Source organism: Coffea arabica, chromosome 6e (assembly GCF_036785885.1).
Source record: "Coffea arabica cultivar ET-39 chromosome 6e, Coffea Arabica ET-39 HiFi, whole genome shotgun sequence".
Classification (NCBI taxonomy): Eukaryota; Viridiplantae; Streptophyta; class Magnoliopsida; order Gentianales; family Rubiaceae; genus Coffea; species Coffea arabica.
In genome coordinates this window covers 10,798,672-10,931,794 of record NC_092321.1, presented here as the reverse complement: position 1 = coordinate 10,931,794, position 133,123 = coordinate 10,798,672, and the positions used below count along the sequence as shown (strand labels likewise).

General features: G+C 36.1%; 16 protein-coding genes across 27 annotated transcripts in view; 10 read left to right on the top strand and 6 right to left on the bottom strand.

The window, feature by feature from the left end:
* The first annotated feature begins 15,451 nt into the window (after positions 1-15,451).
* On the top strand, positions 15,452-21,622 carry LOC113696117 (uncharacterized). The gene is made up of 17 exons (XM_027215459.2): positions 15,452-15,765; positions 15,858-15,892; positions 16,114-16,222; positions 16,348-16,445; positions 17,437-17,533; positions 17,630-17,719; positions 17,816-17,878; positions 18,007-18,081; positions 18,160-18,225; positions 18,299-18,376; positions 18,806-18,916; positions 18,993-19,070; positions 19,176-19,295; positions 20,251-20,294; positions 20,391-20,448; positions 21,128-21,179; positions 21,250-21,622. The coding sequence occupies exons 1-16, from the start codon at positions 15,730-15,732 to the stop codon at positions 21,128-21,130; spliced, it is 1,161 nt and encodes a 386-aa protein (XP_027071260.2). The 5' UTR covers positions 15,452-15,729; the 3' UTR covers positions 21,131-21,179; positions 21,250-21,622.
* Positions 21,623-22,363: 741 nt separating this feature from the next.
* LOC113696116 (uncharacterized) lies at positions 22,364-24,969 on the top strand. Of its 2 annotated transcripts, XM_072055226.1 has the most exons (3): positions 22,364-22,551; positions 22,731-23,466; positions 24,235-24,969. In XM_072055226.1, exons 2-3 carry the CDS (start codon positions 22,888-22,890, stop codon positions 24,817-24,819), a joined length of 1,164 nt encoding a protein of 387 aa, XP_071911327.1. In that variant the 5' UTR covers positions 22,364-22,551; positions 22,731-22,887; the 3' UTR covers positions 24,820-24,969. The 2 variants fall into 2 exon arrangements, with proteins under 2 accessions (XP_071911327.1, XP_027071259.1); XM_027215458.2 differs by having other exon boundaries at positions 22,364-23,466.
* Positions 24,970-25,554: 585 nt separating this feature from the next.
* Positions 25,555-28,517, top strand: LOC113696118 (replication protein A 32 kDa subunit A-like). The gene is made up of 10 exons (XM_027215461.2): positions 25,555-25,694; positions 25,797-25,907; positions 26,013-26,110; positions 26,737-26,778; positions 26,853-26,930; positions 27,317-27,392; positions 27,512-27,601; positions 27,683-27,762; positions 28,065-28,133; positions 28,236-28,517. The coding sequence occupies exons 1-10, from the start codon at positions 25,611-25,613 to the stop codon at positions 28,318-28,320; spliced, it is 813 nt and encodes a 270-aa protein (XP_027071262.1). The 5' UTR covers positions 25,555-25,610; the 3' UTR covers positions 28,321-28,517.
* A 10,787-nt stretch (positions 28,518-39,304) lies between these two features.
* LOC113697309 (AP2-like ethylene-responsive transcription factor AIL5) lies at positions 39,305-43,048 on the top strand. Its single transcript, XM_072055225.1, has 9 exons — positions 39,305-39,530; positions 39,651-40,026; positions 40,157-40,239; positions 40,599-40,607; positions 40,812-40,900; positions 40,981-41,054; positions 41,191-41,241; positions 41,351-41,427; positions 41,785-43,048. The coding sequence occupies exons 1-9, from the start codon at positions 39,446-39,448 to the stop codon at positions 42,561-42,563; spliced, it is 1,623 nt and encodes a 540-aa protein (XP_071911326.1). The 5' UTR covers positions 39,305-39,445; the 3' UTR covers positions 42,564-43,048.
* Positions 43,049-48,635: 5,587 nt separating this feature from the next.
* Positions 48,636-52,218, bottom strand: LOC113694501 (uncharacterized). Its single transcript, XM_027213323.2, has 5 exons — positions 52,081-52,218; positions 51,195-51,343; positions 50,072-50,267; positions 49,344-49,363; positions 48,636-48,939 (listed from the first exon to the last, which is right to left on the bottom strand). Exons 2-5 carry the CDS (start codon positions 51,308-51,310, stop codon positions 48,909-48,911), a joined length of 363 nt encoding a protein of 120 aa, XP_027069124.1. The 5' UTR covers positions 51,311-51,343; positions 52,081-52,218; the 3' UTR covers positions 48,636-48,908.
* Positions 52,219-59,502: 7,284 nt separating this feature from the next.
* LOC113695980 (VIN3-like protein 2) lies at positions 59,503-64,328 on the top strand. Of its 4 annotated transcripts, none has more exons than XM_027215248.2 (5): positions 59,503-59,706; positions 59,826-59,956; positions 61,439-62,117; positions 62,534-62,835; positions 62,982-64,328. In XM_027215248.2, exons 2-5 carry the CDS (start codon positions 59,935-59,937, stop codon positions 64,169-64,171), a joined length of 2,193 nt encoding a protein of 730 aa, XP_027071049.2. In that variant the 5' UTR covers positions 59,503-59,706; positions 59,826-59,934; the 3' UTR covers positions 64,172-64,328. The 4 variants fall into 4 exon arrangements, with proteins under 4 accessions (XP_027071049.2, XP_071911323.1, XP_071911325.1 ...); XM_072055222.1 differs by having other exon boundaries at positions 59,823-59,956; XM_072055224.1 differs by lacking the exon at positions 59,826-59,956.
* Positions 64,329-69,759: 5,431 nt separating this feature from the next.
* Positions 69,760-74,523, bottom strand: LOC113696337 (probable 3-hydroxyisobutyryl-CoA hydrolase 3). Of its 3 annotated transcripts, none has more exons than XM_027215764.2 (14): positions 74,414-74,523; positions 74,047-74,130; positions 73,836-73,904; positions 73,665-73,728; positions 73,121-73,200; positions 72,933-73,016; positions 72,519-72,603; positions 72,328-72,413; positions 71,375-71,505; positions 70,992-71,052; positions 70,783-70,881; positions 70,506-70,607; positions 70,369-70,410; positions 69,760-70,174 (listed from the first exon to the last, which is right to left on the bottom strand). In XM_027215764.2, the coding sequence occupies exons 1-14, from the start codon at positions 74,447-74,449 to the stop codon at positions 70,034-70,036; spliced, it is 1,164 nt and encodes a 387-aa protein (XP_027071565.1). In that variant the 5' UTR covers positions 74,450-74,523; the 3' UTR covers positions 69,760-70,033. The 3 variants fall into 3 exon arrangements, with proteins under 3 accessions (XP_027071565.1, XP_071912480.1, XP_071912481.1); XM_072056379.1 differs by having other exon boundaries at positions 73,704-73,728; XM_072056380.1 differs by having other exon boundaries at positions 74,104-74,130; positions 74,414-74,484.
* Positions 74,524-78,425: 3,902 nt separating this feature from the next.
* Positions 78,426-79,891, top strand: LOC113694742 (ribulose bisphosphate carboxylase small subunit, chloroplastic-like). The gene is made up of 3 exons (XM_027213605.2): positions 78,426-78,648; positions 78,746-78,877; positions 79,346-79,891. The coding sequence occupies exons 1-3, from the start codon at positions 78,499-78,501 to the stop codon at positions 79,571-79,573; spliced, it is 510 nt and encodes a 169-aa protein (XP_027069406.1). The 5' UTR covers positions 78,426-78,498; the 3' UTR covers positions 79,574-79,891.
* Positions 79,892-80,933: 1,042 nt separating this feature from the next.
* LOC113696217 (uncharacterized) lies at positions 80,934-84,223 on the bottom strand. 4 transcript variants are annotated; one of them, XR_011816917.1, is made up of 3 exons: positions 83,436-84,223; positions 81,572-81,662; positions 80,934-81,254 (listed from the first exon to the last, which is right to left on the bottom strand). XR_011816917.1 is itself a non-coding variant. In XM_072055221.1 (2 exons), exon 1 carries the CDS (start codon positions 84,116-84,118, stop codon positions 83,450-83,452), a length of 669 nt encoding a protein of 222 aa, XP_071911322.1. In that variant the 5' UTR covers positions 84,119-84,223; the 3' UTR covers positions 81,373-81,662; positions 83,436-83,449. The 4 variants fall into 4 exon arrangements, 1 of the variants encoding a protein (XP_071911322.1); XR_011816915.1 differs by lacking the exon at positions 80,934-81,254 and adding an exon at positions 81,373-81,464; XR_011816916.1 differs by lacking the exon at positions 80,934-81,254 and adding an exon at positions 81,373-81,454.
* A 5,788-nt stretch (positions 84,224-90,011) lies between these two features.
* Positions 90,012-93,261, top strand: LOC113694600 (probable receptor-like serine/threonine-protein kinase At5g57670). The gene is made up of 7 exons (XM_027213444.2): positions 90,012-90,420; positions 90,517-90,771; positions 90,850-91,007; positions 91,135-91,214; positions 91,311-91,446; positions 91,533-91,682; positions 92,911-93,261. Exons 1-7 carry the CDS (start codon positions 90,198-90,200, stop codon positions 93,076-93,078), a joined length of 1,170 nt encoding a protein of 389 aa, XP_027069245.1. The 5' UTR covers positions 90,012-90,197; the 3' UTR covers positions 93,079-93,261.
* Positions 93,262-102,286: 9,025 nt separating this feature from the next.
* On the bottom strand, positions 102,287-104,618 carry LOC113696205 (uncharacterized). Its single transcript, XM_027215593.2, has one exon. The coding sequence runs from the start codon at positions 104,267-104,269 to the stop codon at positions 102,500-102,502; it is 1,770 nt and encodes a 589-aa protein (XP_027071394.1). The 5' UTR covers positions 104,270-104,618; the 3' UTR covers positions 102,287-102,499.
* A 1,646-nt stretch (positions 104,619-106,264) lies between these two features.
* On the top strand, positions 106,265-110,968 carry LOC113695304 (protein WHAT'S THIS FACTOR 1 homolog, chloroplastic). The gene is made up of 3 exons (XM_072055220.1): positions 106,265-108,006; positions 109,203-109,284; positions 110,302-110,968. Exon 1 carries the CDS (start codon positions 106,618-106,620, stop codon positions 107,986-107,988), a length of 1,371 nt encoding a protein of 456 aa, XP_071911321.1. The 5' UTR covers positions 106,265-106,617; the 3' UTR covers positions 107,989-108,006; positions 109,203-109,284; positions 110,302-110,968.
* A 2,492-nt stretch (positions 110,969-113,460) lies between these two features.
* Positions 113,461-116,495, top strand: LOC113695365 (uncharacterized). 2 transcript variants are annotated; one of them, XM_027214424.2, is made up of 3 exons: positions 113,461-114,012; positions 115,050-115,288; positions 115,731-116,495. In XM_027214424.2, the coding sequence occupies exons 2-3, from the start codon at positions 115,052-115,054 to the stop codon at positions 116,370-116,372; spliced, it is 879 nt and encodes a 292-aa protein (XP_027070225.1). In that variant the 5' UTR covers positions 113,461-114,012; positions 115,050-115,051; the 3' UTR covers positions 116,373-116,495. The 2 variants fall into 2 exon arrangements, with proteins under 2 accessions (XP_027070225.1, XP_027070224.1); XM_027214423.2 differs by lacking the exon at positions 113,461-114,012 and having other exon boundaries at positions 114,082-115,288.
* Positions 116,496-118,407: 1,912 nt separating this feature from the next.
* LOC113695638 (peroxidase 16-like) lies at positions 118,408-120,378 on the bottom strand. The gene is made up of 4 exons (XM_027214762.2): positions 119,933-120,378; positions 119,552-119,749; positions 119,257-119,422; positions 118,408-118,966 (listed from the first exon to the last, which is right to left on the bottom strand). The coding sequence occupies exons 1-4, from the start codon at positions 120,140-120,142 to the stop codon at positions 118,560-118,562; spliced, it is 981 nt and encodes a 326-aa protein (XP_027070563.1). The 5' UTR covers positions 120,143-120,378; the 3' UTR covers positions 118,408-118,559.
* A 2,756-nt stretch (positions 120,379-123,134) lies between these two features.
* LOC113696416 (putative glucose-6-phosphate 1-epimerase) lies at positions 123,135-129,506 on the bottom strand. 2 transcript variants are annotated; one of them, XM_027215837.2, is made up of 9 exons: positions 129,132-129,506; positions 127,395-127,469; positions 125,263-125,319; positions 125,020-125,180; positions 124,757-124,897; positions 124,414-124,516; positions 124,232-124,331; positions 123,492-123,739; positions 123,135-123,340 (listed from the first exon to the last, which is right to left on the bottom strand). In XM_027215837.2, exons 1-8 carry the CDS (start codon positions 129,360-129,362, stop codon positions 123,525-123,527), a joined length of 1,083 nt encoding a protein of 360 aa, XP_027071638.1. In that variant the 5' UTR covers positions 129,363-129,506; the 3' UTR covers positions 123,135-123,340; positions 123,492-123,524. The 2 variants fall into 2 exon arrangements, with proteins under 2 accessions (XP_027071638.1, XP_071911320.1); XM_072055219.1 differs by lacking the exon at positions 123,135-123,340 and adding an exon at positions 123,843-123,868 and having other exon boundaries at positions 123,640-123,739.
* Positions 129,507-132,076: 2,570 nt separating this feature from the next.
* The window catches only part of LOC113697571 (uncharacterized), a 3,543-nt gene continuing 2,496 nt past the window's right edge, over positions 132,077-133,123 (top strand). The window contains exons 1-2 of the mRNA XM_027217249.2: positions 132,077-132,566; positions 132,684-132,857. Coding sequence (XP_027073050.1) covers positions 132,412-132,566; positions 132,684-132,857 — 329 coding nt within the window. The 5' untranslated portion in view covers positions 132,077-132,411. The remainder of the gene's footprint in view (positions 132,567-132,683; positions 132,858-133,123) is intronic.

Genomic DNA, 133,123 nt, shown 5'->3' with positions numbered 1-133,123 from the left:
TGCCCTCGTGCGTCTCGTGCGGTCATACGTGATCGCGTGGTGGTGGCGGTGGTTTGCCTGCCACTCGTTCTGGGACACGTGGTTTTACGACTAAACGATACCAAGAAAATTGGTGTATAAGAGACTTTTTTTTTTTTATTACGAATTCGCTATATGAGTTCCCGAGGCTAATTTTAATTTGATGCGAATTGTATCTTGAAATTAGTACAATCCTACGTGGGACTCAAGGAACAAACATTTTCAGCAGTTTTGTGCTTGCATGTAATCAGCAAGACTAAGGAATGAAAATAAGAACTGATGAGATTGAAATTTTGTGCTTTTAACCATTCAAAGTCAACTTTGTACAATAAAGAAAAATGTACTGCACAGTAATTGATATTTTAGGTTTACAAGAACCTTGAAGGTTACATGGGTCTAATTTTGTTGTCACTTGAATAGATGGAAAGTTTTTGCGAGAAAGTGAAGCATCCGAAAGCAAGGTAAAGAAAACAAAATTTATTTTTCATTATGCATTTAGTCATCCATAAAAATTTCAAGGGAAATTAGAAAGTTAGTAATAGTTAGGAGCAATTCTTCAAATTCTTTTATTGAACTAACTATTTTTCTTTAAAATTATGCAAATTTTGCAAGATACAAAATACATGAAAATGTAAGACCCTGCAACAAAATTTTTCAACTTTCCTCCTAATTAAACGTATATAAAGGAAAAAATAATTAACTTTTCTTCACTTTTCCATGTTTTTTCCTTGCAAACAAAGAATAAAAATCTGTTAATATGGTTTGTTTCAAAAAAATAAACTTTATTTAATATACTATCTAGAAATACCAAAAAAAAAAAAATATTACATTAAATAAGGTATCCATAGTGGAGATCGGTAGCAGGGGAAAGGGGAAAAGGATTGCTTTGAAAAATATAAATAAATTTGTACAAACAACAATATTTTAATAAAAATAATTAATAAAATTCTTGTCTTTCCTTCAATTGAATTTAGCTCAAAAGATAATAATGTAACCATTACGAAGCACTTCAACTAATCCCCGAAGAAATTTACAATTATCACGCGTTACGAGTGAATTCGTGTATTCAAAGATGGCTGAAATAGTTTAGGAACCCCTTAAATAGTTTACTCATGAGAATTATCCCTCCCATCTTTTTTGTCCCTTTAGTATGTTTTTTGATAGAAATTATTTAGAAAAAACACTGTAGATTTATATTTTATTTTGTATAATATGATGCATGTCATATAAAAAAAAAATAAAGGCGACGATAAACATAAAAGAAAATTAAAAAATATATTTATATCATGAACCGAATAACATTTATATATAAGGATAAATAAAAATCACCATTTTCCTCTCTTCGTTTCTTAAATCTCACCCTTGTCCCGTTTAGAGGGGTGAAAGAGAATTTGTACATAATGACCCAATCCAAACACAATTGTATTCACATCCATTCGATGGTTAATTGTATTCACATCCATTCATGTTGCAAATGATATGAAAAATGTGGAATCCCATCAGCCACAAGACCCCACAACTCACAAGACCACCAATTTGAACGGCTACTCTTCTTCTAGAAAATTTTAAAACTGGGAAGAATACTCTATTCAACTTCTTTGTGAGGACATGGATGGTGAAGCACTGGTTGGAGCATTGCCAGATATAATTTGTCCCATGTTTGGCCGATTTTAAATTATGTCGGCCAGATATTAACTGCTGATAAAGGAATATCTACTGCTATTTTAGAAATTTGATTAAACTCCATTTTTCGGTCCTCGTATGAAAACGAGACTACTAGTTTTGAGAAGCGCAGAGGAACAAACTGAAACAAAACCCAAAAAAATCAATTAATGAGCTTTGTATTTTAGAAGAATATATGCTTGGATACCATGGTTCTTAAATCCTATTATTCTATTAACGAAGATTGCTACCAGGAATTGCGCAGTTTTAGTGCATTCCTGTATCACGACAATAAAAATGGATGTGCTAGAAGAGAATTTGTCTTCTTTAAACTTTTGGTGCATTCTATTAAGAAGTATCGAATTACCATTTCTGATTAAGTTTATGTAGTTCCGTAAGTCTCTTTTTTTTTTTTTTTTACCAAAAAAATGGAAGATTGAACTGCCTTTTGCTGCTGCAAATTTTCTTATATTTTCATATGCTTGATGCTTTCAATATTTGGCTTGGAACGCAGCAAAATTAACTCCTAGTCGTACTTCTTGAATAGGACACCTTAACGTGATACACATCTAATGTCCAACAGCAACCAGTACCCCCATCTTTTGTTTCTTCTTGGGGTTTGCTTTTGGCTGATTGAATAAGTAACATCTTGTGTCTTCGGCTCATAAAGATCCTTCCAAGTCTATAAAGCTCATAAAATATGACTACCAAAATCATGAACGGCAAGAGTGTCTAGTTAATGTAGGACTACGTGGTAAAGGGTTTCATCTTGACATGCAACCAATTCTTTGAAAAATGGTGAACAAGTTATTACCTTTTTGAATACAGTGACCTATCTTTAAAAATTCCTTTTTTCTTGTAAAAAAATGGTGGAATTATCCGGCGCGTACTCTAGAGTAACGACTGCAGATTCCTTTATCAACCAAAGAAAAAAAAAAGAAGGTAAAATTTAAAAAATGAAAAGAAAGAAAAAAAAATTGAATCCGAAACTTCTTCTGAACCCTTACCGCTAACCAAGCTCTCTTGGGCTTGAAAACAGAAACCTTGGGCCCTTAACTACTAGGAATTATTTTAAAGTTTTATTATGCTTCTTCAAATCAAATATGGGTTTTCGAAATTGATAGTGATGCTTGCCGGAACATTTGTCTTGCATTATACAAGCTGCCTGTCCCGCGGGATTCCTTAGTATTATCAGCCATACGTTAAACGAGTGCCCCCCGTAGAAGGGCATCTTTAATAGAAGTTCACGCAAGTCTAAATTCTTGAAAACAACTTTTTCTTGTTTATTTCCTTAAAAGAAAAAAGAAAAGGAACTATTTCTTGTTTATTCGTTGGAGACGGCAAATGTTTTTGTTGTCGTCACCAGTAAGACTGCAAACGAATCGAGCCGCTCGCGTCAAGCTCAACTCGAGCTCGAGTCGAGTTCGAGCTAGCTCGAGTTCGAACTCAAATTCAAAATATTAAACTCGTTAGCTCACGAGCTCGAATATATATATATATATATATATATTTTTTTTTTAAAATATATATTTTTTTATTTTTTATTTTAAGTATATATATATTTAATATTTTTAAATTTTAATAGTAAAATTACATATATATATCCTTAATATTTTATTATTTATTATTTATATTTTTAATTTTAATAGTAAAATTACATATATATCCTTAATATTTTATTATTTATTAAGAAAAAATATTATTTTATTTATTTTTTAAAAAATAAAATAATTATTTTTTATTTTTTTCAAGCTCGAGCTCCAGTTTGAAATTGTCAGTTCGTCGAGTTCGAGTTCAATGAAATTATGTCGAGACTCGGTTCGATTGGACCAAAACTCGACTCAGCGCGGCTCGTTTGCAGCCCTAGACTCACAAGGGCGTGAAATATACTGCTCAATAATTTGTCATCTTGCTATCAACCAATTGGTTGGGCACTCTTCATTTATATTCTTACTGCCCAACATCCATCTACGTTTCTATTCCGAACTCCCAACTAACGTAGACATTTAATTGCAACTGCAAGTTCCGAGTATCCAGTTATATTATATATTTCGTCAAGTAGTTGTACGTCAGAGGATATACTCTACATTGGCTTTAGTTAGGGAGAAGAGTCGAGGAACTAGAGCCTAGAGGGCTTTTCTTTCTTCGGATGCCTAATATTGGAACAGAAATTAACTTTGGTTGAAATGTTTTTCTCATCTATTTAAATTTGATTTGATGGATGGTCAAGTGGTTCCATATTTCTATTCAATAAGGTATTTTTCATGCTAATAGTCGCATTCCATATTCGATATGACTTGATATATCACAATTTCTTCTGGGAGAAATAAAAAAAAAGTAGCATCTAATGATAAAGTCAAATGAAAAGGAAACGATAACTGGTTCTGTTGATAGGGGTGTGCATTCGGTGCAAAATCGGTAATTCGGTGCACTGAATTCTGTGAATTCGGTTATTCTACATATAGAAATCTAAACCGTTTTCAATTCCGAATTAGCCATAACCGAATTCATACCGCAACCGATTTCAAATTCGAAAACGGTAATGAATTCGGTTTAACCGAATTCATCTATTAAAAAAAATTAATAATTTATCTATTAATTTAAACTAGAATAAACCTTAGACTATACAATGATTGGTGATAATTTATGAATTTATAATTTACAATGATTAATAATAAGTAATATTAGTTAGTAGTTACAATGAATTTATAATTTACAGTAATTAATAATAAATAATATTAGTTACAAACTTACAAATTATAATAATTAGTGATAAGTTATATTAGTTACAAACTTATAATTTATTTCAAATCAAAATAAAAACTTATTTACTTACACATGTTATTGTGAAAGTCAATACACTAATACATTGATTTGCAATTCACATGCATTCACTTATACTGTTTAGTTGTCTTGTCTATACTTAAAACCTTAAGATTAGTAAATAGATAATATGAGTTTTAACTTATTTGACAACTTATACCTAGAAACCTTAGTCTATGACTTAAGGAACACAATGATTAGTGATAATTTATGAATTCATAATTTACAATGATTAATAATAAGTAATATTAGTTACAAACTTACAAATTACAATGATTAGTGATAAGTTATATTAGTTACAAACTTATAATTTATTTCAAATCAAAATAAAACTTATTTACTTACATATGCTATTGTGAAAGTCAATAAACTAATACATTGATTTGCAATTCATATGCATTCACTTACATTGCTAACTGCTTAGTTGTCTTATCTATACTTAAAGGCTAAAGCCTTAAGAATTAAGATTAGTGAATAGATAATATGAATTTTTATATTAAATATGTAGAATACACACTAATACTTGCAAGTTACAGATTACGCATTCAAATATTCAATAATTCAAACATGAATGATATATCAAATTACCAATATCTAAATTCTAATTATGAATTATGTTTATTGTTTAATATTTAGTATTATACATATATGTATTAATTATTATCTAATTCTAGTCATGTTACTCATGTATAAAATAATAATAATTATAGTTATCTTATATCGTTATGTATTACTATATATTTGTATTATTATAGTCATATAACAATTAACAAATACTAAAAGAATATATTGTACATTATTATATATTATTATTATTATAAGTACATGATATGATGATAATACCATATACTAATTATTATTAATAGTATTTACCTATATAATATAATAAAGTATTAGTAGTATATACTAATACTAAATAGCATTTATCTATATATTATATAATTTTATATATCAATTTGGTAATTCGAATGCGAAAATGCGATACCCGATTTCAGTTACCGAATTTGAATGCGAAATCGGTTATTACCAAATTCATAATCTCATTACCTATTTCATACCATATTAGAATTCGGTGAATTTGGCATGTATCGAATTTGTACCAAATTACCAAATACCCGATTTCAAATTACCGAATTGAATTTGAAATCGGTTATGAATTCGGTAAGAACCGAATTTGCTCACCCCTATCTGTTGATACTGCTGACTACACATTGATACGATCCAAGAACTTTTTGAATCCTTGAATTCACGCGTTCAAAGATTTCTCGCAGGTCAAAATTATAGAACTCACCCCCAATTGCATGGACACGTGGGGCACCAAATAGGGTAGCTATGTTTTAGATTTGAATCGAGATTAGATTGAAACTAACTTAGCAGTTTGTTGAATTGGTATCGAAACCATATTTTGGAAATTGGAATGGGAACCATAATCGTGACTAAAGATTTATGTTTAGGTTTCTGAACCAGAATCGTAACCGACGGTTTACGATACGTTCAAATCGTCTAAAAAAATATTTACTATTTAAATATATTTGATCAATTTAGAATTCGATATCATATCAATAGTCAGTATCTAATACCAATATCTCCAATCTAACCCTAACGACCCATTGTTCCATTCCATTAGCCATTAGTAAGTTTATATCACATGATTAATTTAAATCCAGAATGAACTAAATCTAATCGACAATGAGATTTTTTTTAAATAAAATTTGCATCAATTTTTCTTTTCCTTGCACACGATAATACAATAAAGTTCTTTTTTTCCCTTTTTATTAACATTTATTGTTATTTTTTCTTAGAATCAATTTTATAACAAACAAGTGTTTAAACATGATTAAAAGAATCAGAACCATAATCGGAAAAAAATGAAACTGTAATCAAAATCGAAGGTTCAAGAATTATAATCGTAACCTTCAAAAAATCAGAATTGTTGATTTTTAAATCGGAATCGATGATTCTGAAACCGTGACCAGTCTAGGGCCAAGTGGTAGGAGCCTCCGCTACTCCCATTATTATTAAAAACCATTCACTATATGTTTCCTCGAGAAAATTCAGAATTTTGGACATGCAACCGCCACTCTGCCACTAGATGGGGCTTAAAGTTCTCGAAGACGAACAAGCTTGACTTCCCAGCTGTCTAGTCCCTCTGTTTCCCACTTCCGTCTGTCTTAAGTGTTGCTATGCATGCTTAAAAAAAAAAAAGATGCTAGAATTGAGCTTGTTTGGATAGCCATTTTATTGAGAAGATATTTTGAGTTTTTCGAAAATATTTTTTTTAAAATTCACATACATCATGTATTAAAAAGTATTATAATAAACCTTTGTTTTCAAAAAATATAATTCAAACAACCTTTTAATTCTTGTCACAAAGCTCATGCTCGCTGCAATGTTAACTTTTTCAAGATTATAAAGTATTCTTTCGACAATACATAATAATGGGAGATCTAAGCGTGTTTGTTTGTATAGAAAACTATGAAGAAATGAGACATTTCCCGGACCATGCATCTATTGTACTGATGCAATTTATGTCAAATTTGTAAAGCATATACAACACAGCATCATCCAATGGCAAATTAGTCAAGTCGTGTACTGTTAATGTTTGGTTATAGTTATAGTTATTTTAAAGAAAAAAAAATGTAAAGCAAATTACAAGAGGAAAATATAATTAGAAATATTTAATGATGAACAACTCAATTAATTAGTGGGGCGAGTGGTTGGGAATTCTGAGAGCGACCATGTGCAGGACAAATTAACTACTCCACCATACCCTTGCAACCATATTCTTAGCTCTAATCCAGGCTGTCAAATTAACAGAATGGATCTCGCGGAACCGCACCAATATTTCAAAATGGTTTTCTTAAGGAAACGAATCGGATCCGGATGATTTTTAATATTATTATTTTCCCTATTGCAATTGATGATTTTTTTTTGCCAGAAACTCACATTATTTATTTTCCCCCATTTGTATCTCGACCTTCTGTTCTTTTGATGGGCTATGCCCGAAAACTACATGTGCTCCTAATAAACGGGAAGTAATTACTAAGAAAACAAATTCTACTAATGATTAAATATCTGCAGTTTAATTTTTCCTGATAAATAAAAAAGGGTATTATGTTGCAATCAAAGCTTTAAATTTTTGCAGTACTTTAACTGCTAATAATTCTTACGTTATAATAACGGCCAGTAAACAAATGCAGCCCAAATACTTTTCGCCAAGAGAAAGAGAACCATGCAGCATCGGATGCCATGTGTACTTCTGTTGTATTTTGACTTAAAAATCAGCTGCCTTTTAGTCGAAAGAATGTAGCTGCTATTTTATGAGTCATTATCTGAGATTATAATGAGGTAATGGTTTTGAAAATAACAGTTTATGAAAGGCAAAAGCGCAGATCCAGTGAGCAGGGTCAAAAAAGGAGGAGAGGAGAACCCGGGACAGGACTCAGGAGACGAAGAAAAATCTCAAGGCTCTAAAACATATCTTCTTAGTTCAATTGCCGCGTCTGACTTCCGTTTTCGTTTGACCAGTTTAATGATCATAATTGGCTGCCTCTTTTTCGTTCTTCAACCATGGTACGTGCCTGAGTTAAGCAACGTAGGTTTGTTTGGATTGTGAATTATTAGAAATATTTTTATTGTAGCACTTTTTATGATGTGATGTATGTGAGATAAAAAGGTAATTGAGAAGATAAAAAGATGTGTTGGAAATTGTAATGATAATGTAAGCAAATATATTTTGACAAATAAACCACAATCCAAACAAACCCGTAAATCGGCTGCAATGATACGTTTCTTGCTCCCTTATTATTGTAATCACTCTTCAGAAAACGATGGTGGCTCTATATTAATCAATCAAAATATGCTCTTCTCGTTGCCAGTTCTTAGGGAAATTTCCAGTTTGGCAGAGTCAAAATGTCTGGTTTGGTCCATAGATAGGAGCAATTTTTTAATGTAAAGTCTAACGTAGTCTTACCACCGGTCCATTTTTCAAGAAATGCATTGAACATGCATTATATTGACCAGCTCGGCATCAACCTTATATGTTGCTAGCCTAAATTGATCAAGAACGATGCAATCTTTAGAGTGATATTTTGAGCTTTACGAGACTGACAATACAGATGATACAGGCATAAGGAATTTTCCACGTGAAATTATTCTCTGGTTAGACTTGCGGAGCTTCAAAGAAAAATTTTGTCAAAAGTGGATTTAACAATAGGCCTATCAATCGGGTAATATGAGCCGGACTTTTATAAGTTTATGATTAGTTGATTTAATTTGTAATACTTTTGGGTTTCAAAACATGAGTTTAGCTTTAATAAATGTGAAGATCATACTCAACTCACAAAATATTTAGATTTTAAGCCTTATTTGGATTTAGTCCAAACTCACTTATTATTACTCATCAATTTTCTTAATATAATTACTATAACTATTAAATTATAAAATTAAAATAATGTTCATAGGACTACAACATTAAACTAAAATATGAACAAGTAATAGTTCTTAAAAAGTACATAAATAAAAAAATTTTCAACACTATTTAATTCGTTCAAAATATATGAAAAATAGTAATAAAACATACGGTCATAAACCAATACATCTTTAAAGATTGAAATTTCTTCATAGCTTTGTAACCTAAATCCAAACATACTTGATGATTGGTGTTTCTAGATCAAAAAGAAATCAACCAATATTATACGAATATAAAAATTTACTCAATCAATAAGAAAAGTTAGAATTTCACTTATGCATTGTCAATATTGAATCTCAAGAAAGATAGTAAAAGAGTCTTTAGATGTATTTTTATGTTTTGTAATTTATATATATATATAGTATTTAGTAATAATATTTCTGAATATATAATTATATATATATATCAAAATATAAATATTATATGAATTAATCTTTCATACACTGACAGTGTATATGAATTAATCTTTCCTACACTGACAGTGTATACACTGTCAACGTTAGATGAATGACAACTATGTAAAATTTGAATTTAATATTTAATTTTTGTACACATGTCATGAATTAAACGATGATAGTGTATACATTGTTAGTATATATAAGATTTACTCATATTATATATATTATATACATATATGTAATTAAAGGGCCGGACCTCTATCGAATTTGAGTCTAATGAGACCCAAACTCGATTCATATTTAATTCGGACTTATTTTTTAGGCCCAAACTCAAACTGGTTCATTGAAAGGTCAGGCTTATCGGATATTTTTCTCAAGTCGAACGAGCCAAGCTTGAGTTGAACCGATCTCATTGACAGTTCTATCTAATAGTCCATCCTGGAAATACTGAGAGAATTTGATTTTTTTTCTTCCCTTAATTGGAATCAAAAGTACTAGAATCGTGCCATGATTAGCTTATATAACTTTATAGTTAGCAATACCTATAAATTTCAAAAAGAGTTACTCTAATTTTAAAAGAAAATGCTTACAAAGACAATATAACAACTTTGCACATATCTTACAAAGACATGATGCTTTCTACAGGATTCTTTCTTCTATCAAATACACGCATTTTTACACCCCAAAACATGAAAATCCATGTCTTACATACACAGACTTTTTGCATTAATATATAGTTAAAATACTGAAAAGCAATATTTGAACCCTAATTCAATATAAAAATAAATTATAACATTGATATTAAATTGTGTAATATACTTGAAATTGAATTTCCAAATAATACTCAAATTCCATTGATCATCAAACAAATATAACTTTTTGGATTCAACAAGACTTTAGCAAAGTTTCAATTTTCAGAATTGAGGAAATGGCATAAATGGTTCCAAAATTTTTAAACTTTTATTTTTTTAGTCAATAAAGTTTTTCTTTAACATAAATGCTGGTCATTCAACTAATTATAACCTACATTATTGAATGAAAAAATGCACGTTTTCGTCAGTTAAGTGACAAAAAAAATCTATATTTTGATGAGTTGAGTGAGAGAATACGTGCCACCATTTGAATTAAAATAAACAAAAAGATTAGAGACAAAAATAAAGAAACTTAAAATATTCAATAACAATTTGTGCCATATACTTTTCAAATTCCAGACTTCATTTTTTAATTTAACCAAATGTGTCGTGCCTGCAGGGTTCCCTTAATCCTTTGGACGTGGATCCTCCACCTATAACTTGCATGTCGTGTTGTTCATTTAGGTACAACAGCTTCTCCTTCGGGTATTCACTATTCAGTAGACATGGAGTCGCAAGTACTTCCTATTTTGTCTCTATTTTTTTTACTTATACTATAATTTAGGTTGTTCTCTTCATATACACACGGGTCGTATCTGGCTGTGTTCCTGTCTTCTCTTCATATATATACGGCAGTCATATCAAATTTTTTCAAATAATATTTCGTTTGCATCATAAACAAATTTTTCAATCCACCTTTTCATATTTTCAATCACTTTTTTATTTCATATACATCACATCACAAAAAATATTATAATAATTATTCTAAATAATATTTCAAATAATACTCTACATAATTTGATTCCTAGCAACAACTTGTAGCATCAGAATCAAGCATAATCATAACTTCGAATCAAACGATGATTGAAACTTCCAAATAGTCACTACCAAGCCCTAAAAACTTCTCTCACAGTAACCAGAAACATTTTTTTTTATTGTCGATACGATAATTTTTATTACACGTCTACTCATACCCTGCACTAAGGGAAAATAGTGGAGTCAAAGTGGTCAATGGGGAATCCGGTGATAATTGAACTCTCATTGGACTAGACGAGTGCATAGCCATTCACTAGTGAAATTTTTTTTTTTTAAAAAAACTGAACAAGAATGCAAGCAAAGAGATTTGATCCATCGACTTACACCGAAAAAAGATTTAAGTCTCTCCATAGTGGCCAACTCAATTACGCTGAAGGAATGGTTTAAATCTCTCACTACTGGCCAACTCAACTAGGTTGAGTGTTGAGTTGGTTTAGTAACCACAGACATGTACACAACCAATTTTCATCTAATATTCTCCAGGAAGTCTGGGGGGTAGGATTGGGAAGAACATATGGGTAGATAAAAATTCATTCGACATTTGAACCTTAAAAGAAAGGAAAAGAAAAGAAAAAAACAACAAGAACAACAGAAGAAAGAAAGTTCAGTTTCGCACGAGGCCCGCGTTAACTACAACCTACGGATATAAACTTCCACCTTCCAAAGCCATCAACAAATATTAAACACAGCCATCTTTTTCTTCGGATACATTCATTGATTTAATAAGACGACGATGTTATTGCCGCCCGGCCTGGCCTCAGAGTTTAGACCCCAGACATGGGACCTGTATTTACTGATAGCTTTCCTCTTGACTTCACTTGCTCCTGCACTGAAATTTGAAAATGACGTTTCCACCGAATAAAGCCTTTGCAACCACAGAGCCTAAAAAGGAATTGACTTGCTCAACGAGCTGTAGGTCAATGATTCGAATCTCATTTGTAGTAAAAAAAATTGAAAAGAAGCGTTAGAGCACCTCTTTAATCTAGTTAGATTTTTATATCTACTAATCTCTTATACACAGTCTCTTTAGACTATTCTTCTTGTAAATTATATTATAAAAGTGTTACCGTAAAAAAAAATAAAAAACTAATAACGCCTTTGTGTGGCCCACTGATGGTCCAGTAGTCACGAGCCCACGTTGTGCGATTCCTGGCCTTTTCTTTTGTGTATGCTAATAGATTGATTGCTGGTTACTTGGTTTCCTCAGTGCCCAGCTTAATTATTAAGGACATTAGTCGTGTAATATTGAGCTTCCTCATTCGATTTCATGAGGGGCGAATGAGGGTTATTCCAATTCTTTTGCCTTTGGGTGACACGTTATTATGTGTTATATCTACAAATGTGTATGTACTCTTTTTTTTTTTTTTTTCTTTAGTATTAGTCCAGAATTTAACACATCATCAAGGTACTGCATTACTTGAGTTTGTCAACAACAAATGAAAATATTCTTTTTTCTTTTAGCCACAGTCCCACACTTAAATTTTCATATAATATTTTTCAGTGGGGATTTGGTAGGTGGAAGATGAACAGATTTTTCTTTTCCTGGAGACTGGAGAGGGTAACAGCTTTAAGCAAAATGGGGCTTTTGGCCCAAATCTTCAAAGAAGGAAAATGGATGGTTTGCTTCGACAGGGGGACAACTCCTCGAACCAGAAGCCCGTATCAACTGATGTCTCCATTGATGGCTCAGAATTAATACGAAAAGCCCACAAAATGACAATCATCCCAGTTCATTGGGTTCCTTTTCGTGACGGATTCTGGGCTAGGGCATCTTCACAAACCGTACAGTATGATATTTGTTTTTTTTTTTTTACTTAATTTTACAATTAAATTTACTATTTCTGATGACATATAAAATAGTTCTATGGCAAAGAGGCTCCATTTTTAGTATGGCATGGCAGCTCTCATTTTCTATCCCATTTTGTAAGAAAACGATCATCAACTAGCTTCTAATATTGACAACAAGAACAAGAGAAATAAAGCAAAATAATAGAGAGAGAAAAGTCACCGAAACACATGCAAACCGAAACGTACTATTGCAAATAATTCTACTTGGTTGTTTGGGGTTTGGACTTTGGGGAGGTGGAATAGGCACTGGCAGAATGTTTACCTTGGGTGGGCGAATTTCGCGCACATTTAATCTCTGGATTCAACATAAACTTTATGGTTTTTTTTTCCCAAAGAAAAGATTTTAGTTTATAAGGAAAATGTTGAAAGTTTTTTGACATTCTAGATGGGGAAACCAAAAAAAAAAAAAAAAACAAAAACACATAACTTTGTGCGAGTTCCCTCCCTTGGAGTGGCAGGGCACCATCAACATCAAGAAGAGGAAGCTTGTTCTGTCGGTTTCGGGAGTGTGGGGTTTGGACGTTTGTACGAGGTTTTATTATTGTTACCTTGATCATCATGGCTTTAACACGTTGTCACTCGTAAAGCCTAATTGCATTGCGCAAATCATCAGATTCTTTAACAACTTTTGCCTCTTCGCTATAAGAAGAAGCTCGTCGAGTCTCTTTGTTTAGAGCCTTGTGGATCAAGCCACTCGAACCAACATCAGCAATTAGCTTCGAACATTGCTGCATAAAAGCATTTCCCTCGATCATCTTGTTATCATTTTTATTTTACAAATATCAAATTTTATATATTTATATAGAAAAAGATTATAGTGTTATTCTAAAGATTTTTTTCGAAATACATAATAGTTTTAATTAATAATGAACGAACTTTCATCATCAAGTGTATAACCCTACAAAGTGAATTTATATAGAAAAAGATTATAGTGTTATTCTAAAGATTTTTTTCGAAATACATAATAGTTTTAATTAATAATGAACGAACTTTCATCATCAAGTGTATAACCCTACAAAGTGAAGGAAGCCAGTTTTCTCGTTAATTTTTTCGAGAAGGTGTAAGCTGCAATCTATATACAGATGAGTAAGAGACTAGCTCTCTCCTCAGTCCTCAGATTCATTTTTTGTTCTTTTTTCTTTTAGTAGGTGCAAATCAATTGCTTGCTTTTGGCCCAATCCCCGAGACGGTTGATTGAGTTTAAAGGCTACGTTTGCTTGTTTCTGGAATGTGCTTGGGATACAAGGCTTTAATTAAATAGTTTGAGTCCAATAATTTTCTTGTGGCAAACTTTTTGTTCCACATTAATATTGCTTTCTTTTTTAATTTCCGAATGTGAAGCAAATTATCTGAGGTTCATAATAAGAATTAGGGTTAAATGCAAAAAACCCCACAAACTATATACCCAGTTGCAGTTTACCCCCTAAACTATAATAATAGACATTTTGCCCCCTTGAATGATATGTTTGGACAATACTGCCCCTACTATCTTAAATCCTTTCTTTTTTTTTTCTCTATTAGCTTTTTTCATTTTTTCCTTTTATTTTCTTTTGCTCTTCTTGTCTCTTGGAACTAGCCAATATCTCTCTCCGATGTGAAAAGACTTACATAAAAAATTTTAATATTTTTTAAACTATTTTTTTAATTTGTTTATTTGTTAAATTCATTCTTAATAATTTGTCATAAACTCTTTGTTATTACAAAATATATGTAGCTTATATTATAAAGTGTATTAATCTAGTAATTCAACAATTTAAGTACCTATAAACTAATTAAAAGTTCACAGTTACTCAACTACTTATAATAAAAGTAACATTATATATCACATAAAAAAGAAAAGTTAGCAATTGTTATTTGTAGTGAAATAAAAAATAAGAATAAACAACAATAGTAGTTCATCTTTTTTGTTATTGATACTACTAATGATTGATTAATCAATTTCTCTATTTTGTTATTATACATTTGAAAAGTTCAATTTCTTAAATGACATTGACTTCAACATTTGGAAAAAAAAATCTTGTATTCCATAGATTTTTTTTAATAAAATATTAGCATACGAAATTAAGAAATAAACAAATTTTGACTAATCTAGTCTACTTATTTAAACAATGTTTACAGAAAAAAAGGAAGAATTTAAAAAGAAAATGATAGGGAAAAAAGAAAAATAACAATGCTTAAAATAAAAGGGGTAGATTTGTCCAAACATATCATTCAAGGGGGCAAAATGCCTATTATTATAGTTTAGGGGGTAAACTGCAACTCGGTATATAGTTTGTGGGAGGTTTTTTGCATTTAACCCTAAGAATTATTACTTGTGTAGCTTGCAAAAAATGCGCGCCTGCTCGCTTGCACGTGAAAGAGAGTCGTGTATTATTTATTGGTCAACCACAAGTTTGAACTCGTCAGACCGCTCCCCCGACTTCACTCACGAATTCCAAATCAAATCCAAACAAGTCAGACCTGTAAAATCTACCTGTCCATTATTGTCCCCTTCTTCTTTTAAATCCTTTTATTTATTACTACCCACTTCTATTTATCCAAACAACGAAGACCAACAAAGAAAAAGAGGAAAAAGTGGAGTTGTACTAAAAAGCAAGTCTCTCTATTTCTCTGGTTGTAACTGAGAAATGAATCTACTTGAAGCGCCATCATTCCTCTCCGCTTTTACTTCACTATTCACTCCAAATTTCAAAAATTCCTGGCACGATCCCATTCCCCTTAGATCTACGCATTCTCTTTTCAACTCCTACTCCTAAAATACACGCCCGCTGCCGGTTGATCGAGTTCGTTTAGATTGGTGTGGATTTCTGTTGTTATTAAAGTGAAGCTGCTTTTGCTGACAATGCCGCCTCCGACTGACTCTGATTTTGATCTCCGAGTATGAACTTCTTCTCTTTTTTTTTCCCCCTTTCCGAGGTTAAAATTTTCAAAATTTTGTGTAATTTCTGCTCATTTTTACTACATTTGCAGCGAGCATCTACGCCGCCTGGAAGTTTGGGGATCAGGTACCACTAAAAAAGAAAAAAATGGAAAAGAACTACTATTAATTCCTCGAATATATATATATATATATATATATATATATATTTATATATTTGCACTAGTTGTCTTAGGTTTCTGATTTCTGTGGTTATCGTACAATGTGTTGAATTTTGGTTGATATATAGTCCGATTTATATGCTAATAAAACAAGATGGCCTCGGCCGGCTGTGATGTGAGTTTTCAGTGACGCATTTGCTGACGTTAACAACCTCGAGCACTGTGCCAAGTACTTGAATCAAACCCTAGTCACCTTCGGATTTCCGGCTTCGCTTGATCTCTTCGCCAATGATCCAGTGAGTCATCGCATTTTCCATTTTCTTCCCCCTTTTCAGTAACTTATGAACTTTTTTTTCCCCGTGTGTGCGCGCACAGGCAAGTGAATTTACTTCGTTTGGTTTTCTGAATGCAATTTGAGTAGGTTTCAATCGCGAGGACTTGCAATTGCATATATGCACTGTTACAGCAGAGGCAGAGGGACATTGATTTTAGAGAGTCTGCTAATGAGCAGAGACAACGGTATGGCCCTTCCTCTACCATATAATTTTGCTTGTTTAGGGACTGTGTGGTTACATGAATATGATTGAAGAATGAAGATTGGAAATGTAAATGGTTTCTCAATCTGTGTACATTTTTCTTACGGGTTGAGATATGAAACTAACATACTGTTGTCATTTTGCATTGTGGCGGTTAACTTGTATGTGCACAAAGTCTAGTTTGTCCGGTTATATGTACACTTTTAGAAATAAATTTGTTTTTTTTTTCTTTTGTTTGTGGAGTCATAGAAAGTAAAATAAATGCGAAGAGAGAGAGAGAGAGGAGAGCAGCGGTGGTGTTTGGTTTCAGGATTTGTGCCTAAGGTTACAGGCACGCCACAGTCGCAAATTTCATGATAAAGGAAGTGGCTCGTTCTGTGAAATTAACTGTCATTTGCAGACAATTATTTGTGATTTCCTCTTTTCTTTTTTGTTTTTGGTAATTCGACTAACATTACTTTGGTTTAAAGTGTAAGTTTCGACATTTTTGAGTTGAGATTACCATAATAATGTCGAGGGTTAAATTGAGTGCTCTTGAATTTTGTTCACTTGATCAGAAGTTTCATGGATGGAAGACCTAGTCTAATATACTAATTACGAGACTAGTGGAGTAAGAGGAATTTTTTGACTTAAACATGTGGTCTGAAAGAAATTGGAGGCTAGAGTTGTGAGAGGATTTGAGTGAACTAGAGTTGCTCGCTTCTATATAACTGCTGGGTATTTAATTGTCGGTTTTAAGTACATATGTCAATTTTCTACTTCAGGTTTTTGAGGACCCAAGGAAGTTTTCAGTTTATTGTAGATAGAATATGGTTCTGCTTGAAATGAATTATCAATTCTATCTAGTGTCATTGCTAGAAAAATGTTATGCTTAAAATGAATCACTAATTCTTGAAATGAATTGGCAGTTATTACTCTTGGGCTTTGTCCAGGGATCTTAATCGCTCAGCAGTTTTTTTCCTATTTTCCTCAAGGTTTTTGTCAGACATTTCAAGATTCGAGGCTAAAGTGGAGAGATTGGAAGGCCAACTTGCATCCAAGGATAGAGAAATAGCAACAATAACAAGAACAGTTCGTATTTTACCACATGGAATTATTCTTTGTCTTGTATTGGTTAATTTATCCTATTGAGCTATTCTGTGAGCTTATCTAAGAGTTTATGGCCAGGAAGCAAAAGCTTCTGCAGCTTTTAAAGCGCAAATTGAAAAGTTGCAGCAAGAACGAGATGAGTTTCAAAGAATGGTGATTGGGAATCAGGTCAGGACATTTCAGTTCATCTGATGTTCATTACAGGATTTCTTTAATTTTGCCTAGAAAATTTGATGCTAACAAATCTAGTGTTTTGTTGAATAGCAAGTTAAAACTCAACAAATACATGAGATGAAGAAAAAGGAAAAAGAGTACATAAAACTGCAGGTATGATATGAATTTTTGTTGGTCTTGAAGTTGGATATGCTAAGTGTATGCAATACATTACAGTAATTGATGCCATGTAATTGGCTAGCTAGATGGTAAGACAGTTGTTACTTTTCTATTTTTCATAGGAAAGGCTAAACCAAGTTCTGATGGAGAAGAAGAAGGAATCTAGATCAGGAATGGAGATTATGAATTTACTTCAGGTAATTGTAGATTCAGAGCATCTTATGCAAGTTAATAAAAATGTTTGTTTATTGTCATTCATAACATATTGCAAACAGAAAGAAGGGCGGCAGCGTGGTACATGGAATGGAAAGAAAGCTGACAATGACTTCTACAAAAAGATTGTAAGTCACCTGGTTTTGTTTCTTGAACTTTTTCCATCCTTTTGGTTCGTTTCTCACCATATGCTCCTCCTAGGTGGACACATATGAAGCAAAAAACCAAGAACTAGTGGCAGAGAATGCTGATCTGAGAGCATTATTACGTTCAATGCAGGTGACCACTCAATTATGGCAATTTTTAGTCTTTTCCTAGAAGAGGAAACACACTGCTTTTTGTAGCTCTATTTGCTGAACTGATTCACAATAAAGAGAGTTAATGAAGATAATATGGCCATGACTGCCAAAATTCTTTGAAATCAGTATTACATGGTGCATTCCATTCCACGTGTAATTGAGGCTCATCAGGCTGAAGAAAGTGTCAAAATAAATGGTGCTTAATTAGTTTCATTTTTCATAACCAATGTGATACATCCAAGAGTGAAGGAACTTGTGGTTTTTGTTACTTTTCATTCGCCTGCTTAGAAAGGATCTGGTTGATGAAAATTTGATATATAGTCTTCCAAGTGATTGCTTAACTTTTCGAGCCTGTCATGAGAAGCTCTTTCTGATTGAGCCTAACTTATCTGATATATTTTACCTACAGGTGGACATGCGCGACTTTTTGAATGCACCAAATGGTACATCCAATCAATCTTTTCCAGTTAATGGAAGGCAAGAGATTGACCACTTGCAATCCCCTTTGGGTGGGAGAACGGTATGGCAGAGTGTTTGCAAAATTATGTTTTTTTGAAGAAGTAGAACTTCATTTTTCATCATTCATGGTTTTGCAGGATATGTTTGACCTTCCTCTCCATATGGCTAGAGATCAAATTGAAGAAAGTCTACGAACTAAAATGGCCTCTATTAAGGTAGAATATGCAGATTTTCATGCTATACGCAGACAATTGTTTTGTGATCTGATGGTTAAATCCTTAAGGAATCACTGTCTTTATTCTATGTTCTGAAACTTGAAGGAGCGCATGGTTCAACTACAAGATGCACAACAAGGTGCAGAAGTCACGTCTGAAGCAACAGAGAGAGAACTTGAGCTGGAAGCTCAACTTGTTGAGGCCAGGAGTATAATTCAGGAGCAGGTATGTAAGATTCAATACAATCCCCTTCCACGAACCCTAGATTCCAGCTTCCCCCTTCCTTCTCTCCCGAATGGCACATGTGCAAAACAGTAAATGAATAGATAAACCAAACACAAAAGTTGTTTTCAATTGCCGTATTTCGGGGTGTTAATTTTTAACACCAGCATGGTGCTGATATTGAACCTCTCTATTAACCAATAATCAAGTAATTTTTATTGAATTTATAGTAGGGGAAATTCTATGTCAAGAAGTTTATCCATCTTGTTGCGTGTTCAACTAAATTAAGATTCTCAGAATGTGGAATTGCTTGTTTGCATAGGCATTGCTCATAGTAAATTGATTAATACAATGGTTTTGTATATGCCTTGAATTTGCACAAACTAGACCATGGGTGACAGAAATCGAATTATTTCCAGAAGCAGCTAAAATCTATCAACTCTTTAGTGCATGTGACGAACAGGAAAATGTGGTTGGAAATTTCCCGAGGTTGTTGAACGAAGGGTTCTAGATCAGGATTCCCATTGCATTTTACTGCAATAAATGTTGGGTCAAATATTCATTAGTGCCTTTTCCAATAGATGTTATGCAGTGTTGCAAGTTAACAGTAATGTTAAGGCAGGTGATGATGTTTTGTAATTAAAAAGAGATTCTTATCATTCAGAAGAATCAATAAGAAATATTTGTAGACTTGTTCAAGTAGTGATTGAATAGTCTTTTGCCCTCTGGTTTTAAATTTTCAAGTGCATCTTGTACTTGTGTTCATTTGCTAATCTCCAACTCCAACTGGGATCGAGCCATGGATCTTATTTTGATTGAAATTACCATATTTCCATCACTATATAGCTTCTCATTGTGCTTCTGTTGCTAGATTGATATTCTGTCTTACAATTCTGATATCTATGATCATAGTCCTCTGTATGAGAAATTTTTACCCCTGTATTGTTTTGGACTGCAGGCTTCCATCATGTCTAAGCATCTTACAAAGTCTGAACGTCCAAGGTAATGAAGAAGTGACTTTCTCAACACTTAACAGCTCCCCCAAACTAATCTAAGCAGCTAAGGCTTGATACTTATTTTTTAAGTAAACTTATGCAGGAGATTGAGTGGTAATATAAATTCTGACAGAGAACTAATTCTTTCATCGCCAACTGAGGTATAAACAGTCATGAGCTTTCTTTCTTTCACTAGTTAAATTATTTTTCTGTTGAGATGATTAATGTTTCTCATCTGTTAAAGACTTGTAATGGTCTTGGAAAATTCATTTTCTTATCATTTTCATTGTTATCCATGTTTTTTTTACATATTAATGAATCTTGGAGAAAATGGAAAGAATTTTAGACCTTACCTGGTCTAAACAGCAATGAGAGTTGAAGTTTGCAACTCTGTCAGTATTGAAAACTTTCATCTGTTGCTATGCTAGCTTTGGATGAATCCCATCCAAGGCAAGGCGGCAATCTTTATGTTCTACACATTCTAGATGACATGTAAAATAGACTTTTAAGTTTCTCTGTCATGCATTCTCTCCTGGCATGCTATTGTGTGCTATTGCTGTACTCATTTTTTTGGACGATACAACTGATAATCAAATGTCACCACAGAAAAGAAAAACATAATCATAGATGAACATGGTCAAGGGTGTGGTTTTGAAGAACTTTTGACATAAGCAAATATCGTGAGGCTGATATTGATGTTCTGGCATCAGTGGACTTGTTCTTATCAAGCCCCTACGAGGGCAATGATGCAAATACTAGTTTATCTATTCGGTTATGGCACCCAGTTACTTAGTGCATGCCTCTGTTTAATTTAACAAGTCAAAAACGACTTTTTGGCAGTAATGGAGAAGACAAGTATTTGATGATGGATGCAACCAGGTGCATGCGGCAGGTATGATGGCTCATTGTTGTCTGGTACATCTTTCTGAAATCTTTTGTTTGACATATGGGGCTGTCTGAAGTCATGACAGTTGAACTTGCTGAAAGTCACGTGCAATGATCTATGGTTGAATGATGTGAAGCTGACAATATCTAGGGCGGGTCAACATATGCATACATGTGCATTGATGGTCGCAAGTCATCTGGGCTACCTGTTCAGGCTGCTTGAAAGAACTATTGTGTTACTTCGGGCTAGTACTTGTAACGTCGTCGTAGCTAGCTTTGCTTTGTGTATGCATTTGCTTATTCGACGTATGCAGGGCTTTACGATAGTGCCCTTTAACCTACTGTGTTGTCACGTATTTATGTTTTTCTGATTGCAAATTTCCTTGGCAACAACATTTTGAGCCTCCTTCACTAAACCCGGTGTATATGTCAACGATATCTGTTGTGACACCTCTGGCTTTCTTTGTAAGGGTGGCTTTTCCTTAATGATGGGTTCTTGCTAGCTGGGGTTATTTTCGGTCTCTGAATAACACTTGGAACAACAGGTAATTTGTTTACCCAAAAATGATCGGCACGAGGGGAGGGATTATAATAAAAAAATGAAAGGAAGGAAACGGGGGATGGAAGTAAAGAGGAATACAACGAATGTGCTCTGTGCGGGAGGGTTGTATTTGCCCAAAAAATAAGAAATAAGAATTGTACAGGCGACTGGAGAGCTTTGTAGGAAAATGTGCCTAAATAATTGACTTCGTCCTTCGTAACGGTTTGAGAGCATGAAATCCCCGGATTTTAGTGCAATCAGTTTCCCGGAAAAGAAACAGTACTAGCAGAAGAGCAGAATTTACGTACACCACCGGTGTCAAATGTCAACCACACTCTACTACGCTAGTCTGCGTCTATGCCCATGTATCCGCTTAATCAAAGACATGCAGAAAAGTATCATGAATTTCCTTGCCATGGACAGTTTAGAAGCCGAAAGCGGTGGGCTTAAATCTTAATCTTTTACTAAGGTGGCTTGACAAGGCAAGCAAGTGCTCTACTGGTTTATTCATTTATATTTTATTCATGCAGTCACTGGAGCATTTTAAAAAAGTGAGTTTGACTAATTTTTAGCCCTCGTGGCACATGTTAATTGGAAGAGTTCATCTCCAGGATTGTTTAGAGTCGATTTCCAGCGCAGTTGATTTTCCATTTTGCACTAGTAAAGTGGGTCTTGTCTTAACTCTTAAGGCTCTGGTTATAGGCACATGCAGCAAGCCTAAAACCATTGCCAATTTGGTTAACGTAACCTTGAGAGCAAAGGCGTTCTCTTTGCTTGTGTACGAGAAAAGGAGAAATAATCACTCGAAAGAAACATAGTAACAGAAGAGGTCATAGGGGTAGGGTACATGTAACTTGCAAATAAACAAAAACGATATTTATTGACAAAACCCCGATTTCAAACAATCATTCATCTTCACAGACCTCGAAATAACAGGATCACGTGCCCCAATTCCCATTTTTCGCCATTGAACAGGGATGCTACTTCAACTAACCTTTTATACGTGAATTTTTGCAGAAGTTTTGTCAAGAGAGCTGCGGGGTCAAAGCTTCAACTCAACAATCACAACCTTTTGCACCTAAAAAAATTCATCTGGAAGACTAGGAGCCTATTGGAGCTTGCTACTTGGTCGGAATATATTTGTGCGTTTTGCATTTGTAGTTTGAAGGGAAGAATGAATTCCAAAATCCGAAATGACGAGCAAAAGAAGCCAAGTTCTGTGCTTCAAAGTGATGGTGTCTACTTCAATCGTATTCTGTCAAGAGAGTCTTCTGTTGGTCAATCTTCACGTATATACTACCGGAGACCTGAGGGAGTTCCCTTTAGATGGGAGATGCAGCCCGGGACTCCAAAGAATCTGCCTGAAGATGAAGAGCTTCCACCGCTTAGCCCCCCTCCACTAGCTCAAAGCTTGGGGCTGCCTAAGCCTTGTGTTGATCAACCCAAACATCCAGATCACTCCAAGATCTGGTTTTGGAGAAAAACCAAGATAATCTATAGAAATAGGAAGGTTAAGAATCAAACATCAGTGAGGACAGACGCTGATGTCCCCGGTTTAAACCAAAATGGTCAGATATTTCAACTTGGTGATCAATCTGATGGAGATTTTGTAGCGTCATCTAACAAGTCATGTACTTCATCATCCTCATCTTCATATTCCTCAAACAGTCAAGCCATGGAGTCAACAAGCAATCGAAAGGAGTCCGTTGAAGGTCCATTTTGCTGCAGTCGGTGGGACAATTCAGCAATCCTGGTTCGTGTCACAAGAAGGATATGATTTTTCTTTTCTTTTTTTTTTGGGGTACTTGGTGATTGTGTGAATTGATCCTTCTTCTGTGTTTATGTGTTTAAAGTAAATTACATGTTTTGACAGTAGAATTTAGCATTTTCTTCGTATAGACGCGCTAGAAGCACAGACAGACAGACAGGTAAGTTCACCAAATCATTGTCTAAGCTAATCAATACATTTTATCGTTTGCGTGCTAGAATATGTCATGCATATTTTGCTTTTAACCTGGATGCAGCTATGCATGGTCAATTCACTCGTCACTTCAATATTGAACTCCAAGTCAAGTTCAGAAATGTTTTATTTTTGCAAAATTTGATTGAGAAAAAGGCAGAAAACAGATTATGTGGGATCCCCAAAAGCCAAAATCACAACGGAAGCTGGGAATACAAGATAATTGGATAGCTTTGCTCACCTACTTTCTAACTAGTTATTCATGTGTTGATTTTTCTGGCGCATAAATATCATGAAACCCCTCCTCTTTCCCCTCGTAAGATCTAGAGTCTCCCTGATCAGAAATTCAGATATTACCAGGCGCTTAATTCTGGTTGCCTTTTATTTTGAGCCCGCCTCACAAGTCACAATTTGAGTTCAAGACTTAAAATTACGTATTATGTGCCGTACTCCCATGCAAAAATATGATTCCTTGCATCATAAATACTTGAGATGGCAACAATTACTCGTTATGATTAATATGACTCTTTTATTTTCTCTTTTACGGAATGTGTATTGTAGGATGAAGGGGACAGGAAGGTGTACTACTGTCGAGTACACGAGACAGCCTTTGCAGCTGAAAATGATGGTTCTCTGGTGGGCAACAGAATTCTTTGCAGGGTTTCTTCTGTGGATCAGTCTTTTCGTTCGTATTATCGAAGTTCTGAAGGGGTTCCCTTCAGATGGGAAATGCAGCCAGGGACACCAAAACATCCACCAGAAAATGAGCTGATTCCACCCCCCAGTCCTCCACCAGCAGTTCAGAGTTTGGGACTACCGCTCCCAAAGCTTAATTTTCACGAGGAGTCAGCGAAAACTACCAATGGCTTTAAACTGTCAAGAATGGGGTGGTTTTGGATCAACAAGAAGAAAATGCAGAGAACTGAAAAAGTTGGAGAAATCAGCCTTAGACGTGATCTTAATGCAACAGAATCTTGCTGCTCTGATGATAAGGGACCTGAGTGGAGTGATTGTGATTCAGTTCCTCGTTCATCTTCCGCATCCGCAATTGTTGTGCCCAAGTCACATAGTTTAATGAAATTGTCAGAACTTAGAAGAGATCTCTTCAGTAGCAAGTATTTCTGTTTCAATCCGCGGAACACATGAGCATACATAAGTAATATCAATTCTCGCAAATTAACCAGAATGTAGATTAATCTGTCACATATATTGTACACTCTGGACTGCACTTTGATTTATTGTATTAAACGCATTTTGAGTTTATAAGGCTATATACCACGATGATGTCTCTCTGTACCATTTGTTAAGCTATATCATATGTATTTAGGTTAATGTCACAATTGTACATACAATCTTCTTACTATAATTGGTTAAAAAGTTGTAAATTTACCACTTCTTATGTGTTTACCGATTAATTAAGTAAAAATATTTTCATTTCTTTCAATCATATTTCTACTTAGCTCTACAATTTAGATGATCTTTCTATTAAATACAAAAGAAAACGGTTAATATTTTGACATCATTTACCGCTTGATTATCTTCAATCTAACTTTTTTCATCCAATTGTACCTAAAATTAAGAATGGGGCAATCTTTTCGTTCTTTCTTCTTGTGAGTTATGACAAACAAAAAGACAATCAATTAATCATAAACTTCACTTTTATCATTTCCAAAACGTGACAAAGCTGACATGTATTTTTGGGAAGTGCACTATCCAAATCAAAACGGGCCTATTTCATCCGGCCAACCCATTGATGCAGTGGGCCTCGTTTTACCACTTCCCATAAACATGCCCACCAATTTTTAGCGGGAAAGCAGAATGAAAATGGCGGGAATCGTAAATATGTTATCCATAACTATGATCAGTCCTCTTCATTCGTCCACCGACGTATCTGCCATAAGGAAAAAAAATAACAAAGAAGAAGAAGACAAGAAGAAATGTTCTCCAGCAGCCAGATAGATGTCGCCGGCGGCGGCTTTTCTTCTTCACAAGCCACTGACTCATCCCGCTCCTCAGCCAAGGTCAAATTCTACTTTATCCCATTTTCTTTCATTTCACAATTTTCTTTATTATTTTGTTATTTACTCTTTTTTTTGAATATTTGGACACATTTGAAAAAAAAGAGTCGAGATGCACAGCCGATGGTTCCGGTAACGGTGAAGCAAATAAGCGATGCAGTACTATCAACTGATGACAAATCAAGCTTTAAGATCGACGGAGTTGATGTAAAAAATGTGGGTTTAGTTTTTGTATCCCTTTGAAAATTGTTTTCTTACCTTTTTTTTTCACAATATTTGATTTTTAATATATGAAGATACCTGATTTGTATCGGGTTTCAGGTGATGTTGGTGGGAATGGCATTTAACAAATCTGAAAAGGTTACGGATGTCCAATTTGAGATTGATGATGGGACTGGCCGTATTGGTTGCCTTAGATGGTATACTATTTACCATTCACTTCACATTTAGCTCTCTGTCAGTTTGTATAAGGGGGTTAGGACAATGTCTAAATTCAAATGTTCATTTGAAATTTTTTTTAACTCAGATTCCAATTTGATGTGGACAGCCATTCACTCTTTTGGGAAATTGGATGCCCTTGACGTGCTTCATATTAATAGTAATAGCTAGAATATTCATGGCGTATGGAATCTTATGTTTGATTTCGCTGTCAAGAAATTACTTGCATCTTGGAAATTAAGGTAATCAGAAGTAACGGGAGGAAATTATATCAGAGGGTCAAATAGCCTCAGTTTTCATCATTTGATATGTAAACCATGAATGCCTGATTCCTGTTATGTGTGTAGAAATGTTAAAAACATATACCAATATGCTTTATGTTTTCTTAGGTTCTACTAACGCTTAACCTTAGATAAGTTAGTCTTGCGTCAAGTTGATCATCTTGACAACCTGTATTAGAGGTTGTTAGTTTGTTACTAACCAAGCATTAATGCTGTGACAGTGTGGGAAATCAGATGGCTAATGGCATTGTTGGTTGTTTACTGCAAGTGTAGTTTATATTGAAGTTCATCTTTGGCTAAGTATGTATTCATGTTATACATTGCAGGATCAATGACGCCGTGGACACCAAGGAAGTCGGGAGAATAGAGTAAGATCTCCGACTTTGTTAGTTCTGCTTCTTTTACATTTAACTTCAAACCATGTTTTTTGTTTGAATTATAGGGATGGGAAGTATGTTCGAGTGCATGGACTTTTGAGAGCATTGCAAGGCAAAAAGCAACTACAGGTCTTTGCCATCAGGTAGGCATCATTTTGCAATTTAATATGAGCTTTATTCAAATTTTTTTCTGAGAAATAAAAATTCTTGGCCTGAGCTGTCGCTATTTGAGTTATATTGTCCTCATTTAAGATTATTAAACGATTTGAAAATGACATCTATCTAATTGTAGCATTAATAGCAACTCGGTGTTGGATGCTTTTTCTTTTGCTGGAATCGGAGGTGAAAACTTTAGGAAATTTGTTCAATTGGATTGCGTATTTTTTGAGGAGATCAATCTTTATGTTCATGTTATATTTTTTCTATTGTCATGCCATAATTGCACATTGGCTAGCTAATAGAGTGTCCATAGATGACTAATATTTTGCCATTTTTGTATACCAATGGTTGAATTTTTTCTTGATTTCAGGCCTCTGAATAACTATGATGAGCTCTCAAGCCACTTTCTCGCCTGCATACATTACCACAGCTTTAACACCAGACGGGTATAAATACAACTTTTGCTTGTTATCTGTTTCAACAATGCGTAGCATGCAGTTATTGAATAGGTTATACTTGTTAATTATTTCATCTTCTAATATATTGTCAAATATACATGGCGCAGAATGGAGTCACTGCCCCTTCTCAAGTTCATAATCCAATTTCAGCAGTTAGCACTCCTGTGAATGGACACAAGAGCTCCTCTTCAAATCAAGTCAGTTGACATTAATACTCGCCTAGCATTAGATTACTTGATCTTTATAATGTTTCTGATTCGTTCTTCTGGACTTCTCAGTTCTATGGAGAATATAGCACGGATGGACTCAAGGGCATTGATAAAATGGTGATAGAGTACTTGGAACAACCTTCCTCAGTGTAAGTCATAAAAGTTGATGCAAATGGTCTGCACCGCATAGAAACGTAAATAACTGTCACTGGAATAGTTTGTCTAGATGGGCTGCATGACCGGTGTAATTTGCTCCGGAATATATTGCTAACAGCGCGGAACAGGGAAATGGCTAGCGCAATTTGTTTTTCACTAGAAAATGGATTGTCTTCATCTTCGATTTGAAAATTAAATAACTACTTGATATTCTTCCGAGTCCGTTTATTTAAAATTTGAGTTTGTACATGGTCTTTTTTTATGCTTATTGACTTGAGCTATTCCCATGTTCCAGGGCTCAGGAAAAGGGAGTTCACAGGAATGAAATTGCCCAGCACCTCAAAATTCCTCTGGAAAAGATCTTGTACTTACCCTCTCTCTCTCTCTCTCCCTCTCTGCTTGCGTGCGGATATAGTAATGAAAGCAACTCACCAGTTTTCTTTCCCCCCTTTTGTCAATGTTGTAGGGAGACTATTGAGTCCCTAGAATCAGAAGGGCTGATTTACTCAACAATTGATGAATGTCATTACAAGTCCACTACCTGTGGTTGAAGTCATGACATGCATATGCCCCAGATCAATGCGAGGATTGATAGCAAGATCATCATGCACCCATGCTTGCACTCATTTACTTAGGTTGGATGTCCTATTTTGTTAGTAGTAGAGTTGAAAAGGGAACATCGGCTCCATGATAAGTAAAATCCAGCAGACTTTTGTACGCTCGAAAAGTTTCCAACCTTATTTAGATAGCCCGTGTTTTGGCTCTGTCTGTTCTGATGTAAAGGGTAAAACAACTTACTGCTCTCTTAGGATTGAACTTCACCTTGAAAACTTTGCAGTAAATGATTGATCAAAGACTTAAAATCCGTTGCAGCTTCTGTTTTGCAGCCGCAATATGATGTCTCAAAGGATGAAGGATTATTAGATTCTGTCGTCCTTTAGAAGTTAAAGTTAAACCCGGCTAAAGGGCTCCACCTTCATTAAATCAAAATGCTAGAGCTAGACCAATTATTCATATATTGCTTCATAATCCTTCGCAAGTGCAGTCTGATTTGAGTGTGAGAAGTTACGCAACTTTTTCTTCCCTCACGTGGAAAGTTGGAAGTCGGAACCTTGTTAGCTAAGTACATTTGGTTCCGCAGGTGGCATTGTGGTATTATCAAACACCCAAAGCCTTTACTTTTTGTTTATTATGTGAATGGTAAATTATAACATTTTGACAAAAAAAAAAAAGAGAAGAAAATGGCAAATTATTACTTGGTGAAAGTGCATTAGATATTCAAAGAGTTATTCATCATGTCAATGATAAAATTGAAATGCAACCAATGATTTGTGATAACCTGAGGCTTTGTTTGTCTTGGAGGGAAAGGAATGGAAGGAATATGGTATTTTTTGTTTGGATTCTTGTGCAAATGTCATGGCCCTTGACTTACAACTTCAGCCTACCAATTGGGCCTACTCGGACTGGTTTTGATAGGCCCATTTTTTGACCATTTTAAAAATGCTAAAAAACTTTTTAGGCCATGCCCAGCCCAAATGATTAAAACCCGGATGCTTCCTATTTCCAATTATTCTTAGTTTTTATTTATAACCATGTGTGATTTATACAGTGGATTCAGATTAACAAGTGGGTGGTCGGAAACTTAATTTTAGTGGACTTAATTTTGTAAAGGACGCAAAGTCAGCAACATTTTAGAAGTGAGAGACAAAAATAATCATTTAACAAAATGTGGGAACATTTTGAACAGAGCAATTTTCCTCTTTAAATATATAAAAATACATAATAATTGGGTCAAGCTAGAGACGAGGTGTAAATTTTACAAAACACAAATTGCTACTCGTGGCCACTTGGTTTGACTAGTCAATGAACCACGAACGTGCTTTAATGGAGTTGAATTCGATTACAAGTATTTTTTAGCAAGAATTTTCACAAACTACACTTATGCGAATTCCACAAGTACAATCAAAGTACAATTGCTGATTTCTGACTGCACCCATGAAACGATTACGAGTATCGAACCACTTAATTTTCGACGCCACATGGCTACTAATAAATTTCTGATACTCCTTCAGTTTACGCTTAGGTACGTTGCAGTTTTATTTCTTAGTACGTGTTATTTGTCTTGCAGTTTAGCGTTAATTTCTTTGTCGATCCTTTTTGCAGTCTCCTGTTTTCCTTGGAAGAGTAAACAGAGCATTAGATGAAATAATAAAATTGTACTAGCATACATTGGGTTGCTTAATGGTTATTATTGGTTTCTGTTCTTGTGTTGGACTTGGGAGGGTTTTATTTATGTTCTTTTTTTTATCGGCTGCCATCTGTTATTGATTAATCAATAGCCTGTAAAACTCGTGAAAATAATAATATGCATGCATCTCTTTTTTCTCAGGTTGAACAATGAGAAGACAAGAAGCTGCAGATTAAATCAAGGACGTACACATTCCTAGGCGAGATCACACGTGTAATGTGATTTTGGCTGTGAGAGAGAAGTCACGTGATTTTCACTCCACCGCCCACTTTTTCCCTTCCCCTCTAAGCTTTACTTAGCAGATTACCAGGAGAAAATTCGACAGTAAAAAATATTCCTAACTTAGCTTTAGGTGGTGAGCTGATTCTGGTCTTCGATCCTTTTTGGGCTACATTCGTGGACCATTGCCCATCAGACTAAAAGGGCTTTTGTTAAAATGCCTTAGACCTACTTGAATGACTTCATGGTCCCATCCCACCCATCTAGTATGAGTTTCTTTTCTTTTTTCCGTTTTTTTTTTTAAAACTCTTCCTGTGGAAGGACGTAAAGAATTTACAGGCAAAATGAAAGCCCTTTTTCACTATATTTAACATTTTTGTTCCTCATTAAATATTTTCTAAAAAAATTAATTTCCTAATTACCCAATTTCAGATGATTATTGTACATTTCTGCGCACAGATGAGAAAATGATTAAAAAAATTAGAGTTTGTTTGAATAGGTAATGTTTTAGAAAGTATATTTTGTTACGCCATTGAAACTCTTTTTGCTTACAATTATACTATTTATTCATTTTTATCACATACTTCCTCCGTCTCATATATTTAGTCATATTTGACGATATGTACTTTTTATACATAGTATGCTCCACTAAAAAAAAATTTCTTTTATTCCACTTTTACCTTGTTGGTCAAAGTAAAAAGTAAAAAACAATCACATCACATTTGTCTTTATGTATCATTAATGAAGGTCAAAAAGGGAATTTTAGAGTATAAAGTTATTAGAAATGTCAAATATGACAAATCGTTTGGAACAGTCAAAAAGGAAAAGTATGACACTTTTAATGAAACGGACGGAATATATCGTATCATAAAAAATTATTATAGTATTATTTTTAAACAAAAAAAAATTTTCCAGATTCGAGGCATTAACAAATTATATAGGTTTAACTCTTATCCACACAGCTGAGTACCCCAAAGAAAAAAGAGTAGGTGTAACATGTTTTAATATTAGAGTGATTATAGTACATAGGAATAAAATTAATAGTAATACATACCATGTAGCAGAAACAATTGCTAAGTAATACTAGTAGTTGATTAAAGAATTGGAAGGTCATGTGGGGAGGGTAACAAAGTGATCATGCAGTAATAATAGCGCTAGTCAAAAGATTTGGGGGGAACGAACGAACGTGTGGAATGATTCGTTTCACTCGAGTCGTTTTTGACCGTTGACCAATTATGGGGCCTTTGGTAAATCATGAGAGACACCCAGCTCCCGTCGGAGCCATTAATTCTTATATATACTTTCTATTAAATATTTTCCATTGAAGCCTCGTATGCATTTATTTTATTTTTTTCGTTGCAAATATCATGATTAATCAAATTCTACTGCCGACCATGTCCCGCCGAATTCTCAGCCAATCACTACCGGGACACCCACGCTTTGCATCTTTTTCTTTTTTTTTTTTTGGGGGGGTTGGGTCAATTCGGAACGAAAAGCTGCTTGTCGTATGACTTATTGTACTCGCCATCACTTCCATCTGATCTGTCATCGTTTTTTATTTTTGTATTTATATTTATTGTTCACTTTTCGTGTTCACTAGACGTGGAAGCTTGAATTGTTCGTTTAGTCATTGGAGCAAATTGACTACACGAAACAAAGCGATGACAAAAACTTGCGATGGTCTGCAGACTAGGGTTGCACGAGAGTCAAGCAACTTGCGCAGAATTCGAGTCGAGTTCAAATTGATCAAGTCAAATTTAAATTAAAATTGAAATTTAAAGAAACTCAAGTCACAAGTTTTGCGAGACGACTCGATAGTCTGCAGTCTAGGACTGTATATTATGAGTCAAATCGCTCGCAAGCCAATCACGAATAATTCAAGTCGAATTTGAAATGATCAAATTGAGTTCAAACTCAAAGTTGAGATTAAAAATATTCAGTTCGTTAGTTTACGAATCGACTGGATTTTATATATATATATATATTTAAAAATTTTATTTTAATAATAAAATTACATATATATTCCTAATATTTTATTATGTATTAAGAAAATTTACTATTTTATTTATTTTTTAAAAAATAGAATGTAATTATTTTTATTATTTTAAACTCTAGTTTGAACTTGACTCGGTTCAATTTTGAATTTGAATTCGAATTCAAACTTTATATTGAAAGCTCGTCGAACTCAAATTCGAATATAGTAAAATTAAATCAAAACTCGACTCGATTAGATCAAAACTTAAGTTGAGTCGGTTTGTTTACAACCTAATTTGCACTCTAACCATGCATACAAAAGTACCATTTCAATTGTTTTTCATGCTTCGCAACTAAAAGTGGATTATTTTAGGAGTTTGCAGGGCTATGAATCAACATATAGAGCAGAATTTCGCAATACACAAGTGAATTTGGTAAAAGATTAAAGGAAAATAAAAAAATTACAGATGCTTTGATTTTCATAATATCAAACTCTAATCTCTAATTTGTTTTTCTTTGGTAAACAAAAGGCAGAGAACCAACAATATTTTATCATGTTTAGGCACTGTTTCGTGAAAAGGGACAAATTAAAAGATAGAGGTTTGAGTACCATTTTTTGCCAAAGGAATAGTAGTGTAAAAGAAGGCGCGGACGCAGGGACTATTGAAGATTTGAAGGATGAAGCATGGCGAAGGGGGAGAGATAGCACTTTAGGACGCGTGGCAGGGGAGTAGAGTGTGGCAAATGCAATGCATATGGCTGCCATTTCCGAATCTATCCTCTCTGCATACTGCACAAAGGGCAGGCTGAGGCCCCTCGTCCTCTTCACCAACCCCCATCTCTCCTTCTCCCTCACACACACACACACACTCTCTCTCTCTCTCTGTCACACACACACACAGAGGTAGATGATATATATATATTTAGTCCATACCTGCCTGGGTGCCCGGCCGGGGCCAAATTTAAGCTTGGACGTTGCAGATGCTGAGTTTTAAAAAGTACAGGTTATATGTACGTACTTTCTTGCTTTACCGGCTGCTTCTTCCTGCAACATTTCATGGTCTTATCCTCTGCCTGCCTCCTGCTGAGGTCCCATCCAGCCGGGATGGGATTTGGAGGAGAAACAAAATTCTTGTATAAATTATACGGTCAAATTCTATTTTAGATATACACTAGTAAGTATAAATTCCAGGCTACTGCAAATTTGATCCACAATTTTATTTGAAGTCACGACATGCGTACACTCAACCAGCCTTGTTCTTGTTTATTTTAGGTTTTATAAAAACTGATGATAGATATTAATTATAAAATTATGATCAAAATCAGCTAAAGTTACTCTTTAGTAAATTTTAAATTTTAGTTTTTTAACTTTTAAAAAATCTAAAATGTAAACGTTAGAGTAATGAAGGAAATTAAACGATAACAAGCCCGTCTATGCCACAAATTTTGCAGGTAGACGTTACATATTTATCAATCAAGAAGAGAGACCGTCCTTGTTTATCATCCTATTCTTTTTATCTTAACAAATTTCACAATAAAGTAATAGTACTCTAGTTCTTTTTTCTTTTTTTTTTGAAGGAAAGTAATACGTGGGTTTGTTTGGATAGGGTATTATTTGGAATAATTACTGTAGCACTTTTTGTGATGTGATATATGTGAGATAAAAAGGTGATTGGAAATATAAAAAGATGGGTTGGAAAATGTGTTTATAATGCAAGCGAAATATTATTTGAAATAAATTTTGTATCCAAACACCCCCACTACTAGTTCCAAATACAAGTTCAAAAGGCAAAAGTGCAAACTATTCTGACAACCAAAAGTATAGTACTAAGAAAAAGGGCGAGGCATCGAGAAAAATGTAAAAAGAACAGGGACGGCCGAGGAGAGAGTGGATTCGCATCATTCCTTCCAATATGAAACAGCAGTAAACTGTATAAAAATGTGTTTCTTTTATAATATGTTTCCTTTAGAGCCAAAAGAAAATGATTCGTCACCTTGTGAAATGCTCCCCTATGTTTGAAGGGTATTAGCAATTTGGAACCTTGCGCCTTCTATCTTCAAAAAAATGAAATCCATCCCGTCCCTAAAATCTATATCAAGAAAATTTGCTATAGTGAAGGACACAACTAGCTGGTCAATGGCCGATTCTCGGTTAATTATTTTAACTGGTTATAAATTTTGATTTCAGCTAACTAATTTTTGTAATGTTCTCGATTGTTTTTACACTTGGATTATATATTTATATTTTTTTTACTTATTAGAAAAAGTTAAAATTTATAATAAACTTGATTCTAACTATTCTTTATAATCAGTTTCTATAATCAGAATTTAGAAAGCAACCAAGAATAAGGCCAATAAACACTGCATTCTTCATATTAAAGATGTTATACTTTTTATTTTGAAATTTTCTAAAATATTTATCATCTCATCAAAATTAAATTAAATTTTGATCTCCTCTTCCAATAATATTTCCACTTTTATGTATATTTCATACTAATTTTAAATTTAAAATTTGAATTTTTGAGAACAATTTTACAAACAAATCCATGAACATCCCCTATTTTTAAAAAGTGCAAATGATTTGGAGTAGAGGGAGTAGACGAACTTGCTGTGTTTCGGCTACCATACGCAAGTTGCTGTCATGGAACATGCAAAATGACCCCATATGACTTTGCTTTGTGGTTATAAATATAAAGCATAAACGCCTTGTAACAAAAATCTCATAATAAATCCTACATTATCAATTATCAAGTCATCACTACAAAATTGGGATATTGTTGTAAAATAGTGCCCGAGAATCTCTAGCCACATTGGCACTTCCGACGCCAAAATTATTATTATTATTATTATTTTGAGGAACCGACACAAAAAATACAAAGAATTTGTTTACTACTACGAAATCATTCCCTTTCATAACTCACAGTTTTTTGTATGAGTGTTTCGATAAATGGACTCTGCGAAGACACTTCAAAAGCCGGCAACTACGAAATCATTCCATTTGGGGATATATTATACCCAAATCAAAGTGCCGATTCCTCATCCTCTACGTGCAAGGAAAGCGGGGTGGGAGAAAAATAAAAGGGAATGCCACGTGTAACCACTGGGGCCCAAAATCAAATAATTTGTCGGGCGTCCTTATGGGTCGTCGTGTCCCCTTCTTCACCTTCTTGCTTCCCCACAAACAGCCACACCTAAAAATTCTCTCCATCTATGAGACGATCCATCTACCTCCTCTTTTTATCTTTTCCTTTTCAAAATTCTTTTACTTTTACCTTTTTTTATTTTTCAATCTTTAAAAGTTGATTGTCCCATGTTTGTCCTCGCAAAATTTTCTCTTTCTTCCCCATCTTATGAAATATGAATTGGTCCAGTCATTAGAAACTCCACATACAATGACTACTTTTTTTATTAACCTTGCAAAATTTTAAAGCTCCATCCTGCATAAATTTCTTAACTTTCTTTGCAAACTTCGAAGTTTCTATGCACTAATAATTGTCTTGTATAAATCTCCTTTCGTTGAAGAAATATCACTAAAAACCAAGTATGAGCTCTTTCTTTATGCTCCTGGACTTCTCCCTTATTACTGCCCCTTTTTTTTCAAAAAATATGTGCATTTTCTATGAACACATTTGTCAATACCTTTTTATCTTAAATATATTAAAATACTATTGTATTTTTTTTTTACAAAAATTTTAAAAAATAACAATCTAAATGAGCTCTTAGATTCAGTTAAGACTGGGTTTTGGTGCGATTGAGCGTGTGCTGTTGTATTTTTTTTTTTAAGTTAACTTTGATACAATTGTATTACTCATTGAGTTAGTGTACAAATAATATATATATTAAATTATTTAATAAAAACAACAACTGTACAATTCATAATAAATCTAATTGCCCCGTCCTTAATCACCACAAGAGGTGTTAAACATAATCCAATTATATTGATTAAATGGATATGGGTATGCAACAATGAACTTTGAATGAGTCCATAAATGACGATCCAATCAAACTGATTTAATTGATAAGTAGTGAGTTGACTCAACTCACCCATTTATTCCTATTAATTAAAATAATTATGTATATATATATATATATTTAGACTCAATTTTTAGTAGGTGTTAAGCAAGTAAATTTGAATTTTCTACCAATATAATAATAATAAAATATCGTTATTTCTTGTCAAATAATATGCAAAAAATGTTTAAAAAATAAAATTTCAAGTGAATCATAAATAGATAATTAAATATATCCATACCTATTTTCTAAATTGATATAAATCAATTGATTTATTTTGACACATTTATTAAATAAATATAAATAAATTAGACTAATTTATTTATTATCCAATTATAACCCGTTCAAATCAGTTAAGCTCATCCATTTAGGTAGGCACCCCTAGCACCCTATCGTCCGAAGAGTCTGTAGTAACAACAATCGGTATAACACGTAGGGAAAATCGTCAATTTAGTCCCTAAACTTTTTTTTTCCGTCAATTTAGTCCCTATACATTATTTATAGCCAATTTAATCCCTAAACTTATATTTCGATTCCAATCAAGGAACTTAGCGGCGGCGCCACCTCATAATTTCCATCGGCTTCCAGATCTAGGAACCCAGAAGGGGTATTTTAGGGACTTCCATATTTTTCATATTTCCCTTTGACTTTCATCTTATTTCTATATGGTCTTCACCTTCAACGACACCTCCCTCTCCTCTATCACATCAGAGCGTCTACTCCGGGCTATGCAGAGCGTCTACTCCGTCCTCTGCTCCCTCAACCTCCAGGACAAGGTCTCCATCACCACTGCCCACTCCCTCGCCGTCCTCCAGACCTCCTACCTCCCCTTCGCCTGCAGGTTCCACCCGGACCTCACCCCCTGCTTGACTGCCATCCTCAACTTCCATCTCAAGACCGGCTCCCCTTTCCTCATCAATGCCTACCCCTACTTCGCCTACAAGGCCAACCCCAAGCAGGTCCCTCTGGAGTTCGTCCTTTTCCAGCCCAACTCCGGGATCGTCGATCCCGCCACCCCTACTGTATTTATTCCAGTGTAAACAATTATAATAAACCCCAGTTTCCTCGAAACTTTGTAAAAAAATTAAAGAATTTCCATCTTTGCCTCCTCATCATCGGGATGAATTATGCAGAGTTATCTCCTTCAAAAGCTTGTTAAAGTGCTGGGAAGAAGATCAATGGGGGTGCGTGCCATAGCTGCTTTGGCATTGTATAATGTATAGTTCTAATATATAGTATATCCAAAGCCTTACTCATCATTACGCACCACATACAATTTGTTTGGTGCTCAGCGAAGAAGGGCCGGCTTAGATTATGGGCGCACCAACTACGAATGCTTTGCAAAGTTGAATTCCTTCAGGATTCCGCTATAGGAAACCCGCAAGCGGGTTTCAGGCTATTTAACAAATTACTTAAAAAAAAAAATTTTTTTTTACATGCAAGCTGCGTTGAGTTGCACATGCCCATCGGAGGGCCCTAGGATGCCCAGCAAACCTCCCCTCTCATCCTCACCCTTCAGGTGAGGGTTTGAGAGTATGTGTTTGATATAAATAGAACAGAAACGCAGCTTTTAGTCATTTTACATAAGGGGGAAACCCGCAAGCGGGTTTCAGGCAGGCTATTTAACAAATTACTTAAAAAAAAAAAAATTTACATGCAAGCTGCGTTCTTCAAAAGGGTATTTTCGTCTATTCACTCAGGAAACCCGCAAGCGGGTTTCAGGCAGGCTATTTAACAAATTACTTAAAAAAAAAAAAATTTACATGCAAGCTGCGTTCTTCAAAAGGGTATTTTCGAGACCGGTTGGCCCTCCAAGGGGGACACCGACGAGGCCGGAGCCACTCCGGAGAATGCCAAGAAGTACAACGGCAACCTCATCAACAAGCTGGTGTGCGGGAAGAAGGGGACGCCCATGAGGCCCAACGCCGACTTGAACATCTATGTCTTCGCCCTTTTCAACGAGAACATGAAGTCCAGCCCAACCTCCGAGAGGAACTACGGCCTCTTCAAGCCGGATGACTCCTCGGCCTACTACATTGGCTTCAACAGCACCGGTCTCCTTTCCACTTCCTCCAATACCTCCACTACTCCTAGTAGTACTGGTAGTAGCAGCAGCAGCAGTAGTAGTGTTCCTCTTGGCTCCTCCTCCTCCTCCGGTAGCACCACTTCTTCCACAGCAGTAGTAGTATCATAAGATGAAAGTCAAAGAGAAATATGAAAAATATGGAAGTCCCTAAAATACCCCTTTTGGGTTCCTAGATTTGGAAGCCGATGGAAATTATGCGGTGGCGCCGCCGCTAAGCTCCTTGATTGGAATCGAAATATAAGTTTAGGGATTAAATTGGCTATAAATAATGTATAGGGACTAAATTGACGGAAAAAAAAAGTTTAAGGACTAAATTGGCGAAATTTCCTAACACGTAAAGTTACCACAGTATCGATCTAATTTTGTAAGGGGAAAAAAAAAAAGAGCAGTAAGTAGCATGACAAGTATATCTTCCGTGTGTGGAGTCAAGAGAGACAGACAACAGAGACCGCCCAGTCATCCCATGAAATGCTTCCACTTGTTTTACTCTGCAACCCTCCCTACATCAATAGTCAATTCCCATGCATATGCATCCTGCATATTGCATAATGCATTAACACACACACGCACGCACACACACCAAGCCCAGACCACTGTACACACACAACCATTACCTCCATTAATTATAGTACTGCTAATTTCTACAAGCCATTGCCTCCCACCGGGCCACCACCCCCCGCTCCCCACAGCCCGTCTTACCTCTTACCTTAGAGACTCTGCCGGTATATGTGTGTAATTTTTTTTTTTTTTTTTGGGGGTAGAAAACTGGTCTGGGTTGCTGGTACATGTATGTAATGTAAAGACTCTGAGAGCGACCTCGATCCTCGTGCAACTTCTCCATTTTACCTCTATATTTGTGTCCTCTCCTTTCACTAACTCAAAGTATATTTTTCTCTGGTCTCCACTTCACTACACCTTCCTTCCTTTGAGATAGTAGTGGCAGTAGTGGTAATTTTCATCACCTCAATCATCCCCAATCTTTCCTGCTTTTCTCTCACTTACAGCAAGAATACATATTAGCTAGCTTAGCTCAGGACTCAGGAGGCGCTGTTTCCCAAAGAACCCATCTGGCTTGGAAGTTAGATCTCTTTCTTTCACGCTCACCGACGACCACTTCCACTTCAAATTTCAAAACCCTATGGATTCTTCCCATCCCAACTGGCTCGCCTTCTCGCTTTCCAACCATCCTCTCTTTGAAGCCTTCAACTCCCCTACTTCCTCCAGTATAATCTCTCTCTCCCCTTATTGCTACTATTTTATTTGGCCTGGAAAATTGTTCACAATCTTTTACTAATATTCACTACAAAAAATGTTTTTTTTTATGTGTCTTTTATATTTTTTAGGTGGGGCGGTTATTAGAGCTGAAGAAGATAATGGAAACAATGGTGCAAGTGTGACTGCAGCAGCAGATTTATCAACAGTTCTCAACTGTTCTAGCCCCAAGCTTGAGGATTTCTTGGGTGGTGGGTCTAATGGTTCTTGTTCTTCTGCTGATGTTTGTCAGTTTGGCGGGGGAAATCAGACTTCAGCTTTGATTAACGCGGACGTGTATGATTCGGAGCTTAAATCAATAGCGGCTAGCTTTTTACGTGGATATTCAACCGAGCAGGCTGAATCCCAGAAGCAGTTGGCAGCTGTTCCACTGGCTCCTGAGCCGCCTGCGAAGAAGGCGGTCGAGACTTTTGGCCAACGTACGTCTATTTTCAGAGGGGTTACTAGGTAAGCACCGGTTAAGAATGGTTTTAAGGTTGTATTTATTGCTTGGTATGTTATTACTAGTATATGGTATTTGTTTAGTACTAGTATATAAGTAATTCCTTTTTTTTTCCCCCTCTGTTTTGAACTTCAGGCATAGGTGGACCGGAAGATATGAAGCCCATTTGTGGGATAATACTTGCAGAAGAGAAGGGCAAAGTCGCAAGGGAAGGCAAGGTATATATTTTCACTTCTCCAGGGTTTTCAGGTTTATAGTTGTTAATTTTTTTTAAAAATGAAAACATGCTATCGTGGTTATCCAAACTCAAATTTAAGTCGGAGATCTAAGCTCAGATTTTTAGGATTTCGAAAAGAGCAGGCAGGCCGTTTAGATTTTTCTTTAAATAATTATTGGGTTTATTTTTGGGCTAATAAGTTACAACACGAGCACGTAGTATTTCATTATTCGATGAGAAGAGATTCTCGTTCAGACTACTATAGGGTAGACGAAGGTGGGCTAATGTCGGTTGGTTCTTTATGTGGCATGTACTTGGGCGAATGATTATGGCGAATGGCCGATTCAAATCATGGCTCAGTTTATCTGGGTGAGTACTAATGATCTCTCTCATTGTATCATCATATTTTCCATTCTTGAGCACAGTTTGATAGTCAAATCATTTTTTGTAGAAGTATCGAAAGAGAATCTTCCTGCATGGACAAACAGTCTTCTAGGATTAGATTCTCCTTGGATTCTCATTTTCTGACACTACTGGTGTGTTTGGATGGTTTTCTTGTTTTACGCTTCGCAGGTGGATATGACAAAGAAGAGAAAGCAGCTAGGGCTTATGATCTCGCCGCCCTTAAATACTGGGGTCCGACCACCACCACAAATTTTCCGGTGAGCACATGAAGGCTATATGCATGCCCTTTGCTTGTCCACCCTGTAAACCTGAACAACGTTGGCTTGTGCCTGTTTAGGTGTCTAACTATGAGAAGGAACTGGAGGAAATGAAGCACATGACTAGGCAAGAATTTGTTGCTTCTCTTAGGAGGTTAGATTTCCTAGCCATGCTTTATTTAACCTGCATTTTCCCTCTTACCTTTGTTGGAGTTCTACCCGTTATTTACAATTTTTTGCTATCTCTCTTCCCTAATATTCTATTTTCTTGGTACTTTATGGTATTGCAGGAAAAGTAGCGGGTTTTCTAGAGGGGCATCAATCTACAGAGGAGTCACTAGGTGCATGCATGCATATAACCTTATAGTAAATGAATCATCTTGTCCTTTAACTAGCTAATGTAACTGGATGTCTGCGAAACTAATTTTTTGTGCCAAAACGTTCGATCAGGCACCATCAACATGGACGTTGGCAAGCTAGAATAGGAAGGGTTGCTGGCAACAAAGATCTCTACCTTGGGACCTTCAGTAAGTTCATATCTTTGTCGACAACATATCCTGATAAACCAAAGTACTTTCGTGCACCATTTCCCCGATCAGTCTTTTAAAGGAAAAAGTAATGCCAATTTTTAGAACAACAAATAATATGCGAGTAGTACAATTTGTGGCCGTGGAGGTGAATGCCCAAAAAATATCTTTTAAGGGGCCTTTGATAGCAATAAATGTGGTTCCATTACATGCCAATTTCCATGTTGTTGCCTTTTTTTCTAAACACGGGAGATAAATTAAAATTGAAAACAATGTTCAATTTTGTCTCTTGCACTTGAATTTTTCAGAAAATGTCGTTTAAGAGAATAGTTTCTTGATTTTGTACTTCCCCAACAGGTACCCAGGAAGAAGCAGCAGAGGCTTATGACATTGCTGCAATCAAATTTAGAGGCCTGAACGCCGTGACAAATTTCGACATCAGCCGTTACGACGTAAAAAGCATAGCAAGCAGCAATCTCCCGGTTGGAGGAATCAGCAACAATAAATCCAACAACAACAACAAGACATCATCAGATTCTTTATCTGATAACAAGAGCGGTGACGGAAGCAACCGGTCAGATGACCGAGACCACTCCTCAGCCACCTCGGTTTCCTTTGTTTCTCAGCCTTCAACATCAGCTCTCGGCTTTGGTTTGCCCATCAAACAAAACTCCCCATCAACCTCCGATTTTTGGTCTAGCCTCGGCTACCACAATAATAATGTCACTGCCAAAATCCCAACTCCTACAGCTATCCCACTTTTCCAAAATCCCAGTACCCCAAATGGTACAACATTGCAGTGTACAACACCCTCCTTCAACGTGGACTACCCAACTAATAATAATAATAATGGCTACTTCAGTGGTGGAGGGTACTTTCAGCAGCAGCATCAGCAGAGTAATGTTCTTGGTGGTGGTGGTGGTGGTGGTAATGGTAATGGTACAGGTACTAATAGTTCAAGTCCAAGTGAACAAGTTCCATTTGTGACAAGAATTGCATTAGGCAGCAGCAATGGGACTGGCAGTACTTATGATGCTGCCAATTTTGGTAATTGGATTTCGCCAACCCTTCATTCATTCCAACCTGCAAAGCCAAATCTATCAGTGTTCCAGACGCCAATTTTTGGAATGGAATGAGCCCATCAAAGATTTATTTATGGAAATGAAGGACGGGGAAATTGAAAGGGGACAGACGGGGAGCAGAGAAGTGAATGCTGTTCATGAGTTTGCTTAACATAAAATGGTGGGTTGGTCAAAAGGGCTAGAAAAACTTTTACTTTTTGCATGGGATGGTATAATGGGACTGACAATCATTTCACAGCAAAGCAAAAACTAGCAGCGGAGTACTTGCTAACTGAATCTTTTGTTTTGGTCTTTTCCCTTCTTTTGTTCTTTTTCTCCTTTACCTTTCTTTTCTTGTCCCGCTTTAGGACTGACATGATTAATCACGGTATAATGGAAAAGAAAAATCCTTTTGTAATTAATCCTTTGTCTGCTAGCTAGCTAGTTCCAATCTTGTGAACATCCTCCTTTTCAGCGTTTATTTACTACATTTTGTAGATTAAACATTGTAGCAATGCTGTATTAATGTGCAGTGGTGGAGCCCTGTTCCTGTTGCTGCATGCTTTCTACTTTTCAATCTTCGAATGCTGCCAAATTTGGCTTCAATTTAGCTTTTTTTTAAACAACGCTAGTAGTGTATCTTTGTGGAAGGGATAATGCCAATTTGTCTCCTCGTGTCTCGTTTAATGTCTGGCTTAGTTCTTCAATTTGTCTCCTTTTGTTTAAACTTTTTTTTGAGGGAATCCTTTTGTTTAAACTTGTGAAGACTTTTCTTCTGTATTTCCATCTAATGAGCTGTACATTAGTAAGATTTTGCTTAGTTTTGACTGGATAAAAATTCTAATGACACTTAGTAGTTGCTTTTGAATCAAAGAAAGAGTAATTTAACATGTTAGGTGGACTTTATTTAGCATGTGAATTAGCAAATGGAGTCTTATATATGTTAGAAAGAGTTTTTAAACTAGCCATTAGGCATGATGATGTTCTAATAGTTGGTTCAAACATTCATAAAAACTTTGATTATCAACATTTTGCAATACTTCAAGGGTGCATCGAGCACCGAGAGATTCCCCGTACAGTCGTACGATGGAATGAAAACCATGAATAACGAGATAGGGCTAGGAGCCTCTCAATTGAATTTCTCTTCATTATTGTTTCCTTAATTTCTCTGAATGTTAAACTCTATAAACTCTTATTATTTTTTAAATATCTTTCTATATTAGCATACTAAAAAAGATATTTTTTGAGAATACTTTGATATTCAATTTACATGAAATATTTAAACGGTGAAAAATGAGTCAAAACTGCAACAAAATTTATAATAATTGTTCAAAAGGTCGAATTTAATTCATTGTATATGGAAATGTATGTATAGCTACCACAAGTAATGTGAAATATATTATGAATGGCGTTGATTTTTAAAAATAAATTTGAAATTAATTTTATTCGAGTGTAATAGACAGAAATTCTCTCTAATGCAGTGGAAAGGAGCACGGCCCTAGCAAGATAATACTTATTCACGAGAGTGGGAAGGTCGAAGCATCTTCCGGACCTTCATCAAATTTGACATCCTACAAGTGGAAAGAAACAAGAGATTAAAAATTCTCCATTATGGTAGAACTAGGAAACCAAAAGAAAGAGTAAATTAGGAAAGACGTATTATATATATTGTCAGGGGATAATGCATAGTACCATTATTGTTTTTCTGGAGCCTGGATAATGGACAATAGTTTGAGTTTAACGCAGCATGGCTATTACGACGTGTTCGAAATGAAAGTAAAATGAAAAGGGGAATAAAAAAAGGAATTATCACCAGATGCGTGTCCTTGACTCAAAACTCAGAACCAAAGGGAAAAAAACAAAAACATAGTTGTATATATGGTCCCTTGTGAATTCAGGCAATGGTCGCCGCCGGTCTTGGTCCCGTTTTGAGGGAAGGCTTTTGATTATATATTTATTTATCTTTTTACTTGCTCAAAGGAAAGGAAAGTCAACTATAGCCTCATGTTCAACATCATGCTGCAATGAAGCACGAACCAAAGATTCACATAATAATTCAAGCATTTCGTCCCTTTTATCTGTTACCTATATGTGCATTTAGGTTGGTGGAAATAAAAATGGTTAAATTCTTGCGGAAATTGGAATCCATCAATGACAACTGCAATACGCAATGTGGTATATTTAACTACTGGGATTACTTCAATGATCAGGGGAGACCACTCAGAGATCTCACCGCTATCAAGTTGATTAGGATTTGAATCCTAAACCTCACAATTGGGGGTAAGAATGGTGTGGGAAGGAACGAGGAGGCCAAAAAAAAAAAGATATATTTGAGTGTTGACCTTAATTGTTTACATGCTTCTTTACCAATGGAACTAGAATAGAAATTTTTTTTTTTAAAAAAAAAAAGAAAGAGAAAAAGCGCTGGATTGATTCTAATTCCTCAAGTACGTGCATGCAGATTGGAAACCCAGCAAAGATAATATTTTCCATTTCTTGGCTCTAGGAGAACACATTTTTGGTCCAATAACTAGACTTGGTTCGGGACTGTTGACTCAGAATGAGCTACTAACGTTCAAGTAGGCCTTGCCTTTGCATGGCAATTAATTTATCTATATCGTCTGAGATCATGCTCCAAGACTTCACGAAAAGCAATGATAAATCGTGCTTTATAATCTTAAACTATCAAATCACCGGCTGAATGAATTTACATGCTAAGCAATTCCAGACGCTAGCTAAGCTGCTGTGAGTTGAAGTACTTGATAAACTATCTCCATGCATCATTTGACCTGAAATTTAGTACTATCGGATAATCACTACAAAAATGAATTCACTCTAATCTTTTCTTTTCTTCTTCTTTTTTACGTGTATTGATTCTAATCTTTATTCCTTCCACCTTAAAAGGTTTTAGGGTCCCAACTGAAAAAAAAAAAAAAAAAAAACACAAAGCTTGCTGCTGCTTGCCTTAAATAATCTTTTCGGATGTTTTGCTAGTGGAATAAGTGAGCTCGAATTCCATTCCTGTCTTTTCTTGTCTATTTTCCCCTCCGATTGATGGGGGGTCCGTTTATTCCTTTCGGCGCTCACTAGCTTCCCACCGTCACCCCGCCTCCTCCCCCAACCCTATCCCGAGGACCCACCACCGTGCTTTCATCTTTGACCAACAATTTGACCGCTCTTTAACAGCGTTCAAAATTATCCACGACAAAATCCTCCAGTTAAAGTTTTCTTTCTTCTGTTGGACCATTATCCCTAAAGATTCATGAAATTCTTTAAAATGTAAATTCTTATGTATTCTTTTCCTACACTTAATCAAAACAATCCCTCGTAGATCCATGAGGCCACGTTGCTGCCGTCGTACAATTTTCCGTCTTTACGCTCTAGCCAGATGCGGCCACGATCGACTTGCTTCTATGGCATGCTAAGGTTAGGTATCTGCTTTACTAACACTTAGCCTTAGCTAAATCACTATTTGTAGCACATGCAATGTGCTTTGCACTTTGACGGCAAAAATGCAGCAGCTGTAGACCAAGAAACTGAGTGGCCATACGTGACTATTAAGTTTGTCACACAATCCCTCGTAATCTGATAGGACAGAGACAGTATACTGGTATATGAGGAAAAGGATAGAGATGATTGCACACACTTGGTAAAACAAAGTATATATTAAACAGCGATTAAACAAGTAGCTTGATTGTCTCCTACTATCCTAATCCCTGTTTCCACCAAGGCCTCAAAACGCAGCATGTATATTTAAAAAGACAAAGATGGTTGCTTTGTCTAGAGGAAGATTACCAAAACTCAGTTATTAATTGATTAGTCATTTGATTAGAGCATATATATATATAAGAAAATTTGACCAGGAATTCTCTTTCAAATGTACAAGTTCTGCTGCTGCACATGGCTATATCGGCCACATACTGAAAAGGGTGTTTTAAATGGTATCTAGCGTATTAGTCAAATGAAACCCTTCTGCAAAATATCATCTTTTTCCTTCTCTTTACCTCAATTATACTTGCAAGAGACCCTTTTATTATTACTATTTGTTTCTTTGGAGTTCTTTCTCAATCTTTGCTTTCCTTCTTTAGTACTTACTTTACAATATTCATGTCGGCCTCATTATTTGTCCTCTCTATGGATAGAGCTCTGCTAATCAATTAAATAGATAGATGATGAGTTGGTTTGACTGAGAATTGGGAATGTACTATCTTGGTAACCAAACTAAAGTCTTTGCATTTTTTAATCATGAAGAGATTAGAGTTTGCCCTCTAAAATGTGAACAAAAAGGCTGAATCATAGAGACAGCAAAGAGCATACTCATCTCTATGGCTATTTCTTTACTGTTGATTGCAGTTGCGTTACAAGGGAGTTGCACGTGCTTGTAGCTATGACTCATGATCTACCTACGGTTTATCCTCTAAACACTTCAATTTCCTTAGAAAAGAAGCGCCTAAGATTGACTAACTGTCCAGAATATGTATACTAATGATGCTGCTTTATACGTCTAGAGTAGCAACAAAGCTAATTAGCAGTACAAGTTACGTTACAGGGAAAAAGTACGGACCAATGCCCTCTATCTGAGCTTGAGTTCTTGATAATCAAAGGTAGAGAGCAGGAGACTATAATCAGTATCATTATTTTGGAAGGATGATCTGTAATTGCTAAATTAGCAAGAAAGTGAAATTTGAAGGACTTAAAATTGTATACACTTCCGCCACTTTGTGACTTTTCTTATGATTTTGCAGATTGCACTAACTTTTTGTATCATGTTGTGTTACACCCACATTTTCAAATCAACTGGCATCCAATTACTCACAAGTAAACTACTACCCAAAGTAGTATTTTTAATTTGCTATTCTCCCTTTGTTATGAATAGGAAAGTGTAATTTGCACTCCCAATCTCGCTCCTTTAACTCCACCTGTTAGTTCTTTTTCATGAAAATCTACTATCCTTCTTAGTATACTCTCTGATGATCTTCACAATCAGCGCGCCATGAGTGCAGATGTTTTTGAGCTATTTTACCACTAAAAATAAAAACATTTTGATTGGGGTGAAGATATCTTCTTTTTTTTTTTCCGTAAGGGTCCCTTAACAGCTTAACTTATTTATCCATCGAAAACTTGATGGATTGATCAGTGAACCACTCTGCAGAATCTGGCATTTAAATTTTACGAAGTCACAATCTTGAAAAAAGTCACTAGATTTACAAATCCTGAGCTCATATTATGCCACAATTGTTAGTTTTCCTCTCGGTTTTAGTTAGGAAGAGTCTCTGTAAAATGTGAGATGGGTCCAAGGTACAGAATGGTTTTTCCCACCAAATCTGGAAGCTTAGCAGTCCTTAATCAGGAAGAGCAAAAGGGCTCACACTGTCATTCATTCTGCTTAGTTTCTATAAGAAGAAAGTTCTACCCGACCTTCAACACGGGCCCAGAAAAAGTAGTCTATATCTAGACAGAAACGCTTGCCGCTTTTCCAACCCAACAAAGGCAGATAGCCAGACATTAATGGAAGAGTAGCCTAAATCCCGGTGGGTAGAGGCATCAGTCTTGGGCAGTTTGTCGAAGTCTTCAAAGTTTTGGGTTCCACTCGAGTCCCCAGTGCTGCCCATTGTGAGGCTTAAATTCTTTCTTACACGAAAAAAAGAAAGAAAATGAAGAATTGAACACAAGTTCTTGATGAAATTGGAGAGGCCAAGTTTAACATATAGATTCAGACAATGATATCATTTTAGATACCAAAATCAGTCACCATAAATTCGTATTTTATCAGTCCACGACCATGAATCGTCCAGTAGCTGCTAGGCACATGCCCATATCGTAGTCCAACTCCTGATAAATGCAAGGCATAGTTTGCTTTCTCCCTTTTTATAGCACTGTGAACTTACCCAGTACATCAACCAAGAATATAAAGTAGACAAAACTTTGCTACTAACAAGTTTCTCTATTTTGTTAAAATTCAAACAATCCAAATCCCAGGGACATTCCAAAATCACAAACACATGTGGTTGAGGAATCGGTTGAAGTAGAAGCAGCAACGCCTACTTTATAGGATTTCAAGAGCAGTAGAACAAGAACATACCAAGGTATGAAAGACGTATCATTATTTTGATATCACAAACTTTCTGGTTCAATCTCAATAAATGATTGCATAGTCAACAGATGGAGCTTTTCAACCTTAATTAACCACGAAGTGAAACAAAGTATAACATTGTATCCAAAATTAACTACAAAAAGCTGCATGACGTTTAAGATATCCTGTAAAATTCTTACAAAAGCTGCAAGAAGAAGGTCCAAAGTTCTCGAGGCACATTAGCTGTGTGATCGAAATGTCAGACAACAAAATGTAAGACTTCCAGATTATCCAGAACTTGTTGTCCTTGCAAGCAGTAAGACCAGTCTTGTTCCATGAAGAATTCCTCAGAATATGTGCACAATGTCATAAGCAAATCTTTTCATGTCAAGGAATACTTGAAATATGCAATCAATGGACGCCTATAGAGGGAAAGTAAAAAGGTACCAAGGAGGGTGAGAAAGCTTGGCATCATGCATTCCTAATGTATCTGCTGCCATTAAATCCCAGGGAATGAAAAACTACTTTACAAGTTAAAGATATATTATTCACAGCTGCGGCGACCAGAGCTATAACTCTTATATTTTCTCCATGAATATTTTAACAATTCCAACTCAAATTAAAAATTTGCAACAGGCCAAATTTCCAAACAGGTTGACAGAGGGAAATTAGGTGGATGGAGAGAACAAAAGGATGACACGTAAACTAGGTTAAAATATAAAAAGCTCAAACACGAGAACAATGTGATTAAAGATTAATGACAAAAAAGACTTAAAGGATACGTCCAGAACAGCACAAAAGACTGCAAGAAAGGAAAACAGCGTCAATCAAACAGAAAATAGGACAAGTACAGTTAAAATTTGTGAAACTCGACAAAACATTGAGCTGAGATAGCAAAAAGATGTTTATAGACATTTTAAGCTTCAGATAACAAATGCAGTGAAGCAAGGAAAAACAAATTATGAACATCATAAATTGGCTGCTAGAGAAGTTTTTTGGTGCATCAGATGCATTATCTTCCCTGCATTGGACATCTTAGAAAATTCCATTTCTTGACAATTGTAGTCCCTTGGCAACTTAAAAACACACAAATTCATTCTAATAATTCAGGTTTTCAAATGGCATCTTTCAGTACATCAACTTTTTATTTTGCTGCATAAAAGATTACTGTTATTTTCCATCAAATTCACAGATCAGGTTCTATCCTACTTTTTTTTTAAAAAAAAAACATAAATCTTACTCAAAGATAAAATGCACGTAACCAAGACATATTTTTCACTAAAAGTTCTGCAGAATCTTTCTTTGCAGATTTAAATGGACTAAAAGATGCAAATTAAATAATCCAGGACAAATGAAAAATCCAAATATTTAGGACCTCTACCATACAGATGCAAGTTGTAATATCACATCACACCATATAACATCCTGCAAATGCTGAGTCCAGAGAAATTCTGGAATATACTGCAAGAGGAAAACTTGGAAGATGAATTATTATGATGCAAAATAATACCATAAGCCCGCCAAAGAAACCATCTAGCAAAATCTTGTTCCAGCTGTCAAAGTACGAATGAATCGAAAACCCAGCCTTGGCAGCCAGTCCGACTGAGGTTATGCCCATAATTAGGAAATAAAAGACAAATCCCATCAACCCTGTTAACCCCAAAATTCCAGCAACAACTCCTCCAATTATCGACATAAATGTTCGGCTGAAAAAATAGAAGAAACACCAGTATTAGCCGATCAAAATGAATCAATTAAAAGGAAAAGGAGAAGAAACCAGTATTAGCACCATTATTCAGTGCATGGGCGTTTTGCAAAGGAGAGAAACACAAAAAGAAAAAGACATGAATAATGGACCTTATGGTTTCAAGTAAGGGCTAAGATCATACATGTGCACGCTTAGCAACATCTGAAAGGCAGTTTAAAAGTTCCACGTTTATTTATTTACTTTTTGGTATTTCAGTTAGAAGCTAAGCAACGGAAAAGAAGCCAGACTTCTTTCTTACACTGGATATTGAATAGGAAGACAGGTAAGGCAGCTAATGGAAGACAAAATTATATCACTCAGCCTCCCAGGAACAGTTCACTTTCTTTCTTAGGCACGTAATATAGGCCACTAAACACTAGAGCAGCCATACTTTTTTCTAAATAGAGTGTGAAGTAACCATAATCTCATTACCAACATTTTAACATGAGAGAAATCCTAGAGGGTATCAACATTTTGTGGCAGTTTAGCCAGATGGCATGTCACTGCATCTTAAAAATATTTATTCTTCTTTAGCATGGATTAATTAGTTTTCCATAAGGTCCTTTTACCAAGGGCAGTTAGTCTCCAACTTGGGTGAGTAGAGTTAATTCTGATTTAATAGCTGGCTTTGGATAAAGCCAAAAGTCTGATGGCATGTCACAGAATATCTAGAAAATAATATTTTTGTCTCTGCATGGATTCAGAAATTTCAAATGGTCTCCCGAAAATTGGCAACAAACTTCTTGAATTTTATAAAATTATGTGATCGTATCAATGATAGGATGCAATAAAAGTATCCATCAACTTATTACGTGTAAGACTGCTTAAGAAGGACAGAAGCATAGCAATACAGACATGAATACATTATCAAGCTGTCATAACAGACCTGTAATACATGACCTTCGCGTTGTTCTGCATATTTTCCGCATGGAAGGTGGGCAAATCATTCAAGTTGTCACTGGCTTTCTCCTTAACTTTGTCAGAATCAACACGACCAGCCATAGATTTAGCTTCTTGTAAGTTCAAAACAAAATTCTGAAAACCGCACAATTTTTGTCAGGAGGAGCTATACAGAATACCAACAAAGCAGAAGCAACAAATAATTATGAATTCTACAACTAGATGTACAATTCCATCGATTATTCTTTGTACACAAGAATTACACGAAGCACCACTCGAAATGCTAAAAATATCTAACTTAGATCCATTCCATAATTTTCTTTTAGATGTTTGAATGAAGTTCTAGTGATCCTAATTTTGCAACCCGTCAAACCTCTTACCGAAAGGCCACAAGTTTCGAACACTTTCCCTGCAATTACACAATGCATCGGTCATTGCCGCATAAGACCGCAATGCCCCACTATTATGCTACTCTTTATTTTCTCTCTAGCTATTCTTCCTTAAATGTTTAGCAATATATAACTTCTTAAGAGCTATTCATTAAAGCAGCGGCCACTGATTTTCTTAGCCTGCCAAATCCAAATCTTAATATCCCCACCACTGGCCTACATAGAGTGTGGGAAAAAAAAACCATATAGATGCCCTAGATAAAAAAAACTTCAAAGAATCTATGCTAAGATCAAGCAAATGAAGAAGTGGAAAAATTTATCACTAGAGCCCCAAACAAAAGTCAATTTTAATCGTGAGATAAAATTTCCAGAAATTCACAAAAGGGACACTCCCTGAACAGTCCAGACATTGGAGCTTTGAATTATCAGGAAGTACGATTTCTTTACTACAACTGTGAAAAGTGACAGAAAGAAGAAGATTACCTAGAATTATCAAGTTCCTAGATGTAATTGCTGGTCGGAATGTCCAAAGGAACTAGGCTGCTGCCGCCGCCGCTGCTGGTTGGTGGTGATAGTCAGGCTCAAAGTTCTGGAGTTCGATTCCTGCTTCCCATCGTCGTTGCCATGATCAGTAATTTAATTCTTTAGTCGGATGCTGAAATTTCGGCCCATTTGAGGTCCAAAAGTCTATTGGATCAAAAATATCAATGGGCTGGGCCCGTATGTTCATTAAGGACGCGGAGCTATAGAGGGTTGAAAGCTCGGAGCTTTGGATGCTTTTGAGTTTCATCTGTTCATGTCCAAAAAAGAAAAAAATTTCTAAGGGTCCGGCCTCGAGCGTTAGTTAGTACCTACCTTAGACAACTGAAATTAAATTTAAAGAGTATATGTAAATGCGAATGGAGCGATTAACTATATCAGAAATCACTTGAATTATGAAGACAAAGTTGAGTTACTTAAGGATAGTTTTTGATAATCTATTCATTCAAAGAATAGAAAGAAAAGGGATAAAACATAGAATGCAGCATGGAAAAGGAATTCCTTCCGGGCCTAGGTTGGGTTTCCCTGTAACTCTTTTATGGCTCCGAGGGGGGAGGGTGAATACTTGAAAATAAAATTTAAAAATATATGAGATTCTTAATTAATGATGAATTTTAGGTCAAATATGAAGTGGTTTTTTTTTTTTTTTTTGATGGATGTTGACGCTTTTAATTTAAACTGATGAAAAAGCCTTTAATGTCACTTTCCTTTTACATTAATTATATATATTCTAGCAGTCTCTGCAGGTGAAAAAGATTGCACTCTATAATTGGTGAAAAGGAATTGAATGAAATCCCATGTCTTCCTCTTAATACATCAATGATTAGGCTACAATTGGAGCCTTAGCCCTAGCGTTTCATTTCATTTGATGTCTCTGGTGGACAATAAAAAAATCCATTGTCTCGTTGTTTGCAGAGGAGGGCTGATTAAAATGATCAATATAATTATGATGTTGTACTTGCACGGCTAATTAAGGCCACTTTAATTGATCCTCATGCCTGTCACTATCATATATATATGTATATATATATGTGGAGTATTATCTATCTATTAACTCAAGCATTTAGCTTATTAATCAACAAAATTATTTCTTCTTTTTTTTAAAAAAAAAAAAAAAAATTTAAGCCCGATACAAATAATCCAAAACTAAAGAAGGGTATGGTATGGCATGTCATGTCGTCCATCCAGAACAATATATAATGACAGCGGAAGATGAACATGTTCTTCTTTTTTCAATAATTCTTCCACCGCTCGCTCTCCCCGCACCCTTCCCTACCTCCAACTAACTGTTAACGACAGACAAAATTCGAACCGCCGAATCTAAAAGTGGGAAAGGCTACCATGCATGATTAGTTACTGTTTATCTTTATAAATAAATCTGTTGGATATATTTAAAGAACCTAAATTTCATACACAAAACATGATGTCACACAATTTTATTAATTTGTTGTTTGAGAAATTTAAGCATGCATTTAATGAAAAAGAAGAAATTCTCAACATGCATTTTAGGAGTGTACATTAATGATGACTAATTATTGAAACGGGCAGAGAGGAAGAAGAAGAGAAAGAGAAAAAAAGAGAGGAGTGGTTGTTGAGTCGCAGAGTTTATGATTATCGGACCAAGAAAGAAGAAGACGGGATTGTGGAAACGACGCTCATGACTCTATCCCGCAAAAGGCGGTCCAATCCAATCGCGTGCTTGATGACCCCATGAATGATGCAGCAAGCAATTGGCCTAATTTAACCTAATACTGCACATATAAATAAAAAAAAAAACAAAAAGTCTGCTTCTATCAGCATCGCCACCGTCTCCTTATCATCTTCCACCCTGATTTAACATCTCTGAGCTTTTTCACATAATTTTAGTTTCGTCTGCCTGCCAACCAACCATCTTGCGCCATTTTCTTCAATTTCTTATCTCATTTTTCGCCGGTTAGGCCTACGTTGCTTTTTCGATTTTGATACGCAACAAATCGGTGATGCACATGCCATGTATGTGAATATCAAAGGATAATTGACTTCTTTTTTATTAATTTATGAGAGGAAGAAAGATACTAATATTTACTCCAATGTATAAAATTTTCGAATCGAGATTGGGTTTCAGCCATAGGCCTTCTTGGTGGGCTCTCTAGCATTAATTTTTTTCCTCAACATTGAGCAATAGAAATCAGCGGCAAAGTTGATCATGACACAAGAGTGAGTCAAATTATACGAGCTCACATGTAGTTAGATAGATCAAGGCGTGCATGGACTCACTCATTCATATGTAATGGGCAAAAATTCATCACCAACGGAACGGATGTTGGTGCAAGTGGAAGGGGCTTGCATCCCTTAACCATGAGGTTTCGGATTTAAAACCCATGGAAATGGAAAAAATAAAGTTGGGAGGGTTTTTCCCTGCAAGGAGCCCGACCCAACTCGAACAGTATTAGTCGCAGACGATAAAACGGATGCGGATACCTGTTAGTTATACCTAACAAAAAAAAAAGGAAAAAAATTCATCGATATTGAATGGCATTTGCAAATGCGAACTCCTCTCTTCGTTTGGTCATTTTCTATACTTTTGAGGTGAGCCTGCATGATCTTTTCATCAATCTATATATATATATATGCGTTAGGCCAGTTGTCATCTTCACATTAATGCATTATGATGCACTGTCCAAAATTAATGGACTGCATATGATTAGTGTACCATGGCAGATGGTCACTACTTGGGTAAATGGGCAGCAGTGCTGCTGAAAGGAATCCACAGAAAAGACTTCTCTCATGCTTTTCCTTTACGGAATACTCCCACCAATCCCATAAAGCTAAAGAGCAGATTGACCAATTATAGTAACTTGTTCACGAGATCACATATTATATGCTAATGCGTGAAAGACTGAATCCACAGAAAGCTAACGTGACTAACCTCCCAATAATGAATTCTAACATCCACCCAAGGCTTTGGGTTTCGTACGTACAGATCATTGCTCTGAAATATTGGCCGCAACAGTTGTTAATTAATTCATGCGAGGCAACCACTTCTAGAATGAAGACTGGGTCTCGAGCAAAAAGGGACAAAGACGATTTGGTTGCAGAAAAAAAGAGGATCACCCACCAAACATTTGAGACTGCTGGATTGATTTTTTACGAGGACCGTACCTTTGGCTTTGGTGTAGGTGAAAGTTTGAAATTGATCCACCGAACCTTTGAACTTCTTCAACGTCCACCGTCGAAACAAGAGGAGCAAAGACCCAACTTTTTAATTATTAATAATTAACAGCAATTTAAGAAACCAACAAAACTTTAAGGTTCTATTTCTATAAGACAAATCAAACTCAAAAAATCTCACGTACGACAGCATTGTATACTCTTATCACAAAAGGACCACATATATTTCACCGGAAAATATCACCAGATCTTTAGCTATGAAAAGGCCTAATAGTATTGGCATTTTCGACGAGGCTACAGCCAAATGCTGGGGACCATATCCCTCCCCTGTCCAGAAATTAAGACGTGCCCCGGTCCCTGATATCAAAAAACTCCACTAGAACAAAAGCTGGAACAGTTTGCTGGAGTTCTTGCAAGGGTTTTTTGATTAATAGATCTGGTGGAGAAAAAACCATAGAAACAAAAAGGTCAGTTGCAAAAGAGAAGGCATCTATTGACTATTGAGAGAGAGTCCTTGGGGTGACAAGCACCAGTCACTCAGTCCATCCAAGAGGAGAAGAAAATATTTGTTTTATGCATTGGCCTTTGATTTTAACAATTTTTTGAACTTAAGCCAATAAATTGAGGATACGATTTTCAGAACATAGAGAATTGAGGGCAAAAAAATTTTTTTTTTTTTAATCTCTAAGGCCGCATTCATGGCGAATTGTGTTCTGACCCTCTTTTCCATGGTATCTGAGCACTGGTACGTAGCTATTATTTTATTACTGCTGTCCACTTCACTCGTCCTCTAACACGTCACCATTATGGAGTCATTTTATCATTTGTTTCAGGTATATTATTATTAGCATTGTGTGTGCTGATTGTAACTTCAAAGTAGAATCTGAATAAAATGAGAATTTATTAAAGTTGATAAGTCTGATGGACACTTTTGAAGAAGGAAAAATAAATATTACCATCCACGGAAAGTAAGTAGACAGAATAAATACGAAGGAACTAGTTCAAATCAGCTTGATTCTTGGTTAATCTCGTCAAATTTTAATTGAATCTTGACTTCTCGATTAATCTCGTAAGCCCCTGCCGGGTTAGGGTCGTTTTGAGTCAAACTGGTCAAATCCTTCTTAACACTCCATATATGTATGTGCCTATGGCGTGTATCCAAAGAGCGCGTCACTTTTAATTTATCATATGAATCCACTCACTAATAATTATTAGCGTAACTTTACATTTATAAGTTTTTCCGATTTAACTCTATACTTTTAAAATATTAATACCCGAACTATAAATATAAGTTTAGACCAGGAAAGACATATTAGACCAAGAATTGCCAAAAAAAAAAAAAAAAAAAACGAGGAGCATTAAAAGATGCTTGTATTTATTCCCTTGATTAATATGCGTCTTGAAGAAAAGCCCTGATTGTGTGAATCTTGACTATAAATTGTGGGGAGAATGTTAATCACCGCAAACTGTAGTTGGATTCTAACTGATAGTATCTTGGCACAATTCTTTCATGCTGCGCCAACATGGAGATACGATTTGTTGGAGGACTTTCAGTGAAAAGTGAGCAGGGAAGAATAATACAGAGAAGAGAAGGAACTTGTTCCTTGCCCAGATGCCAAGGGAAGCCAGAATTATAACCAATCATAACAGTGTGCAATATTTTATGTCCAATTAGATAACGCCTTCAAACGTCAACCATTTGGCATTGGCATGTGCAGCACTCTACTACTTATGTGCAATTTGCTGCACAGCGTTTATTAAACTCTCTTGCCCCCACAGCACTTTTTGGCTTTTGGCAGTTGAATTATTATGGGTCATTTCTTGCGCTACCGATTGTAACATCCAACCTCTTCAACCCGAAAGTCTGTCTTGCATATAGAGCCATCATTTAATGGAAATATTATACTGTAGTAGCTTGAATTGGATTCTTTCCTTGATTTCTTGAACTTAGGTTCGTTTTATCTCAACTCCCAAGGTAAAGTTTTTTTTTTTTTTTTTTTTGGGTTAGCATAATTTGATCAATATTTTGACATGACCTACTTGTGAGTGTGTCTAGATAGAGTATTATTTGAAATAATATTTAAATTAATTATCGTAACGCTTAATTATTATAATATTTTTTATTATGTGATGTATGTGGAATAAAAATATAGTGAAAAATATAAAATAATAGTTAAAAAGTGTATTTTTGATATAAACAAAATAATATTTTAAAAAATTTTAGTATTCAAACGCACCATCTATTTCCACAAGTAAGCTTTTGATGGATAGCAAGTTGAAAGGGGTCATGAGTAGAAGATTTTGAATTCAAGATCTCCTATAACCAAATTGGACACTTCTATAATTGTCTCATATTATACAACCTCACCCAACATTAATTCTATGCTCTCACGTAGCCGATTTTGCAAGTGACGTGGAAAATGGATATAAATGTAGTATCTAGGACAATCTATAAAGCATGCTGAGGTTCCTATGGAAAGTGCATGCAAAATAATTTGAATCGTTTAAATAGTTAGTGAGTCACTATAGATTCTTGATCAATCTTGAACCAACTATAAGGACTTTAAACTAGTAGTTAAAATGGGGCTGGGAATTTTGTTTCCGGGGGATGCTGGGGAGGTTAAAAAAAAATAGTTCAAAAATGGATACATGTATATATTTAGAGTAAATCTTATATACACTGATGGTGTATACACTATCACTGTTGGATGTACGATACATATGTAAAATTTGGGTTTTAAATTCAAATTCGAATTATGTGTCATGCATCTAACGATGAAAAGTGTATACACTGTCAGTGTATAAAAGATTAATTTATATATTTATCTTATGAATGTAAACTAATTATTCCTTAAGAGATCTTAACCTTGGACAAAGTTAAAGAGAAACATGTCCATATCTAACTCAATACACTTATAGAAACTATTACAATACATGTTTCTACGAGTGTGGAGGTCAGGTTTTGATTCAAAAAGCAGAGTGATGTAGATGTTTTTTCAATGGGTTGGGTACTACCATACTATCTAATTTAACAAAGTATAATAAAACAGACAAAATATTAATATTCTTTGAGAAAAAAAAAGATAGGCAGAGAAATCCAGAAAAGGGATAAAGCAACTAAACAAATAATGTGACAAAAAAAACTAAACAAATAATGTGCCTGTTTCTGTTGAGTCGTGTGCAGTTTTGGGTAGGATATTAAAGTGATGGGATGGGAAAAAGTGTAATTACATGCAAGCAAAGCAAAACAAAGAGAGAGCAGCTGAGGGAGCAGGCGGCCGCTTTTGCCACTCCTTTCTCGTTGTTTCTTTTGTCACAACGATATTTCTAGTGTGTTCCCACAGTTCATTATTTGCTGATAATATTTTACTTGTATTATAAATATATATTTTTAATAATATTTTTATTTTATATGTATCACATTATAAAATATTTTTTGATGTCATAAGCTGCTACTAACATACTACTAATAGCTAGGTATCAAACATCGGCATTTTTGGTTAAGAAAAAGCCAGTATAAAAATGTTTCTTAGCTTTAATTTCGAGGTTTGCCTCAAGTAACAAGAAACCTAAGAAATTAGCGATTTAATAGCATAGTGGAAAATTGCAAAGTGACACACTTTGTGACATTTTAATTATCTTATTGTATTTTAATTACATGTAAATTACTTATTTATTTATTATCTTTCTTTATACAAGATATATCTGCATCTACTTTATGAACACCTTTCATATATCATAAACGCTCGTGCCATGTTTTAAACTTGGCTGCAAAATTTGTTAATATATGTGCCTAATTACAATGTAGGTATTTAATATGTTTGATTCTTAAAATTATAATATTCTACTGTTTGGTTAGGTAATTTGTAAAAATAATTTTCAAATATTATTTAACTTGTATCATAAACATAATAATTTTCAATCATCATTTTATGTCACATAATTCACGTTACAATAAAAAATTCTACAATGTTACTTCAAATAATTTTTTCCTCAAATAATCTCCTATCCAAATGCTACCATTACAACTCAAACATAAGATCATGAACTTTAAATTTATTTACTTATTTATTTTTCCCTAGGAAATGAATTTTTTAGCGGGCACAAATATTATGACTTTCGTGCTTGATCCATGCAATCGGATGTAGCAGATCAATTTACGATGTTTCCCAACAGTTACCAGAGAAAAGCTTTATTTATTTTCTCTCTCTCAACCGTTTCTGCCCTCCCTCCCTCCCTCATCTCCTTAAAAGGGTCCTGGAATCTCTTTCTCTCTCTCTCCTCCCCTGACTCTCTCTGAGATGATGAGATGTGCTTCGGGTGCTGAAAAGCCCACGTTGAGGACCCATCTCTTCTTCATGGATTCCATTCTATTCTATTTCTAGTGTGCCACAATTTCAGGGCAGCTCCCGTCCCTTGGTATTTGCACTCTATCACTCCTTCATGTTCTCTCTCTCTCATATAAAAGTAGTCTCATCTTTCTTCTCTTTTGTTTTCTAAATATGGGTTTCTCTACAACTCTGTTTCTGGAAAAGAAGAAGGTTTTCTTGTTTGTCTATTGAGGATTTATATACTACAGCTCCTCAAAAGAAGCTGGTATTTTGATGGTAATGCTGTAAAAAGACTGGATTTTTATCCTGCAGCAGTATGGACAGTTCTTATTTAGAGGGTAATTTTCTTTCTCCTTTTTTTTGGTACAATTTGATGATGAATTAAGTTTCTTCAATGTTAGCTTTCTGGGTTTTCTTTCTCTTTTTTATTTTTCTTGTCTCTAATGTGCAAAAGTTCATTTTTTGAGGCCTAAAATCCAATCTTGATCTGTTTTCAAGCCATGTACCACAATTCTTTTAAGATTGCTAAGTTCTTACCATATGAGTTTTGATTAGATCTCCTGTGGTAAGGAAATTTTGTAGTTTGTGTTGTTTTTGTGTGTGTTGTGGTGTCAATGGTACTTACTAATTTGTCTATTTATCTGGTTAGTAGTGTACTATTATGATAGTAGTGGTGGTTACCCACTCTCTTATTGATTTTAGCATTATAACTATAATAAAAATCTCAAAGGATATCAATCAGATTCCAGCAATGTCTTTTTCTCTGCCTACAATGCTCCTTCCTCTTTATTGAGTGAAAAGGGTTCCCTCTGAGAGTGGAGACGTATGCACAAAATAAAGTTTTATGGTACTAATGTGTCACCGTAGCATAATTGAATAATCAGATTGCTGTCACCCGGGAAGAGCAGCAGTGCCAAGTGCAATGCAAAGTCAAACATGAAATTTGGTGCGCTAGCATGTTTATCTAAATTCAATTGCAAAAATGATTCGCGTGACCTACTTGTAAAATTAGTCAACTGGATTGTTATTTATTCTGCTGACTATCTTCTTTTAGTATTGATTTTATTTTTGTTGGTTGGGAGGAGAGGGTTGCGCTATGCTGGCTTTAACTGTATACAGGCCGCCAGACATTTGCGTCAACCTTCCTCACAATCTTTTTGGTAGTTTTTCAAGCTGTGTGATCATCTTATAATTGAATTCTGGCTCAGAAATTTTTTTTCCCTCATTTTTAGACACAGAAGAGGGTCCTAGTATTTCAGGTTTATGGTAATGGAAAATATAAGCTGACCTGTATGCAAAAATATGGTTTCTTTGGGTGGATGATAGCAGAGACATTATATGCAGTTTGGTGGCACATCTTTTTTTTTTTTTTTTTCATTGATAAGCAATTGCCCCTTCTAATGTGTTTATTATTTATTTATTTACTTGCTTTTACTTTTCCGGAGAGTGCCACCTTGTTGAGTAGTAGAGCTAGCATGGAGCATTGGTATATCGAAATGAAAGAAAATTATTTTTAGGGTTCCTGATGTTAGGAATTTATGGATTCAGACGTTACGGATTTTCTGTGCAGTGCTTTCCCCTTTTTATTTTTGGTTTCAAGAAACAGTTGAATAAGTAAAAGAAGAAAGGAAAGGGCTTTACTAAACTAAATTGCCTCCTACCCTATAAGCTGCCTGATTGGCCCCACTGAAGGATCTTTTCGCTATTCTTCCCAGCTTTCTTTGTCTTTCTTAATTTCTCTTAGATTATGAGTAAATAGTCAGTTAATTTCTCAATCCATTAGAAGGTCATAATCTTTAGAAATCTTTTTGTGGCTCCAGGATTGATGCTTGATCCGTCAAAGTGCAGTAAGTTGAGCATGGATGAGAAAAGGGAACTCGTCTATGCTCTGTCAAAATGGTCACATGGTGCACCGGAAATGCTCCAGTCCTGGAGCCGTCAAGAGATATTGGAAGTCCTTTGTGCGGAAATGGGAAAGGAAAGGAAATATACAGGCTTGACGAAACTGAAAATAATAGAGCAGCTTTTGAAAATTGTTTCTGAAAAGAAATCTCAAGAACATGCTGCTGCTATTGATCTTGAAGCTGGAGCTTCATCAGAAGTTCCACAAAAGACTGCCAAAAGGCAGAGGAAAACTGATAATCCCGTTCGCCTGCCTGTTACTGTAAATACAGTCTCCACGAATAGTGTCATTGAGGATTTGGAAAATCCTGTATATTGTAAAAATTCAGCTTGTAGAGCCAGACTATTTCATGATGCTGCATTTTGCAAGAGGTGCTCATGCTGCATTTGCCGTAAGTATGATGACAACAAAGACCCTAGCTTGTGGTTGATTTGCAGCTCAGAACCCCCATTTCAAGGTGTATCATGTGGCATGTCATGTCACCTTGATTGTGCCCTAAGACATGAAAGATCTGGCATTCTAAAGGATAAGCTGGATAACAGGCTAGATGGGAGTTTTTATTGTGTAGCTTGTGGAAAAGTGAATGATATCCTTGGGTAAATATCCACTCTTCCTGTTTCGTATTGTCACTGTCATTTTCCACCTCAGAACTCATAAGTGCATATTTCTAATTTTGAGATGTTTCAGATATTACACAATGTCTATAATAATTGTTGTGCTGCCTTTTATTTTGTTGTTAATGTGTGCAAATTTAAACGGACTATTTTGGATACTGTTACTATTAGCTTTATCAGAGAATGAGTAAAGTACATCTCCCTGAGAAAATTCTTTCTTTAAAACACTGAGGACAGGGCTGTTTACTGTTTAAATGTGATAGTGTCTGAGGGTTGAATGTGGACAAAGCTGAGTGTTGATCCAAAGAGCCCATTGTGAAGTACCTATTATTCTATTTATGTATTTTTAGTTCAAGGTTTTTGATGATCGCATGGATCTTGGCTTTGGGTTTGTGCAGATCCTGGCGAAAACAACTATTAATAGCAAGGGATACCAGAAGGGTTGACATACTGTGTTATCGGGTTTCCTTGTGCCGAAAGATTCTTGCTGGTACCAAACATTACCAGAAGTTGTATGACATTGTGGATGAAGCAGTGAAGAAGCTTGAAGCAGATGTGGGGCCTTTAACTGGTTTACCAGTGAAGATGGCTAGGGGGATTGTCAACCGGCTATCTTCTGGCCCAGAGGTTCAGAGACTCTGTACTTTTGCCATTGAGTCACTTGACACCATGCTTTCAGAAAGAGTACCTGATATGTCAGGTAGAGTTGAGCAATGTTATTTTCCTATCAAGCAGCAAGATAACCAGTTAACTTCATTCCTTTTGTCTTATTTGCTCCTTGTAGTACTAGAATCTTTGCAGAAACTATTGCTATAAAACTGCTGCATGATGTTTTGCCTTGGTTAGATTGCAAGGTGATGAGTGCTAAATTGGTGACGTTGGAAGATGTCTGCACCTCATCTGTCACTGTGACTCTGAAGTTTGAAGATTCATCTCTTGGAAATTTAGTTGGTTATACCTTATGGCATCGCAAATATGATGATTTGGACTATCCGACAGAACCTACTTGTACATTGTTTGCTCCAAACTCGAAATTTTATCTCTCTGGTCTATCTCCAGATACAGATTATCATCTCAAGGTTGTGTCCCTTGATAGTAATAGGGAGCTGGGGATGTGTGAAGTTAGTTTCCGAACAGCCACTACTGAAACTGAAGCTACTAATCCCAACTCTAAAGATATGGAAGTTGGAAGGAGTGAAAGTCCAGCGACCAACTGTAGTAGCCTGTCTAATCCCTCATCGGTGGAAGATGAAACTAATAATGTCATTCCATGCAGCAATGAGGATGAGACTAGAGGGGATAACTATCATGACCATCACAATACCCTTGAAAAAATGGTCTCTACAAAGGTGTATAATGGCTATACAGATACTATTGAAAGAGGACTTACTGGTGAGACGATATCCTTGTTGGATGAGGAACATAGCATGGGAAAAATTTGTTCTGCACCAAATAGTGATGCTGTGAATCTTGAGAGCAAGCCCTCACCAGATGGCCAGATGATGGAGGACACCAGCACCGAAAATGGATCAAATACTCCTAGGCAGACTGGGCTGGACTGTGTTCCACTGGCTGGTGCCTCGGAAGCTCTCCTTCCAATAACACCCTGCAAACTTGATAAGATGAAGGATGGGCTCCAAAGGAGCTGCAGACCCAAGCTCATAATTAAGGACCTTGATATTGGTTCAGGGAAGGAGGAGGAACCACAAGCTGGCAGCTCTTCGAAGAAGAGAAGGCTAGAAAGGCTAGATGACGAATCTGCTGCAGTAGACAAGGATTTTGAGTATTATGTAAAGGTCATCAGATGGTTGGAGTGTGATGGGCATATCGAGACTGGATTCAGGAAGAAGTTCCTGACTTGGTACAGCTTGAGAGCTACCCCGCAGGAGGTGAGGATTGTCAAGGTGTTTGTTGACACGTTTATTGAAGACCCCGAATCCCTCGCAGGACAGCTTGTTGACACCTTCTCTGATGTCATTTCGAACAAAAGATCAACCACTGTACCCGCAGGTTTCTGCTTGAAGCTTTGGCATTGAAGGTTGCCAACAGATTGTGCTTCCACATTTTATGGCTCTAACTCAAAAGTTGGAGAAGGTTATCTAGGTTAATTCTTTGGACGTTATGAAATGTTATGTTTCTCCATTTGACTCGATTATTCAAATTTTAATGATTAGGATATTCAAGATTGACCTATTGGCAATTTAGCATACCATACCTACTGTTACAAGTCAAACTAGTATATAAATTATTTTGTTTTCGCGGGACGCCCTGTATTATCCTTCATGGCAAATTGTATTCAGGCAGCTGTACCTAGTAGCCTAACAAATGCTGGATTTTATCTTTGATAAGAGCAAACAAGGATCATACATAGCCAGAATTGTATCATCAAGCATGAAGAACCAGAACATTTCTGAGTTCAATAACAGCCTATAAGCTTAAATAGCAGAGAAGCCTGTAGTAGTTAGGAAGCTGCAGAGGTACCATTTCATCATCAGTAACGTCAGAAAAGTACGTTTCCACCATTCCATTTTTAACTTTAATTCTTAGGAAAAGCAGATTACGAGAAGGAATTGCAATTTGCACCAATTACTTCTAGAGTGGTTGGCTATGAGGAGAGGTTTAAAGTTCTTCTTGGGTGTAGGTCAAAGGATAAAATCTCTTGACTTGCATTCTTTTTCAAAATTTTCTGGAAAAATTTATCAGTAGGTGCAAAGGCTCCCGTCTGGTTCGGTGGCAGTTCAGTCCCTTTCAGGTTTTCCATTGACCCTTTTGGGTCCATCCCTTCTCCTTAGTGCAGAGTTGGAGTAGGTATAGAATAAAAATTATCGTATCGGCAAAAAAAAAAAAAAGGAGAGAAGGAATTGCAATTTGAAATGATACCAAGCTTTATTCTATTTTATTTTTCCTTCTGCACTTAGAAACGGATCCAAGCTGCCTTTTTCACCAGCTGGAGCTGCAACTGAAGTATCTTTCAGCTTGGAATGTCACTAATTTCATTTAAAACACCTTGAATTGAAAGAGTTGGACTTGAGATGGAGTGATTTAGATTTTCTTCCTGAGAGTACCCTCGCCATAAATTATAATGATTCTATTATTGCTCAACTTATTGGAAAAATTTTTTTTGCCATCTTTGTGCCTATCTAGTGTAACATCCCCTTCAAATTTCTCCATGACCAGTTGTATGTTTTTCTAATGGGACGTTTGGATGTAAATCTAATGGAGCATTTCAGGATTAGACTTCAATATATCTTTATTCACTTGAGATCCACAGCTCCATCCCCTTCCCCAAGAAAAAAAAAACATCAATGCAATTGTTCTTGGACAATAGAATATATATATATATATATATATTATCTTTCTTTCACTGATAACGTATATATTAACAAGTCTAAATGCATTGAATTTAAATTCTAAATTTTACACATTGCATGCATTTAGACCTACTAACTTATACACTGTTGTGAGTGTAAGAAAAATTAAGTAAAAGTATTGTATGAAGTTACTACCAGGGGAAGGATTGACCCCTCACTACTTACAGCATTCATGGGACACGGCCAGGCAACCAGACTCTGGGAGTGTGAGCAATTAACTCTGCAACACAAGATTGCCTATTAAGTTGGTTGTTTTTGCTCACCCCTCCATCAAAATTTGGTCTGAGCATGATATGGAAGTAAAAGGGCTCCAGCGCCATTGATCCGTATTGCGGCAATATTACATTTTTCCACTGCTAACTTCGGCCATCATGTTTCTACTGAACAAGTTGTATGGCACCGTGGAGAGAGGTTTGTCAAGTTCCTCTTAAAAGATGAATTAATTTTGTGAAACACTGTAAACTTATCCTATCATGTTAAAAAGCATAAAGCATTCAATTGAAATTCATGTTCTTAACCCTGAAAATCTTTAAAAAAAAAAAGGAAAATGTATTTAATAGATGTTAAATTTCAAATAGCATTCACACACAAAGCTCATCTTAGATAACATTCAAGTACAAAGCACCTGAATTATTGATAATACATAAATGTATGAGTAAGTATTTAATTACACAGACCAAAAGTAGATAGTATTAGTCCATCTCATACATGGGACAAGATTGGAGCCTGCAATCTCTAAATTTCATGCCATGATTAGAGCCTCGACATTGCAGATCTTCCAGGCAGTCGCAAAGGCTCCCAATGATCATCATCATCAACTTCGCAGAAATACTTTTCCACCATTTCCTTGCAGTGATGATCCACTTCTCTTTGTCATTAGCAGCTAACTTCTCCTGCCACGAGGAAATTTCATTTTCGCAAGTACATTAATTAATTTGGACTATGGTTGTATGTGGTTTTTTGTCTGATATATGGTTCGAGAAAGAAATCACAATTCTAGCTTGTTATGAACTTACGAGCGATCCCAAAATGAAGGGGTTGGGGGGGGGGGGGGGGGGGGGGGGGGGGGGGGGGGGGGGGAGGAGGGGAAGAGGAACTTACCAACTATGACAGTATTTCTTCAAGAGTATCCTTGGAGAAGCAGTCATTGATGGCATCAAATATAGTCAGAAATTTTGATTTCGTTTCGTTAAAAATTAATGTGAATTGGTATGCAAGAAAACATTTTTGCATTAGCATTGCATACAGAGAATCAAAGATTTATTAGATATTTCAAATGAAAACATAAGATTAGCATTGCATCTAAAAAATCATGCAATTGTAAGGTATAGTGCCCTATTACGACTTTCCTATCGCAAAAAATAAAAAGAAACGTAGATCTTACGTACGTAAAGGAATAGCATTAAATTTATTAAATTAGTTTGCTAAAAAAAATAGCAAATTAATTACCTCTTGCATAAACTGCCTTTCTTAAGGCGTACTTCTTGAACAAATTTATGGATGGTCTCAGAAATTGATGCCACATTGAGCGATCCAGACGCTACCAACAAATCAAGAGCATTCTCCATTGAAGCGAGATCTTGAAGGAAATATTATTTCCGATGTAGTTTTAGGATGGCTCTATCTAGCAGGTGTTCATTGGACACTCGCTAAGATGTGTATTTCAGGTTTTAGATTTTTTAAAAAAGTAAGATTAATTAGAAAAAGTGTACAAATGTAAAAAAAGGTTAGTAATTGTTAGTGCGTGTATATACGCGATAGATTGGATGAAATTTAAGTATGCTAATAAGTGTTTATTGAGCACATATTGAAAAAACCTTTTTAGGAATATATGCTACAAAGGCAGTAGTATAGTCGTAACTAAACGCATGCACGTATTGCTTCGACTGTTATATATATATATATATGTTGATAAATGAAAAACCAACAAATTATTGGAGGGGGAAAAAAATAAAAAGAAAAACAGAGACTCTTATCTTATGTTACGAACTGCTGCAATATAAACTTCAGCCAGAAACTTTTGAAGGTCATCTTCATTCAAAAATTCATCATGCGCGAAAAGAGATTATTCACAGTTAGCCTCTGGAATTATATGATACGTGCGCATTTGTGAAGGCGATGCTGTAGAGCCGCTTGATGTAAACAACTTTTGGATTACGGGCTGTTAAAACAATTGTATTTTAAGCATCTTTCATGATCTCAGAGAATTTTTATTTGGTTTGTTCTGCAGGAAGGAGGTTAAAAATTGTTGTTTTTCAACTTGGTTATTTGTCCAGAAAGAAACAACTATCTTGGCAAACTTAGGTTCTTTGACCATTAGTTACAGTTAACAAGATTCAGCTGTAATAAAATTTTGGTGTTCCTTTAATTCTGCCATCTAGAAGCAGAGTTCTGTGCGCCATTTGCTAAATTTGCTTAAAGGGGATGAGAAGGGAACAATTCATTGCTTAGTTGAGGTCCGTCCACCCGATGGGGTGGTCACACATAAACCGTCAATTTTTATAAAAACAAAAGAAAAAAAGGCTTTTTTTTTTCCTCCAAATTTTCAATCAGTGACAGGCACAAGATTTTGGTTTGGGGGCGAACGATCAAACAATAAGTAAATAAAATTATCAAAACAAATGATGCATGCTAACTTAAAATCAAAGTCTTAAAGCCAAAGTTTGATAGACGATAACTAATAATTAAATGATCTAGAGAGAGAGAGAGAGAGAGAGAGAGGGTAAAGCAAAACAAGAAAATTAACTCACAACCAAATTTATATAAACATTAACTAAATTCAATAAATAGGCATTAATCCTATACATATTAAGCCTAAAAAAATCCCTATACATATGAACACAAAAATTCTAGTGTACAAGTTTAGGATAAGAAAAAATGACAAATTAATAATCATAAAAAAATTTGAAAAATCACAGATTAAAATAAGGGTATGTGTCTCAATAATTAATGATCCTAAATCAAAATATGAAGGAATTGTAAAGGGCAAAAAAAAAGAAGTTAAACTTGCCTTAAAAAATTTGAATTTTGGAAAGGATTGATGTTTGAGATGAGGTTGAACAAACTTAGGAATGATCTATATCATTTGGATGTTAGCTTTTGGCTAATACATTGAGTCAAATCACATATAAATATAATCCTAAACCTGATTAAATTTCCTTTTATTTGTCAATTATTTGTTTTCTTGCTTTAACAAATGTAAGGATACGCTAAATACGTTAAAATTATATAAGGAAACTAGTGTGGCTTATTATAAAACATGTTTGTTTGGATAGGGTATTATTTGAAATATTATTTGGAATAATTACTGTATCACTTTTTGTGATGTGATGTATGTGAGATAAAAAGGTGGTTGGGAATATAAAAAGGTAGGTTGAAAAATGTGTTTATGATGCAAGCGAAATATTATTTGGGATAAATTTTGTATCCAAACTAATAAAAAAACTTGTCAAGAAGACAAAATGATAGAGTTTAAATTTAAATCCAATACTCCATATGCAGTTTTTGGAAAATTTTGAGGGGCGAAAAACTTGCTAAGGAGACAAAATTATAGTTTTAGTAGTTTAAATCTAATACTCATACGTAGCATTTGGAAAATTTTCGGCGGGCGGGGCCCGTGTCATTGACAACTCAAAGTGGACGATTTAACGTGACTTGACCACAAACCTAACGTTGTAGTTGTCAATGACAATTGACAACTTGGGAAGCCCAATTTCCATCCGTTCTTATGCTTGGTGCACATTCATCGGCTACTCTTTGAATACAAATATACAAAAATTTCACGTATACTAGTAGGAGTATGTTAATTAATTTTGGATTAATGATTGTATGCTATTTTTTTGCCTGACTAGGGATATAAGGTTCAAGAAAAAACTATAATGCTCGGTGGTTGTGAACTTACAACGATGACAATAATAATATTTCTTCGACAGTGTTCTTGGAGAAGCATTCCAATCTAGTAAAAAATTAACTTGATCGATTAGCAACAATTTAATTATTAGAGATGCATTAGATTATTTAAATAAAAATACACAATAAGCAATGGCATATAAAAATCATGAGAGGACTACGGTATAATGTCCATTACGACCTTTCCCTCCCCAAAAAAAAAAAAAACGAAAAGAAACGTACATCTTTTTTCTATCTGATTCAATTTAAGTGCATAGAAGCAAAGGGCCGCTATATCTTGTCTACAAATAGAAGAACCTAATTAAATTAATAGGTAACGTAAGGATCAACAACACATTACACAATTGTCTAAACTTTCTTTTTTTTCCAAACAATTTCTCTATTATTTGCATCACCGACCATGTTTTTCTCCTGTAGAATCTTAAAAAAGTCTCCGATGAAAGGAGGCGCATCAACATCTTAATTACACGTAACCAACAAGTAGATAATAATAATATTAATCTATGTCGCAGGGCAACATCCTCAAAACATTAATACCCTTGCCCGCTTTATTGTAGTAATTATTCCGCTTTTACAAGCAAAAACTTGGACTTGCATTCTGTAAATGTATGCCGCACTTCAGAGTCTAGACGGTGCAAAGTATGCCGCAGCAGGTCTTGGAGGTAGATGTAAAGGCTCCCAATCATCATCGTTATCAACCTCGCAGAAATATTTTCCCACCATTTCATCGCTGACTAGGTCTAGTTTAGAAGGCATCCACTGTTCAATGAAGAAACACAAAAATGAAATCTAAGTAATGAAGAAAAAAAAAAGAGAAATTAATCGATTGTTTGAACCCGATAAAGCTACATCAATGATAAGAAGAGACTTAGAGAATGGTCGAATTCCTTACTTCAGACAATAATTAGGAAATACTTAAGAAGAATATGCACGCATAATATATATGGCTGTACCTGGGGTTGTCTGCCTTTCTCAACTAGGAGAGCTCTTCCACCCTGCGTGTTAAACATAAGAAGATCGATGTGTCATATTAATTAGTCCTAAAAATAAATTAATGATCTAATTAATTAACCACCCGGCCTGTGCCGACCTCGTAGAAATCGTTGTTGACTGTTCTTCGCAAAATATGACAGGAAGCCCTAAATTCACGAACAAGACACTCTTTTAGGTTCAGCATACGTCCTTCTCGGATCTATTCATCAATTCCAAAAGCTCAAGTAAGTTGCATGTATTAGAAGCTAACATCTACTTCTTTTACTATATACGAATACGTACATTATAGAAGAAGAATGTAGTGGGCTCTTGTAATTAACGATAATTGTATCATTCGACATAATAACATGAGCTAGCTAGTTATAAGATTTTACCAGCCTTAGGAAAATTTTGAGACTTGTTGGAGAAACTGATGTCATGGATTTAACTGCACGGACGATCCATTTTTCTTCATTTTTAGCAGCTAATTCCTCCTGCCAAAAAGAAATTCCACGTGCAACAGTATGTTAAGTAATTTGACTAAAGATTTTGGGCCGATATACAAAAATGAAAATGCGATCTTATCTTCTTATAATGGACTCACCAACGATGACAACATTTCTTCGGCAGTATCCTTGGAGAAGCATTCATTGATGGCATCCAACCTAAGCAGAAATTAGCTCAATTGATTTCGAAAGAAAAATGTAGATGGACTTGCAAGAATACAAAATTTAATATTGTCAAGTATAGAAATGCACTAGATTCATTATTCAAGTGAAATTCACAAGTCATAATTAATAAAGCATATAAAAACCATGAGAAAGGTATGGTAAAATGTCCTTAATTAAAGTCAGTAATTTCTCGTTGATAGATAAATATTAAATAGTACTTCCACTACAATTTTTCTACCAAAGACGAAAAGATATTACCAAAGTAAAGAGCATATATTTTCTTAAGTCAGTGTGCTCAAAAGGAGCAATATGTTACCTCTTGTATACACTGTCTTTCTTAAGATGTGCTCCGTGAACAAATTTATGGATAGTCTTCGAAATGGATGACAAATCCACCGACCCAGATGCTGCCAACGAATCAAGAGCATTCTCCATTGAAGCAAGATCCTGAAGGAAATTTTAATCCCGATGCAATTTTAGTTTAGAATATACGCAGCAAAGCTAGCAAGATTGATATGATTTACTTGATTGTGTCTATAAATGATAAGCTTATTTTTGTTACTTACTTGGAGGTGGCCAGAAAAAAAAAAAACTCTTACATTACAAACTGGTGGAATATGAAGGTCAGAAACTTTTGATGGTCAAATTCCTTTAAAAGAAACTCAGAAAAAAATCTTTGATAGCATTTATCATGCCGAACCAACTATTTTTTTTTTTTTTTAAAAAAAAAAAAACTCTCCAACTTTTCTTTGCACCCTTCTATCCCTAATTATAAGGCACAAGATTCAAATCTTGAATCTTTCCACAGGATAAACTCTACGAGCTTTCTTCTAATGTTGAACCAACCACTCAGGTTATGGTAACCCATGACGAAAATTTGGGGTAAAAGTTAAGAATTTTTTTTTCTCTTTTGGATAAGCTTGAATCTTCTTGATTGTCTTAAGAGAGAGTTTATGTTAGCGTAGAAAGAAAACCAAAGAAAAAAAATTCAATAGCCAGTCCAAGTGGTCCTCTACAAGTTGACCTTCTCGCAAATTTGATTGGTACTTTGGGCTGGTTGACTTGCATTGAATGCATAACAATTTCGCCAACAGTATGATTCCATTTTTCAAGTTAATGATCTCAAATCGATGGGCCAAGAAGAAAACCATTTTGGCATTTTCTTAATGCTATTATTGATGCAAGAAGTTAGAAGTCTTTCTGTCTTGAGCTTAAAAGAAGGAATTGAAGGCTTTACACAGCAGAATTAAAAGAAAATGATATGTGCACCTTTGAAAGAACAAAATGAGTTGCTAGGCCGCATTTAACCATCTCCGCCCCATCCAATCTACTGCCCGTCAAACCTAAGTATTCTCCTATAATTTCACAAGAAGAGAAATTCGAGAATACATAAGCCTGCTGCTGCCAAAGGTTTTGATTAGTCGATATGATACAAAATTATTGTAGCGTATGGAATTTACCAAGAAACCCTGGAAGCCTAGACAAGAAATGAGATGCGCTACAATCTGGAAAGAGCCCAATGGCAGCCTCTGGCATGGCAAATACCTGAGAGTTTCATATCAAAATAAAGAAAGAAAGAAATTTACATATGTACTATTGCATTTTGCAGAAATGATTTGCTGATTTTGGAGAAGAAAAGATTATCGTTTTGGACATCTCTTGATTTTCAGGTTATCTTGTCATTTTGTGATCGAATCTCATGTGTAGAAATTAGAATCAATTTTCTATCTACCTCAATGTTCCAACCAAATTTCCTGTGAATTACTCATAACTAAATTTCCTTATAAATTAGAATATCCTTATTGTAATTGCATAATTGAGAATGTATAGATGAAATGATCCGCAAAAGATTGAAGAGGTAAGAGTAAAATTACAGTATTTTCGGTGACAATCCGAAAGGTCGAATTCAAGGATAGACCAGCTCCTCCTCCCATTACGATTCCGTCTATGATGGACACCTAGAATTGATGGCCGTGTTTTGAATAAATATCCAACAAAGTTTATAGGAAAAAAAAGAAAGAAAGTGAAACGGCACAGGATAATAAGTAGGAAAGTATCTCACCACTGGTTTCTTATACGTCCCAATTTTGTAGTCTAAGTTAAGTTGCTTCCTATAGAAGCTAGCACCAAAGCTCCAATGCCCTAAATCATAAGACATATACAACACAGGATTCCTTAATCAACGATGATATGAAGGTGCATAAATATCAAACTTTGGATTTACACATCATCATCTTCAAATTCAAATGCATGAAAGAATGGGTTAATCATCTTTGGATTCCTTAATAGTGTATTAGTAAGACTTGTATCTAAAATCTATATGCATTTACCTTCCATACCAGATTAGCTAGGTTTGTAATGCCCGGCCCGGCCCAAAAGATAAAAAAAAAAAGAAAACTTTTAACCTTTTTTGACTTGATATGAGGAAACCCAAGAGAAATTTCATAAAATAAACTCAGTCCTAGTCGAAAGAAACCCGTAAAATAAAGCTACTCATGATATAGAATCATATATTAATATAGATTTACATTTTATTTTCCAGGCAATTTCTTTTCACGCATGTCTCCTATTCTTTTTACATTAATTTACTTGTAGTACTTAATTACCAGTTGTCATGAAACTTAGTACAGATTTAACATCGCCACCTGCGCAAAATGCTCTTCCATTTCCCTGTAGTATTAAATTAAACGCAATATATAAGAGAAAGAAAGTGAGAAAGCTTTGGCAGTGTATATTATAAGCTACAGACAATACAAAATTCCATATACAGGAATCACCTTGAGAATCACGAGTCTCGTATTTGGATCTTCCTCATAGTCTCCGAGTTTCTTCAGCATCTGGCAGAACTGAAACCAATCGACAAATTAAAAATAATCACTGATGCAAGTGCCAGAGGATCGATATATATATGCCAGCATTAATTTTAATCTATCTTGGAGATAAAATTAAAAATAATAAAACCGAAGCTTGATCATCATCTCCTAGTACCATTTCATAAGTAAGGCAGTTTAGTTGCTTTGGTCTGTTTAAAATGACCTTTCTCACCCCTTTCTTATCCTCGAAAAGCACCACCTGGTTCAAAGAGCCCGAAGCAGAAGAATTGTTGTGTTAGCTAGCTGTATGTTAAAACTCTTCCTATATACTATGTTATACCTAAAATTTAAGAAATCAAAAAAAAAAAAAAAACACACACACACAAGTTTTGCTGCATGCTTCGCATGTGTGCATGATGATGTTATCACGTTAGAACTTTCAACTGTATAGCAGTTTCTAAGTACAACTTTGATAACACTTCTCGGAAATAAATTTGATCAGCACAAAAAAAAAAAGGAAGAAGAAGAAGAAGATGAATTGCCTGATCGTTTTGTTCCTTGATGAGTGAGGTAGCCATATCGGAGCTTGCTTTGCGCTATTTCTGATACGAATTAAGTGCATACGCAAAGGCTCATTGCCGCTTCCTTATTTATAGAACAAACTCAATGAATAGTTGATGTACGAATTAGCAATATATATATATTACAGATTACAAAAAGGTTATATTATAGATTACAGAATTTGTTTAAAGTTACTTTATTCTACAATTATTCCAGTAAATTACTATGCCTTATCTACCGGTCATTCGTTTTTTTTGTGTCAGGGTGAGAGTCCTGAATCTATCTATATTTGATATTTCGTCGAACTTGGAAGTAAAGGACGTCTTAATCAACGCGGCGCTGGATTAGGGGTAAACAAATTAATCAAACTCGTTTGATTTTGGGTTTTGGGTTGTTGGAGGATTATTTTAAGCGTTTCATGTTGGAGTAACTCGCTAGATTTTGGGTCTTGGGTTGTTGAAAGATTATTTTAACCATTTCATCGGGCTGTAGTCGTTTTTGTCCAATTATGCTGCTTAGTTATTGTAATTTCTTATAATTTTCAGCGAAAACTCGGGAAAATTTGATGAAATCCTAAAATTAGTTGTATCAATTAACAAAATTTATGTTTACACCAAAATTATAATATCTTAAATACTAAATGTTGTATGAATTATACGATTGGATGGGATTAGGTGACGTGCATTTAAATTTATTACTAGTATATACAATGTCAGCATATACAAGATTAACCCTTAATAAATTATCCTTAATCTTTTATACATACATACATATATACAAACACACACACACATATATATATATGTATGTATGCAATAATTTCATTCATGAGATTTGTACTAATGACAGAAACTATCTTAATTAATATATATATATATATATATATATATATATATATATATATATATATGTGTGTGTGTGTGTGTATGTATGCATAATTTCATTCATGAGATTTGTACTAATGACAGAAACTATCTTAATTAATATATCATAGATACATCAGATTTTGAAAATTTACAAATAATCATATCTGAAAAGTGATATTAATATAAACCCCAACCGACTGGCCCACATTTTCCACCGCCAGCTAAAATGAATACAAATTTGTTCACAAAAATAGACGTCACAAGGGATCGATTACTTCATCCTTTAACAACGAAATGGAGCATAATTTAATTATGTGGCAGTTGAGGATTAGAGATTAAGATGTAGGATGTGGATCATGATTTGAATTCATCACATGAAGAACGTGGCCTTATTGACTAGGCAACTGTTCTCATATTCTTTTGTTTTTTTTTTTTTTTGGGTCAAAACAGTTCTCATATTCCAAATTTCCAAGTACAGCAGCACATATAATCAGAACATTTCTTGCCGCAGCTTCTTAAATGTTTTTTTTTTCTTGTAAACCATCTGGGAGGAAAAGTGAGTGCATAAGTATACTGACCCTCTACTCTACTACAAAATAAGGGTCGATTGATAATTGATTTATATCCTATTCTTTAGAAATCATTGCATTTTAAAATTTTATTTATGCTATATATTCTGACGTCTGCCTGGATGGTATTATTTGGCCAATACGGATTAGATATACTAGACTCCAAATTTCAGTTTGTTAACAGGTCTGACTTTTATGTGGGCTATTAGTTCACACAAGAAGCTGTGGATGAATACACAAATATGCTAAGCCACCTAAATTAAGTTGACTTGATTAAATCAATTTGCATCTGCAATGTCACCCGTTACATTTGAGTACCAATACAGTGTATGATTTACTTCTTTTGTGTCAACTTTTTTTCTTAATTTCTTACATAAGGCATACGTAGATGACAGGTGTCGAGCTTGTATAATAATAAATACCTACTTGAGAAAAATACAGATTTTGTATATAGCGGTGAATAGGGTCGAATCCACAGGAACTGGGGATAACTTATTTCTTTTAAAGTCCAGAGATGGGGGATTTTTCAAAAATATAAAATAACTAATTAACCAACTAAAAAAAAACTAATAGAAATAAATAGGAATTAATCAATAACCAATACGACTCTAGCCAAAGGTACAACTTTTCAGACACGGTCCATTCAACTGATCATCGATGCAATGATAATTCAATTACTCATTGCCTGATTGGTTATAGCCATCAACAAGTTCTGATAGCCAACTTTTTCTTACTTTATCGATAGCCAAGGTACGATCGTTGACTATTTCTCTAACCAATAGACAACCCTAGGTACGACCATAGGATTTAATTTCTCGATTGCATTAATAATTAGAAAAATCCAATTCTAACCAACAAACACGCTACGAGGGTTTGTTTAAGTAGATCGTATGTTTTCCTGACATAAACCCAATTACGCCAGTTGCTACCGGAACGGAGGTAATCGAACAATTACGGATTCCACTACCCCCAATTAGCAAAATAACCTACGTGAATAATCAAATATTGCGCACTATTCAATCATACACAGAAACTATAACAATTAAAAGCAGAAAACATATAAATACTAATGAATAAAAGAAATAAGTAAAATAATTCGATCTCACATATGTTTGGAACCGAATTCTCAAATTGACCTTCGATTATAAAATGGAGATTTAGCTACGCATCCTAGAAGAAATTCTGCCAGACTCCATAGAATCTGGTTGCAATTGGTTTTCCTCTAAAAACTAATGAAAGCAAGTCGAATTAGCCCAAGCAAGTGACGGCTCCCCTTTTTGCTTTCCTTGCGGCCGAAACTACTCAAATCTTCCCGCTAGATTGTTGCTGGCCAAACTCTTGATTACCCGGAATCCGGTTTTTCCTTATTCTTTTTGTTTCCTAATGGAAGTCTACTACCAAATAAAACTAGTCTCCTAAATAGAAAAATAAACCACAAAAGAAAGTATTTCAAGTTTCCTAATTCAACCATAAGACTAATAATTAGAATTCAAGTCTTCCAAATCTTCCTCTAAAGCTGCCCAGAGTTTGAATCGAACTTGAAAATCGATCCCGAACGTGCCACCATCAAATTAATTGGAAGATTGTCCCTATTTGTCACGTTCTGCTCTTTTTCCTACAATTTAGCATCATTAACCAAATATAAGTAGAATCCATCAATTAACGCAATATTTGGCTAAAATCAAGGGAAGAATAATTATAAATTTAGCAACAAATTATGACCTATCAGTACATCTTTGATTTGTCTTAATTTTCATTTGAAGAGCAAATAAGCTATGCCTCCTGTGCTTGATTTAGCCACAGCTTCGTGCTTGTTAAAGCTCATTGACATGTTAATTATCTAACCATTGATGGTGAAATCTAAGGTCCATTTGAGTTCCATTACAGGATTGTATAATGGACCATAGGAAGGAGAAAGATCTCCTATCGAATCGAATCAATCTAGAGACCTATAGCTAGTATGAATCCTTAATGCAACAATCCGAAACTTATGCTGGATGCAATCCCATTGAAGTGACTGAAGTTAATATACGTTAATAAGCAAAAATTGTACACATCTTCGTTTTCTAGCTTGTTTCTTTTGATGAATACACATTGATGAAGAATGATAGCTATATATATATTCGTAAAAGACAAGACAATAGAGAATGCCCAGTACATTGAACGGCACATCACATTCAAGATATCCCCTTATTTCTTCTTTCCTCCTAAAAAGTTACTACATCTTAATCATTTACCAGAATTTCACAAGTGATCGTGCTGAATTTACTATTGGATTCAACATCATTCTAGATTTGCCAATGGTAGGCGTTAGGAAGACCATCAAAAATTCCAAAAGTATGGCAGCTTGGCGATGAGACCAAAGCAAAATTGCATAACAAAACTCAGTCTAAAATCTACAATACATCTTCTTCCCTTAACTGATCATACCTCAGCCCATCAAATTCTTACCCCCTCTCCTCTTGTCCTTTCCCTAACAACTAACAGCAATTGCAGCGCAGTGTCATCAACAACTCTTCCAGTTTACTATTATAAGACAGGGCACCATCGCTATTAATAATTCACTTTTTTTGTAAAATTTTCTCTATTGTCCCCAACATCCCATCTTCACCAAGTACTTCACAAAAAAAAATGTCTACAGCAAGTCTTTCAGCAGTTCCTGTTGTGGGATCAATCTATATTGGCCTGAAACCAAACTGTTCCAAGCTTTCTGCTGTCAAGGATTCAGCTGCATGGAGTCGCAAAACTATCTCAAATGCATCCAGAATTCACTGCATGGAGGTTTCCTTCCGATTTTGTTTTTGTTTTACATCGTGTTCTACTTGTAATAACACCCTTAGATGGTTTGATCAGACTCCGTAACGTGACTTTTTGACAGACATGGAATCCAATTAACAACAAGAAATTCGAGACCCTATCATACCTTCCACCTCTCTCGGATGAATCAATCGCACGGGAGATTGATTATATGCTAAAAAATGGATGGATCCCATGCCTTGAATTTGATGCGGTAGGTTAAAGAAACTTGATTTTGTCTTTGATTCAGATATAAATATCAGATAAAAACCTCGACTTTGGTTTTTGTTTACATTCAGAAGAAAGAGAGTAGTACATGGGCCTTGTCAAAAGTACTCATTTCTCACAATTTTAGCAACAACTTGGCGGTACCGCCAGTGGTTTAGCCAAATTTGTTACTGTGTATGAAAAAAATAATGAAGATGCTCTTATACTAGATTCTCTTAGCTTAAACAGGCCAAAAAGTAAGAGAAAAAAAAGAGTCTTTCGAATATATTAATGCAAAGATTCGTACTACAAATAGCTATAATCTTTTTCATAAATAACTGATGCAAATGCAATTAGTGCACGCATTGTTGGTTCATTGAATCTGTCTCGAGTCGCTCTGTTTATTCCACTGCAACATGATTTAGACAGTTCAATTACGTAGCTATCTAATACCTTTTCCTCTGCCTTCTCAAAGGACGGTTTTGTGCATAGGGAAAACAGCAAGATGCCAGGTTATTACGATGGGAGGTATTGGACATTGTGGAAGTTGCCCATGTTTGGCTGCACTGATTCCTCTCAAGTTCTTAATGAAATCCAAGAATGCAAAAAGGCATATCCAAATGCTTATATTCGTTGCTTGGCATTTGACAATGTAAAGCAGGTGCAATGCATGGCTTTTGTGATTCAGAAACCTACCTCCTAATTAACTCCCCCGCCTTCTCTCAGCTTTTCTCTGTTGACGCTTCTTTCTTTTTTTATGGGCAAGGAAGACTGGAATTAAAATTAATTAAGCGTTTACAATTGTCTTCGAGATGCCTTCAACTAGTCTGTTTTTCTGATTTGTCCTTTTCTCCCTGGCGAATAAATAAATGTTGGAATACTATGCTCTCAAGTGATGCCTTAAGAAATTACCAGTAATCGGCGAGTTGTTTAAACATCACAGCACGCCATGTTGTATCCTCGTTAATTTTGTTTTTAATTATGTAAAGATCCTTATGGAAAGGAACCTTACATTTACTTTTGAAGCGGCTCCCGTTGAAGATGCAACTTGCATATTCTTTCTTTTTTTTCTTTTTCTTTTTTTTTGGTGGTAAAGATGTAAGTAGCCTTTTCTTTCTTTCTTTTTTTGTTAATAGGTAAATTCTGCACTCCTACTCCTACTCTAATCCAAGGGAGGATCCAACTGAGCCGAGGGAAATTAGGGAGAGTGATTCGCATCTCTAGACCAAAGAATGCATTTTCTGCAGGTGCAGAGGTTTAAATTCTTGATCTAATGGCCAACTCAACTAATACGAGTTGGTTATGCAAGTTGCCTTGTTGCTTACATATAATGCTGCTTGAGAATCAGTTGGGACGCGTTCATGTCCTTCGAACAACCCTGAGAAAACTGATTAGCCACCACCATATGCTGATGCCAAACAGAGAGTGGACGATTTTAATTTGCACTTCGTCGGCAACCAACTCCTAATACTACCAATTGCCACCCGTACTAGAATTAATATGCTTATAAGATTGTAGAAGGATTTGGTCCAGTTGGGCATGCCTATGCCTCTATCTCAAAAAGAGATCAGCTATCATGCTCTAAACAAATACTCCATAAAGGACCAACAATGACCAAAAGATCATGTTGAATTTTCTCGCATACCCGTGCTCCATATTGTTAGAGATGAACACTGGAATAACAAGTTTGACTTGCACTATTCTTAGTTTTTTTTTATATATATTTTTTGAACATTATTCACAGTAACTGTGAAAACACGAGTAGCATGCCATTACATATGTTTAAGACTTGATATAGCAGCTCTTTTAAATTCCAAACTTTTACACTATATACAGAGTATCACTCTCGGAGAAGTTGACATTTTCCTATTTAATCAAAGGTAAATTTTAGAGAAACCAAAATTGGTTGAAAGCAACCAATCTGACCTCTAAAATCCCAATTGCAGGACCAATTCCAACTTCATCTTCGCTGTAAGTTCAAAAGGATTTTAGTTTGCCACTTTCGCATTTTAACTAATTGTTTCACCCATTAAGTTGTCAAAACTAAACCTTAAAAGCCAGAATAAAATGAAACCAATATGCTCTATCTGCAAACAACATGATTCACATACTAAATAAACAGAAAAATCTGAATGCTCAATAACCTAATCAACTTCAGACAGCTAGTGGTGTCAATAGAAGCCACAAATGATTGCTTCCCAATATTTTCCTTTGACCTGCTAAATCAGTGTATTATTATGTTTCCAAACAGGATTCAATTATATAGCTTGGCCTCAGATTCTAGAGCAAGAAGGGGCAGCCAAGGTACGCCAACAGAAAACTTCCGAAGCCTAGACCAGGCCTATTAAATCTTGGGGAGGAAAGCATACCGATGTTCCACAGCACTGGAAAAAACCAAGAAACTATCAGCACCAGTCTCGTTTTTTATCATCATGGGTGCCATGGCATGCAGAGCACAGTTTTCCTCACCTTTTCAAAAATTTAATAACTAGACATACAATCTTCAGAAAGCCAATTATGCAAGACCATAATTTACATGTACATTTGTAGCAGCAAACTACAAGTTCATCAAGATCCGTTGAATCTGTAAAAGGCTTGTCAACATTATCAACCCACAATATCAATAAATCAGGAAGAGTACATCATCAATTGAATCCAGCTCTACTTTAAGTGAAGGGAAATATAACGTCAAAGATCTTACATCACTTCACACAAGGTAAGCCCAGTCAGGAGCAATCGGCCGAATTCCAGAATCATTGTGCAGGAGGTACAACTGGCTGTAGGTTAAAAGCCTAAAGATATTTTTTCAGACAAAATTTAGCATCAATAGCAGTAAATAACATGGTGCTATATTAAAAAAAAAAACAAAATCTTTTAGAATTCCAAGTAAATAAGTTTTATAGTCTAGGGCAGCATATGCCAATATACGACACCCAGTTGCCCAAACCAAAGACATAAAACAGAAGAATCTTTGTGAACATTGAAACAGTTACACTATTCTTGACTATGTAACTGAGCACTTATGTATGTTTACAGGCTGGGATTCACGGAAAGACATTGTCTTGCATTCACAGAATCCTGTTTAACCTCACCAAATGACTTGCACAAATCAAGTACCAAGTCATAGATCTACATCAAAGGGCTCAGCCAAGAACATAAAAAATTTAAGACCACCGGTGAGGTAATTGACAAATCAGAAGCTAGCTTGCTATAAACATCTACTACCCCAACGGTCAATGACTACAAGATTATGAGAGCTTTTGTTAACAGACAGCCCTGTGGGCAAGTATGAAACAAGCAACAAAAAGATAAAAGTAAACAATAAAGGTTATGCCAAATGAAATATGAAGCCTGAACAAAAGGATCTAGAGTTACCAAGGCCAAAGCAATTCTGCCTAGATGGCAACACTACCCTCCATGTTTGAATTACCCAACCCAGCTATATGCTATCTCCCCTTCCTATTCCACCCTACTCCGCCTCTATGCTTTCCTCCCTTCTCTCCTCCTGGCTGCTTGCTCCTCTTCAGATCACCACCTCCGTTCTCTCCTTGCATCACCTGCCTCACCAGCTACACCCTCCATCTTCCTCCCATCCTTTTTTTGGCCCCTTGGTCTCCCCTCTCAACAATGCACAGACCCATTGACACATCTCACTCCTTTGTACTACATTTCTTTGGTTGCCACACCATCTAACACATAACTACCTCCCAAAATTACCTACAATAACAAACAAACTATGGATATTCCAAACTCCTCAAAAGGTGTGATGTGTTTGTGCAAGAAAGAGAGACAGTATAGTTTGAAGATGAGGCTCAAAAAGATAATTTCTTTATAAAGAAAAAATATAGTAAGAATAACAGTCTTAAGTTAATTCAGCTCAAACACATTCTAATTCAAAACACCCCCGTCCATTTACTAATTCATTCAGTATATTAGACCAGCATTCCTTGTCAAATTTGAGATAGATAACTGCCTATAGAATTCCCAAAAAATAATTTTCTACATTTTTTATTTTGCTTATCACAAATCCACACTGAAGACCCTAATCAGCAAAACTGTAAACAAGTACACCTAGAAAGCAAATACTCAAATGGTAGAAATAAATATCCAAGTCACCATCAATCTGGTCTTTCCTAAGCTCTGATCGAAGTTTCAATACTAAAATCAGACATGTCTATGTAGCCAAAATTTGAGTCTAATAAATCCCCTAAAAGAAATAACATCCATGCTTGTATATATTTCAGCTCTCGTCGTGCACTGACCAATGTTAAATTAAGCCTAGTAGCGGAATTGCTATTGTTCTCGGTTAGCCAATTAAATTAAAACCATCTTAGCTCCACAATGCAAAAACAACAATGCAACACCACTCATCAAATAATTCAGTACCAAAACTGACAACCAATAAAATGGTAACACGATCTAAGACAACTACTAGCTCGGTCCTCCTAATTTGATCCCGCTAAAAAGTAAAATAATTAGCAAACCCTAATCATATAACTTAAACAGTTGTTCAAGTTCCATCTTACTAAATTGAGCAAACGCATACAGATTGAGCAAATCCAAACCTCAGAATTTCAAATCAACGGTTGACTTCTGCAGGCAAGGGCCGATTAAATCCACCGCGGCGATTCATGTACTGCCGTGGCTGACGTTTAGTTACCTTCCTGACTGACCCGACGTCGTTCCCAGCCACCGGCTTCCCTTTTGTCGAATCAAAACCTACCGGAATCCCCAATTTCTTCATCATCTCAATTTCATCGACATCCATCATCTCACCATCATCATTCTCTATCCCCCCATCAATTCCACCTTTACCGTCACCACCAGCACCACCACTCTCCTTCTTATCCTTCTTTTTCTCAACTGAAGAGCCACGCTGTCGGTCCTTCTCGCTCTCCCTCTCCTTCTCGCCGTCATCCCGTCGTCGTTTCCGGGGAGGACTTTCAGGAGTAGGCGAGCGATGGTGACGGCGGCTGCGGTGATGGTGGCGATCGGGAGAATACGAACGCGAGCGTTGGCGTTCAGCAGCTGGGGAGCGCGTGCGAGAACGAGTGTGGCGGGATCGAATGCGGTCAGGTGTACGCTCGCTGGAGCGAGAACGCTCGCGTTTGCTTCGTTCACGGTCCCGGTCGCGATCTTCCCGCTCTCTTTTCCGTTCTCGGTCACGGTCTCTGTCGCGGAAATCGCGGTCACGCTCTCGGTCTCGGTCCCGGTCCCGGCCACGGTGGTCACGACCGCGGTCGCTCATGGTGGAGGGAAGAGGAGGAGAATAGAGTGAGACTGGGGGGAGTAGTGGTGAGGATTCTGAAGCGAGGTTTAAAGTGGGTTTAATGAGTCAATGTCCAAATGGTTACAAAGCCACCCTACCGTGAATTTTTTGGAGGGTATATATAGGTAGTTGTTACTTGTTTCTATATTGAAAATTGAGAAATTGAAATATCCGTATTCACCTTTCAGGGTAAATATATTTAAAATTTAGACTCTATTTGATATTTTAATTCAACACTTCAATTTAATGGATTCAGATGTTAATATATTCAGTCCATTTGATAACCAAAAATTGAATATTTGAATTAATTAAATGACACTAAATTTTAAATTTTTGAACATAATTTGCTCTCAAAATTAAGTGATAAACTATTTAATTATCATTGAATGTAATATATACTCAAATGTATTAGATTTAACACTTAACAATTCAATAATTTAATAGATTCAGATTTTAAATTTCAGACTTTAGTTTTCAGATTTTAATTTTATCAAATGCAACCTTAGAGATAGAGTTGGGATTAGATTGAGAAATTAATTATATTGGAACACACAATTAGTACTCTATATTTTTCCTTTGCACGAAGTCAAACTGCTTATATACCATTTTCTTCCCATCAACACTTAATGGTGTTTTTTTTCCTTTTCTCTTTTCCCAAAAATATCGTTTAGTAGTTATTTAAATACTTTACCAATGACTATCACTAATTGAAAAACTATCCCCACCAATTACGGTCGTTATTAGCTCAAGGAACAAATGAGATATGTACCCTAACATTCATTATAACCTCAACGAACAAATTAATTATACATGTAGGGAAAAAAAGTTGCATAGTGCTCCTTTTTACCCCATACTTATTTTCAATTAAATATTGTTCGTAAAATGAGTAGTGGTTGAAGACTAGTTGGGATTTTTTTTTTTTTATATTGCTCACTATGGCATTTTTCCTTTATTGTGATTTGATATGTCGGAGATAAAAAGCTTAATTAGAAAAATAAATATATTCAATAAATAATTAAAAATTTTTCCAATTATTGTACCATCCAATCGCATTCCAAACTTGGGCCTTTTTCAAGCCTGAGGATTTTTGTTCACTACACGTTGGTGCACGAGTCCCAACTGGAACAATGAGCCCTGCATTTCCCTAACAGATCGTGGCCTTGCCACCAGTAGGTAACATGTCCAATTGAAGTTCAATTCTCGCCCATTACTTAGATGGGCTTCCAGATAGCCCATAACCTTAACATGGACTAAGTGTTGGATGAAAGAAATAAATTTTGGATTTGGTCCGATGCCCCGTTTCAGTTTGCTGAACCAGTAGTGTATACAGCGTGAGTTGGCAGCTCTCAAACCAAACCTTCCACTTTTTTTTTTTTTCTCTCCCCTCCTCGTGAGATTTGAAATATTCACTAGAGTCTTCAAGAAAAGGAAAAAAAATTCAAATAATATATAGTCTATAAATAAAATTATAGCCAACTTTGGATATAATTACTATCAGAATAGATCCACCATGCATTAGACACTTGATATGAAAATAAACGTGTTCAAGTAAGGATCTAGAAAAAGGGAAAAAAAAAAAGGTATTGAAATTGCACACGATGACACAATCAGAAAGAAATACGCGGAGAGATCTTTTGGGTTGGGATTAGGGCTGTCATCGGGCGGGGCCGGGTCGGAATTCATTATTCCGGACCCGGATCCGGATCCGACCCGTTTATCCGACGGGTCTTTTATTCTATGTTCCGGATCCGGATCCGGCGGGTCCCGGATCCGGGCATACCCGAACAAATTTATCAAAATTTATAATTTCTAATAAAAATGAGAAAAAAATATATTTGTAAACTAATTTCTAACTAATGCAAAGAAAAAACCAAATAAGAAAAGAAATCAAATTAATTTTATTAAAATACATCACCCTAATCAAATTATATTGATAAATATATATTTTTTAAATTATTAATTCATTTATATCCGAATCCGGGTCTAATACGGGTCGGAATACTATATTCCGTATCCGACCCGTTTTTTTGTTTGACAAAACGGATCCGGGAAACGGAATTAAATCCCTACCCATACCCGCAATAATTTCACGGATCCGGTCTGGATCCGGGTCTAGACCCGACCCGTTGACAGGCCTAGTTGGGATGGGTTGTTGACTCATAAATGTACTATACACGGTAATAGAAATGGGTAGACAATCCCAGGAGACGAATTTGGTGAGCAAGTTTGCGTGTTTAGTGCGGATGGTACATGTTGTTGCAAGTATTTTAAAGTCACTGAATCCATTGTAACCAACAGATGATGGAATGTTAGGGACCATAAGTCCATGAGGAAATATATTAAAGTCTTGGTGGTTGGTGGGGGCGAGTTCAATACTTGAGCTCTCACCTCATTTAATCGTGACAGTCACTTTAAGTGGTTTTTTCCGACGAAATTTTCGACGGAATTTAAAGTACCAAGCTTCACTGTTCGCCAATCATGGAGTCTAGGTCCTCCAAACCCTACGAGTACTATCCATATTTAGTTAGGAATAGGGATAACCATATTGGGATCATTGATCCCAGCTGCTCCAATAATTTTCTTGGATCTTTCTTGAGTTTTTTTCTTTTTCTTCTTGGGGTGGGTTTCTTTTTTTTTTTTTTTTTTGTCAATACAGGGGTGTCCGGGTCAAGACCCGAAAGCGGCCCGACTAATCCCCTGCGCCCAAGTACACCGCCATCTTGGGGTGGGTTTCTTGGTATCTGAAATTTTCTTTTTCTTCAAGCTGCATGCAAAGGCCAAATTGACACATCTTCCTTCATTTCTTGAAAACAACACAAGAAACGATAACATAAAAATTTCACATCTATGAAGACTTGGGCTGCTTACATAACCTGGCAAGTTTCATTTGCTAGCGACATTAAGGAAGTTTCATCTTAGAGACCGAGTTCGGATGCGTGCCTGCCCCAGTAGAAACTAGAAAACATTAAATTTACGACCAATACTACTGATTACACAGACTTTGAGGTTGCTTTCCAGGACCCCCTTAAATCAGGGTGGTCAATTGTTAATGCTACCTTAAGAAAGAAAGTAGATTTACGATAAACAAGAAAGACATTTTGTTCTCTAACAAGCCATCTCTGCTGATTCTTTTTAGGCCTATTGTCGGCTAAACAATGGAATGCAAATCGAGTCTTTTGACTGGTGGAGTATTGCTTTAGTAAGAATCAATTTTTTTTTTCACCTATTTTGTTTTATCCGTCCGTTCGTTGGCTAATGCAGGGATTTTCTTGGTACAAAATACGAGAACTATGCTCTATTTTTTTCCTTAATAAATGAAAAGTTTTGAATCTAGAACTTCTTATTTACATGTTCATTTTGTTTGAATGTAATTTAGTCTCAAGTTACCAAACTTTAATGAAAAAACATTTTGTGGTCCAAAAAAAAAAGGCTAATTCTTCTATGATTTGTACTTTTTGGTCCGGTTATATGCTCGTTCATTCCACGTTATATGCTCGTGCTATGAATTAATAGAGGAAAAAAAAAAACAAGCAAGTTTGGCAAAAACGAAGCTAGCATTCATGTAAACCAAGAAAATCGTTAAGACATCTGTTGTGTTGTGCTTTGATAGTTGATCCTTATTTGTTGTCGACTCTCGTAATTTGCACTCTAGAGGCAGGCCTTCGACTGTTCAACACTTTTTTTTTTCGAAAAAAAAAAGAGAATAATTTGGCCAAACAGCTAAGCAAGAATCACTTGATCGAATCTGCTTCCACGAAGAATCTTGACCAAAAAGAATCTGCAATAGAATTTTTGTCGGCATCATATCATCAACTAGGAATGATTGAATATATGTATTTCAGTACAAAAAGCTAAAAGGCAGAAATGTCAATAAATATTTGAGTGCTCTGCTCTCTATTCTCTAATCGCATTTCTGACTTTCCCAAAAAAAAAAAAAGACGAGCCAACATCTTTGACCTTATCTATCAATCCACAAATAGTAGTGATTCCAACTTGAAGGGGAGAGCTTAATTTAGTGGAGGTGATCATTGTTAATTCATTTGTTCCTGTTCCAAAATTGGCAATTCTTTGACTGTGATGTGATAATCAAGTGTAATATACAGTTTATGAAATCTAATATTGGTGTTAATTAAGTCAGATAGAAACATTATTGTAAAAAAAATTGGGGGTCAAATTGTTACAAATTGAATTTTGAGTTACGACTCACTAGTCACTCGAGCATTATATTTGAAGAAGGATTTATTACTTCTTTTCTCATTCCTTTTTTTTTTTTTTTATTCCCCTTCTTCTGGGCTGCAATTATTGAATTTTCAGTAAAAAGTATCACAACAGTTGCACATTCAATATTTACGTTTATTTCATAAAAACGAAAGGGGGCATATAATATAAGGTACAAGGACCACATATGACATATCCCTGGGCTTGAAGCTCTCGAAATTAAAAATGTTTCATATAAATTTTTTTTTTCAAAAAAAAAAAACAGTTTAGATTCTTCTCATCGTAACACTTTATACCGGAGCTCCAACTATTAAGTAAGTTGTTCCATTCAAATTGGAATAATTAGTTGAGCATTAGGTCAAAGATGTAGCTTTCTTTTTTTTTTTTTAATTTTTCTTTTGGATTAAAATGCTCATTGAATGGGTTCAGATAATTAAAGATTGGCAATAAATTTTATATGATTAATGTGATATATATACTGTCATTTTTTTATATTAACAAATATAGATTTATGATATATGGACAAAAAGTGAATTTAAAATTTGAGCAATAATACTGTGACATTTATCTAAACTTGCTGGTGTAAAAAAATCATTACGCTGACTGACAGCGTATAAAAATTAATTCCAACTTTTATACTGACGTGTTTATTACTACATGGAAGCGAGAGGGGACTAATAAGGACCACATGGCTGGGCTTGAAGCCCTCAAAACTTTGATGCTAGAGTAACCTTTTTTCTCCATAAGGCGAATAATAATTGCCTTGCAAGTTCACTTAAATTTGGATAACGCGAAGTGCATTTAAAATTTCATGATAAATTTTTTTCATTTGAAAAATTATAAATTTCGACCACACAGCAGATCACATATAACATGTATCTAGCGTATTTGTCACTTCTACTTCACTACAATATCTATGTTAAGGGGAACGATGTGCCATTTTCTCCCAATGAGAAGAGTCGGGAAAACTTTCACTGGCTAGAAGCCCAGGACCAAAAGCATCTAGCATATAAACAAATTAGTCCAATTGTACGTTGATTGGGGCAAGCTAATCTCGAAAGTTTCCCACGCATGGGATGGAAGTTGTAATCAGAATAGTAAAAAAAAAATACCACGCATGGAAGTGGTAATTCCTTTTCATTCTTTAATCCTTTTGCAGTGAATAACGTGACAACATGACTGCTAGTTTGAAAGTAAATGAGGTAAATTTCTGATGCATAATTCTAAAACACTTTGACCTACCTGCTAAAGCCTAAATGACCTGCAACAACACAAAAAGTCCAACCCAAACTTACCAAATTAGCAGGTAATGTAAGCCCCAACAAACCAACCAATGAATTCAATGTACTATTCGATGCATGTTGTCATAAATATAAACCATATGGCCAAGTACTTTAGTAAACCCCAATGCAAAAATCTTGGTGGATCAAAACCCGATGGAGGGAGGATTCAGGCATGAGCCATGACCCATATGTGCTACTATGACCCTGTCCAACCGCTCCTCCAATCATTTTCATGTTGGATCAACAGCACCATTGGTCTCGTCAATTATTAAAGCCAAGCTTCTGTTCTGAGGCCTCCTCTCTCATGTGATCCCTATCTAAAGCAAATAAAGACCATGAATATATAAGCACTATAGAAGAGCAATGTATGTGAGGTGTGTTCAGAACAACAAATGCATTAGTACAGACTTCCTTTGACTCTTTCTCTGGACGATGTCTCCTTATACCTTACAATACCAACAACAATAGCAGACGGGTTCGTGAGATTGTAGTCTTCTACTTCTTGGCTTCCATTTTGTACAGAACAAGTACAATTGAAAAGTTACAATTCATCAGAGATGAAGTTTATTCGTACTGCCAGCTTGAAGAGGCTGTTTTCTCCCAAAAGACACAGTCTTGAGGATGAACTTCCAAAACACTCTGATTCTACCCAAGAAGAAGGTAACAATAAATCCAAAACAGACAGTGCTTCTCCTCCACCAGCAGAACTTCTTAAAAGACCTTCTTGGAAATGCTTTTCCTATGCAGAAATCTTTGCTGCCACCAATGGTTTTAGCCCAGGTGTCTTTTATTTTTTTCACTCAATCTTCTTTTTCTTAGCATCCCATTTTTCCATTTGGACAACAATGATGATTTTTTTTTTTTGGGGGTGATCAGAGAATATGGTAGGAAAAGGAGGATATGCAGAGGTTTACAGAGGAGAATTGCAAGGTGGGGAAGCAATTGCTGTGAAAATGCTGACCAAAGCGTCCGATGATGAGAGGAAAGAGAAGGAGTTTTTGACAGAGATTGGAACATTGGGACATGTTTGCCATCCAAATGTAACTGCATTGCTTGGTTGTTGTATTGACAATGGACTTTACCTTATCTTCCAATTTTCATCTAAGGGCTCTGTGGCTTCTGTTCTTCATGGTATGCTCAGCACCACAAGTCTATTAGACGATATCATTGCATTTCAGAACTTCATTTTGTAGTTTAACCGTTTATCAGATGAGAACTTGCCTGCCATGGACTGGAAAACAAGGCATCAGATTGCTGTTGGAACTGCCAGAGGCCTACATTATCTGCACAAGAGCTGTCCCAGAAGAATAATCCACAGAGACATCAAGGCTTCAAACATCTTATTGACTACAGACTTTGAACCACAGGTATCCACCGTATAGCCTAATTATCCGGAGAAGTTTACATAGTTGCTTGTATTGTCTCATGGATTCACTTGATACTCTTTTACCAAGACTGATATTTTTTATTCATTACTATTTGTTTGATTCATAGATTTCTGATTTCGGGCTTGCAAAATGGCTTCCATCACAATGGACTCACCATTCAATTGTTCCAATTGAAGGAACTTTTGGGTAGATTACTTGTCTACATTTTTTTTTATTTCTTTCTTCCATAATCTGCTACAAGTTGGGTCTTGTGCTGAAATGTATTTCTTACCGATTTTACAGGCACTTAGCACCTGAATACTTCATGCACGGTGTTGTCGATGAGAAGACAGATGTGTTTGCATTTGGAGTCTTTTTGCTGGAGCTTCTATCTGGCAAAAAACCAGTAGATGGTTCTCATCAAAGCTTACACAGCTGGGTAATCAAAGGCAGCCAATTTTAGGATTCCTGTTTAACATATGATGGAAAAGTCAATTTTCTAATTCCTGGTAGTGAATTCAATAGGCCAAACCTATACTCAGCCGAGGGGAGATTGAAAAAGTGGTAGATCCAAGAGTTGGAGGATTTTATGATGTTAAACAACTTGACAGACTTGCCTTGGCAGCATCCCTCTGCATTCGAGGTTCTTCCATTTGGCGTCCCACAATGAGTGAGGTATTACTATTTCCATTCAATTACCACAATTACTGTATCATTTCTCAGCCAAAAACCTGATCAAGTCATGCAACCATTCCAACGCATTTACTCCCATTGAACTTTTCATCAATCCTGTTTAAAAATGCATGCTTGATTCTTGATAAAGTATAAAGCAATTCTGTCCCAAACCATCCAACTTGCTCTAGAAAATGTGAAGTTTAGTATTTAAAAAGCCTGTTTTGTCTTGTTCTGCTAGACATGCTCGCTGAATCCACTTTGCTGTCCTGAACTTCTGATAGAATACTGCATATTCTTTACATGATTGCATATTCTTTAATCTACTAGCCACCTATGTGCATAGACATATGAACTCATGGGAATTACACCAACATATGAATTTGATCATTTTTTAAGGTGCACATCATTTTCTTTCTATGTTTTGCCATTTTTATCGACAATTAACCAGAGTATTGAGGAATTTTCTTACCTTCATGAGAATGACAGATATGTTTATAGGCAGTAGTGCTGATTAGTCCAATCAAACCCTGTTTAAAGAAAGTGAATTCTTGAATCAGACTGAGGCTTACTGGTTGACCCACCAAATGGAAATTTGACTATTTACACATGACAAGATTTGGGTATCAAAATACTTTAACGTTTTAATGACATCTGTTGTCTTCTACATTTATTAATAACATATATGAGATGAGATGATTTTTACTTTCATTTTCTTGAGACAGAAACTTAAACTATGATTGAGTCCCCGTTGGTGATGGTCCCGATGAACATTTTAATTCAGCTCCCTCTCATAAATTCTGATCAAAAAATTCTGATCATTTAGTTGATGTTGTTTGTTACCAAATCAAAATCTTTATGTTGTAATATCCAAAATAAATAAATAAATAAATAATGGTCCTTCCCATGTGAGCATTGCACAGCGACAGAAAAAACAGCCAAAGCAATCAGTGGTGATTTATTAGTGGGTCCTTCAATAAAGCTTCATGAAGCCACATTTTTCTACGATGTTGTTTTTATTTCGATACAAATATTCAACTTCTCTATAACGCATTTGTCTCCTTCTGCTCAATTTGCTTGTCTGCACGTTTGCCAATTCCTGTTAGTTGTCCATCTTAGGTAATGGGTTATTTACTCAAGCTCATCACCTATAAGGCTATAACTATCTTATATATCTTAATCATGAAGTTGGGTTTTCCCAAGATTGAATTCTTGATTTCTGCACTCGCAGATATTGGAGGTAATGTTGGAAGAGGAAATTAATGAAGAAAATTGGAAAATGCCAGAAGAAGAAGAGGAGCAAGAAGAATTTTGGGGGTTTGAGGATCTGGAATGTGAATCTGATCATAGTTCCTTCTCAACTTCTCCACACGACTCAATCTCAACCGGGAGTTCCTAGAAACAATCCCTATTACTACATGGCTAGTAGGAGTTGACATGTAAATAGGAAAATTGCATTTAGTACCAAAGGCCATAGACGCAAACATCCTATAGTCGTTTCTCGTGCATTATATGGGACCTGTTTTCACAGTGTAACATTAATCAGCTTATGCAGAAGTAAATTATAGGAAAGTTTTGTGAACGTGGTGCCTTGATGATTGAATACCAATCAAACTCCAGGATTTGCCAACTCATGAATTATGTAGCATAAATTTTGCCATCCAACATGCCAAGTGATTCCTGCCGGGAAGAAGGGCAAAAGTCTTGAGCATGTTGGGAAAAATGTTGAATTTCTAACATTGTAGCACAAGGGTCATCTTGTGGACAAAAAACAGACTTTTATTTAATAAATTTGGACTTGCTTATAAGTTACTCAATTGAAAACTACGTTCTCCAGAATTGAGAGAACATCTTTGGCAGGATGTGGATAATGCGATAACGTGAGAAAGAGGGATGGATGCATGGACAGTTGCATCTGCTAATTTAAACGGGCATATTCCTTCAAAGCCCGTGAAGTTCTTTCTTTATCAATTTCTGCCCATCAAAGGCAGTGAAAGACCCCCTCTTTTTTTTCAAAAAAAAAAAAAGAACTATTTATATGAGAATATTTGGAATTAGCTATGTAGTTTTCAGCTACTATTTTTTTCACTCCTCTCCTGGCTCTGTGGGTGTAAAATATTAACAGTTTTATCCTCTAGTTGAGTAAAAGGATTCTAGTTCCATGTGCAGCGAGTAGTTAAAACATTTTTTGTTCTTGGATTCCATCCTTCTAATACTCTTTTCCTAAAATATTCTCGATCATTTTATTCTGAAGGCCACACACAGTATACAGTGAAGCTAATCTAATTTAGGTAAAACAAGAACGACCCTTTATTTATAGAAACTATATCCAGATTTGAACACTATACTACTTGTCTTGCCGGATTCCCCACTATGACAAAGAAAACACAAATATATGCCGTTAATTTCATGATCATGGGAGACAAACTAATTAGTCTTGGCATTATGTAATTCTTGTACATTACGACTTACTGCTACATAACTTCACTTTTTTAAGGAATCACAATAATGATAAGAGAATTCTAGTAAAACCCAGTTTTCCTTCATAACGAACTGAAAATTTAGTAGTAGTACAAATTAAGCTAGCAAGCATATCTAGGAAAACCATGTCGCAGAAGAAAACTCTTTGATGAGATCAATGTTCAAATAAATAATTGTCTTTCAAGTTTCAACCAAAGGAGGGGCCAAAAAAAAAAAAAAGGGCAAGCAAGAAGCAAAATATGCTGCTACTACAACTGATCAAGAATTAACAACGGGAGAACATAACAAAGTGGGTAGTTTGGAATTAATTCAAAAATGCTAAAAGCCTTTGTGATATTTTAACAAGGCGTGCTAAAGAGCGGTAAGACAAAACTGACGGGTGTGGATAATGGATTAGGACAGTGACAGATTTATCAACGAGACGTCATTCCACTGTTTTCATAGCACGAGTGGTGTTTCGAGCCATACTCGTAGAGTAACAGCCCATCAAAGCTAAAGCATTCTAGGTGGAACCTTTGCCGACCATCAATGTCAACTATAAATTACAGGTTTTTGTAACAGGAACTTCTTTAATTGCGCAATTATGATGACCCCTCTCGTTCCCTAATCATCGAGTCAATCAAGACCAACCTACCAATCAAGTCATAGTGCTCCTTGGTTACGTTTCTCTGCTTCACAAATGTCCACAAGTTACAATGTCGGAGGAAGATGAATCTAGCTGCATACTAGTTATCATCAAATCAATTTGGAACCTTTTCTTCGAGTAAAGTTTGAGAAGGGAGATTAGCTTTCTCAATTAAAGTTGGTGTTAGCAGCGGCGGAACCAGGACCAAAGGTTGGATTAGAGGGCAACCATTTTAATAAGTGCACGTCGTTAAAGAATAATGCCAACCGTTTTTTCGATTGTCCAAGTCTTTTTTTTTTTTTTCACATTCTCTCTTGCATGGTGAATTTGTAAACTTTAATAGGATAAAACTGAAATTTTATATCTCTATGGGGAAATGGAGAGAACTAAGGAAATATTAGAGGTGGCAATTTGTCCCAAGTCCCAATGGGTTACCCATGCCCATGGGGACTTTGGGCGGGATGGGTATTGGATTTTGATATTGGGTTTAAAATGGGACAAATCCCAATTGTACCCATTAATTGATGGGAATACTTGGGAAATACTTGGGTACCCATTGGGCTCAAATAACAAGGGCTCTGTTTGGTTTAGCTATTTTTGGGGGGTATTTTTGAAATATTTTATTATAACAGTGTATATGAAAAATTTTTACTATAAAATTTTTTTGAAATATTTGATATACTAATATGGATGGGATGTTTTTTGAGTTATTGTATATTACTGTAACATTATATTTGAAAAACTTATTTTTTGAAAAAATAGCCAATCCAAACGGAGTCTTAGATTCAAAAATTATCTTTAACAATTTTTATAGTCATACTAGAGAATATAATCTAGTAGTTTTCCTAGTCATTGTCCACAAGAATTTTCAACATTTCAGTCAATTTAGACCTGTCATCTTTGGACAATGATGAGAATAAATATTCAACACCTTAAGTACCTTGGCCATCTTGATATATGTTGGAATATGACTGTATATCTATTTTTTCTTTTATTTGTTAATCCAATTTTTGATGGGAATCTTGAGTATAAAGCACTTGCATGTTTATTTAATAAAACTAAAAAAAATTTAATAAATCAAAAATATTAAAATTATATAAAAAATAAAAATGAATTAAAGGAAAAAAAATATGTAGAAAATAGATTTGGGTATTGGGCGGGATCAATCTAAACCCATCCCAAAGTGATCCCGCCCAAGTTAGTCCCAAAACACATATGGGTAAGGTTGGGCCCAAACCCATATGACTCGGTTCCATCACAAACCCAAGCAAATCCCGCCCATCCCGCCCATTTTGCCACCTCTAGGAAATATGAAAAAGTTTAAGGTGGCAAAGTAAGGTGTAGAGGGGGGCTTTGAAAAATCAGGAGGTGCAAATATAGAATAAATTAGTAACATTAAAAAATTTTACTATTGCCCCTAGTTTTTGCTATTACAATTTTGTTGAAACCATTGGCTTATTGTACACCTAAAATGTAAACGTCTTAATCTGAAGCTTGGTGATAATGTAAGAATAAATTTGCTTGATGAGTGCTATGACAATAATGTTAATAGGTTATTTAATTGATAATATTGTACTAAAGAACAACTATTTCACCAATATGAGCTTTAAAATTATCTTCCCCTCCGAGTGAATCTTTGCAAATATCCGTACATTATAATAAGCTAAACAAGGTGGTGAAAGAATATTATTATAAAGCGATTCGTACAGACGATCACAAGATCAATTATTGTGATGCATCTTTTCACGGAAGAAAAAGTGGAAATAACATCCACAATTAATAAATTAATGAATCACTGGATTTACAGCTTTTGATGAACCTTGTAACAAAGTTAAAACCCAATATCTCATTAGTTAAAAAAAGTCCACCTACAAAAAAACAACTGAAAATTATGACATTTTTGAGCGATAGACACAAATACGAGAACCTCTAAAATCAAAGAGCTAGACAAGCCATCTTTTAGTTTATTTTTATCACTCAAGTCGTATATCATTTAGTATAGAATTTTTCTTAGCCAAAAATATTACACAAAATAAAACCGCTCCGTAGCCCAATTTTTTTCGCTGAGTGCGTGAACTGATGGACATAAATGTTGAACAGCACATATGCACACATAACCTTCAATACAAGTTCATGTGGGGGAAGCCACAGCTGGCACCTTGGCAAGGTTGACAAGGCTGTTTCTTATTTTTATGGAAAAAGTGATGAGGATATTTCAACCACCAAAGGGCTGAAGCCTGAATTTAATATTAATGGTCCGAAATACAGCAGTTAATGCTTCAAATACATAGTATATGTATATGAATATGAATTAAAAGTACAACCTACACATTCATACATACATAATATAGTAATGTATTGTTGGACTAGGATTCTTCACTAGGATTCAGACAATATTTGTCTGCTAGTAAATTCTAAAACCTCAATTAATATACGATAATGTTAAGTATAGTGTATCCCACATTCTGCATGCCAACACAAGAGCGGGAGTTGATGAAACAGGTAGGACTGGCCCCCCTTTTTGTCCTAGTGGATTCGGCATTGTAATTAATTTGCTCTTAGGTACTCGTCATGATGCACCAGATGCCACTATTCCGAGGCACCACGAATCAAAAAACCAGAGTTAGTTGAACTCCTAAAGCCCCAAAGGAAGAGAATTAGGATGTGGGATTGAAGTCACTCATAATTAGTCTTTTGTCAATGAGGGGCAAAAAAAAAGAAGAAGAAGAAGAAGTGAATTTGGTAGAAGGTTGTTTAGAATTTAAGATTTGGAAGATCAGAAATTAACTAAGAGGTTGGCTTGAAGGCGTGGCATCAGCTCAAGGGAAAATTAAGCATTAAGGATTTTATTAATGATAAGTCGAGTATGATAAGGTTAACTGCTACATGCAAGAAGAGGACAAGTCCAGAGGGTTTTGGTGAGCAGCTACAGCTGACCTTCTTTTTGTTTTTCTCCCTTTAACTCTAATCTATGTGGCCACCAAGACATCAATTGTCATGCCCTGATGATAATAAATTTGCAGCTGCTAACGGGAACCTGGAGAATGTAATAAGTTAAAGAGTTGTTAGGATTAGTTTACGAAGAGCAAACAAGTACATCTTGTCTTTGCATGTTTGCTTTTTTATGTTTAAATAAAGTGGTCAACATAGTTGTAAGCAGGTAAATGTCAGGATGCAGCAATTTAGATGAAAAGAAACTTACTTTTTTTTTTTTTTTTTCTGTTGAAGAGTTCGCTGATAAACTCACAATAGAAATTTAAACCAAACATATCAGTAAGTGGTTCTTTCTGCAGATCTTCCTGTCATTTTTCGTCTACCAAGAATCAAGGCGGTTTTATCCTCCATACCTTCGCGGCTTATTGAAAGGAATGTAACAACCCTTTGTGGCATCTAAAATAGCAAAACATCATGGCGTAAAAGATTAGCAAGCAAAATATGAGCTTTTTGACATGACATGTTGTTCCAATTCCCTGTTCTAAAGTTATTTGGCAATTTATTGGCTGGTGGGAATCCATCTTTGAGAAAGGGACAGCAGTTATGTTAGCCTAACTTTACCCGAGTGGCTTTTATTTTATTTTTTCCTCCTATGTTGATCGAGATGTAGGAGAGTAATCAATCAGTTTCTTACGTTTCTCCAAAGTCCTCAAGCTTATGGGCAGTGGGCAGGAAATAGTAACAACATTTGAAGAGCCAAGGCAAAAGATTATTCAACACACCAGCACTTTATTATTGATGGTACATCAGTGATGTAAAGTTTCTTTATCAAGTACTTGCATGTTAACAATTGCCCAGTGGTCATTATACAACCAAAACGATTAGGCCTTGATACTTCACAAATGCTACTGATCAGTCTTTTTTGTTTCTTTTTCTTGTTTCCGTATCAGAAATTGCTTTCTCTAAAAACCATGGAATGGTAACCTTTTGGATCTAATTTACAACTATCTTGTCCTGACCGTTTTCCCTTTTCCAGTAACGAGGGAAAGTCATTAAAAACAATCACAAGTTAGGCTGCTTAATTCGAAGACACCCATCAACTAGCAAGCACATCCATCACCTTTTCTTCCCCTTTAAGATTTCAATCCCTTCCTCCAAACGCATCTTGGTTTATCATTAGCTGCCTTGCACAGATATTTCTTTTCTTCCCCTTGGTTTTGGAGGGAAGAGGGAATTAAACTTCAAACACTCCATTCTCCTCTCCAGCTAGGGCTGCAAACGAATCGAGCCGCTCGAGCTCAATCAATATCGAGTTCGAGTCGAGTTCGAGCTCAAAATATTTATATATATATTTTTTTTTTATTTTTTATTTTAAGTATATATATATTTTATATTTTTTTAATTTTACTAGTAAAATTACATATATATCCTTAATATTTTATTATTTATTAAGAAAAAAATATTATTTTATTTATTTTTAAAAAAATAGAATTTTTATTTTTTATTTTTTCGAGCTCGAGCTTGAAATTGTCAACTCGTCGAGCTCGAGCTCGAACTCAATGAAATTATGTCGAAACTCGGCTCGATTAGGCCAAATCTCGACTCGACTCGACTCGTTTGCAACCCTATCTCCAACCCCCCCCCCCCCCCAACAAGCGCGCACACACAAAAACAAAAATTGGTTTTCAATACTAACAATAGGGATGATTTCAAAGCCTGAGTTGCTCATTGTTCCATATTATTTTCTTGATTGGAAAGGAAAAATAAATATTACAAGCCCTATCAAGTATCTGTGCTGTGCAATTGGAGATCCGAGTTTAAAAGGGGTTCTTACCCAGAAAAGTTACAGTGCGGCAACACACAAGGAAAGGAAGAATAAAGAATCAGCAGCTTAGTAACAACCAAAGGATAAATGTTCGAACCCAAAGAAGAACATCAGCAGATTTGGCAACGAAAAAATTAAGCTTGTCCAAGATGGCATTACGAGAAATAAAAGGACAATGTGGTGACAGGAAAGCCCACGCAAAATGAATCAGCCCAGGTAGTCCTCGGCCGCCATTATCATATTTCTATATAGCAAAGGAATCCCCGAGCACCAAACCCGTTGGATCAAGCAGGTAATACTGGCCCAACCATGACTTTCAACGCTAACAACATGCAATAGTCCGTTTTCAAAGAAATGATAGGAATACGCGCTACCTTCACTACTTTTATTACCCCATTTCATCGGTGTTCTACAAATTTCGTGCACAATAAACACATAATGAGACAATGCTCAGAGCTTGAGAGGCTGTAGCTGCTGAACGAGAGAAGACTTCAGCAGTATACCAAACTTTCAGCACTTTGGAGCAAATTCATCTCAAGCATTGGGAGAAGCACTTTTCAGGAGTTAAAAAGGGTTAAATTTAGCAACAATCTAGCTTTGAGAAATGAGAAGATAAGATTAGAAAAATGCAAGCACCAACTTTGCTTTGCAACAAGCATTTGCAAAACTTGATACTTCCAGAAGGAACTAAAAAAAAGGGAGAAAAACAAAAGAGAACATGGATTAAACTTGTCAGTATCAGTATTCGTCTTCCTAAGCAGATCTTTCTAGGCACCGACTAAACAGATCTGAACCAGAATGCACGATATTTCTCTTCTGAGCAATCAAGTTCCATACAACTAACCATCTGAGTACACATACCAAGGAAAGCTGAGCAGGAATTTTAACACAACCAAGAAACAGAAATAATCACTTGACAAGCTAAGCCTCAGCATTAACACAACTAAGGAACAGCAGAAAAATTCATCACGATTCTTTAGAAGGGAAAACTCATTCACTAAGATACAGAAAAAAAAGTTAAAAATGGAGGTAACATGTAATGCTTTCCTTAAATCTCATCTCAATCCACGACATTTTGAGCTAATTTAGACCCGAACTTCATCTTAAAAAGTCTATCAAATAAATCATTACATCTCCATTTAAGCTTCTAGCAACTTCAATTGTGATCGCACTGTGGGGGCAAAATGGGTATGTCCAAAATGCTTCCTTCCAAAGGAAATGCACACATGTTCAACCACTTCTAAATGATTTGGCACAATTTATTGGAAAGGAATCTCAGTAGCTGATCTTAATCAACATAATATTTGGAGGGCACATAGCAACTCAATTCTAAGTCAAACGCCATACCGCATTTACTTGTCCTTTTTTCGTGTTGCTTTCCTAAGGTGATTAAACACTAGCAGGATTTTTTGGTCCCATAATCGCCATCCCTTCTAATTTTGGTACGTAGGATGACCAAGTAAAGATGAGAAATGCTTTTTATGTTCTTTCTCTGTTACACACATCTGAACAACCTCAGTTTCATCAGGCTGCTCGTTTTTTTTTTCTTTTTTTTTTTTTGGGGCGCAGGAAGGCCAGTAACTTTCTTGTTTTTGCCATGGAGATCCAACCTTGAATTGTCATGCTTCATCTCTTTGTTAAAATCTGGAAGTGATTTGGAAGTTGAACAAGTCCAAATGCATCAAATATAGCAAGCCATAAATCTCAAGCATTCTATCTTTTCATGTATTTCATCAATAGAATCTATATATACTTTTTATGCATACTGATCTTCTTATGCTCTCTATCCTTGAAGCTGAGCCATGGATGCTCTCCCGAATTAAGTATGTAATAGCCCATTTTACCAGCTAAACAGTGATTCCCATTGCTGAGAAAGGACATGCAGAAAGCAAATATATACTTTCACCTGGAAACATGCTTCCATCAGCATTGCTGTTCATCAAATAATAAATCCATGGTTTACAGGGCTAAAATACAAAATTTTACTTAATGTTCTTAAATTAGACTAGGATGAGCAAGCTGTGAATTCCAAACTATTCAATCATATTAGAGAGAGAAAGAACATTAAAACTAGGCATTTCTTATTCATTGAAGATAGGACTTAAATCAAAATTAGAGCATGACAAGCCAGTTTACAACACAAACAATAGCATCCAATCATCTCTACTTCTTTCTGATCAATAAAGATTCAACATTGTGACATACACAATCAAGCGTACAAAATGCATGTCCATCACAGCAATCATGAAAATCATCTCTATGTGATCGTACTTGTCATCCTACCTATGATTCAGGAGTTGGCAATCATATAGCAAAACAAAAAGGAAAGAAAGATAATATGTAAGAATGGAAGAGACACTACGCAGATACAACAAGATACAGCAGGAGAAGAAAAGATGCAGCTATCCAAAGAAAATCCTGCAGCATTTTCCTCAAAAATGTAATATAGTGAACTCAATCCATAAAGCAAACGAAAAACTTTTCTTCCCTAAGTTGACAACAATTAACACAAACAAATTTGATAAGACACCATAAGTCAGTTGAAACACAATCTTTATGGTAAAAGAAAAATATGCAACAAGACTAAACTCACCTCCAGCTAAAGAGAAGTATACAATGGCATCCTAAGAAACAAAGCAAGAAGATATTCAAATTAAACGACAGAGTATTCCCCAAATAAGGGTCAGAGAAGCAACCTGAAATGGTAAAATCAGCTAAAAGGATATTAAACTGTGCCGATCATGGTTCAAATTCTTTTTCTGTCCAAAGTAATAGATTTCAGTTCAACTGTTGTATGCAAATGAGAAACAAATGAGAAACAAATCACAACGTTTGAACTCTTATCCATCCAATTTAGCTACCTCAGCTACAAAACACAATATTCTAGATTCCCACACTTTTGAAGGATAAAAGCACTAACCAACTAAACTTACAATGACAGGATTCCAGAGATTGTTAAACAGAAACAACTCGGACCTTCTTGAGTCGTTTCATGCCAGGAGAAATTGTCCTTAATATCTTTCGTCCCTTCTTCTTCTGCTTCACCTTCTTGGTTGCAGGAGGCATTTCTCTGATGGGACCTGGAGGTACTCCCTTTTTGAGTGCACTACCTCTTGGAGTAAGAGAGGGTGGTATCCTTAAACTTTGAGGTGGCAATGGACTATGTGGCTTCCAGATCAAGTTATTCTTCATTGCAAACCTCACTTTCTTGGCACTCTTTGCACTGGCATCTAGTCCATCCTCTCCTTCAGTGCCCACCTCTGGATTGCAACGACTATCTGCACTTTTAGCTCTCTTTCTCTTCTTTTTCATTGCGACTAGAGGCAAGTCATCAGAAGACTTTAAGTCATCATCAGAACCTTGCTCAGCAGCAATCTTCTCAAACTGGAGCTGAAGATTTGAAATCACGGACTCGCTGAATTCCAAGACACTTTCATCATTCTTGAAAGCACTGGTTGATTCATAACCATTAGCAGAAACTGCATTCGCATTTTCCAAGGCATAAACGTTACCTGCATTGCAGTTTTCTGAACAATTAGCATTAACTACACCATTTTCTTCAATCCTATAGGTATAGTCCATAACCCTATCCTTCTCCTTTTTCTTCTTCTTAGCTTTTTTATCGCCTGCTTCCTTCCCCTTCTTCTTCTTCTTCTTCTTAATATTCCCTTCTTTTTCAACAACAGGATCAGCATCTTCATCCTGTGATGCAGCAACTACTTCCCTGACACCATTATCTATCGGGATTAACTGAGGCACCTCTTCTCCATCATTGTCATCAACCTCGTTAAACTCTGGAATGGCAAAATCAATCTGTGATGCTTGCATTTCCCCCTCCAGCTTCAAAAATTCTTCATGCAACCCAAGAACCACCTTCCTATTCCCCTGAAGACAGTCAGGAGATGCTCCCACCTCATAAAGCCTCCCAGAAAACCCCATCTTCAATGCGATTAACCCCAACAACATATCCCCAATTTCACCATCTTTCTCATCAACCCCGTTTTTCTTTCGCTGCAACAACGCCCTTCCTCCGTCCAACAAAGTATCAAACACACAACTCTTCACTTTTCCCACCAAAACCTTATCCAAAGACCTCCCCATGACACTAAAGAACGGCTTAAACAAACACTGCACCACTTCCTTTCTCGCCAGCGGAACCTTAAATCCTTTCAACTCATCAAGAAAAACAGAAACAACGTGATAATTCACCCCATTACCCAACAATTTATCGTTGGCCAAAAACCCCTTTTCCTCCAACACCTCAACATATTTCCCCAAATACTCCAAATCCCACATGTATTTCCTCATCAAAGAAAAAACCCCATTCACAAACCTCCTAATGAGCAAGTAAAACTTATCCAATCTCAAATGATCAATGCCGGTCCATTCACGACGAAGAGTTACCAAAAAACAGCCAAAATACTGCAAAGAAAGCAAAGGGTCAAGCGTAATTAGCAAGGAAGACAAACGGTTGATGAGTAAACCTTGAGCAGGAGCTTTATCCGAATGCCAAAGGCAATAGAAAAGCCCCTTCCACAGCCTTTTCATATCATCCTCGGGAAGTTCGGTTTGAGAGTCTGACAGCCAAGCTTGAATTAGCTTGAGGGATTGGGATCTGATTGAGGCGTTGCAAGACGCTAAGTGCTTAATCAAGGACGGCCCAGGTAAGGCTGAGAGGGTTGCTAAAAAGGGTTTCGGCTTTGGGGTTCTGGGTTTTTTCTTCATGGTGGAATTTGGATCGTGGGGTTTTGAAAGATATGGATCTGGGAATTGGGAGGTAGAAGGGTTGAGGTAGTTGGAGTGGCTCCGAATTGTACTGTACTCGTGGATGCAGCGGGTTTATAGGGTTTTAGGTCGTGGAGGAAGCAGTAGACGTGGTTCCCGTTTTGTCCTTGGCTTTGATTTTCTGCATTTTCTGGGTCGCGGTTTTCAGATTGGGATTGTGCATTCGAAGCTAGAGAAACCCTAAGAGGGCGTTTTGGGGCAAGTGCCGATGGTTTTTGCTATTTTTACAGGCTTGGAAAATTTGCTAACTAATCCTTAGACTATTTATGAAGTTTTAATATGGTGCGACTTTTGATTTACAACTGTTTGCTCCTCCAGCTGCCCAAGTTCACCGTTAGTCCTGAAGAATTGAAAAGTCGAGCCATAACACATTTTGGCGCCTACTAACTAGTACCTCATTAGTCCCTCGGGTCAGCTCAGCCAATGAATTCTCGGAAGTATTTCTCATGAGGCACGGTGTGAGTCTGGTTTCACATATCGCCCGGGTGCTCTTGGGGGTAGGGTACTCCAGGTCCAGGGAGATTAGTCTGGCAAAGTTGAAATATTTCCTGGGTTGACAAAAAAAAAAAAAAAAACTAGTACCTCATTAACTACATTAATTACAAGTTTAGAACTGGTCTTTTTTTTTTGGTTGAGTTTTTCCAATCACTCGTCAGTATATTTAAATCAGACCCAATCTAACATGACAATTATTATCTTTTCTTATACTTATATACTTTTTAAAATTAATTTTGTTTTATAAATACAATTAACATCCAAATGCATTCAAATTACTCTTTTTTTTTTAATGAAAGACGGTTTTATTAATAAATGACTATAAAGTCTAGTGCCCATCTTTATGCACTCTTACATCTTGATATATAAGATGTTGGCACTTAGCAGCAGGTCCCCCCTATAGGTACATTTGTCCCACATCGGGGTTGGGGTTGGGTTTGGGTTGGGATATAAGTCCCTGGGATTGCCTCAAGAGTTGCCGGCTTTTGAGGTTAATTCTGGGATTAGGTTTATAAAACAACAAAAGTCTGATTCAGGCTGTTGAAAAAAAAAAAGATGTTGGCACGCCTAGCCATTTCATATGCTGCTGCAGTATTGCCTTTTCTACTAAACCAATACCTTTTATTTTTCAAAAACTCATGAATCCAAACAGGTTAAAGTATCGAATTTGAACAATTAGTACTATGTAATAGAAAAATTAACAAGGTTTATAAAGTTCATAGTAGGATGTTCTTTTGTTTTTCTCATAGTCCAAGATAAACATTATCACAAGAAAATCATATGTCAACTTGAAAAAGACAGCCACCTCCAAATTTTTGAAAGCTTTGTTTGGATTGCATATTTCTGGATTTTTTGTAAAAAAATTACGGCAACAATTTGATATATGTGAGGTAAAAAGGTGATTAAAAAATGTGTTCACGGAAAACGTAGCAATTTTTCTTTGAAAAATTACAATCCAAACACAAATATTTTCCCTTTTTAGAAATTTTCCACCCGATACCCTCCTTTCCCCTAAATGAAGTAAATTCTTAAGCATATTGTTTGGATTGTGAATTATTAGAGATATTTTTACTGTAGCACTTTTTGTGACGTGGTGTATGTGAGATAAAAAGGTAATTGGGAAGATTAAAAGGTATGTTGGAAATTGTAATGATGATATAAGCAAATATATTTTGGCAAATAAATTGCAATCCAAACAATATGTTTGTATTAAACAATTTTTGTCTTGCATTTCACAAATAATACTACTTTAATATGTGAAAAAACGCTAATTTGTGACAAAGTACCAAGAACATGTATTGCATTTCTTAAACATTTACTCATACTCCCATAAAATCTTGTTAGAAATTTCGTATCTAACAAAATTTTAACTAATTTAATATCTTGGTTCCGATAACTTTTAAATATTAATCACATTATTAAGGTACAATTTTACATTTGTTATTTAGTGAAACTCGTTTCTTTGTGCCAAATTTTTTTAATCTTAAGTTGAACTGCATTATCTGGATTGGAGCATGCCCGCACCGGATCCAAATTTCCAACTTATTTAGGTAATTAATCAAAGGTTATCCCAATTTCCCAAAACAAGACATGAAAGGCAGTGGATAAACGCATGAGATTGGTTTCTACTAAGACGCCAATAATGGTGTTCCCAGAAGATTGAAAGAAAAAGAGGCAGAAAAGGGCACTTCCTCTGAGTGAAGAAGTCATTGGACTTCCACAAACATCATCATTCTTCCGTAAGACCGCTCCTTCATCTGCGTGTCTGGTTTGTCTCTTTTCTGTTTGATGTAATGCCCCACCGAGGTGTTAGAAGCAAAGCTCTTTTAAGACAATTTTTATTGTATTTACGCCTGCCATTTGTGAATGAGGTTACGTTCAATAGTAATGATAATGCATTTCGCTACTTACAATGGCGATTGATGACTACCAGCAAAAGGGTTCAAGAGAGGAGCAAGAGAAAACGTGTCCATGATCTTGAGGTGGCTCTGGAAAAGCACAAAGTACTGTCCAAGATTCTATTTTTCTTTGAAATTTTAAAGCAAGAGCCTGAACAAATCGTGCCCATTAAAAGTTTAGATAGGTACAGAAGGCAAATTAACCTCCCTAAACCCCATAAACTATCAGCTTTTCTTCGGAAATCGCCTAAGCTTTTCGAGCTGTACAAGGATCAGAGAGGGGTCTTGTGGTGTGGGATGACGAAAATGGCTGAGGAATTAGTGGAGGAAGAGGGAAGAATTATTGAGGAGAATAGCGATAAGGCTGCTGAATATGTTACTAGGATGTTGATGATGTCAGTAGATAAACGACTTCCATTGGAGAAGATTGCACATTTTAGGAGGGATATAGGGTTGCCAGTGGATTTTAGGAGCCGTTGGGTGCATAGATATCCTGAAAATTTTAGAGTCGTGCGGCCGTTTAAACCGTATGATGAGGGGGAATATTTGGAACTTGTTGAGTGGAAGTCTAGTTGGGCAATAACAGAATTGGAGAAGAAGTCAGGGATGGTTGAGGAGTTGAGTGGTGGCGATCACGTTCCAGGGCTGCTTTCGCTGTCGTTTCCTATGAAGTTTCCTCCTAATTATAAAAAGGTCTTGTCACGATATTATCCACAAATTGGGAATTTTCAGAAGAGAGAATATTTGTCTCCGTATGCAGATGCTAGAGATCTGAAAGCTGGCTCACAAGAATTTGATAAGAGGGCTGTGGCAGTTATGCATGAGCTACTGAGTTTTACAACTGAAAAGAGGGTGGTAACTGATCATTTGACACACTTTAGAAGAGAATTTGTGATGCCTCAAAAGTTGATGCGATTGTTGCTGAAGCATTTTGGTATCTTTTATGTTTCGGAGAGGGGGAGGAGGTTTAGTGTCTTTCTCAATGAGGCCTATGAAGGTTCAGAATTGATAGAAAAGCATCCCTTGGTTGTTTGGAGGGAAAAAGTCAATGGACTTATAGATTACAGAAAGAAAAAGAAGAGAATTGGGACTGTTGAAGTTTTACATGATATAGATGATAAGGACCTGTTTGAGAGTGAGTCTGAGAATGACAGTATCTTGTTGGATCATGAACAGGAGGAGACCATGGGTAATCTAGAGGATGCTTCACCTGCAGACAGTTCAGAGATGGAGATTGAAGAGATTTATGCGGCATACCAGGACTGAAACTTCACGAGTTTATAGGTTTCTTATTTTTTTTTACTATATTTTTGTTTGGCTAAAGAAATCACATTGGAAAACACATTTTTATCACTTCTTTGATCGTGCATTCTTCAACTACTTGATGCATGTGAGGAAGCTTTTCCATGTAATATGTGTCGACAGATTTTGAAAATAGCAAAGGTTGAAAGCAAGATGAATAATGACACAGAGAATACTACTCTTGGAGAGACCTGCAAGTTTTATTTCTTTATAGTTTCAAAAACATTGCACACACCTGAATTTGGCTTTTCGGCTTTGTTGGCATTACTGAAGCAATCCTATTTTGGGCTTTTTCTAATAAACGTGCAGAAAATAAAATCTGCCAAATAGTGTCAGGATCCAATATTCTAAATCCTAATCGAAACAAATCTAGAAGACACGGCAGATGAGAACAGGACAACAAGTGACAATGTCATGATACGCAATGGAAAATGGGAAAAATTTTGACTGATGAATCCTTTATCTGCCAGATAAGTGTTGTTTCCAGTGATTTTAATTTGAATTGAAGTTGTGGACAGGCTGAATACAAACACCATGTTACAAGAGATGCCCATTCATAAAATGTTGTGAATTTTATAGTAACAATTTCCATAGGCAACTTCGAGCTATGTACTTAAGAATCGGGAGACATTGTCAGATGATGAACATTGAGCAACTTTCTTGAATGTTATTAAGGTGGGGGCTATAGAGTAAAGCACTAGGCAGCACTAGCTCAATCACTTCTTCCGTGGTTTTGCTTCTTTTTCAAGCTGAACATTTTTGGTTTGTTAGTTGATAACTTACTTTGTTCACTTTTCAAGTGGAAGGTTTTCTTGAGATTCTTATTGTACTAAAAATTTGAACATACTTGCTTTCCTATTTTTCGGTGCTTATGGAAAATATTATCTCCCAGACTCTTGTTATTAAAGGAATCAATTAAAAGAAGAAGAGATTTATGAGAAGATAGTGGTATGTTTATAATCTTTCTCACAAGGAGAATGACAACTCGAAGATAAAAAATCAATCTTATAGAAGGTCATAAACTTACCTTGTCATGATCCTCCAAAGCTAGACTCAATGTTAGATTTCAAGTTTCAATCCTGTGTAATCCCTTCTTTATGATGTTCACACTTGCTATGTATTTGAAGTATTTTTCCCAATCTGAGGAAGGGTTCTGATCTTTTCTCTTTTGTTTTTAGGAATTGTTCACTCAGGAACTTTAAGGTTGTTAAAATGATGAAATGACCGTGAATGGAGAACAGTCAACTGCATTATTCAATGGTACTCTCTTTGCAGAAAAGTTAATATTTTCTTATTTAATTCTTTTGCCATCACATTTTTTAATTTCATAAATATATGATTTCAGGTACTTTTGACCTCAGTGCTCATAATTATCTTCTTTGTTCTCGCTAATCTTTCTTTTCAGCTATAGCATAAAATAACAAGTGCTGTTTTGTGCATAAAAGTTGCCACTTTGCTTGCCTGCACTTATTAAAGCATATAGTGTGGACTGTTTTCTGGTAATGTTTATTCTTCTATCACTCTAGTAGTAATTGGAGGAGCTTGCAGTGGCAAGGTGTTATGTAGTCTGTGTAGGAATGCATAAAAGTACTGGAAGTGTACAGACGCTTGCTTTACTGTTCGAAATGTCTAACTTTTTGACTCAAAGATAATTTCTAACCAAGTGACTTGTTATGTCCGGATATATATGAACTTTTGTCGAATTAGGATGCATCTAACCCCAAGAAAGACATCTTCTTTGCAAACAGGAGCTTATATTAAGATACAGTTATTTGATAAATGCTGTTATGGATTGGTTTTCTTTAATTTTTTTTTCATCTCCAGGAACAGGTTATTTTTACATCATTAATCGGAAATCACTTTGATGTCACAGAATGATTTCTTTGAACAATTTTATATGCTTAAGCTGCCTTTTTGCTTACCCATGCAATTTCAACATTTCCTCCCCTTCCTTGCCCTACACCAAATTATTTTGTTAATTAAGAGAGAGGGATATGAATATTCTATCTCATCTGTTACTCTTTTCTTATCTGACTTGGAAAGCATGAGCACCTAAAAGTATCTACCCTTGGACCTGATTGTCATGAGTCATTCATCTGTTCCACTTTCTTGTCGTGTGATTGCAATAGATTCTGCTGCCTGTTTTCCTGGATTTCCATATGGGTGTGTGCTGGCAGAGGAGTTGTGTGTGCGCTAGTTTCTCCAGGATATATACTCACGTAGAGTATAGTCTTGTTTTTGTATCTCTGTAATAGTACTAAACGGTGAAATTTCCAGGGTAAAGTGCTGAATCCACGAGAGGAGACTATATGGTGCAGGGTATGAGACGCACAGGACTTCAAAAGGCAATGTTGTTGCAAGTTGCCGACTCAGGCTGAGAAATTACTCACCTCAGCTTTAATATGTTACCATTTAGCTCCGTCCTTGGGTCTTAATTGGCCTCCAGCTTTTGTAACTTTTAGCTCAGAAGTCCGTAGGGAAGAGAATCTCGGTAGTTTTGGTTGGTGTCCAGGAGTCCAAACTAGAAGTACACATTGCAAATCCTCAAAACAATCCCCCCCCCCCCCCCCCCACCCAAAGAAACCCCCAACCCGCACGCACACACACACACACAACCACCACAAAAACCGTAGACGAAGAAATAGATGGCGTAGTGTTTTCAATTTCTGGCTCTGGAGAGTGTGTGAGTTGCATAGAGATTTATTATTTTGCTTGTCATTAATGGCTTTGACCTTGAGAGTAGACGTCAACGGAGTGGGGATTCAACCGAATCAACTCAAGGCCTCCATATTTTCTTGGGCCTTGTTCTGTGTGTATTAATTCTTTTAACCTATTAATCCTATGAATCACACAATATTGTAGTAGGATGACGCACACTTTGTATTCAAAGTCGTATAGGTTTGGGTGCATATATATATATATATATTCCTCTTGGTTAAAGCAATTTGGCGAGTTTGGGTCTGGGTCGGCAGATTCTGCCCTTTAACGTTGCTATAACGTTGGATTGTTTTGACCCGCACATAAATTACAATCAAGAAAGTGATTATTTACTTTCTTACTTCAAGAAATGCCTTATGGGTAGACATTAGGAGCTGTTTAACTCTGAAGAAGATGATTAAGGAAAATACACGTAATGGCACAAGCAAGGTGCAAATCAGAACTAAATATGGGAGATGTTTTTTCTGAGACTGGAGTTTCCTATTGTCCTATTGATTTGTACGGTAGTAACATACGGCCCAATGAGTGTGAAATTCAACAAATTTGCGTAACTTTGTGATCTGATTAAGGTAGTGTGCTCCATTTCGAATTAGAGCTGGATGCGAGCAATTGATAAAGTTTGTATCACATAAGATGGTAAATTACGACTCTTTGGAGTTTCTCAATTCAATGGTGCATAAGTTCTTCGCTTCCCCCAACGGGTTCAAGAACAAGAATCCCTTTATGTCGGTTTCTTTGCCAACAGCCCGACACTCAAAAACATCGAAATGGAAGGCATTATAGGCCTAGCCAAAGATCATCCCGAAACGGGGAAGGGCGTCAGAGATGGCCTGGAAACAAACGACTTGGCACAATGGTTGACCATCAAATGGGAACGGACACACAAGTACAAATGTCGCTTGCTGGAAAAGACCTCCTTTGAAGCTTGAATTGAAGAGGTTCGTGAATATTACTTCTTTCTCCCCCCCCCCCTCCTCCCACACACACACATGATAATACTCATAATAGAGGTAAAAAATTGGAGCTCTCATCTTCCAATTCAGAAACAGTCTTGGTTCATACCAGTATTGTCCTCTTTCTATCTTCAATGCCTATCAAACACAAGATTATGTGTCGTACACTTCCATAATGCGCCTCTTCCTTCATTGTAGTGTATGACATGTATCATGTTGTGTGCTAAAGTTCCTGCTTGATCTAGGAATTAGTAATTCCTGACATTATTTCTTCATATCTTGTGCTCGTAGTGTTTGTTACCTCGACACATTATGCATATCAACATCAAGAAACTACATTGTTGGTACACATGTACAACCTATGACCTACCAATCCCACTTCATGCCCCAAATTCGGGCCAGGGCCAGTGGTGGGGTTTTGGAAGGGTAGAATGTGTGTGCGTGCGCGTGCGAGCATATGTGTGAGAGGGGGAATGCCGATGGTCCCATGTCAAAACAGGAAGATATGAAAGTTAGGCCAGAAGATGCATTGCATGCTTCCTTAGAATAAAAATCTTTAGGAGGATAGTTGCTTCATGGTGTTGAATCATTTGGATGTATGTGGGGTGCAGAATTTCGTAGATAAGAATTGAAATATGGTACGAAGCAAATACATTGTTTTTATTTTTCTTTCTAAATAATCTGGGACAGCTATGATTTGGACCTTCAGCTTTTGGAGGAAAGCGATCCAAAGCAAAGTTTATCTATCCTCATCTCCAATCTCGATGTAGTATTCTTTAATTGTATCGCAAGGGGTTGGATCAGGATCAGGATCAGGATCAGTGCACCAACCTTTCCCTTTCTAAATATTAACTTGATTCTCTCCTGTCTTTGTCAAGCTAACTCTTGAGCCTGAGGGAGGGGGAGGGCTTCTCTAATTCTGCTTTTATCATTTAAATCAGCACATTTCAAGGATCTACCATGATAAAGTAATCATATCATTTTAATTAGGCATCTTAGGATCGATCACAGACATTGAATGCGGTCAACTTTTTACGTTCATCCATGTTTCTTTTTCTTCTTTTCTTTTACTTGGAAAGAAAGAAGAAAATTCATGCCTATCGTTCTAAGGCTTCATTCAAACATTTTTCAGGAAGGGCTAAATTATGGCGCCGCTCAATTAAGTAAATCCCTGTTTGATCACAAATCTGACCGATCCCGGTTGTTTTTTTTGTACTGTCCACCATATGGCCACTCGAAAGAAATTTTCAAATGATACCACCTATGTAGCTAATCAACTGTAATTAATGTAATCTTTAGCCAATTGCCAAAGGAGGAGGGGAACAAAATAAAAGGAAAAATAACATAAAACTCAAGTGCGTACCTCGAAAAATTCAATGATTTGTCAGGTACGGATACAACAGCGAAGAGCATGATATAGGATTTTCCCACAAAATTGGGATCAATAAGAAAAGGTTCAAAGTGTAAAAATAAAGAAGGGAAAAAAAGAAAAAGGAGAAAGAGATGGATTCCATGCCATTCTGGATGTGACAAAGAAGCACCAACTTTTTCTCTCTTCCACAAAAAATCCTCATATCCAGCAGGACCTGCATGGAATATCTTGTTCACAGGGCCTGTAACTTCATTTGCATACGTCCAAGGAATGCCATTTGTTGTTGGTAACCTAGCATATACGAGAAAACTGTTTATCCTTTTTGATTCTTTTATGGGCCCTCCCCTTTTTGATCTTCCAACATATATAGAATAAGGAAAAACACATAAAATATTAACACATCCTCACGAACACAAAAACACACACACACACAACACAAAGTAGAATACTACAATTGAAAGCATAAAATTATGGTTAAATGGTAATGCTTGCAACAGCTCTTTCTCTCCCACAATCTCTCAACACAAACACATGCACACACACCCTACAGCCTGTCATTGTGAATTATTAAGAGCCCATGATTAGGATTTTATTAGTGAAAACTGCTTTGTTTTTTCTCTGAGGAAGAGAAGAAGAGAACAGAAAAGCAAGGTTTTTGACATTGGCCTCAGAATAATAAAGGGATTGTTGCTGTTGGTGATTCATAACCATCTGTTTACTCCAGAGGGCACTTTGATTCCATCGTCCATCATGTTTTAAAGAAATGAGTTGTTGAGTCTTGAGATGTTTCGATCAGTGCTCAATTTGGATGGTCGCACTAATATTTGAAGTGGTTGGATTCATTGGTCGTAGTTTGTTTTTGCGCTTTAAAAGCAGTGGCATGAGAGTGGAATGTCTTCAATGACACTTTTACTGATAGAGCGATCCGCTTCCTTTTTATTCCAGGTACGTTATTCTATCCAATGCATGTGTACTTCGGAAACTTCTGATCTCAGGATTGTTTCAGGAAAAAGAAAATTTTGCAGCTTTATTCTGTGCAAACCATTTCAAGTTTTGGACTTTCTTTTTCTGGAAGCTTCAAATCGTATAGTTGTGTCTGAATTCTCAAATTCCAATGCAAAATCATATAGTTCTTGGAATGCTTTTGCGCCATCTTCATTCTTCTCCGTGGATAATGATTTAGGCATAAATAGGAATGGCTAGTCTTGGATATGTGTGGTAATAAGACTAACTACTAGAGTTTTGTTTGTGAATTGTGAATGATTTACTTCATCAGAATTTGGTGAGATCCCATCTTCAGCATAAATATGGTACACAGCACATATGAATCCAGGGGAAGATAGCCAATGTATAGCATGAGAAGTTAATTAGGGTCATCAATTCTCTTCAACTCCAGCATTTCTCTGCATCTTTACAGCTGGTGTTATGTAATATGAACACTTGGAGGTTCGTAGGGGGGAAGCAATTTGAATTAAGTATGGGTTTCTCAAGGGCCTGTAGCGTATGACCCTTGCAGAATAAGCAAAATCCATATGTCCAACCGAGAAGAAAAAGTGTCGCAGTCTAATTTGACTTCTTCAAATGCGTGCCATTTTGCATGATGATCATACGTTCCATTTGGTGTTTGGTGGTTGGAGGTTTCTAGGCCTTGTCTCCACGTTCATATAGTGGATTTCATCATACTCATCAATTACTGGACCCAAAGAGCATTCTCAAATATCTCCTACTTTAGTAATATTCCGACTCTTCAAAGCCATGGTTGTATTACCATCTTCAAAAAGGCATTTTTTGTGGGGGAGCAGAGGAAAGAGGCCACAAAGAACTTACAAAAGAGAGAGATGCAACGAAACAACTCCATCTCCACTTGCATTTCTCATTATCAGCATATTTCTACAATCAGCATGTCATCCTCAAACCCTCCCTTTTTTTAGAAGCTTATACACTTATTGCTCTGATTCTTTGATGACCTAAATGATTTACAGGGATGGCAACCAAATTCCAATATGCAATAAACCCATTAGCTACTGCTTCAAACAACTCACTTGCTGTAAATCAAAACAGCGACTGGGGATACTCCCGAGAAACTGGTGCAAGGGGGCAATCAGAGGAAAGTGCTCTGCATCATTTTAAGCACTCTATGGATCATGAGATGTTCGATTTACAGAAGATAGAGTCCATCAAGAAGACAATGCTATTGCATGAAGATATCTTTCAAAGACAGGTGCTTTTCTCATCCTTGCTAAGCCCTTGATCTTCTTCTACACCAGAGTTTTCAAATTTATTCTCTCCATAACTTTAGCTACGCATTTTCCAAAATTGATACCTTCGGCTAAAGGGATTAATAAAAACCAAAAGAATCTTGATGAATTCAACCTCTTCAAGATGTGCTTGTTTTCTGCAATAGTTTATTGGTTTTCAGATCTCATCAGCAATATAGTATTTGAAACATGCAAGAGCCAGCTACTCTTTGCCCCCTACACTGTATGAGAACAAAATCACGTTTCCTTGCAATATTTTTTTCAGAAGTTCATGGTTAGCTTGCATTGACTTTGATTAAGTAATTCCAAGTATTATCTTGGGTTCCTAGAGATATGCTGCACAATTCATGAGATGGTACAGAGTTGGAACTGATTTTAGCTTAAAAAAAAAAACTAAACTTGCAGGTAAGAGAGCTTCACCGGCTGTATAATCTCCAAATGAAGTTGATGTATGAGCTAAAGAAAGAGATGACGTATAAACAAGGTCCGTTAGCAGGAAAGGATCCTAGCAGTTCTCAATTTTTAATTTGCCAAAAACAAATGCAAGATATCAGGTCCAATCTCCCTGTACATGGATTGACATATGGTTCAGCAGAAAGGAGTGCTAGCAGTTGCGGGGAGAGCCTGAGAATGCCAAAACTATTCAACCTCGAAAGGGTTGCTGAGGAAGGTCCCTCAACTAGCATTCAGCCCACTGAACAGGATCAACAAAGGCCTAATAGGTACGGGCTTTCAACGAGTAATAAGGCAAGCATGGATGGATCAGATGAAGAAATAGATGTGGAGCTGACTCTCAGCATTGGGTGTAGCAAGAGTAAAAAGAGATCGAACAGCCGGAATAATCCATGCAGCCTAGAATTAGGGGGGTCAGATTCGAATTATAGTGGCAAAGAGCTCTGTTCTGCTGCAATTGTAAAAACAGAGAAAAGGGAAGATTCTGATGACCCCAGCCCTGCTTTAAGCAGTTCGAGTGCCACACCGAACCAAAATACTAATGCAACAACATCCCATTGGCTTTTCCAAGATCTGAGTTTGAACAGAACATAATATTTTGCTTATTGTTCTGTCACATTTTGTTTAACACTTAGTTAGAATCCTAGGAACAGCTCTTGAAACTGAATCTTCACCTGATCAAAATACTTGCAATAAAAAAGACCATTGACACTCAAATCATTGAAAGCCAGCCATATTTCTTACTCAAATCAGGTAGCAACCTGGATGATTTAAGAAAACAATTTTGCCTCGTTTTCCCTGTAAAAGTGGCCATCATATTACACGACACTTTTATCGTGCAGTCAAACTAGCTACCTCAAGTCATTCATAAGAATATACCGAATCCGCATCCCTCCATCTACATGCAAACATCCGAAAAGTGCCAAAGTCAATAGAACAAGACATTGATGCACCAAAGACATTCGGATTTTTAAAGTGTCCGGATTCTCCCCATCCATACTCTAAAAACATAGGTAAAGGTAAATTTCCTGCAGGTAGTCCCCTTTTCAGCAAAAAACGAAGACTTTTCATGATTAGGACAAAGTGTTCACGACAATTGACATGATCAAAGCTAGAAAAATTATTCGATGTATGCTACTATTACATGAACTTAGAAGCGCTGACAGCGTAGGAAATAGATGGAAACAGGTTAAATTTGAGACCCAAATTTCAAACGACCCCTTAACAAAATCATAGTACCACCTTTCAGTGCCAGCATGTTTTTTAGCAATCGCTTTCTTGACATACGGGTATGTCAACGAATTCCCTTGCGACAACTTAAATGCCTCCTTCTCCAAATTCGCGCATCGCTCGCTAAAAAGTAAAATCCAAACAACCACATTCTGCTTTCACTATTTGCCTTGGCAGGCAAGCCAATCTCCGCCCAATCCTCTAAAGAATCACTGCTGGAAATAGTCAACTCATCAGGCATGGACATGAGCCTTTTCACCCCAGCACATTAGCCATGGTGAGGATCCGGTCACTGGTGCCACGTCCTTGTGTTGGTTTCCTGCAGAGGAAAACTTCCTGAGTCTGGACATGGCGTTGTCACTGGTTCCATTCCATGTTTGGCTCTCCTTGTGATTCTTTGAAACTATCAAGCTGGTTAGATTGAATTGACAGCACTGTAGAATCTTTGGACAAGCACTGATTAGAATGTTCAATGCCAGTAAAACTTGCGTTCTCTTTCCTTTTTCCCCCTTTCTTCCTGAGGAAGTTTAGCCCCTTTTAAAGAGGAGATATCGCAGAATATGGTAGAAATTGGAAAAAATAGTTACTTACAGGCCTTGGTAACTTCTAGGAGTATTTTACGTTCAAATGGAGCTTCTAAATTGCGATTTATCGTCTATTATTTGCTTGATAACTTCATTTCAAGTCAAATTCTATACTATACGCAAGGAGAACAAAATAAATTTACTCAATGAGATTATATTCTTTAAAAAAGAGAACGTATATCTTTATTTTTATATAAAAAAAAAAAGTCTTTTTTCACTCGAGTAATTTCACTGGCAAGCGTTTTGATCTTCACTATGCAATCCATGCATTCTCCCCTTCCTAATATAATAAAACAACAGAAGAAAGAAATTCAAAGGCAAAAGGAAAAACAGCCCTCTGTAGCAAGTATGATAGACAACCGTATAAAGCATACAAAGTGAAAAAAAAAAAACCTATGCACAATCACACTAATATGATGAATTGAAAGACTAGTAGATCACACAATTCCTGTTCTTAAGTGCTACCAAGCATCACTTTTCAGGCTGCCATGCTACTACTATATTACTACTGCAATCTCACGTACGTGTAAAATCCTGGTTTCCTAGTTATGCATATAAACCTCTTGTATCCTCAACTCACACTTAAACTTGACCTCTTCCCTTCTCTGCATTTTTAGACTTGATTGCACTGGAAATTATGCTCCCTTGCTTATGTTTTCTGTTACTCTCTCTAGTACTTACAGCTCCCATATTTCTTTTCTTTGTATCCGCTTATCTCCTTGCAAGAACTCTTCTGATTCTAAGAAAGTTTGTCCTGTTCTTGTTGCTTATAGCCAAACTCATTTTTGCTCTTTACATTTCTTAAATTCTTGAAATTGCAATGAAAACCACACAAAAAGGAATTTACTTCCTTGTCGAAGAAAAAGTTTTACAGGGTTCACAGCCTCACAAACAAATAAAGAATTAGCTATACTTCACACTGAAAGACTAATTTCTGTCCATGGAAATGTGGGAGCTCTTGGATTAATCAGTTTGGCCTTGTGCAGTCACGTCTGATCTCACCCTGATTCCCAGTCAAGACTCCAACGCGGCCCAGCTTGGTGATGGCTGTGATAAAAGCTTGCTGGAAAGCAGCTTTGTTGGACGCAAATTGGTTGACGGTGGTCTTCGACCGATTATCCGTAAACAATGCTTGATCAGAGGTGAACAAGCCCTTTCCTTGCTGAAGATTTTGGTAATAAGCATTGTCAAAAGTATTAGGGGTGGTCGGATCCATGTCGATGGCAATTCTTGAGTCGACGTTGGTTGGGCACATTTGCCTTAGCTGCATGGCGTATTGCAGATTCAGTGTTGGGTCAATTCTTGTTTGAGGAGTAAAACTGTATATGCGCTTGGAGAATCTGCTGCAGTGGGAGAATCCAATTGTATGTGCACCTGCAACAAATCAACAAATTGATAAATTAACCATGGATGTTATGAAGAAAAAATACGTTAATCTACTAGGGAAGCAAAGTCAAAATTTTGTTAATTGATTCTTGCAAGGAGGATTAAAATATTTGGAAATCAAATTATCAGGGGATTTCCCCCAAAAAAAAAAAAGAATAAAAAAAAAATTCAAGGATCATTGGTGGCTTCAGAAGAAGAAGACGAAGCAATCTATTTCAAGATTTCCAGGAAACATATGAATCAGAACAATGATAGTAATGCTGGCTTCTATTTGTTACCTGATAAAGCAATCATATCAGTTTGGTCTAGACCATGACTAGAAAACAAGGCATTGAGCTGGTCCAGATTAAAGTTCGGCGGCGGAAGCCTATGTTGTACACTGGCAATGGTAGATATTCTCCCATCACGTCGTCCCAATTCGACCGGATAAAATGGTCCCCCAGCCTGCATAATTAAACAAAATCAAGATTATTCATTCACAAATCACAATTCTGCTCGTTTTGATTAACAATGAGAAGCTTGTTATCAAGCGATGCTTGCGTCCTACTGCTTCAAATTTAGGAATAATCATACCAAGGAAACGACTTCACGGGCAGCCAAAGCCAGTACGTCTGCACATGAAACTCTGTTTTTGCACCGAGGGTCGCTATCTACAGCTGCTTTGGCTTTGACAACGGTGTCAAATCCATCTCCGGCGAGCGAAAGATTGTCGGGGTGATCCTTTTCGGCGCTGTTATTAGGCGATGCAATCATAATCGAAGCATCGCAACCCTGTACACAGATGTCAAAACCAAAATTTATCACAAAATCAAGCATCAACTTCAGCCCTGCAGAAAAAAGCACTCGTCCGCGCGTAATAATTGATGCGGGCCAAAAAAGTGAGAGGGAAAAAAAAAGTTGAAACTAGTAAAGTGATCAGCTAATGAATTATGAATGGAATCTACACGTACGTACCCTGACAAAGCAATCGTGAAAATAGAGTCTGAGAGTTGCCGGAGCAGTAGTGAAGGTCTGCCTGAACTTCGTTTGGACGGCATTGCGGACAAGGGCTTCCACATTTGGGCACGTATTGCGATAGAAGTTGGTAGTGAGTTGAGCAGAAGCTGTTGTAAAAATTATAATAAAGAGAGAAAGAAGCAAAGCAGACAAGCTTTTGTTAGGCATTCTTTTTGTTTTGCACCAGTAAATCAATATATATTTCTAATTAATAAGCATTGGTTATTGATGAAGAAGATGTGTATATATAATGCATTAGGAATCAATCATAAAAGAAGGAGAGCTGCAGCTGTTTATATATAATAATAAAAATGATAATAATGCGGAGAGATTGAGGCAGATACAGTCTGGCCACTTCCTGATTGATCATGTCTGCTGGGATTAAGGCTGTGGTGAGGAGGTGCCATTTAAGAATTGGTGGGTGGATATATCACTACTTGCTGATCTTTTCTTCTGTAGAAAAAGGTTGACAGGTATGTTTGCGAAAAGGAAGAATGATTGGACTTTGTTTACGTGCCGGTGCATGAACCACGAGTGTCTCGATTTTCAACACAAGTATAAATCACGAGCAGGAGTCTGCATGGAAGAGAACAAAACAGGCTCAAATAATGGACTATGGAAAGTCCCATCAAGAGTGTGCTTTCCCTATTACTTCCTTGTTCCTACTCCAACCCAGAGAAGTGAAGTGGGGTAGGGTACTACCATACAAGTTCTTTGCATTCCTGACGGAGATAGCCAACCAATTAATCGTTTACAACTCCTTTTTTTTTTATTTTTATAAACAAGTATCAAAAATTGCTGCTTGCTTTCATAATTGAGGTGGAGTAGTACATAATTAGGCTCAAGGTAGAATTTGAAATGGATAAAATCAAACGCACTTTACTTTATTAGACGTAGTTCAATGTAAAGAACTCGGTAGCTCTCTCCTTGCCAATGTTGGCAGCCGACTCTTATTATTACTAACTAAATTGGTTGAATTAGCAAATATTATTGTGTACTAGTAGTTACTAAGTGATGACAAAATGTTCTTTTGAACAAGCAAGTTTCAGCTACTGCTTATAACTTCCTATGAGATACCACCATTATTGAAAGGAAATTTTTTTTGAGAAATACCATGTTCGTATGACTGGGATCCCTTTTGGCGACACAATAATAAAGATTTTGAGAAAAGAAGGGCAACGATATTGTGGTACCTGTCCATCAAATGATGAAGGGCAGGCACAGAAACATATGGGTACGAGAATAGATAGTTACATTAATGTTTTGGTTGCTGGAGTATATATATACTACTCCCTCCCTTTTTTTATAACTGATGTTTAAGGTTTTGCACACCAATTAAGAAAAGTTTTTCATTGTTTAAATCTATACACTACTTTCCTTTTGTACCCTTATTAATTATCCAATTCACCCATGTTTTCTCTCACTAGAGTACTAAATGGTGCTGTTTTACTAGGTCAAAAGCAATGCAAACTAACTAGGAGTAGTAATTAAGAACCCTGTATTGGAAAAGAGAGATAAAAGGGTAAAATTGTGAAAAAATAATTAATGCTGCATGGGGATAGTAAAACGACGGATAAAAGTACTTAAGAGCAAATTTCTTAAACGTCAGTTATACAAAAATGGATGGAGTACTAAATAAAGGGCATTTCTCGTATTCACGTGTTTGACAGTTATCGTCTACGCATGTAACAGCACTAGTTAATATTATTATATGCCACTCCATGTGGATTCGTTAGCAATCAATGCACAAATAATTGAAACTTTTCACTGATAGTATATTATAGTAAAAAAGTATCAAAAAGATTAGACAGAGTTCAATACTTTGCATGCTTTTATTTGTCGTGGAACAATTGAGTTAAATCCATCTGTCAATTTTAACTTGAGATGGGCCCGCACATACGTCAGTCAATCTATCTATCCCCTTGATTCTCAAATTTCACCATGTATTTACTTTTACAATACTTATGAAACTCTAGATATACCATTGATTTGTACCTGTACAGCTTGGATTGATTTAACCCAACCATAGTTGATTTCATAGCAGTTTAGGCTTTAGATTTTTCTGACTAATGCCCACAAAGATGATTTTCAAGAAAACACAAGACAAATTAATGTTCCTAGATTTTCAATCTTCAGGACAGGACCGACGACAGTAGTATTTTCTTCTTCTTCTTTTTTTGTCAAATCATCTGTCTAAGTCCACCGAATTGAGAGAGGAGAGAAGAAAACTACAATTTGGATTAGCATTGCCACCAGGAGGAGAATAGGTCTACATGACAGATAGCAGCACAGGGACCGCTGCATTTCTCATCTAAAAGTCTAAACATGGCAATCTGACCAGTATGGATGGCTTCATGGACATATATGCTTCTACTAAGAATGCACTGCCATTCATGCATTGAAAAATTATGCCTAGTTTGGAGTTTAGGCGAGAAAAGAAGAGAAAGGGTTAGGATTGTATTTTGGCTCGTTTGGGAGTTTTAGGGGAGGAAAAAAGAGAAAATATAGCAGCATAATATTCATTTTGCTAAATTTAACTATTAATAATAATTATGTCTTGTGAGTCATGCAAACCCTCAGGTCTAGCAAAATTAACAGTAAAATCATATAAATGTCCCAAAATTTACACTTTCTATAGCGCAGTAGATAAAAACATACAACTAATAATTGAGAATGAAAGAAAGAAACACGAGACATTTCAAGTTGATAAAATCATTCCATTTCCTTTCTTTTCTTCCAAATGAAAGGAGCCCAATATTCTATCTACATCCTTTCTTTTCTTGCCATTTAGCATGATGATGAAGAGGCAAATGTCGGTCACGTACTTGAGGCGCAGAACGAGGATTGTTGTAATTTTTAACTATTCTTACTGGACAATGGAGATGACATGCCCTTTGTCATTTTGTCACATTTGAATGGGTTCACAATAATATATACACATTATTATTTTCTGCACCTCTTCAATATCTCAATTTAAAAGCCCGATTTGATGCAGTCAAATTTCTACGCTGCTTGACATAAGTTCCTCAGCGTGCAAATAGATACAACCCTACTCAAAAGCAGCTAAATTCATGAATGATAATAGCTTCATCCAATCGGGTCCCAACTCAAGAGTTTGGTAAAAATATAAATAATCAGGTTAGAGTTCAGACACCCCTGATTACGCAAGGACCCGACTTGCTGCCTTTCCTAAATATATAACAGGATTGGCATCCAAACAGTCTCGTATCCAAATACTCAAAAGATTATTAGACAGTTTCTCTAACCTCCTACCCAAGGTAAACAAAATTAACCAAGGATAACACAGGAAAGAGTCTGGGACAGAGGTAGCCATTGCACTCCCAACAGTATACTTCAACTCAGCACCTGCAACAATCAGATTTTCTATTGGAGGTAAGGAACAGTGATTGTCAATGGAAATTAAGATTCCTATGATAATCATCTCAAAGCGCAGATTTGTGTCTCAACCAACAACTTGATATGAATGATAAAGCCGAATGAAAACGTTGGTGCATACCTGTACATCATATGAATTAGCACAACCCATTTTTTAGCTGCCCTGAAGAACTCTCCGAGGATCAAGTTGCCCACTGCAGTAACTTGAAGGAACAGCAGAAAGCTCTTGCCTTCCTCTCCACTCCTCACCAGGCTTTAAAGTGATTGGCTTTTCAACAGCAGCCGCCTCCACACATAGCATATGCTTGTATTCCTCGTCCCCAAAATCAGCCATTGCCTTGGCTTTCTTCTCCCAAGGATTCCACACCACTGTACAAAGAAAATCCACAAAGATGCAACAGCTAATTACTTTCCCAGAAAAAGACCAGAACATCGGATTAGCGTGGGGGGTTGTAATGCGAGAATTCTCAACCTTGAAAGTTTATAAGAACACAAACTCTGCAAAACATCCAAAAAAAAAAAAACACTAATACACTTCAGTAGCATGCAGCCCCTGATGCAATGTCAGGTGCTATAACCAAAACAGCAAAACAGTTTTATAGAAAGCCTATATATTGAAAATAACTATAGCAATAAACTGTGTGGGGACTCTTCTTGTACGTACTAGGCATTTTGGATTATTGACTCTGAAGAAAGAAGGAATGTCCAGAACATCACTTGCAACAAAAACAATTTGACACTAACTTAGAGTTGGATCCTTAGAAACTAAATCTTTTCCAGTGAGTAGAGAATCAAGAAAATTAGCTAGGTTTCAATGCACAAAATTAGAATCTACAAGAAGATGAAAACTTTCAATCTTACCAGCATCAGGAAGTCCATCTTTACGCAAGACAAATGTTCTTTTCTTTTCATGATCCAGGATTGCAATCTTTGTAGGTGTTCCAAGGTAGATCTTGTCCACCTAATCAACATGTATAACGGAGTTTAAGAGTATTTAATAATGCAGGTGCAGGAAAGAACTGCAAAAATATCTTGAAACTTACTTCAGATTCAAAAGTTATTGCATCCCCTTGTTCAGTAAATCGTTCCTTATTCTGCAAACTATCAAGATAATCCAGAGTCTCCAATCCTTCAACACGAACTTCACTGCAATGAGAAACAAGGGGTGAATCCATCATGCTTTCACAGCAGAACGTCGCATCAATCAGTTACTCTTCCAATTTTGGGGTAAACACTTGACAAGGAAAGCTTCAAAAGCCAAATCAAAATTTCCATGAACAGTGCAGAACTCAGAACCACGCCACTCAGAAAGTAGAAACAACTGAAGATCCCAAATGCAGTTGACAAGGTAATCAAGAAAACATATAAGCCAACTTCATGGTTCACCTGATATCTGAAACTGAGAAATAGGTGTGATATGCAAATGCAAAGGTGAAGGGCTTCCCATCAGAGTTGGTATTTCTGATGCGAGATGTCAACATCAAGTCACCGGCAGGTGACAAACTAATCCTCAAGCGAAACTCAAAACTGTAAAATAAAATACAAAAAAAGACATGTTTACCAGAATCAGCAGAAAGTATAATAGTAAGCTTAATCCAATAGACAATATCAATAGAAACCAATAATAAAAGTTACTTCCAACTCTGCACCTTTGAGGCCAAATCTTCAAGTCTTCATCAGTAGGCTTAAGAATCAAGTCAACGAAAGCCTTAGGAGGGGTGCCAGTTGGAAAAGGAGGGGGGTCAGTATCAATGGTCCAAAACCTGTTTCTAGCAAATCCATGCTGCTCCAGAAAGCCAAGATTCGAGAACTGCTGACACCAAGTTTTCCTTATAACCGGGGTTAAAAGTAACCACACAAAACTGGAAACAAATGGTCTAAGAATTACATACTTGAGGGAAGCATATTGGAATGCCTCCACGAATGGCCTTTGGAGGTTTGAATATAGCCTGGCGATGTGTAAAGAAAGTCAAATATAATGAAACACAATAACAATTAAATGGGTCCAAATTGTTCAAAATGTTGCAGCAAAACAGCATAATTACTTCAAATCTCAAGCTCTTGACAAGGGATTTAAAAAAACAAGAAATCCATGATTCAATCATCAAAAATGGATCTGGAGAGAGTCAAGAAGACCATTATGGAAAGTTGGTGAATTTGTATATTTGATCTGTGCTACCACTGTTTTTAACATTGAAAGTGATGGATGCTACCACCGTTTAACTCTGAAAGCAGACGAGTACATGCCAAAACAAGGAATTTTCCTGATGCAAATACATGTCATGGTGCACATTTTCTTACTTACCCATCATAAGCATGGATGAGAATCCCTGTCATGATGAGCATACTATGTCTCTCTAAGACTTTCTTAGGGGCCAAAGATACACAAAAAGACTAGCTACCAAACAAACTGACAGAACAGCTGCAGAGAAACCAAACATTACACTACCATCATCTGCATATGGGGAGAAAAAACAAGTATCACAATCATTAACAAACTTTGGCTTAATAATGATTTTTTTCATTTGCACCTCTCTTTTCAAATCTTCAACCATCTCTCAACATGAGCAAAACCATGGGTCACCAAATGAGATTTGTTTGACTTGTCTCATTACAGTACATCTTTCAACACACATGAAAGTCCAACAACTTAGTGCACAGACAACTAGATCACCAAGATATTCCTAACAAGTAACTGCAAGTGTTTATAAAGCTCTAGCCCCTATATACACACCTAAATCATTTTCCTCTCCAAAACTGTAGCTTGTCTTAATAGCTCAGGCTGCTTTTTTATGACAGAAACTAACAGGCTCACGACCTTCCCTTCTCTTCAGTTACCAACCGTTAAGTGTAAAGCACAAAATACTATTGTTATACCAGTAGAGCCACATCCAGACTCATTCCTAACACTTTTGATCCCAAGAATCATTTTGCTACCCAGTTTTCAACCAACACTCACTATCACAAAACCACAACAAATTAGGCTGTTAGTTATGTGCTTGCTCAAAGCACAAGACCAGCCCCTTAATCTCCAAATGTATTTTCGCAAAAGCATCAAAAAATCTAGAAGCTTTTTGCTTTTGACTGTTAACATACTAGTGATGCTTGCATAAAGTCCAGCAAAACTCTTCATCAAGCAGCCCACGTGATTTCCCTGATCTCCAGTCCTCAAGCAAGCATATTTCAGACTGAAGCAGTATTTTTGCCCTAATACAAATATCTTTTGCCCTTATGCTTGAACAGCTGACCAAATTCTTAAGTTGTCATTCTATAAGCAAGAAATTTATCCGAAATTTTTTCGTGAAAATTAATTACCCATAATCCACTCCAGAAATAGAATAGCACGAAGTAGGCACCGGTGCTTACTGGACCATTATTCATGTCAGGCAAAGCATCTAGCCAACCTCCTCATTCTCCACTTATTATGGCCAAAATAAAATAAAAATAAAAATCCCTGATGATAAACAGATTGTGTCCTCATCATCACCAATTCAAGCTTGTCAACTACTTTCACACAGGGTAGACTACATAACTTTTTTAGCACATATGTAGTTCCAATTGGTGATTTTTCAAAGAAGAGAATCCAACTGAAAGAATTTTTAACCACCAATAAAAATGAACATGAAAAAAATTAATTTTTGTCACTTTTCCAGCTAGTAAGCAAACTATGGAGTAAGCTTACTAAAATACTGGTGGCAAATCACAACACTTTGATTTTAAATGAGATTAACCAGGACAGAAAAGGATGAGAGTTCAATAGAACCTTGACATGCTACATATTGGGAGAACCGAGCAAACCACATTCTCAAAAACAAAGTCATTCAAACCTGATAACTAAGTTCAACTGAGTGCTCCATAATAGAAAGCAGGCCAACTTCCACCTAATAACTTTGATGCTAAGCAATTGGCATCTAACATGCATTCCAAATATAGGATCGGCATACACATCTTGTCCATAAACAGGTTCTTATAGGAGGAAGCATTTTAATAGACAAAGTTCAAAGAATGAACCCAGTAAAATTACCTTGCTACTGAGAAAGAGCAACTCCTCTCCATGGTCATTCTTCCAAGATGTCACGTGACCCCCATACAGATACACCTGTAAAGCAGCACAAAATTTTTGAAAAGCGTGCAACCATCCTCATGATGCTCCATTGAATTACAGATATTTGAGAGCTCAGAACGAAAAACATATCCTAAACAAAATATGTACATATTTATGAGTTATAAGATGGTCCCTATTTGATTTGGACAAAGACTTATTCTCACTTCTCAAGGGGATTGTATTAGCTCATTATCCTATAGCATTAGGTTTCTACCAAAAGATCCATCCAGAACTCCATTGTTCTATATTTTACTTAGGTTCTCATGTCAAACATAAATTAATTAGTCAATCATTAGCATCCTAGATAACAACCCAAATTACATTCTAAACTTAACTTGAATCTAAACAGGCTTCAAATAGATTCAAATTGAGTTAGTCCTAGGACACGATAAGCATGAAACCAGAATCAGTTTTCATGTCCACAAAAAGGCTTGAATGCCAAGCCAAAAGGAAATCGGTATCTATTCATATTGTACTATTGAACCCCATGACTTTGTATCATTTTGCAGCTGTCTGCTTTCACTTGCTAACCTATGCTTCTGTTTATAAATAAAGCGTGAGAGATATTTTTGGTGTAACAAAAGTTATGTCCACTTTTAATTCCAAAATAACCTTGGTTCATGGATCCATGTAAAGCATACAAATATTCAATTTAACAAATCAGATATGTAAATTCTGAAGCTGAATCAATGCTTCCAGCTCCATTACATCTCTTCCTTATTTGATTTAAAGGTATTGTTGGATAGCAAACATCTTTCATATAGATTACAAAGACGTGTAATTCCTACACAAGATGCATATAACACCATTCACATTTCATACCAAGCCTTCTGCCAAGCCTATGGTCTACAATCTACATGTTGTATCCTTAGAAACAAACGTGACAAATTCAATCACTGCACCACTCAGGCAATTCATTCAAATTCAGTAAAATCATCCACCAAAAAGGGATAATGAAAGAAAGTAGCATCATTTTTTGTTCAGATATTATTGATTTAATAACCAATCCTGGACTGCTACAATGAACTACACATAGACTGAACTGCTCAAGTGAAAAAGAAAACTGCAGTGCTGAATATATTTTGCCAATTATGCCATTTAGTAATCTCACTCTCAAGTCTGAAGCCAAGAAAAGGAATTCCAATTTATTCCCTTTCTACTTTGATTTCTCTTCCAAGATTAAAAGATGTAAATCACAACAATGACCATAGTAGTTATTTTAACTTCAATCAGCTCGGAAGATCATCCACATGATATTCCTACTCGACCAAAACCTGACGAACCTCGCAATTTCTTAAAATTACATCATGGGCAACTCTTTTCCATTGGATCTCCACAGAGCAGTCATCTTTATAACATGATCAGATCCATTTTCATTGGATCCAAGCAGCAACCTATCAATTACCATAACAAAAGAGGTAATCGAAAATGAAAAAGATCCAAAACTCATTTGGATATTCGCTCAATCTAACATTTCGGGAGCAAGTAATTGCCCAGAAGATTCATGTACTCAGTAACTCCACCCAATAAGACAAAAAAGGCAGCGAATCGAGACAAACACGTTAAAAAATCGCAGAATTACGTCACGAAATGGGCTCTTCACAAAAATGAATTACAAAAGCAGAAATGAAATGAAGAGTTAGAGTTAAACTTTACCTCAGCGGAGCTGCCGCGGACTTCCCGGAGGACGATTTTATCAAGGCCATTGATCCCTTTAGACCGCTCCACTGGGACCCTCTCAGGCGCAGTCAAGGCAGGTCCCGCCCCACTGGGGGTGGTGGCGGTGGTCGTCGTCGTCGTCGTAGTAGCCGCCGCCGTTGCCGGCACCGCCACTGCAGCCGGTGCGGTAGACGCCGGCGGCATGGTCGTTGGTGGCGTCGAAGACATTTAGTACAAATATAGCACTAGTACTAGATTGACAGATTTCCAAGCACCTTTGCTTCTTTCCCTGTAAGCTGGATCTTTTTTTCTTTTTCCTATATCTTTTCTCCAATTTAAACTCGTTTAACTGATGGATGGATTAAATGGAATGAGCATTAGAGTTTTAATTGATGGTACTAGTACTACTAGTATTTATTTTCATTTTCCCCTTTTGGGTTTGTTTTAACTTTTGTGTCAAGAATTCTCTGGGGGGTCTCGGGGCTGGGAGAGAAGGGGAAAATGGAAATGGGATTGGTGGAGAAAGTGAAGTGCTCCTACTACTAGTGTAGTTACTAAGCAAAAGCAAGCCTGGGTGAGGCTGGAGCAAGTGGGGGAAAATGGGGGGTGGGGAGGAGAAGTGGAGGGTTAAGCAAATGAATCTTCTTTTTCGTTTATCCAAAATAATATGATACTCACCGATTCTTTCTATGGTAATTAAGGAGTTTATTTAATTAATTACAAGTAGTATCATATTTGTGTGGAATTACCTACAAGCCCTTTTCTTATCTACTCCATTCTATGAGCACCATCAAACATTCATTAATTTTTTTTCCCCTTTTTTTTTCCTTTTCCCTCAATTGTCTTCACTTTGGTGCTAGAGGTTTCAAAACTACCAAGAAAAAAGGACAAAAAGAAGACATTTACTAAATTAGGACGGGGCAGCAATTTTAGAAGCCTCGGATCCAATTTGAAGCAAGGTAAAACTAAAACATACAAATTCCAAGCAGGTCATCCTATGCTATGTTTTTTTTTTTTTACGAAAACGATGAACCTATTTTACTCTACACTATAGGGAGGGGACGGGCCTGAAAAGATCCAAAAATAATTTGAAGAGAACTGAATCACCACCGAATCAAACAGGTGTACTACATACTCGTCTGAATTTTTTAAACAAAGCTCACCCCACCAAAATTTAATACTTTGATGATGGCCACCAGACCAAAGGCCGGTGATTGTCATCCTATGCTATGCTACTTCATAATAGTGGCAATTAAGTAGCGTATGATAGATAGTCTTGGTCGAACCAAGTGTTTTTTCGATTTTTGTCCATTATGTTGTTTGTATAAGAAACCATTAAGCAATATTAATGTGTCCTTTTGCATTTTAATATATTAATTAGAAGAGCTTCTGCAGAAATAAATTCTTTGAAATGTTTGGCCATTTAGACTAAAAAAAAAACAGTAAGAGTCACTAACGACAATAATGTCATTTGTTGAATTTGTGTATCGTACCTTTTGAGATCTTGAAAATATATAAATTAAGTACGTTTGCTTTCACATAGGAAATGATAATTTACTAACACTAACATTAACATGCAGGGGCAGGGCCACACGAACAAAGGTAACTAACTTCCTTCGTTACTTTTACTGGCGCCTCGCGCGTTGTTTGTTTTTTGGAATAATACAACTACTAGCTATTTGTGTATTGGTGGTACAAATGATCCTCAAGTCTAGAAAGTAGGTTTATGCATTATTCCGGGGTTAATTCCACTTTGTCCCCCCAAACTTTGGACGATTATCCACTTAAGTCCCTAAACTTCAAAATGGGACACTTAAGTCCCTAAACTTATAAATACCTCCCACTTAAGTCCCTGAACTTATAAAATGGGACACTTTAATCCCTAAACCCTCATAAAATGGGACACTTCGACCACCAACGGCATTCAGGATTTGTTAACAACTTTCCTTAAGTGGGAAATATTTATAAGTTTAGGGACTTAAGTGTCCCATTTTGAAGTTTAGGGACTTAAGTGGGTAATCGTCCAAAGTTTGGGGGGACAAAGTGGAATTAACCCATTATTCCGAGAAAAGATTCAACTAGAAAGGAAAAGGAAAGATTCTAGTCGGTGAGTTTGCGTGTATGGACGTGACATTTTTAGGATGTTGATTTGAAGACACATTTTAACACATGTTTCTATAAAATAGTTCCAAAAAAATGAAATTAAAGGATGATTTGAAAAAGAAAATTAATTTTGAAACAGTGAAATTCCTTTCTCATCTCATGATAAATACGTTTATATTTAAATATATATGTGTGCGTGCGTGTTAGAGTTAGAGTTTTATAAATTGTCTCTAAAAACATCCCTTTTATGTTCCAAAATACATGATGAAGGGACTAATTAAATGTAAGCATACAAATTCCAAGTTTAATGGTATCGGTCTTAATGTATGAGAAAATATTCATTGTTGGTTGTAGTTGTTGCATTTGATATTTGAATGCGGTACATCGATTTACAAGAGATAAATAAAGTTTGAATATGTTGTTACTAACTTGATATTTTGAGCAATTTTCAATTTTGTGATGCATGACTATGTGAAAGCCATCATACTAGGTGCATGTTTGAAATAACCTCTTCCCAAAATTCCACACCATTTAAGAGTAAATGTCACATATCATCACTAAACCATTTGAAATTTCCTATTTTGGACATTAAACTTTTTATCTATCAAAATAGTCATCAAGCCACTTAAAACATACAATTTGTGACTCAAACATATATGTTCTCATTAGTTGAGAGACTTAAAAGGTAAAAAATTTTAATAATTGAGCAACTAAAAATATATTTTTTTAATAGTTAAATGACTATTTTACTTAAACCAAAATAGGAAATTCTAAATAATTTAGTGTCATTTTTGGCCATTAACTCCACCATTTAAACTAGAAAACCATGAGCATATCTTGCACAAGTGTCGCCTAATTATTACAATTTACGAATTCAATGAGCATATGAATTATAGGATGTAAAAACTAAATAAATTTTGAGGCTCCACCACAGACTATCTAAGATATTCTTGAAACTTCCATTTCACCCACTAGCATACCACCACGTGGGGCTCCCGGAATCATCCAATAATTGAACTTCAACCTCTGAAGTTGATCAACAAGGCACGAAAATTATCCATCCAACAGCCGGCCTGCCAATTGGAGCAGACGATATTGCTGCACTTCTCCCTCCACCCGGAATACTTTCTTGATTCGACTTCCTTTCCATCCCATTTCCGATTCGATCATCATTATGTGGGTTGCTCCGTTCAAAAGTAGCTTCCTAGCCAACCACCCTCTCACTTCAACTTTCAAACCCGCAAGAAAAACTTGTTTTACTACAATAAGTGCACTCACCATCTCATGCAGACAGAGCCCAGATCATGACCTCAACAAAGATTCCCCCAGGTTTAAGATAATGAAAAATCGTACCATTTCTTTGAATCTCTCCCTTCTTTTATTTTTGAAGAATTCACAAAGTTTAATTTGCAATGAATTTTTGCTTTTTTTTTTTTTGGGGCGCAGCAAGAAAATTGAGAACCAGCTGGGGAAATTAGCAGTTGTGACATTGGCAGCTGGGGTGCTGGCACTGGGGGCAGTTGATCCTGCATCAGCGGCTAAGTCTGGTGGGCGAGTCGGGGGACAGGCTTTTAAATCAGCAGCTCCGCGTCCTTCTTCTCCAAGAATCAATAATTCAAGGTAATTTACTCGAAACTGTGAAGCCTTGCATGATTATAAGTAGTAAGTACATTGTAGGCTCTTTACTGGATAACTGCAATTGCAATGTGGACAGAACTAAAGTTCATGGAAAATTTTGGAAATGTCAGTTGTTAATCTATGGAATTTGTACCATAAAATTGACCTGCTTATGCAATCGCGATGTCTACACTCTGCAGCAGTCGCCAGATAAGCAGTAAAGTGGAGGGGGCATCGCTAAGCACGCGACACTTTAATATAGATAATTA

Excerpts from the sequence above, each read along its gene's own strand:
- LOC113694742 (XM_027213605.2), top strand. The coding sequence starts at position 78,499 with ATGTCTACAGCAAGTCTTTCAGCAGTTCCTGTTGTGGGATCAATCTAT. Across the intron at positions 78,649-78,745 it reads CCAGAATTCACTGCATGGAG|ACATGGAATCCAATTAACAA; the intron begins GTTTCCTTCCGA and ends ACTTTTTGACAG. Across the intron at positions 78,878-79,345 it reads CATGCCTTGAATTTGATGCG|GACGGTTTTGTGCATAGGGA; the intron begins GTAGGTTAAAGA and ends GCCTTCTCAAAG.
- LOC113696337 (XM_027215764.2), bottom strand. The coding sequence starts at position 74,449 with ATGGCTACCTCACTCATCAAGGAACAAAACGATCAG. Across the intron at positions 72,414-72,518 it reads TAGGCTTCCAGGGTTTCTTG|GAGAATACTTAGGTTTGACG; the intron begins GTAAATTCCATA and ends GTGAAATTATAG. Across the intron at positions 70,411-70,505 it reads TCAACAACGATTTCTACGAG|GGTGGAAGAGCTCTCCTAGT; the intron begins GTCGGCACAGGC and ends TTTAACACGCAG.
- LOC113696116 (XM_072055226.1), top strand. The coding sequence starts at position 22,888 with ATGAATTCCAAAATCCGAAATGACGAGCAAAAGAAGCCAAGTTCTGTG. Across the intron at positions 23,467-24,234 it reads GGGACAATTCAGCAATCCTG|GATGAAGGGGACAGGAAGGT; the intron begins GTTCGTGTCACA and ends TGTGTATTGTAG.
- LOC113696118 (XM_027215461.2), top strand. The coding sequence starts at position 25,611 with ATGTTCTCCAGCAGCCAGATAGATGTCGCCGGCGGCGGCTTTTCTTCT. Across the intron at positions 25,908-26,012 it reads ACGGAGTTGATGTAAAAAAT|GTGATGTTGGTGGGAATGGC; the intron begins GTGGGTTTAGTT and ends ATCGGGTTTCAG. Across the intron at positions 27,393-27,511 it reads ACAGCTTTAACACCAGACGG|AATGGAGTCACTGCCCCTTC; the intron begins GTATAAATACAA and ends TACATGGCGCAG.
- LOC113694600 (XM_027213444.2), top strand. The coding sequence starts at position 90,198 with ATGAAGTTTATTCGTACTGCCAGCTTGAAGAGGCTGTTTTCTCCCAAA. Across the intron at positions 90,421-90,516 it reads CACCAATGGTTTTAGCCCAG|AGAATATGGTAGGAAAAGGA; the intron begins GTGTCTTTTATT and ends GGGGGTGATCAG. Across the intron at positions 91,215-91,310 it reads CCAATTGAAGGAACTTTTGG|GCACTTAGCACCTGAATACT; the intron begins GTAGATTACTTG and ends CCGATTTTACAG.
- LOC113696205 (XM_027215593.2), bottom strand. The coding sequence starts at position 104,269 with ATGAAGAAAAAACCCAGAACCCCAAAGCCGAAACCCTTTTTAGCAACC.
- LOC113695638 (XM_027214762.2), bottom strand. The coding sequence starts at position 120,142 with ATGCCTAACAAAAGCTTGTCTGCTTTGCTTCTTTCTCTCTTTATTATA. Across the intron at positions 119,750-119,932 it reads TTCACGATTGCTTTGTCAGG|GGTTGCGATGCTTCGATTAT; the intron begins GTACGTACGTGT and ends ATCTGTGTACAG. Across the intron at positions 118,967-119,256 it reads TGATATGATTGCTTTATCAG|GTGCACATACAATTGGATTC; the intron begins GTAACAAATAGA and ends GATTTGTTGCAG.
- LOC113694501 (XM_027213323.2), bottom strand. The coding sequence starts at position 51,310 with ATGGCTGGTCGTGTTGATTCTGACAAAGTTAAGGAGAAAGCCAGTGAC. Across the intron at positions 50,268-51,194 it reads GCGAAGGTCATGTATTACAG|CCGAACATTTATGTCGATAA; the intron begins GTCTGTTATGAC and ends CTATTTTTTCAG. Across the intron at positions 49,364-50,071 it reads GTTTCTTTGGCGGGCTTATG|TCTTTTGTGCTGTTCTGGAC; the intron begins GTATTATTTTGC and ends CCTTTCTTGCAG.
- LOC113696117 (XM_027215459.2), top strand. The coding sequence starts at position 15,730 with ATGCCGCCTCCGACTGACTCTGATTTTGATCTCCGA. Across the intron at positions 17,720-17,815 it reads GAATGGTGATTGGGAATCAG|CAAGTTAAAACTCAACAAAT; the intron begins GTCAGGACATTT and ends TTTGTTGAATAG. Across the intron at positions 18,082-18,159 it reads AGATTATGAATTTACTTCAG|AAAGAAGGGCGGCAGCGTGG; the intron begins GTAATTGTAGAT and ends TATTGCAAACAG.
- LOC113695304 (XM_072055220.1), top strand. The coding sequence starts at position 106,618 with ATGCCCCACCGAGGTGTTAGAAGCAAAGCTCTTTTAAGACAATTTTTA.
- LOC113695365 (XM_027214424.2), top strand. The coding sequence starts at position 115,052 with ATGGCAACCAAATTCCAATATGCAATAAACCCATTAGCTACTGCTTCA. Across the intron at positions 115,289-115,730 it reads AAGATATCTTTCAAAGACAG|GTAAGAGAGCTTCACCGGCT; the intron begins GTGCTTTTCTCA and ends CTAAACTTGCAG.
- LOC113696416 (XM_027215837.2), bottom strand. The coding sequence starts at position 129,362 with ATGTCTTCGACGCCACCAACGACCATGCCGCCGGCGTCTACCGCACCG. Across the intron at positions 125,181-125,262 it reads TTCCAATATGCTTCCCTCAA|TTCTCGAATCTTGGCTTTCT; the intron begins GTATGTAATTCT and ends TGGTGTCAGCAG. Across the intron at positions 123,740-124,231 it reads AGATGGACTTCCTGATGCTG|TGGTGTGGAATCCTTGGGAG; the intron begins GTAAGATTGAAA and ends TTCTTTGTACAG.
- LOC113696217 (XM_072055221.1), bottom strand. The coding sequence starts at position 84,118 with ATGAGCGACCGCGGTCGTGACCACCGTGGCCGGGACCGGGACCGAGAC.
- LOC113695980 (XM_027215248.2), top strand. The coding sequence starts at position 59,935 with ATGGACAGTTCTTATTTAGAGG. Across the intron at positions 62,118-62,533 it reads AAAGTGAATGATATCCTTGG|ATCCTGGCGAAAACAACTAT; the intron begins GTAAATATCCAC and ends GGGTTTGTGCAG. Across the intron at positions 62,836-62,981 it reads AAGAGTACCTGATATGTCAG|ATTGCAAGGTGATGAGTGCT; the intron begins GTAGAGTTGAGC and ends TGCCTTGGTTAG.
- LOC113697309 (XM_072055225.1), top strand. The coding sequence starts at position 39,446 with ATGGATTCTTCCCATCCCAACTGGCTCGCCTTCTCGCTTTCCAACCAT. Across the intron at positions 40,027-40,156 it reads ATTTTCAGAGGGGTTACTAG|GCATAGGTGGACCGGAAGAT; the intron begins GTAAGCACCGGT and ends TTTGAACTTCAG. Across the intron at positions 41,428-41,784 it reads TCTCTACCTTGGGACCTTCA|GTACCCAGGAAGAAGCAGCA; the intron begins GTAAGTTCATAT and ends CTTCCCCAACAG.